Here is a 121,896-nt window from a genome sequence, read left to right as displayed (position 1 = left end):
GTAATTAGCGCCTTTCCCCATTCCCATTATGCCCTATGGGGCAAAAATGGGAATGGGGAAGGGTAAAATGGGAAATGGGGATTTACCGCCCCACTCACCTTGGAATGGGGCGGTAAATCTGCCAACCACCATGGCGTAAACGCAGTTTACGCCATGGTGGTAAGGGTACGACCCAGGCTTAAGTACGCCATGGTGGTTGGCGGACTTACCGCCCCATTCCGAGGTTGGCGGGGCGGTAAGTCCCCATTAACCCATTTACCCTTCCCCATTCCCATTTTTGCCCCATAGGGCATAATGGGAGTGGGGAAGGCGTTAATTACGCCACCGTAAATTACGGTGGCATAATTAACAACAAGGTCCCTTAGCGCCATGGATTTTAACACCTGCTAAAAGCAGGTGTTAAATCCTCCATGGCACTAAGGGACCTCGGAATCAGGCGGTAAGAGTCGGCGCTGTTTACGCCGCCGTAAACCCCTTACCGCCTGGGTCCTAATGAGGCCCATTGTCAGAAGAAAGTCAGGGGGAAGTAATGCTGGTGAAGTAAATGACCACAGAGTAATTTACTTTGTCAAAACCACATAGAGCCCTGAAAAGCCTTAGTTGATGCAATGTACAATGAAAGATATATAACTACCAAAGGGCACATCTTCAACGATCTGTGCACAACTTGTTGTGAATTTGAAGCAAATCCGTCCAACGGTTTAGGCTGCGGGCCTGTTCATTGGTTGCTCATTTTCCCTACTGGAAATCCAATGAAAAAAGTCAAAAGCATCCCTTTTTTCCAATACTTTGTATCTTTTACACTGTTGCACGAATTCCACCAGACTTTCCCATTTGTGGGGGCCCAGGACAGAAAACATCTTTGGAAAATATCATCTACATACGTTAAATGGGTTAGAGGTGATTAGCAAAAGAATTTTCGCAAAGACAATGGATTTTAGATTTCAGGACATGCGCCCTAAACCTATTTTTTGTGATATTTCATATTATTTGATTACACCATAATATGTATATTTAATGCAATTTGTATATTATATATAATATGCATTTAATTATTCATCATGTATCAGATCCATAAATCATTATTAACCATTGTCTTAGCATAGTAACATACTTGCCAGCATGACCCATTCCAGTCTGTAGGTGAGTATCCAGACCTAGTTTTTTTCTTTGCATTCTGGGATTTGTAGTTCCACTTTTGCCATTATAAACCTTAGGCTAAAAGTCCCAGAATGCAAAGAAAAAAACAGGACTGGATAAGCACCTGCAGATTGGAATGGGTCATGTTGGCAAGTATGTAGTAATATGAATTCCCCCCTTATAGGATCTTAGTTAGGAATCATAATTAAATGAAAAAGTGATGCATCACTCGCACACAACTTTTAATGTACATACTTGCACGTTACGATTAGATATTTTGAAATGTATGTTCTTTTTTTACTTATCAGACAGTCACAGAATGTGCAAAAGTGAACAAACGTAATCTAGAAAGAAAGAAATATACACATGATCATTCTTAAGAACTGGTCTCAAAATAGAGATGCGCTCCCATGTGAACATTAGATCTCTTGCATTAGCTTTTTAGAACACAGAAAATAATTCTAACTTAATCCATATCGAGGACTACGGGACCGGTTCACCAAGAATACTGTTCCTTGACTTCGTTACGCATACAACTGGTCATGCTGATTATCCAGTATGACAATGTTGGTCAGGAAAACAAAATATTTTACAGAGATATCTTTCAAACATTTTCCTCTCACTCCGAACTATGTTTACACGGCATAGCCTTTCTTAGTCCACACATCACACATTTACATACATTTTCATCCACTCTCACATCTCTCATAAAATATTTACTTCTATAACATACAAGTGTAGATTAAGCATATTCACAGAAGTTTATAAAACTACATTGAACTTTTGTGAGTTCATGTAAACCTACACTTTTCTGGGCGTCATATTCCCCATTCACACACCTCCTCCCCCTCACTCACTGACATCTTCAAGACATGCCTCCAAGAAAGTACATTTTTTCAGATCTACAGCCACATTGTGTAAGCCTACCCTAAACGTGCTTATATGTCTTTGTGAATTGTGGTGTAGTACTTTTGTGAAGAAGCAAAACTTACAGAGGTGTACATTATTATTTCTTCAGATGTATTGTCCTGTGCTCTTGGGAAAAGATTTTTGGGAATCTACACAAGTAGATTTACACGTAACATGGCTTAGATTATAAATGTAATGTTCTGATTTGTTCACAAGCCTTTTAAAGTGCAAGAATATTGACCTGATTCATTCTGAAAATAAAAATAAACATTCTTTTCACATAAAGTCTTTCAATCTGCTGACTTTGCAGCAATGTCAGAATAAGATTTGTTGAATAAATTAGAAAGCGCAGCCGGGAAGGCACCATGTGGAAGGCACATCTAAGGAAGCCATTTCATATATAGAAGATATGTAGATGACATTTCAATATAGTACCAGCTCTTATAGGGAAAAGGTTGATTTGCACCCATGTAATTTTCTGCAAAGAAATGGTTGGTAGAGAAGTTGCAATTTAATGAGACATAACAAGAATAATTGAACTATCCTGCAGGAAACCAGAAATCGGTAATGGATGCCAAACCGTAAAAAGGTTTCTTAAGAGGATCTCCTGAACCCCTTGCTCTTGGTTCTGTCTCCACACTGCAAATCCTTCCAGGAGATCTATATGAAATCCACAAGCTTCTCACTTCAGCCTAAAACATTCTGATGAAATCCTCCCAAAGCCCCGACATTGATCTTCAGCTGGCACCAAAGATGGCAAGGTCATTCAAATAGTGGACTGATATCACACCGGGGGAGCTTCCAATGTTTAAGAACAATAAGACATATTGTAATGTCCCAAATAATGAAGGATGGCAAGATGGCAAGAGCAGTCGTGGTGAAGCACAGCAAATACGTCTGGTCGGCGGTAATGGTTTTAAAGACCAGCACTAGGACCCTTGAATGCATACATCCTTCTGAAGTGTCATGGATTCACCTTATTGACTACTGGCTGACCCCCATCTTCTAGCCTTGGGCTCTAACCATCAGACGTGTCATCCTCTGGGAGGCGCGAGACTAGAACACACTCCATCTGGTTTAACCCTGGCCCACTCCTGTCCTGAAGGCACCCCACAGTATTGCGTCCATATTTTAAGAGCAAGAACAGGTACTAGAGCACTCACCAATGAGGTCGATTTACTAGGAAAGCAACATGGCTATTTCTGGAGTTTATTTTTTTTCTCCACTAGTCCAGTGCAGCGTGTTCCATAGCATGCTGGTGATTTAACCCACACGCAGAGAACTGTCCTCCGCCTCTGCCCTTTTTGGACTCCACAAGATGCCCTACAGATGATGCCATTTTGATGGGTCCGAGAAGTTCAATTGACTCTGAGTATCTAATGAGGAGTGGGCTCTCCAAACATAAGGTCCAAACCTCAGTTCCTTCTTGGGTGACTTCCCCCACCTCCTTTTGTAAGGATACACCATAGGCTTGCCCCATAAAAGGGCCCCTTGAATATAATTGACCGAGGTTGGTTTGTTGATTACTTGGGTATACTTGAGGTGGCCGCTTCATTTCGAGATGTTCTATATCACGTACTGGACTGTGCAATCTTCGTTACTGCATGCTTGAAGATATATTATGGGTAAAAGTTAGTGGGTGACGCTGATCATTAGCACCGTGCCCGCCGTGGGGCAAAACAGCTCTTGACAGGGTTGTGCTGTGAAATAGAGCAGCGAGCAACTCTCTGAATGAATCCCAAATTCGTATACAGGCGCTCAGCTCCCACAGGGATATATCCATGGATACTGAAAGAGGGCGGTGTCCTCTTGGCGTTCAGCTTCCTCTGCTAGGGAACGCCAGTGTCGCACGCCATCTTGACTGAATTAAGTTGTAAATTCAATGTAATGGCCGTCAATGGAAACTGAAACTGCAGAATGGTGCAGACCTAGAAAAGGAGAAGCAAATTCAACAAACACAATATTTAGTTCAAATATTATTTCACAAGCATTTGTAGAAGTTGGCTTTACTTTAGGGTGACTGCAAAGGTGTTTAAAGAGGTGTATAAAAAGTTATTATCCAAGATATGAAAAAAGCGTTGTCTCCATAGAATGTCAAATTTCAAATCCTGCCGTACCACACCAAAATGGCCCAGTAATTATGACTCCTGACTGTCTGCATGCATCATATTGTATAGGTAAATGTCTGACTGTATTGGGATTGGCTAATCTGTGTTTTTCTAATATTTTAAGTGGATTCCTACTGTTTGTTGGGGCTCTTGGTTCAACCTTTGAAAGTCTTTTGATAGCATGTGCTGTGTTTGGTCATTCAGTATTCCAAGGCCCCGGCAGTAACTGAGAGGTTTCTCCAAGGCACTGTCCTTTTTGGGGCTTCTGCATTCCTAACAGGATGAAAACATGTTTGGCTTCCCAATTCTATTTTTAGCCATTGACAGGTTAACACACCAGAATTTAGTAGCTCCGTTACAGATTACGTGTTGACAAGGTTTTAGCCTTGAAAAAGCACTTATGGGCGAAACACGGTCGGAATGTAGGACATGAAAATATTTTACAAATGTAATCTTGTATTCATGTTAATCAACAGCTGAAGTGACCCTTGTGCTTGAGTTCCTATAACCAGCAAAAGATGTGTTCTGCAATAAGACAGAACTGTGATGCCACCAATATGATTTGCCAGAGGAACGTTCCATGAAGGTCGGCACATCCCATGTTGAGTGAGGCCTAGCTTTGCTAGATGCACTTCAGGAGACTTACGGTAAATTGAGCGGGGGGGGGGGGCGGGGGTGAGTGATTTGTCCTCCACTCAAGCAGAGCAGCCCGAGTCTCACACCTTTAAACAGCAACTGTTCCAATGAGTATACATGGCTTGCGATTTACAGTCATTTCACGGTTAGGGGGAGGGTTATGGCAAATAAAATGAGCAGAGAGCCCACTTTGCGTTACTTGCTCTGCTCATAAGGGTGTCATGCTTTAATAGGTCTTTTAATGCAGAGTAGTCTTGAAGTTTTGACCAGACTAACAACTCAAGTAACTTCTCCTGGAAAGGGGGATTTGTGATGTGTCAGTAATTGATCGTTCTAGGGCAGGGGTCTGTAACCTTTGGCTCTCCAGATGTTTTGAACTCCGACTGCCATGTTTTTCACCATCGACTATACTGGTTTGGGGCTTATGGGAGTTGGAGTCCAAAACACCTGGCGAGCCAAAGGTTTCAGACCCATATTCTTGGGGGTCAGCGTTGTTTCTTCAGCAGATCAGTGATAGTAGTGAGCCTTAGGTTGGCGGGACTATGCCGCTAATTGAAGATATTTTGCAAAGTTAGGTGATTAAGGGTGCAAGAGTCTCCCAATGACCCCTAATAAAGGATTCTGGGCCGGTGAAGGGCAGTGTGGAAGTCACTGGTGGCAAACTTTCCACACCATGGGTTTCCAGCAACTATGTGCAAGGTAACAATGGTCATTCTAATTCCAATGTATTGTTCTTTGTAACAAAGTTACACGTTAGAACAGTTACAATAAAGGGAATTACAGGCCACAGTAACGCTTTTTGATGAACATCAGCGCCCCCTTCTGCCCTCACATACCTGTTGCAGCAGCGCATGTGTAGCCTGTGTGTTGTTGAGGTCGGGTGATCCCAAGCTCCCCAGGGTGAGCCTCATCACTGCCACACCTGTTTGGAGGGAAAGAACATGGATTAAGTACATCCGGAGCACGGGCCCCAATGCTGGTTTGGACATGTATGTGTACCTACACCCAATGTGCACACATTTCAATACAATTGGTCAAATGTATCAAGTTTTGAAACATACATTGGGAAAATTGCGGGGAAAACTGCGGAAAAACTGTTTTTCTAGGTTTGCAAAGTGTCATTCCCCGTCATCTATGAAAAATGCTAATAAGAAATTGAGAAAACGAACGTTTGCTGGAGAATGTGTCTGCAAACTGAGTGAACATGTCCCACTCATTTTGTGGTGACAAAATCCCACAAATTGAAATTTACCTGAATCGTTTTAAAAAAAAAACTTTCGCTAGAGGCATTGTCAAAAAATATGGTCATCATTTTACAAATTTGAGAAGTGAAAAGGTAGAGATGTTTCTAATTTCTGCTGGCATAATTGAACGGGTCTCGGGAGGATAGCTCAGGCGCAACGTGCTCGCCTTGGAAGCAAGACGGCACAGAGCAACACGGGTTCGATCCCCGGGTCCGCGCTTAGAAACCTCTGGGTATTAAGGTATTAAGCGCGTTATAATTAACCTCTCATATCACCCCTCAAATAAACACATGACTTCATCCAGTGTTAACACTGTTCTTAATGCCCAAGCCACAATCAGCTCTTCTTCCTCCGGCTGCAGCACTGACCAGCGCTGCCACGGAGGACCCCTCAGTTCAGCACCAGTTAGTGGTCCCACCCAGCGGTGTAAGAACAAATGAGAGGGTCCAGGGAAGTATCTAGCATGACAAGGGGTGAACTATGGAAAAAGTCTTGATTTTCAGAAGGTGAATGGTTATGGAGATCTGGTTCCTCCAATGCATGGTCAATGAAGGAGCAAGACCTAGCCAGCCATCTTCTTTGATGCAAAGAAAGTAAGAGGCTGGTATCACCAGTGCAGGCTCGCATTGCCTCTGTAAAACACATGTTCATGCTTCTGGTGCTCCAAGAAAATGTCAGCCATATTTCAAGAGTATATACCCATGCTGGCCCAGCCCAAGTCAAATTATATGGTCTGTCCCAGCAATATATGCCCACATTGCCTCTGTAAAACACATGTTCACGCTTCTAGTGCTCAAAGAAAATATGAGCCATATATCAAGAATATATACCCATGCGGGCCCACTCTTGCTGGTTGGGCACAAGGTAAATTATATGGTCTGTCCCAGCAATATATGCCCACATTGCCTCTGTAAAACACATGTTCACGCTTCTAGTGCTCAAAGAAAATATAAGCCATATTGCTAGAATATATACCCATGCTCCCCTACTCTTGCTGGATGTGCCCAGGGCAAATTATATGGTCTGTCCCAACAATATATGCCCACATTGCCTCTGTAAAACACATGTTCACGCTTCTAGTGCTCAAAGAAAATATGAGCCATATTGCACGAATATATACCCATGCTGGCCCACTCATGCTGGCTGGGCACAAGGTAAATCATATGCCCCTTTCATGCTGGTAGTGCCCAATCAAGCAAGCGCTCTGTCTCAATGTGTTCCTATGCCCCTGCCGCCTCCCACGCTGCTGTAACCAAATTAAATCATGCGTTCAAGATCCACAAAATCTCCTCCTGCTTTCACCCTTCATGCTGCTTGTGTCCAAAGCAGATCATGCTATCTGGCCCATTAATCTATGTCTGTGGCCCGCACCCCAAGTTCTACCATGTGTCTCTCTGTGCCCACAAACTGTACCACATCTCCCCCCTCACCCACACATTCTTGCCAACACATTTTTTTTAAATGTACCTGTTTGTGTCTGGTCTCTTGGCACTGCTTCGATCTATGCTAAAAACCAGGGGTCCCATAGAAGACTACAAGAAATAGCCTGGCAAGCCCCACCATCTGTTGGCCAGCTCATGCTGAGGCTTTAGCCCCTAGGCCCTTGTGGCAACCTAAGCAGCATCTAGTTCCGACTGCTACCGCCGGTGGTAGTCTGAGGGGCAATGCCAGATCACAAGATGTCCTCCCGCATGGTGGTAATGCCTGCAGATTTCCAGAACCACTGCATGGAATATAGCAGGACAATTTACCATCTCCATCCTCATCCTTAGGATGGAGATGGTGTATGTGCCAGTGCAGGCCATACAGTCACTGCACTATATTATATAATGCACAGAAGGGTCGTTATTGAACCTTCTTTTCATTACAATGCAAGGGAGGTGCTAAATATGTCCCCTATATGAAAGATAAGCACTTGCACATCCCATTATAGGAAATTACCTTCTATGATCTGAACGTCCACCTCTCCGATAGAGGGGAAAATTGGAGGTGTATTCCGGCACTACTGCACCACACTACCAAGCGGAATTTAAAGCTGGTGGAACACTGCCAGCAGTAAATACCTGCAACCCTATAAAATGGCAGGTGGCAAAGAGGCTGTATTTGCCAATACTACCTGATTTCATGGAATGGAACCGCCACCCCTTCATCATTGGATCTGCTTTTCTCCTCTCCTCTTTCTCTTCCCTCCGTTTTGGCCCACCCTATCTACTCATCTGACCACACCCTTCTCTCCTTTTCACTTATTCCTCCTCCTCCTCCTTCTACTTCCCCTCCTTCTTCGTCCTTATTTTCTCATCCTGATCTCCATTCTTTTGAAACCTCCTCATTCATCTTTTCCTTAACATCGACTCCTCCTGCTTTGTAAGTCCTTTCATCCTTTCCAGTTAATATTTTCTCCTCTCTGTTCTCTGCCAATTCACTCTATTCTTCTTCTTCTTTCTCACCTTCTCGGAAACCTCCTGAACCCTTGCTCACCCCAGCCCTTTGTTCCCTCCGCCGTTCCTTGCGTCGTCGTGCTGAGCGTTGTGGCAGAAATCTCAATCTCTCTCTGACCTTCTTAACCTCTCTTCCCTTCACTCCATAATGCAACCCTCCTCTTGGCCAAACAACATTTTTACACAAACCTTTTGGATTCTCTTGCAGCCGACACCCATCGATTATTTCAGATCCTTTTATTGTATTTGTTATCCCTTAACCCGGACCCTTCGCTCTGATCTTCTCTCGCTGCATCTGATCTTGCTTCTTACTTTTCTTATAAAGTTACTATTCTGTGGTCATCTATACTCTCCTCTTCTTTGTCTTCCCCTACTCCCTGCTCTACTACTTATCCCCCTCTCTTCTTCTCTGTCTTCTTTTCAATCCCTCTGATATTTCTTGTTTTCTTTCTAAAGCCCACGCTACGCCCTCTCCTTCTGACCCTCTTCCTTCCACTCCACTCCCCAAGGTCTATCCCAGTCTTGCTCCGTATCTGGCCCTGCACTTTAATCTTTCTCTTCACTTTCTGTTCTATTTTCAAACATGCTTCTATTCTCCCAAGTCCTAAGAACCCTTCCCTTGACCCCTCTGTTTCATCTATCACCGTATCTCGCGTCTTCCTTTTCTCTCTAAACTCCTTGAATGTATCGTTACCCCCAAATCTCTTCTTAGGTTAACTCCTCTTCTCTTCTTCTGATCTATCAATCAGGGTTTCGCCGTCTTCGCTTGACTGAAGCGGCTCTTCTCTCTGTTTGCAACTCTTTTCTTTCTGCTCGCTCTTCTCGGCAATCTTCTCTCTTGGTCTTACTTGAACTCGCGGCCGCTTTCGAAGCTGTAGATCATTCGCTTCTTCTTCGTTCTCTCTGGTTTTGGTTTCGGTAGTCGCACGTATTCAGTGCCTTCGGCTGGTCTTTCTTCTTATACTCTTTCTCTACACTATGGGGTTCCTCAGTCCTGGGTTCCTTAGTTTTCTCTCTGCACAATTCCACTTGCCTCTCTTCTTTTGGTCTTTCTTCTTTTGGTGACGATACGCAGCCTTTTCTGTAATGCTCTTCGCTGTACACTCTACTCTTACTTCCTGTCTTCTTGCAATTCCGTCTTGGATGTCGGCCCACTTTCTTCATCTAAATCCCTCCAAGACTGAAGTGCTTTTCTTTCCCACTGCAACTCCTCCTCCTCCTCCTCACCCTCCTCCTCTTCCTACTCCTATGCCTCTCCCTCCCCTCTTCCCATCTCTCTTTCTGGTGTCATTCTTGACTCATCTCTTTCTTTTCTCCTCATATTTCTGCCCTCTGCCGTCGGTTCCAGCTCTTTAATATCCGGTAGGCTAGACCATTTACTCATTTTCTCTGCCATAAAAATAATGTTTTCTTCCCTAATTTTCTCCCGACTGTTCTATTGTGCCTCTCTTTTATGACTTCTGTACAGCGCTTTGGCATATAGCGCTATGTAAATAAAAGTCAAATCAAATAACAATTCCCAGTGTAAGAGGTCTGGGCATATTCGAGCAGCACGACTGACAGACTTGCACACCGAGCGGCACCCAGGCGTACTTGAGGAACTTGTTGGGTGAGGGGCAGCACCCTGGCAAACAGTAGCATTCATTTGGTGGTATTCCATGTTCTGGCGCTAGAGGTTTACGGGCATTTGGTTAGAACCAGAACAATGAAGGGCAGTGCATGTCTGTGCAAATCTCAAATTTTAGTCAATCTTCCTTCCGTGCTTCCTTGAAATCTCTTCTTCTCCATTCTGCACCCACCCTGACACCCTTATCCCCTCCTTTCATCTCTCTCTCTCTCTCTCTCCTCTCATGTCTTCCCCTACTTACCTCTCCCTACCTGCTCCTTTTCCTCTTACGCTTCCTCCCCTCCTCTTGCATCTTCATTCTATTCCCCATCCTGTCTCCCTCCTCCTTCCCCTTCTTCACCCCCCTCCTTTTCTCGTTTCTCTTCATAGGCACATTGTTCTGCACACTGTTTCATTGGTTTGATTCATGTGTTGTAATTTGCTTCTACTGTTATCATCTTCTATGTATTCTGTTGTTATAATGTAAAGCGCTTTGGCGTAAAGCGCTATATAAACATACTAAATACAAATACAAATATGAATTGTGATGGCATTTATCTATTGGGGCACACTAAAAGATGAGCTCACACATGTGTCTGATGCACATCTGGCGTTTCTAATCGGGCCTACAGTTTTCGGAACAGTGATTTGCCGCAGTGACTCCTTGCTCTAGTGTCAGACTTCGAAGTGCTGAAATATGTGTTTAGGCTTTCCTGCAGAACAGCATGAAGGAATCGCTGATTTTTAATGAGTTTATGGGACAAGATCCTGCTGTAAAATGCACTGTTTGGCTCAGTTTGGTCACAATGTTCTTAGAGGGGGAGTGGGAGGAAGAAAGAACCGTGAAGAGGAACCGAGCAATAACTGCTTCCTCTTTATGTCTCCTCAGAATTCTCTGGGCACCATGAGAACATCCATGCAAATTGCTTAAAACAAGCCTAGGGTGGATTCATTTTGAATTGTCAGCTGAGTAGTCGAATAATATGCAATGCTTTGTGGTCGACTGTGTCGGACGGTGACAGATGCCGCAGAGCGGTCAAGCACGACCAGAAGGTTCAGAAATAAAACATAAAGGTGTGCCCCTAAGCCACTGGGTTGCCCAACTCCAGGCCTCGAGGGCCGGAAACATGTCAGGTTTTCAGGATATCCCTCATTAATATCCATGAGCTAAATTTGCATACAACGATTCTGAATGTATGCACATTTTTTCTCATGAATATTAATGAGGGATACCCTGAAAACCCGTCAAGATTCCGGCCCTCGAGGCATGGACTTGGACAACCTTGAAAGGCAATGACCGATGTTATGGAAAACACAGAGTCCTTATGGATGAAGAGTCAGCAAGTTAGATCTGTAGTTTACCTGAAATGATCCTTGCATCTCCATTGGCTGTACGCAATATGTGACCCTGCTGAAGCCCCTTGAGGACAGGGGTAATGTTGTGTTGCTCACTTTAGGTTGTGATGGGGGCTCAATCTTGTCCTTTGTGAAAATGTCACAGTCCAGGGCATTTTAACTCCTAGTGTTCTTTGTTCCCGCTCCTGCCCCTAAACTCGATATCTTGGAGTCTGGGAGGAGCTGGCTGACAGGTACCGACTGCCCACTCACCTCCCCACCCCACTACCAGGCAGAGTCTTCAGGGACTCCCAATTATGGTAAGACATGTTGCCACAGGCAAAAATACTGGAGCTCCTGAGATGGCGGACTGGGGTTGGGGGGGTCAGCGGGGGATGGGATTGAGCATCCCTCAGCAGCAATAATCACATTATGCGTGCCACTATGGATGGTTTTAGTGGCAGGATTTTTAAGAAGTTCTGTGGGAAATCCTCCTTCCTGCCCTATCGGTGAGTGTGCCATGATTTGCAGCAGCTAGCTTGCATCCCACACTTCCCTTTGTTCCCCAAGCTCCAAATGCTTGCTTCTACTCTTTTCTGTTTTCAGATCATGAAGTCTTCTACCTCTGGGTCTGAGTCTAAGATGACTACAATGGCCATTGCCTCCTTAGCGAACTCCTTGTGCATATGTATGACACCTCACACCATTCTCTACAACGTTTGTGCTGTGACTAAGAGTATCCTCCCGCACCCACGTTTGCTATTCGTTGATACAACACAGTTGGGAAACATCGGGATCAAGGTAACAAAGGAAGGCCAGGGTAAGAAACAATTGGGAAACAAGGAAGGCTTTGGGTTCAGCAGAACACCTAAGTGATTAGTAACAGATTAAGGGACTAGTAACAGGTGAATGAAGTAGGATAATTGAGTTTGATTGGAATCTGTGTAATGAATTGAGATCAGGGGATGGGAATTGGATTAGGGTAAGGGATACATTTAAGACATTAGGATCATGGTACAGGATTTGGATCTAGTAAGGGATCCAGCTAAGGGATTAGGATCAGTGCAGGTGACTGGAATCCGTTTATTGGATAGGATCTGGATAAGCAGCAAGGCTGCCGAAGAGGAACGTGGAGGACTGGTAAGTGCAGGGAAGTGAATAAAAGCTTGAAGCAAAGTTAAATTACGTATATTGAATACCGAACTGCATGAAAACTTTGCAGGCAAAGCTATTAGCTGACAAAAGTTAAAAAGGAAAAAAGAGCCAAGAGGCTGACAAAAAGAAACTGAATGTGAATCAGTACACAGGGGCACATCTAGAAGAACCTGTGTGGGTTGAAGAGCCTAGGGTTCCTGGTTGCGTGATCTGTGATGGGTGGACCATGTGGTCTGACAACTGCTCCTATAACAGGGAGCCTTGAATTGTGAAAGCCAAAGACATTGAGAAAACACACCAAGAAGCAGCAGTGCAAATTAACTGTTGATGCAATCCAGAAGGAGGGTCAAGTTGACCTGGAGTTGCATTGAACATTGAGAGGCTGAAACAAGTACAAGTTGCTACGTTGAAGTCTTGGGGAAGGGAACCCTGAGACTTGATGAACTGCAAATGTTGTCTTGAGGACGGAACCTCAAGACCCTTTTCTTTTGAACTGTGTTGCCTTGAAACTATGGAAGGGAACCCTGAGGATTGTGTGGAACTCTGTTGCCTTGAACTTGGGGAAGGGAACCTCAAAGATTTGTGGAACTTTCTTGAACCTGGGGAAGGGGAGCTGAAAAGGAAGCTAAGAGCTGGAAGAGGCTTAGAACTTTGTTTTGATCACCATTTCTTTCATTGTGGACATCCCTACACATTGTTTAGCTTTAGTTGTGAGGGCAAGGATAGGTTTTGGACACAGACAGACTTTTAAGTTGAACTATTTGACTCAGTCTTTCCTTAGTGTTGTTCAGGTAGGGAAATCCCATCATAGCATTGTAAAGACTGGGGGGGGGTATCTGTACTCTAGCTCTCTAAATGGCAGAGGAGCGGCACAGAGGACCCCAGCCAAGATTCTCTATTTGGTAAAACGTGGGTGAGCAATCAAGACTAGCTCTCAGGAGGTGATGCGGGTTGGTTCTTAAGCTCAGTTTAGTCCCCAAGCACCCACAAAGGAATGTCCAGACACTATGTTAGTGATAACACAGTTCTTTAGATAAATAAGGTCAAGTTATGTACACAATCACAATAACACACTTTGTGCTCAAGTCAATCTAAAATGATAAATATATACAGTCTCAATGTGGTACCACAATTACTTCTTGGATTCCATTAAAATGAATTAACTGTACTGAGTTCAAGTGACATACAAATCAGTTAATACTGTAAACCAACAATAGACATAGGAGGAAAGCAGGTTGGTTAAAACAATAGGCAGAATACTGGGCCCCTACTACTAGGCACAGTTCTGTATGAGGACACCCCCCCATGGGCAACCTGTAAAGAAAGATATAATACAAGCCCAGTCCATATATTGTTTCTCTATGAGTCTTATTTCCTTCTAAGAGTTTCTACCACCCCAATGTACCTGGAATAGTAGATTTCTTCGATGAGGCGTCGATGGATCCTTCTTGAGTGGCCCCCTTTAAGGCAGGAGCCACAGATCGTCGATAGTCATCGAAGAAGGTGAACTTGGCATTGAGGTTCCTTGATGAAAAGTTTGATGGTGTCGAGGCAGCGGCTTCAGTCCAGGCGGTGCTCGTCGACGACCTGTCGGGGAAGTCCTGTGAGGACTAGGCATGCGGTGTACCTCCACGATGATGGTTTGTTGCCGCAAAGAGTCACTGAAGAACTTTTGCCCAGCAAGGGCATCAGCTCGTCGTAGTCTTTGTGGTCTTAGAGTGGCGTAAAGACCCCGGCGGATTCTCCTCGGCGCATCGGCAGCCTCAACTTTCTCTGGCGGGACAAAGTGGTCGACGGTGCGGACAAGGGATTCCCTGGATTCAAATGTTCTTAGGCAAAGGTGGAGCGGTGCGGCTCCAGTCATCAGTGGCACGGCGTCAAGCGGTTCCCACTTCTGTTCTGAGCAATACAGCTTTGACGGGTTATAGCAAACCTGCGAACCCAGGTCGACAACAGTGGACAGCTGTCTGGTGCTTTTCTTCATTCTCCTCACCTGTCCCCATCTCCGGTCGACAGTCTTTCGAAAGCTGGTTTCCAGGGCGCTTCGGCAAAGGTTTAGCGGTCTGCACAATGTTCCCTCATATCTCAGGGAGAGGTCTCCTAAGCAGGTCCTCTCTCGATCAGTCCTCGACAAACTCAACAGCCTTCCGATCGGGCCAAAGCAAATGCAACTGTCATAGTCATGAAAATTCACCCCGTATTTCATGTCTCTCTCAACAAACCAATGAAATCCAATACACGGCTTAGTTCTCTGCCAGAGCCGAAGTAATAGATGAATATGAAGTTAAATCCATCCTGGACTCCAAGGTGGTTCGATCAAAATTGTATTACCTAATTGACTGGAAAGGTTACGGACCTCAAGACCGAACATGGGAACCCAGTGAACCCAGTGAACATGTCCATGCTCCACGTTTAACCAGACAGTTCCATCACAATAATCCCACCAGACCGGGAGGAGAACCACCCTTGAGAGGGGCCTTGAGGGGGAGTGCTGTCATGGTCATGAAGTCAGGGGCACAGGCATGCAGGGGTCGCATGCACAGGAGACCTGGGTGGACACTGTCCTGGCACCTTTGGCGCCAGGCTCATGAACAAAAGTAAACAAGAACATCCATTTAACACCAAAAAGCTTTTATTATGGACATAGCACTTCAGATGCATTAACCTTGAACATTCCATCCATTAGCACTTCAGATGCATTACCTTGAACATTCCATCCATTAAGCAATTCAGATGCATTACCTTGAACATTCCATCCATTAAGCAATTCAGATGCATTAACGTTGAACATTCCATCCATTAAGCACTTCAGATGCATTGACCTTAAACATTCCATCCATTAAGCACTTCAGATGCATTACCTTGAACATTCCATCCATTAAGCAATTCAGATGCATTAACCTTGAACATTCCATCCATTAAGCACTTCAGATGCATTAACCTTGAACATTCCATCCATTAAGCAGCCCCAAGTGTATTCTTGGGTGTGACTGCTAATGGATTCACAGCTATATAAGCTGCCCTGATCCTCAAGACAGATGCTTAGCATTATTCTGCACTTAAAAGCAGCGTAACGCTCACTGTCACCTGAGGTCAGACCTGCTTACCTTTGAAGACCCTGCTTCCTGGACATCCTGCTTCCTGCTAGCATACTTACCAACTGGGGGAAGCTGTTCTTACCTGTACATCTCTTCGGCGAACCGAGCATTCATCTTTACACTTTCCGGAACGCCGAACTCTTCATCTTGGCACCGCAGCACGACACGCTCCATCGTCGACAGCAGCGCCTGCAAGGAAAAACAGACGACAAGTTTAGACATCGAAAAAACAGTCAGTTTAAGGTCGCGCTTTGCCATACTTCGCGCTTTTCCTTAAACCATCACTTACCTGCTGTCGAACATTGCGTTAGCATCAATCTTCCATCCGGCCACGTCTCACAGCTGCATTGAGGCCACATTTTCATCTAAGGGAAGAAAACAGAAGAGAGACATCATTGCTGGCATAAGGAGCAACATATAAAGAGATTAAACAGAACGAACCGAATCACAAGAGCTCAAGATACACTTACCAATCATAAGGAGAAGCATAGTCGCAGCTGGACTGGACTAAACCTTATCAGGGACCAGTGAAGGAACTAGATCCCATTCAACAAGCCCCTGCCAGAAGTAGCAGGATGGAGAGCTTACCTTCCATAATTCACAGGTGAGCTTTAGGGGCCAGCGTATGCTCACAGAAACCGTACTTTGGGGAGAGGGTTTGAGAGGTACAACGATCACAGATTGGCGCACTCACACACTCTTATCTCCACGCAAGAGCAATATCACCATGTACCACCACTCACTGCTTTTCTACCGAGGGAGAGGCCTGAAAGAGGGGTGAGTCAAGTTCAGGGTGGGCTGCAACCGTGCCCCAACGCCTCCGCAGGGATCAGGTGAGCGTAACAGCAACAGCAAGTCTTCTTCTTCCAGCTGGGCTTCCAGGATAAGCAGTTCCAAGTTTCCACTTCAGCTTCTGAACACATTCTAGCAGTGAGAGGCCACCAGATATACTGTTCTGTCACTCATTCATTCTGCAGGGTCACACTCAGGCAACCAATCACTCAGAAGGGTATTCAGGCAGGCAGGGAGCCAATCAGGCTCACAGTGCATTCAGGCCATTCCCCTCCCTCTCAGACACTCACAACAAGGAATGTGTATTCGGACAAGTGCCCAGCCATTCAGTACTCCACACAGCATGCATACCAGTTTCGGGCAGGGCTGTCTCATTCATTGTATTTCATACTAGAACCCAGACATTCACAACAAGAAGTGCATATTGGTCACGCACTCCATTCACCCAGGTCCCACCCCAAGGGTGTGCCCACAACATACAGTCATTGGGAATGCTTCAGCCAGTCTGGCCTGGACTTCCCCACAATACCTTATGTGGAACTTCCACCCAACAGCCAGTCAGGGGGAAGGGACAGAGTCAGGGCTTCCCAGGTCTTTGGGAAAACAAGGTAACAGGCAATAGAAAGCAAGAGGCCACAGGGGCCATCTTTTCTCCTATCAGGAATCAACTGGTTCCAATGGCAGGGCCTGGGTATCTCAAAATGGAGGATACTCAGAGCACCTGTCAAATTCAGCATGGAGCTGCCACCAGCCCATACCCTACTCTGTGGGCCACCCACAGGTGCCCAAAATCATACAGTAGGGGTACAGGGTTGTACCCCCACCCATGGGTGCAATACGGGTATCCCATGGGTCTGTTCACCAAACCAAAAAGAGAAAGATCTGCACTGCCAGGAGTCCCACATGGACTCCTGTGCCGGAAATATCACAGAACACATATGAAAAAGGACTACAGAATAAGGACACAGACGCCACCCCAGACTGAGGTTAGGGTGTCGAATCTCCCCCGAGATTGACACCCTCATCCAGATGGTCAACATACCTTCTGGAAAGGCCATCTGCATTATTGTGACTCTTCCCTGGTCTATACTCAATGGTGAAGTCTAGCTCTTGCAGGCTAATGGACCACCTGAGCAGTTTCGGGTTTTCACCCTTCATCTGCATCAGCCATTTTAAGGGCTTATGGTGTGATTGGACCTTGAAGGTGGACCCCGTAAGGTAGGGCCTACAACGCCTAAGGCTCCAAACTATACTGAAACATTCCTTTTCAACAGTAGCCCACCTAAGTTCTCTACCTTTGAGTTGCCTACTGATGAATATGATCAGATGTTCTCTCCCTTTGTCATCAAACTGGGACAAGACAGCTCCAATTGTGATGTTGCAGGCATCAGTCTGAACAATAAAGGGTTTGCTATAGTCAGGCGCACATAACACAGGTTCCCTACAACAACTTTCTTTCAAGCCATTAAAGGCCCTCTGACAGTCTTCAGTCCAATTAACCTTCCTTGGTTGCTTGGGTGAAGTCAGAGCTGTCAGAGGTGCAGCTATGGTTCCATAGTCTGCTATGAAGTTATGGTAATACCCAGTGAGGCCCAAAAAAGCTCTCACCTGGGTTTGAGTAGTGGGAGTCTACCAGTCATGTACATCCTGTACTTTACTGGGGAGAGGTTGGATTTGATCCCCTCCGACCTCATGACAAAGATAAGTGACTTTCCCTAAGCTATCTGGCACTTGGTGCCCTTGGTAGTGAGGTTAGCCCTTTTCAAGGCCTGCAACACCTTAGCCTGATGAGTCAAAGGCTCTTCCCGGGTGGAACTGTACACAGCAATGTCCTCTAAGTAGGCCACACAAAAGGACTCCAGCCTACTGAGCGCATGATTGACTGATCTCTGGAAGGTGGCAGGGGCATTCTTCAACCCAAAAGACATGACTCTAAGCTGGTAGAGTCCCTCAGGTGTTGAGAACGCCGTCTTTTCCTTGGCATGGTCCGTCAGAGCTATTTGCCAATAGCCTGAGGTAAGGTCGAAGTTGCTCACAAATTTGGCAGCACCTATGGTGTCCACAAGCTCATCAGCCCTGGGTAATGGGTGTGCGTCCGTTTTGGTGATGGCATTGACACAGAACCTCCAATCCTTAGTACCTGCCTGGGAACTTGCCTTGGGGACAAGGACCAGGGACTGGTTGAGGGATGTGGTTCTTAACTGTGTCTTACATCCTGTAGCATCTGCTTTTGACAGGTACGCTGTCACCAGTGTTAATTTTGTGCCTGCACCATGGAGTGAGGCCTGGTGTCAGCAAGAACAGAGGGGCATACTGCCGGAGCAGGGCCCTGCAGGCCCTCTGCTGCTCTGGTGTCAGATCTGAGGGTTGCTATGCAGCAAATCAGGAAGGGGCTCACTCTCATCCTCTTCTTGCTCTGAAGCTAGCAAGAGACATGAGACTTCTGCTCGCCTATGGAACGGCTTGAGCCTGTTAACATGGAATCCCTTAGGGGCTACTCCAGGGACTCCCATGTCAACCAGATAATTGACTTTGGCCTTCTTGGAGATGATCCTGAAGGGTCCAGTCCACTTGTCTGCCAAAGCTCTAGGCCTGGTAGGCTCCATCACAAGGATCTCTTGTCCTGCAGTCCAATCCACTTGCAAGGCTTTAAGGTCATGCCAGTATTTGTTCAATTCCTGGCTTGCCTTGAGATTCGTTGTCGCCTGACCCATCATCTGTGTCATCCTCCGTCTGAGGCCTAACACATAGTCCCCCACTTGCTTGGCAGGACCTGGCGGGGTGACTTCCAAACCTTCTCTGATCAAGGCAAGGTGCCCCCTCATGGGATGCCCAAAGAGTAACTCAAAGGGGTTGAATCCAACACCCTCTTGACGTACCTCTCTATAAGCAAACAGCAGGCATGGTAGGAGGAGATCCCATTTCCTCCCAAGGGGCTTTTCCAAAGCACCTACCATGCCCTTGAGAGTTTTGTTAAATCTCTCAACTAGACCATTGGTCTGGAGATGGTAAGAGGTGGAGAACATGTAGGTTACCCCACACTCTTTCCACATCGCCTTCATGTAATTCGACATGAAGTTGTATCCTCTGTCAGAGACAACCTCCTTAGGCAATCCAACATGGGTAAAAATGCCTAGGAGAGCCCTGGCAACCACCTTGGCAGTAACCGTCTGAAGGGGTACAGCCTCAGGGTACCTGGTGGCATGGTATACCAAGACCAGGATGAATCGATGTTCACCTGAAGTGGGAGGGTCAAGGGGACCAACAATGTCGATGCCAACCCTCTCAAATGGTGTGCCAACCACTGGCAACGGCTGCAGTGGGGCAATGACACTGCCTCCCGTCTTGCCAGACAACTGACAAGTTGGCCAGGTCTTGCAGTGGGACTCCACTTCTACTCCCATCCTTGGCCAGCAGAAATGGGCAGAGAGCCTCTGCTTAGTCTTCTTGGTAACAAGATGACCAGCTAAGGGCACCTCATGCATCATCTGCAACAGGAAGGGCCAGTAAACCTTTGGTACCACCAACCTCTTGAGGGCACCAGGTTCAGGCTTAGTGGGCTCACTAACAAGGAGCTCACCCTCCGAATAAATCCAGAATGATCAGGGCACTTCACCTTGTGCCTGGACCAGGGCCTGTTTCCTCAGACCCTCGAGAGAGTGGCACTCTCTCTGTCCCTTACAGAGGTCTCTGCTAGAGTGCTACCCTTCAGCCAACAGGCATTGAAGGTCGGGGTGATTCTCTGGGTTGAGCACCTCTCCCGCAGGTGGGTCTTCTGCCTCTTCTCCCTCAGAAGTTGAGTTTGGGTTTGCCACTGGATCCAGCCCGTCCGGAGCATGAATCCCAATGGGTGCTGCAGGAGCAGCAGGAAGAAAAGGAGCTTCCTCCACAGAGGTGGCCTTCTTACTTTCCGTCTTCTTGCCTTAAGCCTCGCCTTTGGCTTGGGTACCTGACTCACAGTCAGACCCTGTGGTACCTGTGACCTAGTGACTGCCGCAGCAGACAGGGGGAGACCATCAGAGATCAACCCCAATTCCACTAGATCATTGCCTAACAAAATGTTAGCAGGCACATTGTCCTGAACCAGGACAGAAGCTTTGCTGGCTTGTCTCCAATCATGATTGTGACTAGGGCTACAGGTGATAATTTGGGAGGCCCACCAGCTAACCTGGTAGTTCTCAGAGGAGCACCTACATAGTCCTCCGGCATGAACAGGGTCCTGTCCACCACTGTCATACTTGCCCCAGTGTCTCTCCAGCCAGTAGAAGGCTGGCCATTCAAGAGGGCACTTCTCAAAAACCTATGGGTGTTCTGTGGGATTGTAGCCAGTACCTCTGCGTACTGTCCCAGGCCCCAAGGGACACTAGGGAAATCTCTGCAAGAGCACCAAATGTGATTCCTGCAGAGGAGGGGAGGACAGTGGCCTCCACCTCAGACATGAGGTGAGGGTAGGTCAGGCTGACAACCTGGACTCCAAGTGCCTTACCTTTACACTTGGGGTCACCCCTCTTGTGGTCCAGAGCCCCACAGTCCCAACAAGTGCCAGGAATGCGGGGTTCGGTACTGGAGCCCCTGGGACCCTGCTTTGCAGCAGGCGGACCACTGCTCTTACTCCCACCACATAGGATTTATCCCCACTAGTTTGTTGGGTCTTAGGAGAGGAAGGTTTTGGTTTACTCGACTGTGAATGCTTTTGGGACTCCTCAGCCTTCTGTGAGGTCCCCTTTTCTTTGTCCTCGTCCTTCCCACTGGAGTCCTTAGGGGACACACGGTGGGAGACCCAATTGTCAGCCAGCCTGGCCCGCTTAAAGGGATCCAAAATGTTCTGGTCAGCAACATACTGACGCAGCTCTGGTGAACAGCGTTCAGAAAAATGCTCTAAAAACAACAGGTGAGACAATTCAACAAATGTTTTTTTTAATTTTCTTTAAAAAATGTATTTATAGACTTTTAGTTTTGTAAAGAAAAACAAACTTTTTGTCAAATACATTTATAATCCTCATCCCACGTCATTGCATTAATGCATTTTTCCGTTCGGGTTATGCAAGCGTGGGCACAATGATTTGTCTAAGATAGTATCCTTGTACTGCTGAACCAATGTTTTACAATAATTATATCAGTACCATGTCCATGAAGTTGATCACGTTGCAGGTTAACTGCCCGTTTCTTCCCGTTATCAAATATGACCACCACTCTTCCATATTGCCATTTTTAGGGGCATAACGTTCAAGATGGAGGGAGCGCTGTTCAGTGATCTGTGTGCATTCGATTATGAGATTTTTGATAGATTTGAGTTCCTGCTTACAAAAGCGACAATTAGCATCAGTAATCATGGGATCTTTTATACTCCTCTTGCATAGCTTAGTGTTGGACAAATTAAGGCGAAGCCTTAGAAATTGATTTGGTGATAATGAGACGGAAACTTAGACAGGTATTTCGGTAGAGTGCCTCTTTCCTGTTCACACATACCGAGGTCTAAGCCTGTGGATAACGCTGCTCGCCTTTCTGCATTTTTAATCCACTTGGATTGCATAAATTTTATTTTTGCCAGTTTCGACGACTGTAGAACCAAAGGCATTTTTATATTTGCATCTTCCAGGATGCCTAGTAGGTTCTCTTCCCAGCTATTTAGCATGGAAGCAGATGTATCATTTTTTTGTTGGCCAAGATTGTGTAAGCCGTTGTCACCGGCAGAAGTCTCATTTTCCTCAGCAGTAGTATGGATTTCCATAATACTGTTGAGTGCAGGGAGTCAAGACCCAATTCGTGTCTCACGGCCACCATTGAGACACATTGTGGTAGCTGGAGGACTTTACTCCAAAAGCAGCCCTCAACTTGGGCCCATAGGCATGCCCTGATGTTCCACCCTGTTTCGCTACCAAAGCATATTGCTGGGATCACTTTCTGGAGGTAGAAAGTCGTCACTGGTTGAAGGGAGAATTTCCCATAGTTTAAATGCAATTTGCGTCCTTGCAAAGCAAACATTCGCATACGCGAGATGATTTCATTTGTCCAACTCCATTCTCTGATTGATACATTGAATGAAACACCCAGCTATCGGATGGCTTCTGTTCTTGATAGTATTTCCTTATCGATGTGCCAGTTGAAACTCACTTTTCTTGAGTTGTTTTTTGGTCCAAAAACCATCACTTGAGATTGATTTACATTTATCATTAAATGATTTGCCGTTATGTAGGATTGCAATGCTACCAGTAATCGTTGTAGGCCTATTTCGGTACTATCAAGCAACACTATGTCATCTGCGTAGATTATATGCGTTACATGCGTGCCGTTGATTTTCGGAGGAAAGCACCTTGTTAGTAAAAAGGCTTCGGGTAAATCTGAAATGAAAAGTTTGAACAGTAAGGCTGCAAGCGGGCAGCCCTGCTTCACACCCTGTGTGGTTTTTATTTCGTCAGTTAGTTCTCCTTCTGCATTTAGACGTACGCGGATGCTGGTTTTGACATGTAATGCCATCAGTGGGGCAAGTAAGTCATTTGGACATCCCCACATCTTTAATTTTTGCCACAGCAAGTTCCGGTTTATACAGTCAAAGGCTTGCTTTAAATCAATAAACGCTAAAAACAACCTTTTTTTGTTTTATTGCGTTTAGTTTAGCCAGGTTTAGCAATACCAGATTAAGTTCCACGCCGACTCCTTTGGTGAACCCGGTTTGTCTCGCGTCATAGATCTTGTTCAATTTTGCCCATCTTGCAATTTTCTCTTGGAGGAATGTGGCAAAAATCTTCCCCATAGTGTCGACCAATGCTATGGGGCGATAATTTGCTGGGTCTTCTTTGTTTCCTCTTTTAAACACTGGAACGATTATTCCTTTTGTCCAGGAATAAGGAATTTTAGATGTATGGGCAATCTGATCGAATAGCACCTTGATGAAGTTTGCCCAGCTTGCTTTATTTGTTTTTAACATGACGTTAGATACTCCATCGGGCCAGCGGCGCGTGATGACTTTAACTTCTGAATTGCGTGTATAATGTTCTCAAGTGATTCTTTTACATCCCAGTTACACTCTTCTATTTTTAATTTTGAAGTAGTGTCATCACCATTGTTGTTAAAGACTGCGCCATAGTGAAGTGTCCAAGAGGCTGCGTTCACACCATTTGCTAGATAATTGGGTTGAGTCAAACAGCCATTATTTATTATCTTTCATATGTTGGAACTATCTTTTTGGATTAGGAGGCGCAGCATTAGTTCCGCTTGTTCCTGTTTTCGAATGATTTTAAAGGATTTCAGCCAGTTCCGATAATATTGACGCCGGGTGGCTAGTTGTTGTGGTAAGTTAATCCCTCCGATAGATTTTAGTTTTTTTAAGTCCCTAGCGAGTAGTTTTTTCGCTTCGCTTAATTCTGGCCTAAAAGGATGGGTGTGGTCTCTGATCGTTTTCTTATTTGTTTTTCTGTGCTGATCCAGGAGAGGAGTATATTCTGTATATAGATTTGTAGAACATGCCTCCATAAAGGCCAAAGTCATGATGTCAATTTGCTTGTTGTTTATTCTTAAATGATTTTGAGAAGAGTTAATGTCCAATTGAGTAGGGTAGCTTTGATGCGTTAATGTTGGGCCCATATACCAAGATAATATAAGTGGATTGTGATCGCTATTGGACGCTTTTCTTACTTGTAGGTCAAAAATCAAAGCATGCAAATTCTCAGATATCCATATGTAGTCTAAAGTTTTGGATAGGTCATCACGTTGCCACGTTGCTGCAGCTGGAATATCTCCATTTGTGCAGCCATTCAACAACACGCAATTACGGGATGATATTTCGTATGTCCATTTCATACTACGATCAGAACCTTCGGATGGAATCACTTGCGTGTCGTCCAGATTGGGCTGATTGGATTTATTGAACCAAGCAAAGTTTAGATCACCGCAGATTAATATGAATGGCACAGCAAATGATGCATAGAAAACTGTCTATTTGGGTGGTTACTGACCGCAGATAGTCATCATCAGTGATCATTGCGGGATTCGAGTAGGTGTTTACCAACAGCAAGTGTTGTGTTTCTTCTATTCCTTGTAGAGCATGGGAAGACGCTTCAAGGTTAATTGCTTGAACAAATAAATTCGGATTCTGGATGCCGATTACTTCCCATCGTGACATATTTTTTATCATGGCAAGAAGACCAGAGAAAGGCCGTCCCAGTTTGTTTTTGCCAGCCTCATTTAGATATGTTGTATAGCCATCACAGGAGGGCGTCTTTCTAAGCCAGGTTTCCTGAAAACAAATAAACAAGCTTTTGATGTCATGAGCTCTTCCTTCGTGAAATAGATGGGCGAAGCCTCTGGTATTCCATGATGTTAATAATTGGGTCACGTGCCTAGACCCTGCGTCATCCTATGTGTTGTTTCTTCGTCTATTTGCGTCAGAGACCTGTGTCGTTTGTTGTTTAAGTTGGTTTCTCAGATCTTCCCTTTTTGTAGCAGATGTCTTTTGACATTGGCCAATTCCGTCTGTCGATTTGGTAAGGACTAGAGGTTCTATCGCGGTGGTTAGATTAAAGCCATAGAACAGTAAGTCATCTATCGCATCAAGAATTGGGCGCGCTACTGTTTTAGACTGCATATGCAAGATTACCCAATCTGATCTTGATTCGTTTTTATATTCTACGATACTGATATCGTCGGATCGGATGTTCCTCAAGGCAGGTATATTGTGCAGCAGTCTCATCACGTTTGCTCTGTTGAGGTTTATTTCGTTTTTATCTTCAAGTATGTTTCCGAGCTCCAGTTTATACAGACTTCCTATAGATAATGTTGATCAACTCCGCATTGAGTGCCATGTTGATTTAGATTTTTTATTTGGGCCTTTGTATATTTCGGGTTTCGTTTCAGTAACGATTTTTCAGGTACTCTCTGGGACTTGCTCTTTATTTCTGTCTTATTCATACCAAACATGTCCCGCCGTTTTTCAGCTTCTTTTGGCCATAACCCAACAGGGCCTAAAGGATAGCGATCTGAATGTACAACTCTTTCTTCTCCAGTAGATGGTTTTGAACTGACCCGTTCTCTTTCCGACAAATCGCGCTCATTAGAGACATCGTCGGTTTCTTGCTCATCATCAACTGAGTAGGTTGATAAATCACAAAGTTCAATTGACCCTTCTATGGATTGGTCAACTGATGGACTGATGTCATCTCTTCTGCGTTTGGTGGATATTTCATTGTTATCTGTGAGGCGAACTGCTCCCGCCATGACAGTTTCTTGGGCGTCAGGTTTTTTCGGCGCAACAGTGGTTTTTGGTACCACTAGCCGCGGCGGTGTGATCAAGTTTCTTATTAATTTTTTTGCCTCGTTAGTTCGTGGACGTTTTGGAGCCGGACCTCTCTTTACAGTTTTCAAGGCATTGGATTGTTTTGCCTTCAATTTATCTGATGTTTTTACGGTTTGTATTGTTTTCGCTGTACCTGAGAAAATGTCAAAGGAGATTTTCTTCTCTATTAGTACTGCTTGATTCGCCGGTGTAATCTGTGATGTTGGGAGCACTTCAATTTGCCCTGCTCCAACTATCACATCTGATGCCTCTTTACTTGTGGTAGGCCTTCGTTGAACATCGGTTGAGGTAGAGGAGCCCACTGTACTGTTTACTTCGATGGTAGATTCCACGACAGAGGGCAGGGCTTTCTCGAGTGGGATGGTTTTCTCATTCTTGTTTACAGTTTTTGCACCGCTGATCTCAGTGTCTATGAGATGTTTCTCAGGGTTGATTGATTGCATCCGTAGGTGATCACAGCTCCCTTGTTGCGTAGGCATCAGCCTGTGATCAGAATGGCACTGACTGCCGGCTACAGGCTCTCTCGTTAAATAGCTGAGTGGTTGTACAGCGACATTATTTCTAAGCCACTTTGTGCACTCTACTAGGGCTTCAGTGAGATCTAATTTTTCATGTGCCTCCCTTCGTGTGATTTCGTTAAGACGAGAGTGCCATTGATGAGTTGATGCAGCTTCAAGGTCCAAATGATTGCTTAAGTATTCGTTGCCTTTTTCCAGTGTCAACAGTTTATTGTTTAACACTACCAAGATAGAATTTTGGTCGTGTACAGATTCATTTAATGTCTCATATAATTTCATAAATGGCATTAATGCTATTGAGGTGGCCGCTAAGACATTATTGTGAATCTGAATTCCAGCCGCGATAGAGATGTTTCATTTGCAATTCATGTAGTTTTCGGGACCTTTACTTTCATTTGATTCCAATGGTCCATTTTCTGTCGAGTTGTTTGCAGTTTGATCGGCATTGTGGTCATCATGTTTTTCATTCTCCGTTTTATTCTGTCAATTTTTTCGTTGGTGGTCATCAGATGCATCCAGGTTTAATGGACCTACTATGGGACCAGGGTGTGATGGAGTTAGCATTTTTTGAGAAGTATGTTTTGCTTCTTTGCGAAGAGTGCTTGCCTTGCAACCAGGAGTTAGCACGTTGACATTGTTAGTTGAGAAGCTTGCATTAGATTAAAGTCTGATTTGAGTCGGGCAGTTAGCCGTGCTTCACGCGTGGCAACGTCGAAAGACATGGATGTGTTCGCATTAGGTATCAGCTGTGATTTTGACTTGGGCATTTTATTCTCAGACATTGCCCAAGCATCTGACGATACACAGTTTTTAACGTCATTTGGTGCATGTCCAACCACCTTGTTTGCAGTGCATGTTGATGCTTGTGTTGTTACGTACAGTTGGGAAGCTCCTTTTTGAATGTGAAGCCTCGTGTCAGACGGTTTGGCCATTTTTTGAGAGTCCCATGTGCTGGTGTAGCCTTGCTGCGTCTCAGTATTTTTTGACATAGCATCGGACTGCATGATGCTAGTTTGTTTTTCGGGAGATTTTAGGCTTCCGACTGATGGAGACCGCAATGCCAATAAATCAGCATCGGTAATGTCAAATGAGAAGGTCTCAGAGGCGTCTAAATATGCTGTTGTTGGAAGCTCCAGCAGATCGATTAACACGATTTCCGGGAGAACAGGCAAGCGCGTTGTATATTCAGTCTCGCTGTTTGATGAATGCTCAATTTGAGCTTCTAAAGTTTTTGGAACATTTGATTCGGACGCCGGGTTCTTTACAAGCTGCACTGGAGATTTTTCAGTTTGGCGAAAAGCCGCTTCAGATTTAGTGCCAATGCTGACAAATTGATTTTTATTGTTCGCCTCGAGGTAGGCCGATGCAAGAGGGATGTCGGCGGCTTCGGCTTCGGCTGCATCCACCCCCCCCGCTCCCGCTCCCGCTTCCGCCTCTGCCGCGACTACAGCCTCAACCACGGCTAACCCGGCTAACCCGGGCTGCGCGGCTGCTGTTGATGGTGGCAATACAACGGACGATGACAGTGTCTGTCTGACGGGTGATGCAATTTGTATCATGCTGGAGACCCATTGGCTCCGTACGGAGTCCCTGAGTGTGTTTCCACCGCTGAGCAGTCAAAGGCACGCAAATCTACTTTCTGAGGCAACACGTTAGATGTAAGGCGAAGTTCATTTGGCTTACCTCGCTCCATTTTAGAATTTTGCTTCCACAGACGATTTCGCCTGTGTGCCCCCACACCTAAGGTCTCCTCGCCTGAGGGCAGTTCCATCTGACCAGGCACCAGATGCCAGACGCCGATCAGCCTCGAACGCTCGAACGCTCTAAGGCGCACTGAGGCGGACTGGGCAGACTGGACTCACTGCCGGACTCCGCGCCGCGCTCCGCGCGGTGAGGCAGTATTTGTAGTAAACACTGAAAGGGGACTCCAAACACCGGATTCAGTCGCTGCAGCTCCTCTTAGAAAAGTTCAACCGAAGCTACCAGAGTTCTGGGCAGACTGGACTCACTGCAGGACTCTGCGCCGCGCTCTGCGCGGTGAGGCAGTATTTGTAGTAAACACTGAAAGGGGACGCCAAACACCGGATTCAGTCGCTGCAGCTCCTTTTAGAAAAGTTCAACCGAAGCTACCAGAGTTCTGGGCAGACTGGACTCACTGCCGGACTCCGCGCCGCGCTCCGCGCGGTGAGGCAGTATTTGTAGTAAACACTGAAAGGGGACTCCAAACACCGGATTCAGTCGCTGCAGCTCCTCTTAGAAAAGTTCAACCGAAGCTACCAGAGTTCTGGGCAGACTGGACTTTGTAACCATCAATCCACCCCATCATGTTCATATGCGCAGCACTCACCCAGTCAACCCAAGACGCATTCTCTCTTTTCTTAAGTTCCCTGAACGTTTTAAGGTATTGGGTAGGTGTCTTGCCAAACTTGGCAATCAAAGCAGACTTCATGCACTCATACTGACCCCTTTCTTCCACACTCAGTTTCAGAATACAGTCATAACCAGTCTGAGGCACTCTGCTTAACAAACACTTAGCCCAATCTCTTTTATCAACATTATACGGCCCATACCAGACAGCTACCACATACTAAGATCTGACAGACCCAATGCCAGAGGTGGCGGTCTAGCTATCATATCCAATACTAGCCTTCTCACCAGACTGGCCACTCCATTATCCTGCCAATCATGTGAGATACTCACAGCCAAACTACCTCTATCCACCAACCGTACCTTAACCATTCACCTAGTATATAGACCTCCTGGCCCATTGGGACCGTTCGAGGAAGACCTAACTAGCCTTTTAGCAAATAACGCAAAAGACTCCGCACAAATCTTATTGATGGGAGACTGTAACCTGGGTTTCAACGACCCTGATAACAAACAGGCCCAGTCAGTAGCAGCCATACTGATGAACCATCGCCTTACACAAAAAGTGCTCACCCCTACCCATATCAAAGGAAGGACGCATGATTGGGTGGCTGATCTGAATTGTAATATCGATATTACTAATATTACCCCACAATCATGGACTGATCACCATCTAATTACCTTCTCATCCACACATGAACTCCTCTGCCCCAAAACTACTGCCATGGTACCACCGCTTTTAACTAGAAGTAAAAATGATATCACCGTCGAAAAATTACTCCCGCACCTCCTCTCCTCCATTAATAACCTGGCCAGCAGTTCCGACCCCAATTACTTAGTGGAGGTCTTCAATAATTCCATGGCCAAGGCCTTGGACACTATTGCACCTGTTAAACTTCGCATAGGCAAACAAAGGTCCCATCTTAATGCCTGGTTAACACCACACCTCAAAGAACTAAGACCCCCAAAAAGAAAATTTCAATCCACCTGGCATCATTCTCCCACGGATGAGAATAAAGCTAAGCTAACTGACCATGCCAAACTATACAGAAAACAAATAATTAACGCAAATTCAATGACAGAATTTCCAAGGTCAGCTCAAACACTAAAGAATTATTCACCACCCTCTGCGAAATTGAAGCTCCTATCGCTCTCCCTGATAATATCATTAAAAACAAGCAATGGTGCTCTGACATACAAGATTCCCCGTCAAACAAAATAGCATTCCTCCAACTCAAAATAGCCAATAAAAAGTCCTTGTTGCTCCCTTCTGAGCACTGAGCAACAACCCCCCCCCCCTCACTCCATACCAGACAGAATTACCACACCATTCAGATTCTCTCAAATCTCTATCCCTGAGACTGAGAAAATGATTCTCTCCCTAAAACCATCAAACTGCCAGGAGGATAGCTGCCCGGCTCAAATTATAAAGGACGCAGCAAGAGACTTAGCCCCCTTTATATCTAAACTCATTAACCCCTCTTTTAAGACAAATACAGTGCCCAACAACCTCAAAGAATCCTGGGTTCTCCCTTTACTAAAAAAACAAACACTAGACCCCTCCATTCCGACAAACTACAGACCTATCACTAAAGTCCTGTTCCTGCTCAAAATAATCGACAGAGTAGCTTACCTTCAAATCCAGGAATACCTTGAAGTAAACCATCTATTAGGCTCACGTCAATCTGGCTTTCGTCCCCTACACGGCACGGAAACTGCCTTAATAGACCGCAAGACCCAAATTGATGAACTGAAGGACAATGGGAAAACAGCCTTGCTACTACTCCTTGACCTATCGGCAGTCTTTGACCTGGTGGACCACGCAGTCTTATGCAAACACCTAGGCTCTGCTGCCCATTTCTCAAGTGATTCCATAACCTGGGTCCAGTCCTTTCTAGCAAACCGTACCATGAGAGTCTTCTCCCCCTTAACCTCTGCTGACCCCATACACACAGCCTGCGGCGTACCACAGGGTTCCTGTGTCTCTCCCACGATGTATAACATCTTTACCAAGCCCCTGTTTGATAAATTGGACAGACTGGGTGTCACCTACAGTTACTACGCAGAAAACACCCCGATCCTCATTCCCCTTTCAGGCAACTTTCTTGATGACACGGCCTTGGTAAACAAGATATACCTCCTCATTCAGGCATGGATGGCATCCCACGATCTCTGACTCAATGACGACAAAACTGAATTACTGATCCTGGTTTCTGAGATGAACCTAAAAAAACTTAATCCTAGCTACTCCTCTTTGAATATTGACAACAACTCCATCAAGGTGCTGCCAGTAGTTAAAATATTAGGTTTCTACCTTGACTCCACCTTAACTCTTAAAAAACAAGTAAACTAACTAGCATCCTGAACCACACACACCTGTAAATGTAGCCGAACCTGCAGACCTTTCCTTTCCGATACTACCTGTATCACCTTGGCTTATGCACTTATAATGTCCAGACTAGACTATTGTAATGCATTATACGTGCAAGCTAATAAATACATCCTTGGCAAAATTCAAAGGTTGCAAAATAACGCCTTAAGAGCAGCACTAGAAATTCCTAACAGAGAGCACATCTCTAATTACAGAAGAGATGACCATTGGCTCAAAATAAACGACAGGATTCTCCTCAAGACAGCCTCACTTACCTCCAAGTGCCCGAGCAACATAGCACCACCCGATCTTGCAGAAAGAATAAATAGGAAAACCTCAACATGACTAACTAGATCCGCCAATGTCCACCTTCTAGAGATTCCTAGATTCAAACGCACCAAAGCCGGTGGTTCCAACTTCCCGGTCAAAGCAGCCATATCGTGGAATGCCCTCCCCGTAGCCCTAAGAACCGAACAACCATACCTACAATTCTGATGTAACATGCTTAACTGGTTACAAAACAATGACCATTAACACTCACTCCACTCTTCCCCCTCCTAATCTCTATTGTCTCCATGGTCACGTCAGCTTTGGACTTACTACCACACTCACTGTATCTATGCCACCTCTCTGCATTATGCCTGTAATATTTAACCTACAGCACCACTGCCACATTGTAACCTGCAAGTGGATACGAAATATGTATTGTATGTTGCTGTTCAACCAACTGTATATGTTGTAACTAAGATTTAAGTCTTCTTGTTCTGTTGCGCCCAGCTACCAAAGGGTTTGGTGCGCATTATCAAATAAATAAACAAACAAACAATCATGGATTCCAAAAGCCATTTCAAATGTTTCAATCCATTGGAGGATATCCGAACCCTCCACATACACACCTACCAGATCTTTCATAGACTTGGTGGCTGGGGACCCGACACTCTCAACTGCTTTAGCTGAAGTCTCCACTCTAGCTTTCTCTAGCTGGATTTTCTGATGTTCAGTGTCCTTGTCTTTGTGTTCAAGATCCCTATTCTTGAGTATCACTTGCTGTGCCAACTCCTCCTTCTTAAGTTCAGCTTCTGTTTCCAACTTTGTATAGTCACAGGCCAATGTTATCCTCAATAATTCAAGTTCCAAGGCATTCCCTGAAGAAACATGGCTGGATTTCAGAATAGAGACAGCAGGAATGGTGGCACTCCCAGAATCAGATTCAGTAACAACCCCAGGGGCAGGGGCCTCAATGGTTGCAGTAAGAGTTTCACAATCAGTCTGGTAGTCCACCAGGGCAGCTATCAGCTCAGCCCTAGACTTATCTACAAAATCTAAATCCGTGGCTTCACAAGCACTCTGGAGAGCCACTAAACTCATCCTATTCAATTTACCCTCGGCAATAGATTCCATTGCTTGTAATGTAGTTATCTAGTACACAAATACAAATCTCAATACAAGAAGTGTGGATATTTTGTAAGTGGCAAGGTTACACACTGATTCTAAAAAACCATTGACATCCCACCGCTGCCACCAGTGTAAAGATTGGAGGGGGTATCTATACTCCTGCTCTCTATATGGAAGAGGAGAGGCACAGAGGATCCCAGCCAAGATTATCTATTTGGTAAAACATGGGCGAGTAATCAAGGCCTAGCTCTCAGGAGGTGATGCGGGCTAGTTCTTAAGTACAGTGCAGTCCCCAAGCACCCACAAAGGAATGTCCACACACTATGTTAGTGATAACACAGTTCTTTATATAAATAAGATCAAGTTTGTACACAATCACAATAACACACTTTGGGCTCAAGTCAATCTAGAATGATAAATATATACAGTTTCAATGTGGTATCACAATTACTTCTTAGATTCCATTAAAATGCATTAACTGTACTCAGTTCAAATGTCGTACAAATCGGTTAATACTGTGAATCAACAATAGACATAGGAGGAAAGCAGGTTGGTTAAAACAATAGGCAGAATACTGGGCCCCTACCAGTAGGCACAGTTCTGTATGAGGATCCCCCCACCTGGGCAACCTGTAAATAAAGATATAATACAAGCCCAGTCCATATATTGTTTCTCTATGAGTCCTATTTCCTTCTAAGAGTTTCTACCACCCTAATGTACCTGGAATAGTAGATTTCTTCGATGAGGCGTCGATGGATCCTTCTTGAGTGGCCCCCTTTAAGGCAGGAGCCACGGATCGGCGATAGTCATGGAAGACGGCGAACTTGGCGTCAAGCGTCCTCAATGAAAAGTTTGATGGCATTGAGGCAGCGGCTTTGGTCCAGGCGGTACTCGTCGACAATCTGTCGGGGACGTTCTGCGCGGACGAGGCGTATGGTGCACCTCGACGATGATGGTTTGTTGCTACAAAGAGTCACTGAAGAACTTTGGCCCAGCAATGGCGTTGGGTCGTCGGAGTCTCTGTGGTCATCAGGTGGCGGGAAACCCATCGGCGGATTCTCCTCGGCACGTCGGCGGCCTCGACTTTCTCTGGCGGAACAAAGCGATCAACGGTGCGGACAAGGGAGTCCTTGGATTCAAATGGTCTTAGGCAAAGGTGGAGCATTGCGGCTCCGGTCATCGGCAGCACAGCGTCAAGCGGTCCCCGCTTCTGGGCAACACAGCTTCGACGGGCCTCTAGTGGTTATAGCAAACCTACAAACCCTGGTCAATGATGGTGGACAGCTGTCCGGTGCTTTTCTTCGTTCTCCTTGGCGGTCCCCGTCTCCGGTCGACAGTCTTTCGAAGGATGGCTTCCAGGGTGCTTCGGCAAAGGTTTAGCGGTCTGCACAATGTTCCCTCATAGCTTGGGCAGAGATCTCCTAAGCAGGTCCTCTCTCGGATCAGTCCTCGGCAAACTCGACAGCCTTCGGATGGGGTCAAAGCAAATGCAACAGCAAGTCTTCTTCTTCCAGCTGGGCTTCCAGGATAAGCACTTTCAAATTTCCACTTCAGCTTCTGAAGGAATTCTATGAGTGAAAGGGCCCCAGATATAATGTTCTGTCTCTCATTCATTCTGCTGGGTCACACTCAGGCAACCAATCACTCAGAAGGGCATTCAGGCAGGCAAGCAGCCAATCAGGCTCACAGTGCATTCAGGCCATTCTCCTCCCTCTCAGACACTCACAACAAGGAATGTGTATTGGGACATGTACCCAGCCATTCAGCACTCCATACGGAATTCATACCAGTTTTGGGCAGGGTTGTCTCATTCATTGTATATCATACTAGAAACCAGACATCCACAGCAAGAAGTGCATATTGGTCGCACACTCCATTCACCCAGGCCCACCCCAAGGGTGTACCCACAACATCCAGTCATTGGGAAGGCTCCACCCAGTCTGGCCTGGACTTCCCCACAGTACTTTATATGGAACTTCCACCCAACAGCCAGTCAGGGGGAAGGGACAGAGTCAGGGCTTCCCAGGTCTTTAGGAAAACAAGGTAACAGGCAATAGAAAGCAAGAGGCCACAGGGGCCACCTTGTCTCCTATCAGGAATCAACTGATTCCAATGACAGAACTTGGGTATCCCAAAATGGAGGATACTCAGAGCACCTGTCAAATTCAGCATGGAGCTGCCACCACCCCATACCCTTCTCTGTGGACCACCCACAGGTGCCCAGAAACATACGCTAGGGGGACAGGGTTGTACCCCCACCCATGGGTGCCATAAGGGTATCCCATGGGTCTGTTCATCAAACCAAAAAGAGGTAGAGATGCACTGCCAGGAGTCCCACATGGACTCCTGTGCAGAACATATCATAGAGCACATATGAAAAAGGACTACAGAACAAGGACAGGGAGGCACTGTCCCTCCAATGCATTTTCAGCATCACAAGCATAGGGTAAGTTAGGCCTCCAAACATCCTGACATTTGATTTAATAAACCATTTGATTTTGAACTTTGAATTTGTTCTCTGTGTCTTGTGTCATGATGCCTTTGCATTATGTACATGTATCACTATGCATTGATAAAGATTACAAAACGATTTACTAATCTTTATGTCACTTTGTTCATCAGTGGAAAAACATGTCAAAGGTTTTATCACTTTTTAGCCAAGCCAACGCTGGGTATTTCTGTTGGTCTATAATAATGACAACTGTACACAAAAAATCTGAAAGTTTGTGATATGAACTCACCTGTTTTCATGGCGATGGCTGGTTGCGAGGTTCTTAGTATAGCACTTCTGGCAGTGATAGTTGGAGCCATGGTGTCATTCTGCACAGATATGGCCCAGTTGGGAAATGTGTTGGTTGTGCCTCGATTTTCAGTAGATGCATTAGATGGTTGCAGTGTGGTGCTGAACTCTGCAGCGGGTGTGTTATATGTTAAGTTCCTTGTCTTTATGTAATTTGTGCTTAATGTTGTGTGTGCACCTGTTGTGGTGCTTGCTGTTGGTATTGTCATTGGTGTGGAAGGGAGTATGTCGCTGAGTGCTGAAGCAGTTGTGCTTGGTGTTATCTTTGTTTTCTCGAGGGAAGATATATTTATGGTGGTGTGTACTGTCTCGTTTACTGTTGTTACAGTGTGGATGGAGAATCCTGGTTTTGTATTATGTGCTGTGCTAACTACTGGTACAGTGCCTTGTGTTGTTTTCTCTGCTGTTTGGCCTAATGTTTTCGAGTTGGCTGGGGAATGGGCTATTATAAGGATGGATGTCGTTAGGTCTGTCCGTTCGAGTATAGCAGTTGTGGTGTCTAATGCTGTGTTGTTTGCTATTGGGCCTACCATTGTTGTGTCTTTTGTGGTGCCTACACTTCTGGGCATTGTAGCCACTGCTTCTGTCTTAGCTGTGGTGTCTCTTATGTCGGCCACTGCTGTGGTGTCTAATGTTGTGTTTGCTGTGATGGTTACTACATCTGTGGTGTATAAAATTGTGTTTGCTGTGATCGTACCTGCATGTGTGGTCTCTGCTATGGTGTTTAATGGTGTTCTTGCTGAGCTGGTGCCTACGTTAGTGGCCTCTGCTGTGGTGTCTAATGTTGAGTTTGCTGTACTGATGACTACATTTGTGGTTTCTGCTGTGGTGCCTAATGTTGGGCTTGCTGTGCTGGTGCCTACATTAGTAGTTTCTGCTGTGGTGGCTAATGCTGTGCTTGCTGTGCCGGTGCCTACATTAGTAGTCACTGCTGTGGCGTCTAATGTTGTGCTTGCTGTGCTGTTGCCTACATTAGTAGTTTCTGCTGTGGTGGCTAATGCTGTGCTTGCTGTGCTGGTGCCTACATTAGCAGTCACTGCTGTGGCGTCTAATGTTGTGCTTGCTGTGCTGGTGCCTACATTAGTAGTCACTGATGGGGTGTCTAATTGTGTGTTTGCTGTGCTCATGACTACATTTGTGGTCTCCGCTGTGGGGTCTAATGTTGTGTTTGCTGTGCTGTGGATTACATTTGTGGTCTCTGCTGTGTTGTATAATGTTGTGTTTGCTGTGCTGGTACCGATGATAGCAGTCACTGCTGTGGTGTCTAATGTTGTGTTTGCTGTGCTGATGACCACATGTGAGGTCTCTGCTATAGTGTTTAATGTTGTGCTTGCTGTGCTGATGACTACATTTGTGGTGTCTGCTGTGGTGTCTGATGTTTTGTTTGCTGTGCTGGTACCTACATTAGTAGTCACTGCTGTGGTGTCTAATGTTATGCTTGCTGTGCTGGTGCCCACATTAGTAGTCACTGCTGTGGTGTCTAATGTTGTGTTTGTTGTACTCCTGACTACATTTTCTGCTGTGGTGTCTAATGTTGTGTTTGCTGTGCCCTTTACTACATTTGATGTCTCTGCTGTGGTGTCTAATGTTGTGTTTGCTGTGCTCTGGACTACATTTGTGGTCTCTGCTGTGGTGTATAATGTTGTGTTTGCTGTGCTGGTACCTACATTAGTAGTCACTGCTGTGGTATCTAATGTTGTGTTTGTTGTGCTGATGACTACATTTGTGGTCTCTGCTATTGTGTTTAATGTTGTGCTTGCTGTGCTGGTGCCTACATTAGTAGTCACTGCTGTGGTGTCTAATGTTGTGCTTGCTGTGCTGGTGCCTACATTACTAGTCACTGCTGTGATGTCTAATGTTGTGCTTGCTGTGCTGGTGCCTACATTAGTAGTCACTGCTGTGGTGTCTAATGGTGTGTTTGCTGTGCTCTTGACTACATGTGTGGTCTCTGCTGTGCTGTCTAATGTTCTGTTTGCTGTGCTGGTACCTACATTACTAGTCACTGCTGTGGTGTCTAATGTTGTGTTTGCTGTGCTGATGACGTTTGTGGTCTCTACTGTGGTGTCTAATTTTGTGTTTTCTGTGCCCTTGACTACATTTGTGGTCTCTGCTGTGGTGTCTAATGTTGAGTTTGCTATGCTGGTGCCTACAATAGTAGTCCCTGTTGTAGTGTCTAATGGTGTGCTTGCTGTGCGGGTGCTTACGTTAGTAGGCACTGCTGTGGTGTCTAATGTTATGTTTGCTGTGCTCCTGACTACATTTTCTGGTGTGGTATCTAATGTTGTGTTTGTTGTGCTCTTGACTGTATTTGTGGTCTCTTCTGTGGTGTCTAATTTTATATTTGCTGTGCTCTTGACTACATTTGTGGTCTCTGCTGTGGTGCCTAATGTTCTATTTGCTGTGCTCAGGACTACATTTGTGGTCTCTGCTGTGGTGTATAATGTTGTGTTTTCTGTGCTGGTACCTACATTAGTAGTCACTGCTGTGGTGTCTAATGTTGTGTTTGCTGTGCTCGTGCCGACATTAGTAGTCCTTGCTGTGGTGGCAAATGTTGTGCTTGCTGTGTTGGTGCCTATATTAGTGGTCACTGCTGTGGTGTCTAATGTTGTGTTTGCTATGCTGGGGAATACATGCGTGGTCTCTGCTGTGGTGTTTAATGTTGTGCTTGCTGTTCTGGTGCCTACATTAGTGGTTACTGATGTGGCGCCTACTGTTGTGCTTGCTGTGCTGGTGCCTACATTAGTGGTCACTGCTGTGGTTTCTAATGATGTGTTTGCTGTGCTGATGACTGCATTTGTGGTCTCTGCTTTGGTGCTTAATGTTGTGCTTGCTGTGCTGGTGCCTACATTAGTAGTCGTTGCTATGGTGTCTAAAGTTGTGCTTGTTGTGCTGGTGCCTACATTAGTAGTCGCTGCTGTGGTGTCTAGTGTTGTGTTTCCTGTGCTCCTGACTACATTCTCTGCTGTGGTGTCTAATATTGTGCTTGCTGTGCTCTTGACTACATTTGTGGTCTCTGCTGTGGTGTCTAATGTTGAGTTTGGTGTGCTGGTGCCTACATTAGTAGTCATTGCTGTGGTGTCTAGTGTTGTGCTTGCTGTGCTGGTGCCTTTATTACTAGTCACTGCTGTGATGTCTAATGTGGTGTTTGCTGTGCTGGTACCTACATTAGTAGTCACTTGTGTGGTGTCTAGTGTTGTGTTTGCTGTGGTGATGACTACATGTGTGGTCTCTGCTATGGTGTCTAATGTTGTGTTTGCTGTGCTCTTGACTACATTTGTGGTCTCTGCTGTGGTGTCTAATGTTGTGTTTGCTGTGCTGGTACCTACGATAGCAGTCACTGCTGTGGTGTCTAATGTGCTTGCTGTGCTGATGACTATATTTGTGGTGTCTGCTGTGGTGTCTAATGTTTTGTTTGCTGTGCTCTGGACTACATTTGTGGTCTCTGCTGTGGTGTACAATGTTGTGTTTGCTGTGCTGGCACCTACATTAGTAGTCACTGCTGTGGTGTCTAATGTTATGCTTGCTGTGCTGGTGCCCACAATAATAGTCACTGCTGTGGTGTCTAGTGTTGTGTTTGCTGTGCTCTTGACTACATTTGTGGTCTCTGCTGTGGTATCTAATGTTGTGTTTGCTGTGCTCTTGACTACATTTGTGGTCTCTGCTGTGATGTCTAATGTTGTGTTTGCTGTGCTCTGGACTACATTTGTGGTCTCTGCTGTGCTGTATAATGTTGTGTTTGCTGTGCTGGTACCTACATTAGTAGTCACTGCTGTGGTATCTAATGTTGTGTTTGTTGTGCTGATGACTACATGTTTGGTCTCTGCTATGGTGTTTAATGTTGTGCTTGCTGTGCTGGTGCCTACATTAGTAGTCACTGCTGTGGTGTCTAATGTTAAGCTTGCTGTGCTGGTGCCTACATTACTAGTCACTTCTGTGGTGTCTAATGTTGTGTTTGCTGTGCGGGTGCCTACATTAGTAGTCACTGCTGTGGTGTCTAAAGGTGTGCTTGTTGTGCTGGTGCCTACATTAGTAGTCGCTACTGTGGTGTCTAATGTTGTGTTTCCTGTGCTCCTGACTACATTTTCTGCTGTGGTGTCTAATGTTGTGTTTGCTGTGCTGATGACTACATTTGTGGTCTCTGCTGTTGCGCCTAATGTTGTGCTTGCTGTGCTGGTGCCTACATTAATAGTCACTTCTGTGGTGTCTAATGTTGTGTTTGCTGTGCTGGTGCCTACATTAGTAGTCACTGCTGTGGTGTCTAAAGTTTTGCTTGCTGTGCTGGTGCCTACATTGGTAGTCGCTGCTGTGGTGTTTAATGTTGTGTCTCCTGTGCTCCTGACTACATTTTCTGCTGTGGTGTCTAATGTTGTGTTTGCTGTGCTGATGACTACATTTGTGGTCTCTGCTGTGGTGTCTAATGTTACGCTTGCTGTGCTGGTGCCTACATTACTAGTCACTTCTGTGGTGTCTAATGTTGTGTTTGCTGTGCTGGTGCCTACATTTGTGGTCACTGCTGTGGTGTCTAATGTTACGCTTGCTGTGCTGGTGCCTACATTACTAGTCACTTCTGTGGTGTCTAATGTTGTGTTTGCTGTGCGGGTGCCTACATTACTAGTCACTTCTGTGGTGTCTAATGTTGTGTTTGCTGTGCGGGTGCCTGCATTAGTAGTCACTGCTGTGGTGTCTAAAGGTGTGCTTGTTGTGCTGGTGCCTACATTAGTAGTCGCTGCTGTGGTGTCTAATGTTGTGTTTCCTGTGCTCCTGACTACATTTTCTGCTGTGGTGTCTAATGTTGTGTTTGCTGTGCTGATGACTACATTTGTGGTCTCTGCTGTTGCGCCTAATGTTGTGCTTGCTGTGCGGGTGCCTACATTAATAGTCACTTCTGTGGTGTCTAATGTTGTGTTTGCTGTGCTGGTGCCTACATTAGTAGTCACTGCTGTGGTGTCTAAAGTTTTGCTTGCTGTGCTGGTGCCTACATTGGTAGTCGCTGCTGTGGTGTCTAATGTTGTGTCTCCTGTGCTCCTGACTACATTTTCTGCTGTGGTGTCTAATGTTGTGTTTGCTGTGCTGATGACTACATTTGTGGTCTCTGCTGTGGTGTCTAATGTTACGCTTGCTGTGCTGATGCCTACATTACTAGTCACTTCTGTGGTGTCTAATGTTGTGTTTGCTGTGCTGGTGCCTACATTTGTGGTCTCTGCTGTAGTGTTTAATGTTGTGCTTGCTGTGCCGGTGCCTACGTTAGTGGTCTCTGCTGTGGTGTCTAAAGTTGTGCTTGCTGTGCTGGTGCCTACATTAGTAGTCGCTGCTGTGGTGTCTAATGTTGTGTTTCCTGTGCTCCTGACTACATTGTCTGCTGTGGTGTCTAATGTTGTGTTTGCTGTGCTGATGACTACTTTTGTGGTCTCTGCTGTTGCGCCTAATGTTGTGCTTGCTGTGCTGGTGCCTACATTAATAGTCACTTCTATGGTGTCTAATGTTGTGTTTGCTGTGCTGGTGCCTACATTAGTAGTCACTGCTGTGGTGTCTAAAGTTGTGCTTGTTGTGCTGGTGCCTACATTAGTAGTCGCTGCTGTGGTGTCTAATGTTGTGTTTCCTGTGCTCCTGACTACATTTTCTGCTGTGGTGTCTAATGTTGTGTTTGCTGTGCTCTTCACTACATTCATAGTCACGGCTGTGATGTCTAATGTTGTGTTTGCTGTGCTAATTACTACATTTGTGGACTCTGCTGTGGTGTACAATGTTGTGTTTGCTGTGCTGGCACCTACATAAGTAGTTACTGCTGTGGTGTCTAATGTTGTGTTTGCTGTGCTCTTGACTACATTTGTGGTCTCTGCTGTGGTGTCTAATGTTGTGTTTGCTGTGCTGGTGCCTACGATAGCAGTCACTGCTGTGGTGTCTAAGGTTGTGTTTGCTGTGCTGGTGACTATATTTGTGGTGTCTGCTGTGGTGTCTAATGTTTTGTTTGCTGTGCTCTGGACTACATTTGTGGTCTCTGCTGTGGTGTACAATGTTGTGTTTGCTGTGCTGGCACCTACATTAGTAGTCAGTGCTGTGGTGTCTAATGTTATGCGTGCTGTGCTGGTGCCCACAATAATAGTCACTGCTGTGGTGTCTAGTGTTGTGTTTGCTGTGCTCTTGACTACATTTGTGGTCTCTGCTGTGGTGTCTAATGTTGTGTTTGCTGTGCTCTTGACTACATTTGTGGTCTCTGCTGTGGTGTCTAATGTTGTGTTTGCTGTGCTCTGGACTACATTTGTGGTCTCTGCTGTGCTGTATAATGTTGTGTTTGCTGTGCTGGTACCTACATTAGTAGTCACTGCTGTGGTATCTAATGTTGTGTTTGTTGTGCTGATGACTACATGTTTGGTCTCTGCTATGGTGTTTAATGTTGTGCTTGCTGTGCTGGTGCCTACATTAGTAGTCACTGCTCTGGTGTCTAATGGTACCCTTGCTGTGCTGGTGCCTACATTACTAGTCACTTCTGTGGTGTCTAATGTTGTGTTTGCTGTGCTGGTGCCTACATTAGTAGTCACTGCTGTGGTGTCTAAAGTTGTGCTTGCTGTGCTGGTGCCTACATTACTAGTCACTTCTGTGATGTCTAATGTTGTGTTTGCTGTGCTGGTGCCTACATTTGTAGTCACTGCTGTGGTGTCTAAAGGTGTGCTTGTCGTGCTGGTGCCTACATTAGTAGTCGCTGCTGTGGTGTCTAATGTTGTGTTTCCTGTGCTCCTGACTACATTTTCTGCTGTGGTGTCTAATGTTGTGTTTGCTGTGCTGATGACTACATTCGTGGTCTCTGCTGTTGCGCCTAATGTTGTGCTTGCTGTGCTGGTGCCTACATTAATAGTCACTTCTGTGGTGTCTAATGTTGTGTTTGCTGTGCTGGTGCCTACATTAGTAGTCACTGCTGTGGTGTCTAAAGTTGTGCTTGCGATGCTGGTGCCTACATTGGTAGTCGCTGCTGTGGTGTCTAATGTTATGTCTCCTGTGCTCCTGACTACATTTTCTGCTGTGGTGTCTAATGTTGTGTTTGCTGTGCTCTTCACTACATTCGTAGTCACGGCTGTGATGTCTAATATTGTGTTTGCTGTGCTAATTACTACATTTGTGGACTCTGCTGTGGTGTATAATGTTGTTGCTGTCACTGTACTTGAACCAACCACCATGCTGCCTGTTATTGCAGTCTCTGCTGTTGTAGCACCTGCCATGATGTAAGCTGCTGCGCCTGTTGTTGTAGTCTCTGCTGTTGTTCTTCCTGCTGTAGTCCCTGCTGTGGTACCCGTTGCTGGGGCATCTACAATTGTTCCCACAGCTGTAGTCAATGCAATGGTGCTGGCTGTGGACTTTTCTGCAGTTGTGCCCATCACTGTGGTCCCTATTATTGTGGGCGCTGCTGTTGGACCACCTTCTCCAGTTCCTGCTAAAATGCCTGTTGTTGGCATCACTGTACTTGAACCACCTACTGTGTTGCCTGTTATTGCAGTCTCTGCTGTTGCACCACCTGCCGTGGTGTAAGCTGCTTTGCCTGTTGGTGTAGTCTCTGCTGTTGTAGTCTCCGCTGTGGTATCAGTTGCTGAGGCATCTGAAATTGTTCCCACAGCTGTAGTTACTGCAATGGTGCTGGTTGTTGATTGTTCTGCAGTTGTGCCCATCACTGTGGTCCCTATTATTGAGGGCTCTGTTGTTGGACCACCTTCTCTAGTCCATGCTAAAGTGCCTGTTGTTGGCATCACTGTACTTGAACCAATCACTATGGTTCCTATTCTTGCAATCTCTACAGCTGAGCCAACTGTTGCGGGACCAGTTGTTGTTGGCATCACTGTACTTGAACCAACCACTATGGTTCCTATTCTTGCAATCTCTACAGCTGAGCCAACTGTTGCGGGACCAGTTGTTGTTGGCATCACTGTACTTGAACCAACCACTATGGTTCCTATTCTTGTAATCTCTACAGCTGAGCCAACTGTTGCGGGACCAGTTGTTGTTGGCATCACTGTACTTGAACCAACCACTATAGTTCCTATTATTGCAGTCTCTACAGCTGAGCCAACTGTTGCTGGACCAGTTGTTGTTCTGGTCTCTGTTGTTCTGCTTGCTGCTGTGGTGCCTGGTATTGCAGTCCTTGCGGTTGAGCCAACAGATGTGGGCCCAGTTGTTGTTCTGGTCTCTGTTGTTCTACTCACTGCAGTGGTGCTTGGTTCTGCAGTCTCTGTGGTTGAGCCAACTGTTGCGGGACCAGTTGTTGTTCTGGTCTCTGTTGTTCTGCTTGCTGCTGTGGTGCCTGGTATTGCAGTCTCTACAGCTGAGCCAACTGTTGTGGGACCAGTTGTTGTTGACATCACTGTACTTGAACCAACCGCTATGGTTCCTATTATTGCAGTCTCTACAGCTGAGGCAACTGTTGCGGGACCAGTTGTTGTTGGCATCACTGTACTTGAACCAACCACTATGGTTCCTATTATTGCAATCTCTACAGCTGAGCCAACTGTTGTGGGACCAGTTGTTGTTCTGGTCTCTGTTGTTCTACTCACCGCAGTGGTGGTTGGTTCTGCAGTCTCTGTGGTTGAGCCAACAGTTGTGGGCCCAGTTGTTGTTCTGGTCTCTGTTGTTCTACTCACTGCAGTGGTGCTTGGTTCTGCAGTCTCTGTGGTTGAGCCAACAGTTGTGGGCCCAGTTGTTGTTCTGGTCTCTGTTGTTCTACTCACTGCAGTGGTGCTTGGTTCTGCAGTCTCTATGGTTGAGCCAACAGTTGTGGGCCCAGTTGTTGTTCTGGTCTCTGTTGTTCTACTCACTGCAGTGGCGCTTGGTTCTGCAGTCTCTGTGGTTGAGCCAACAGTTGTGGGCCCGGTTGTTGTTCTGGTCTCTGTTGTTCTACTCACTGCAGTGGTGCTTGGTTCTGCAGTCTCTGTGGTTGAGCCAACTGTTGTGGGCCTAGTTGTTGTTCTGGTCTCTGTTGTTCTACCGGCTGCGGTGGTGCTTGGTTCTACAGTCTCTGTGGTTGAGCCATGAGTTGTGGGCCCAGTTTTAGTGGTCTTGGCCGTTGTACCCATGGCCGTGGTGTCACCTGGTGTAGTCTTTGATGTATCTCCAGGTGTCTTCGAGGCTGGCGTGGTGCTAGTTGCCATGCTTGTAACTGGTACTCTTTCTGATAGCACCATAGATGCTGCAACTGCGGGACAAGAGTAGGAAGTGTTAATAATGCTGGCCTAAAGGTGTGAACAATTACACTAGTTTGTGGTAGTAAAGTTTGCATTTCATTTACACATGGTAATAAACAAAAGGCTCATAAAGATTGAGTTAGAAAGGTTTCATTGCAGATAGCATGCATAAGGAATAAAGCATGGCTCACTCTCAGCTGCAAGCTTTTAATGCTTTCAAGGGGCTCTGGTGATGTCATCAACCAAAAGACTTCAGGTTGTGTGGTGCACGCATGTCCCCGAGTTACCCAGGTGGCTTTGTAGGCTTTAATTTACAAGAATCTGTCATTGTCTATATGCTTGGTTTCATTTACTCCCTTGTAATCTCTGGCAAGTGCATGGTGGTCACTGGCCTGCTCTCCTTTCCAGTAATAGTCATAGAAAGAGGGCACATGTGTTTCACGCTGTGACGCAGCCACTGGAGGCCATTGTCTGCCTTGAACTGACTCAGGGACGTCGTCCTCCTCAGTGGTCCCTCCTTTCCAGCTGTGACAGAAAGAACAGCAAGCCCTTATCCACTGAATGTAGTCTCCTGCCTCCAGCCAACTCCGAGAGGTCCACGTCCCCAGTAGCCACCAACTAGAAATGTTGCGTGCTTGTATGTCACGCAAAGTGGCCACTGAGATTATTCCCTCCCTAGTGGCACCAACAGGATAGCATGCTCCATTACTGCCAATGCGTGATCATCTACAGTCCTCCCTATCTACCTAAACTAGGTAAGCAGCAGTAACCACAGGACTGATTATGAACTCCAACTAAGTGTGCTTTACACACCTCTGAAGCTGGACTTGCCCGATCCTGCCTCCCTCCACCACAAAAGACACTTGTGTAACTTCAGCTTGGCTGAATCTGAGGAAATTCAGGTGGTTCAGAGTTTACCAGGAGAAGATCCCCTGGGTCTATGCATGTGTTATAAATAGGAGACTGGGATGCTTACAGGAGAAAGAGGACTAATGGACTGGTGAGAAGCTCGACTAACTGAATACTCCATTGCGGAGGGCGTGAGCCACCTCTAGCTATCAAATATAAAATAGTTTTCTGTGATACTTTCCAGTCATTAATTGGCAAGGCACAGTTTATGGTAGAATGTTTAATTTGTGCACTGAGTTTAACCCACCTGAGCAAACATCTACATGTTATGACTTATTTTAAAACACAAAGTGAAATTGGTTTTTCAATGCCTTTTTTGAATTGTTTAAACTAGTTTTTGCTAAACAGGAGCTGCATGTTAGCTTTTTAAATATCCAAGCATTGAGTTTGACGTTGAGTATGTGTTTCAGCAAACTGAAGATCTCTTACATTAGATTAAGCAAGAGGCCGGGTATTAAAGGCAATGACAGTGTGTGGCCAAGTATTATACGGAATAAAACACTCCTCTGTTGTACTTTATCCCATGTAGCTCAGGGCAACGCGCTTAGAAACCTCTGGGTATATAATTAACCAATCACATATCAAAGGTCACCTGTATAAAGCATTCTCGCCCTTTATTTGTACAGAGCTCCTTGAGGCATAGAATGTCCTTATTATGAGGTAGGATAGCATTATACTGTCTATAGTTATTTACATAGCGCTTCATTGTGCACGTTTCTAAGCAATTAATCTCGGCAATGCATACAAAAGCCACTCAGAAGCATCAGAGCAGTGTTTAAGAGGAAACTAGATTTCAGACATGATCCCGCCCAGTCTGTAATTATAAAGCACCTAAGACGCCTTCCTTCCTGGGCAGCACCGGCCCAAGGTGCGCTCAGGGAATGCAGTTCCACAAGGAGGGCCCCCAGCGCAGCAAAAAAAGGGCTCAGTGCCAGGTAAGGAAGTATGGGCCCAGCACCTATGAAGGAATCACGCTGTGCCGGGCGCACCCCTTAAGGAACGCAGAGGGCTCAGTTCTAGTATTCCGCTGATACTTGTCCTTGATAGGCATCTGTGGTGGGTTTGTGTGTTAGTGACGACCCTGAGGTGCTCCTGATGTGTCACTAATCTCACCAAAGAAGCAGTGAAAAGCATTATCAATGATGGAGGTGGGTGCTTTGAGTGAGAGAGGTGTCTCAGGCAGGGTTCAGTGAATCTCCAGTCCCTGCCTGCTGCAGCCAGGGCCCAAGGCCGCGTACCCTGCTGCTTCCCAGGCAGCCAGCAGCCGCACGCACCGCCAGCGCGCTGTATTCGCAAATAGAGGAGAATGAATATGATAACGTGAGTGATCCATACTGTTGCGTAGTGACTATGCTTGTGTACGCATGCGCGAGCAGCATCGAGGCTCGCGCATGCGCCCTGAAGATTAAAGGCGGTCACCCGGCAGTTTGCGCCGGGGACCGGAGCAGACACACGTCTCCGGCGTACTCTGTGTGTGTGCCTGAGTGCGTGCCTGCACGGATGCGAGTGTGTGGCCCCCCGCTAGTCCCCACGCCCACAACACTGGCGACGAGGGCGGACACAGAGCTGTTCTCTGCTCCGACGGCGTTGGAGAGACAGAACGCCGCTCCGTGTGCACACGGACCTAAACGCACGGCCGGCAGGCATTTCCTTTTCCATTTCTCATACGCAGATGGCAGTGGTTGCGGCCCGTGAGGGTGCTTGTGCGCCATCTGCAAGGATTGGCAACCATTTTTGGAATATCCACAGCCCAGCTGAGTACGCTTGTGGCTGCTGCCGGTGCATCCGGCAGCCCCTCCCCCCACTCCGGCCGCCCCTCGCCAGTAAATGTTGGGGAAGGGAGGGGGTGGCGCACTGATAAATCTCCCACAGGGTGCTGGCCCTATTCTGGGGCACCTAGATGCAAGATGTGCGACCGAACAGCAAGAATGCTGCAGGTCAGGTACACATCTCAACACAACAAAGCAAAGCTAAGCCATGAAGACGTCATTACCGGCAGTGTGACGCACTTTATTTTGTAGCAGGTGTATTCATCCTTTGGGAGCTGGGGAGGATTGAACCCCCTTGAGGGGTTACACATGCATGCGCATTTACAAGCTCCATCAGCGTTAGCAGGGAGTGTGCAGGCTGGCTGCCGCTGTCCTTAATGATGGACTGGGGCTTTTCAGCTCTTAATCACTGGTTTCCAGTTCCTCCCACACTGCCTGCAGCACCGGTTTCCAACACAAACACGCCGCCTGTGGGACAGTGAAAGGGAGTGGTGCTCAGGAATAGTTTTGACCCACCATGGCCGTTCACCACCAAGGATAATCTTTCTAAGAACATGCAGGTTGGTGGCTTGGTTTCCCACCCAGGGGTGTTGCTAGGTCTAGAAAAGATAGGGGGCTATGCTAATGATAGCACCGGGAATTGGGGCTACATAGCCTTTTGGTTGTAGCCCCTGAGCTTCTCTCCGGGGCTACAACCAAAAGGTCAGGGGTTTAGCCCCCTCAAGCCCCCCATGCAACACCTCAGGCCCCACCACTTGCAATCAGTGCTTTAATTGGGCAGGGACTTGCCCGTACAGAGAACCTTCACTTCTTTTATTTGAAAGATGGCTCTCGTTACAAGTTTGGCATTATCCCGACAGTAAATCCGGTGGAATACCACTAACCGTATTTACTGTTACCACCACTTGCTTTGGCAGATTTACCGCAGGATTAAAAGTGGTGTTAGGCAAAGTTAGTCCACATTTTTTGCAGTCCATAGGATGTAGCTCCTTATGAAATGATCCCGAAGCATTTTTTGATTCCTTGCGTCGGAAGCAGCTGTAACAGCTGTTACACCGGTTGCAGTGCGGCTTGACGCTTTCCTGCCCACTTTGACAGGTGCTTTCCTCTAACCGGCTTGCATTGCTTTGTGCTGATCCACCCCTGCTACCAGTGGTCGAAGAATCCTGCCAGAGTTGTAACAGTGACGACTGCTGCTGCAATGCCCTGCTGCCTCTGTCGCCGAAACAGGCGTGCACTTTTCCACGTCCTGGCACTGATCTGGCATCAAGGCTGGTACTGAAGCTGGCTTACATGGGTGCTAAAGTGCTATTTGGAGGAAAACACCAACAAGCTGGTACGCTTCGTCTGTAGTGGAGGAGCGCCACTGTCTGCTACTGCCGGCTACTGCCGGTGTTTGTCTCCCATAGCAGCCGTGCTCTCAATCTATTAATGCTCGCATCCAGCACCCCTGTGCTATAGAAGTCTTTAAACATTTCAATCAGCGCTTCTCACACTGCAATGCTGTCAAAACCCAATAACACCTCTTCTTACTCCCCGGCAACCTCGCCTTCCCATAATGGGGACCGTCTTTCTGAAGTTCTGGTCTTAAGTTCTCGTAGGAGGCAGCGAATTTGCGCCAAGGGACCGAGATGCCCTCTGATCCCAGTGGCACCTTGGACAACGCCACTGTTACCCCAATGAAATGCACAGAGCTGGCTCAAAACCAATGTGCTCAGTAACTAAGGTCCACCAACATAAAACACCGACAGCCCTTAGGGCTGCCAGATCTGAAAACCACCCCGAATCTGCGGGGATCTGTTAACTCCTACTCCGTTGGTTTTTAAATCCAACCATGCTCCTCCCTTGGGCATGCCTCGAGAGAAACACTACTTCTGAGTCCTGGAGGCGATCCAAGGCTGCACTGATCAAAGAGTTGAATAGTTGTGATACCCATAATGATTTTGACGCATGGCTGGCGTCTCTAGATATATTTGTTAAGAAACACCATTCTCGCAATATTGAAAACAGTTCCCAAACAGCCCCTGATGGTCCACCTGTGAGACACCTGGCCATCCATAAAGTGAACAGCTCCTCTCAAACAGATTTATCTTATTTTATTACATTTGTTATATGCCCAGACCCGGGGGTATCACGGCGTAGTTACAGACATTGGAGAATGCAATCTTGAAAAGTGAACACAGAGATACACAGGAGCAAACAGTCAATTATATACAAAACAATCAGATATGTACAATTAATAAGAGCGAGATAGTGCTCTAGGATCAGTTAGTACCTGTTGAATAGCCAGGTTTTCAAAGAACTTTTGAATTTTGGGAAAGTTTCATTCATAATATTGGCGGGTAGAGAGTTCCAGTGTCTGGGAGCCAATATTTTAAAGCTGCTACCCCCCCCCGCTTTCTCTCTTTGGTATCTTGGGATTTCGAGGTATGCGTTCTTTTTGGATCTGAGGAGTCTGGTCTGGGGTTTCTTCATGACTGTGTTTTTGAGGTATCTGGGGGCTTTGTTGGCCATGCATTTATGTGTGATGCTCAAGGTTTTAAATAGGATTCTGGCTTGGAGCCAGTGGTGGTCTCGCCTGGTGTTGGAGATATGTTCAGATTTTTTGATGCCTAGGGCTGCTCTGAGGGCTTTGTTCTGCATAAGTTGAAGTTTGGCTATATTGGGTTTGGAGGTGCCAAGGAAAAGGATATTACAATAGTCTAGCTTGGAAAGTATGAGAGCTCTGGCTAGTGTAACACAGTTATTGGCTGAGAAGAATTTGCGACTAAGGGAGATGAGTTTGGAAGTGTAAGATGTGAAAGAGGCTAGTGTGTTTGCTTGTTTTGACATAGTTAAGGTGGCATCTAAATAAACGCAGAGGGTCTTGACTTGTTTGAGTACTGGGATCGTGGTGCCGTCAATGGTGAATGATTTGAAGGCAGGCTCGAGGGTATCGATTTTGGTGGAGGAACCTAATATGAGGAGCTCAGTTTTGTCGTCGTTTAGACAGAGGCTGTTGTTGGTCAAATTGCCTTCCAAGGAAATAGATAACCACTTACAAACCACAGGGGTTTTAATGAACCCTGAGTCCACGTCACTTCTGAAAGTAGTACCATCACCGCCCTCCTCTCGAGGAAACAAGCAATGACAGAACTATAGCTCTGTCCCCCGTGGGTCCTTTGACGCTACTGCTAAATTAGGTCCGAATGGCTCCCATGAGTCTACGAATCCCAGACCGGCTAATTTACGAAGCCAAGCCTGCGATTAAGAGAAACGAATATGACAATGCCTAAAGATTAATCCATTCGAGCACGGGTTCTGGACCAGAGACATTGTATTATTACTAACGTCACCAAACCCCTCCGAGTGAGCCAAGAGATGCACTTTGAAATAAAATTCTCGCTTGGCTTCGTGTAAGATCTGGGCCTGGGGTAGTCCGCTGCTCCGATTTGAAGCTCCTGTGCCGGATAGAACCTGATGATTGGTGCGCCCAGAGGACTAGGGATTGTATACTGGTGGGGACTGGAGTCAGTACCTTGCCCCATTTCCTGAGATTGTGTAAATTCCTGCCCATGGGCTCCTCGAATCTCGGACTTGTAGTTTGACTTTGCTCTGTTCCCTGTGACTGCACATTGATTGCTTCACTGGATTTACCATCGTCTGTGTCTTCCCATTGCCCTTTCTTCCTGTGTGTATTTTCTGTTATTTATGTTTGTACTCTTTGTTGTTATGTTTTCTTTGTTGAGCTCTGAAGCCTGCAGGCAAATAGCGCTTTATAAGAAATCAAATAAATAAATAAACTCCATGGGGATTTTTTTCTGGTGGTAATTTTGCAGCGGAACGTTGGAGGATTTACTCCACTCGAAGGCCAAACTCGGAATATGGTGGAGCGTTAAAAGTGGCAGTAATTTGGTTACCGACCCACCATACTTGTAATGAGGGCCATAGTACCGGCACCGCTCAGCAGGAAGTCAATACATTTAATGGAGTAGTACGAGCACTTCTCAACAGTAAGCACAGACTCTGCGGCAGTGAGTACCTGCACTTCTGTATTTCCATTTCAAGCACCGCTTGTACAACGAAGTGGTACCGCCATGTCTCAGATACGATTTAACTGCTGGAGGAAACGGCAGAACAACCTATGCACTGTGTTATGTGTATAATTAATGAATGAATCCTTTATAACATGCTTAATACCAAAGACCAGCCTCTAAGTGCTGGACGGGGATTCAAACCTCTGTTGCTCTGCATTGTCTTGGGGACGGGGATTCAAACCTCTGTTGCTCTGCATTGTCTTGGGGACGGGGATTCAAACCTCTGTTGCTCTGCATTGTCTTGGGGACGGGGATTCAAACCTCTGTTGCTCTGCATTGTCTTGGGAACGGGGATTCAAACCTCTGTTGCTCTGCATTGTCTTGTTTCCAAGGCAAACCCGTTGCCCCTGAGCTACCCTCCAAGGCCTGTTACTAGAAGACCGCGAATGCCGCTGTGGGCGCTGAGAAGAATAGCTTTGGTCTAGTTCATGAGAGATTTATCAGCCACTTAGTTCTTAAGATACGTCATGTGCATGTCATGTATGTACATTACATGTTTTACTCTGCTAAATATTGTGTATTGATTTCTCTGAGGAATTGTGATGCTGTCACTTTCATGTATGGACCTGTTCATGTCCGAAATAAACATTATTTACTATAAAATAGGGAAAACAATGAAGACAGAAAAGAACCCTGATCTGTAGGGTGCCTTAGAATGTGCCCAGAGCAGGATAGCGCTTGGAAGAAATGGAGGGCGAAAGAATAGGGAAGACTGGACATGTAAAGGGTGCACGATTAAGACACCTGAGTTCTCTTGACATTTCGTTTATTTGTGCTTATGTAGCGCCTATCGCCAAAGCACCGAAAAATAGGCACCAATAACGGTGCAAAAGAAAGTATTCATTTAAGCAATCATCATTTTCAGAGGAAAAAAGAAAATGCATGTTCCGATGCAAACGAAAAGAAGAGCATGAGGCGAGGGACCGAATAGACCGGGGAAACGAATGCCAGCCCTGAGGAGCCGAGAGAGAGAAGCCACGAAAGTGTGATTGGGCACAGGGAGGACAAAAGTGTGATTGGGCACAGGCAGGACGAAAGCGTAACTGGGCACAGGGAGGACAAAAGTGTGATTGGGCACAGGCAGGACGAAAGCGTAATTGGGCACAGGGAGGACAAAAGTGTGATTGGGCACAGGGAGAACAGAAGCGTGATTGGGCACAGGTAGGACAAAAGTGTGATTGGGCACAGGGAGAACAGAAGCGTGATTGGGCACAGGTAGGAAGAAAGTGTGATTGGGCACAGGGAGGACAAAAGCGTGATTTGACACAGGTAGGACGAAAGCGTAATTGGGCACAGGGAGGACAAAAGCGTGATTGGGCACATGGAGAACAGAAGCGTGATTGGGCACAGGTAGGAATAAAGTGTGCTTGGGCACAGGGAGAACAGAAGTGTGATTGGGCACAGGAAGGATGAAAGCGTGCTTGGGCATAGCGAGGACAAAAGCGTGATTGGACACAGGCAGGACAAAAGCGTGATTGGGCACAGGGAGGACGAAAGCGTGATTTGGCACAGGGAGGACGAAAGCATCATTGGGCACAAGGAGGACGAAAGTGTGATTGGGCACAGGCAAGACGAAAGTGTGATTGGTCACAGAGAGGACAAACGTGTGATTGGGCCCAGGAAGGACGAAAGCGTGATTGGGCCCAGGAAAGACGAAAGCATGATTGCGCCCAGGAAGGAGGACAGCGTGATTGGGCCCAGGAAGGAGGACAGCGTGATTGGGCACAAGTAGGACGAAACCGTTACTGGGCACAAGGAGGACAGAAGCGTGATTGGGCACAGGCAGGACGAAAGCGTAATTGGGCACAGGGAGGACAAAAGTGTGATTGGGCACAGGGAGAACAGAAGCGTGATTGGGCACAGGTAGGAAGAAAGTGTGATTGGGCACAGGGAGGACAAAAGTGTGATTTGGCACAGGCAGGACGAAAGCGTAATTGGGCACAGGGAGGACAAAAGTGTGATTGGGCACAGGGAGAACAGAAGCGTGATTGGGCACAGGTAGGAAGAAAGTGTGATTGGGCACAGGGAGAACAGAAGTGTGATTGGGCACAGGAAGGATGAAAGCGTGCTTGGGCACAGCGAGGACAAAAGCGTGATTGGACACAGGCAGGACGAAAGCGTGATTGGGCACAGGGAGGACGAAAGTGTGATTGGGCACAGGGAGGACGAAAGTGTGATTGGGCACAGGGAGGACACAAGCGTGATTGGGCACAGGGAGGACGAAAGCGTGATTGGGCAAAGGGAGGACGAAAGCGTGATTTGGCACAGGGAGGACGAAAGCATGATTGGGCACAAGGAGGACGAAAGTGTGATTGGGCACAGGCAAGACAAAAGTGTGATTGGTCACAGAGAGGACAAACGTGTGATTGGGCCCAGGAAGGACAAAAGCGTGATTGAGCCCAGGAAGGACGAAAGCGTGATTGAGCCCAGGAAGGAGGACAGCGTGATTGGGCCCAGGAAGGAGGACAGCGTGATTGGGCACAAGTAGGACGAAACCATTACTGGGCACAAGGAGGACAGAAGCGTGATTGGGCCCAGAAAGGACAAAAGGGTGATTGGGCACTGTTGTGGGGGCCCATCCTGGAATCCATTGGGCCCCCATAGTGCTGTGAACACTAGCACTCTACAGGCCCAGTGCCTGTGGGGGTTGGGGCCTGCCCTGGGCATCCGGCAGGCCCCATGGCCCCATGGTGCTATAGGGCTCCAGCACTGGTGGGGGCACAGCCAGCCATGCCCCTGACCCTGCGGGCCTCTGCCACTGTACTGGCACGAGGGTCCCACGGCATCAGGGCATGCAGGCCTGTGCCTCCACTGGAAGGCCGGCAGGCCTAACTAAACGAGACACAGACTCAGTCGTTCCTCTTGGGAGTCTGCAGCCGCTCTGTTGCACGTGTCTGCAGAGGCTCCTTTTATTAGCTTGGGCCATGACACAATCATGGCCCATATTCAAAGGGCAATACACAGGGGAGGGACACATTCCCCTTAAAGGGGCAACACACAATTGGGAGGGTCACACACCACAGGCACAGGGAGGACAAAAGTGCGATTGGGCCCAGGAAGGACAAAAGCGTGATTGGGCACAGGGAGCACAGAAGTGTGATTGGGCACAGGGAGGAAGCAAGTGTGATTGGGTACAGGGAGGATGAAAGCGTGATTGGGCACAGGGAGGACAGAAGTGTGATTGGGCACAGGGAGAACAGAAGTGTGACTGGGCACAGGAAGGATGAGGAACAGACAGAAGGAACAGAGATTGAGGACGTGGAGGTCCTGCGGGTTGGTACCAGGATAGAAGAGAAAGAACAGATAAGGAAGTCCCATTCCGTACAGACATTTGAAAATAATACAAGGAAACGGAACCCAAATGATAGCCATTCAAGCAAGTAAAGAGCAGGAGTGATAGAGACGCGAGGAGTAAGACGACAGATAAGGCAAACAGAGGAATAAAGATCGAGCCGAGGGGAACAAGCTGATATGTAGGATTGGCAAAAAAAAGAGAAGAACAGTAGTCAACACGCGAGAGAGGGATGCTAGAGGCCAGGAGCCCGGTTGCACTGAAAGTTAGAAAGGGGAGAACCTTCTGAGTATTGAACAGATGAAAGCGACAGATGCAAGCGCTAGACAGAATCTCCGAGGAGAAAGAGAGTGAGGGGTCCACTGTGATACCAAAGTGGCAAGCAGAAGTTGAGAGAGGCAGATACCTTGCAGGGAAAGATTAAAGGAAGGGGAACCGGTGATGGAATGTGAGATGAAGACAGTTTGGAATGCAGAGATGAAAAAGATGAAAAGAGAATGTGAGTGTCATCTGCATAGAGATAAGAGAAATTAAAAGAAGAGTTAACAGTGGAATAGTCTAGAGAGAAAACAGTAGAGGACCGAGAACAGAACCTTCAGAAGCCCCAAATCGTAGTGGAAAGGAGGAGGAGGAGTGACCGGCCCACGAAACGAAATAAGTGCGATTAGCCAAGTCAGAAAGAAACCACTTGCAAACAGTGTCAGAAATACCTTGTGACTGTAGCCTGCCAGCCTGACCTATCCTAAGCAGCCATTTGGGCACCATGAAGCTCAAACCTCACCGTAAATATGCCAGCCTATACCAAAGAGCCAAAGCCCCCTCGCATCCCCCCGTCTCCTCCTATGTCTCACTCGTCCCAAGTGCAGCTGCACCAACTACCCAATCGTCACCATGTTGTCTCATCACAGGAGGCTACCCACTTACAGGAGGCATGTTTCAGTATTGGGGACCGTATATGTATATGCATACAAAGCAAACCAACTTTTCTCTTACTGCTAAAATAAAGCATGATGTTTTGGACCCAATAGCAAGTGATATGATAGGTTATATACCCAGAGGTTTCTAAGCGCGGACGTGGGGATCGATCCTGTGTTGCTCCAATTGTCTTGCTTCGAAGGCGAGCATGTTGCCCCTAAACTATCCGCACGAGAACTAACCAATGGAGTGATCTTCCCTGATATAAAGATATGTATATAGCGTATCATAACAGAATTTAGCCATTTTCTAAGTACATCATATTTTGGAACATTGAGAAACTGAGGCCCCAAGAGGTCATGTAATTGACCTAGGACAGGGGCATGCAACCTTTCGCCCTTCAGATGTTTTGGATTACAACTCTTATGAGCTTTGACCTGCATAGTGCTTTTGTGTGGAATCATGGGAGTTGTAGTCCAAAACATCTGGCGATCCCCAGATTGCAACCCTCGGGCCTAGGATCACACACTGTTAACCACTTGGAAATCCAGGATTAAGCCCAGGAACCATGGATCAACAGCCAACTCCTCTATCCTCCTTCCCATTTATGTAATGGGCCTCATTACGAGGTCAACAATGTTGTAAATAATGGTGGTAATGTTAAGGAGGTCTCATTTGCAAACATACTCCAAAAAACAGATGCAAAGACATTTCCACCAACAAATGGGCATCGTGCATGAACCAAAGATGTTTATTTAACCTCCATCAGCTGGGAGAAGTAATTAAAAAACAGCCCTTCTCTGAGCTGGTTAAAAAGGTTCTCGGCTCTGCCCCTTGCACCACACTTTTTGTACAACAAGACATTAGTTACATATTGGACAGGTCAAACGAATTGATTGGTGCAAATATCCATAGTGTCCATACATTGATGAAATTGTACTGGTTGACATATTCTCTGACACCAACACCCACACCGTCCATTTCTGACATCACCCCCTGAAATCTCCCTCCCCTTAGTGACCTCACCATGTGCTGACCAGAGGAATAGCTGCCAAATATAGGTTTAAACTGGATCTTTTTTTGCTTAAAGATTAAGTGAGGCAGTGCATAGCACTCAAAGCTTAATGAACTAGAAAATCATCCCCTTGCACTCTGATTGGTTCTCTTGTTCTTCCCTATCTGTTCCCTTACTTCGTTCCAAGTCTTAGTTATAAAAAAAAACTATACATGGCACTGCTGAGATTGTATTTTCTACTATTTAATTAGTATTTAATCATTCAATTTTACTGCCAGAGTCTACACCTGGCTTTCTGGCCAATATTCCCCCTTCCATGGGAACATTTGTTGTGCTAAGCAAGCCCTTCTAATATAAATGCCTGTGTTTTTGTGAATTCAGCCTTGTTGAGCTTTCTGGGGCCTGGAAGCGCTGGCTAATTCTGAACCACTCTGTGGCATCCATTTTGGATAAGATGGCTTCCCATTACTATCGCATTTCTATGTTAATAAGCTATACTCGCGTGCCATTACTGTTGTATTCAGCATATATATATTGCTAAATTATGTCTTCATGGTTGCAAGCGATATTCTTCATGTATAAATGCATGTTTAACCTAGTGTCTGTGTTTCTTCATGGTGAGTGCATATTTGCTTCATGTCTATTTCATGAACGTGTGTCCGTTAAGAGAGAGTTTACTTGTTCTAGCCATTTTTAGTTATATCAGGTTCATTTCCTCCTCTCTCTATCTGGAATAAGGCCGGTATGGTCACCTTGGTGAGTAGCATTTGTCACCAGTGCAGTTTTAGGCAGGGGGAGGGGTAGAAGAGAAGCTATGGATGGCATATTAATCTGCCCCTCAGTTATGCAGTGGTAACAAGAGTCAGGAGAGCAGGTGGGCAGGGTAAGAGGGGAGGATTTGTGATGGTTTTGGAGTCTGGGGATATTGTATATTTCGGGTGCTTTGTTGCATTAAATCGGCACCGTAAACTCACTTCAACTAAAGGTTGTTCACTACATTTCAAGGGTTTTGTTGCACTGAACTTATTCACCTCACAGTAACTGAAGATCACTTGCTGTGACTGAAGCCCACTGCACCTCTGAATTACTGCACACAGAGACTCCAAATTGTCAACCGCCGCACAATGGGTTTCAGTTTACTTAACAAACAACTGACGCAACACTGATTCAACCCTATACCTTGGTAAGAGGCCCATCCCTTACTCCCCCAATTACTAAAACTCTCCATACTCCTGCAAACACACTGGCCAACTATGTCACCCTCACACGGCAACCACAATCACCCACGCTGACCCCAAACAGCAAAACGCCACACCTCCAGCAATAACTCGACAATCTCAACACAGTGGACGCACCCTACTCCACAGGCACACAAAGCCTCCACATGGACTCAGGTACCGGCACGTCCACCGACCCATACCACCCAGCAGCAAACCCACACACAGTGACCGGCAGGGCTGGTGATAGGATTTGCAGGGCCCTGAGTAGGAAAAGATACGTGGGGGCCCCCTTTATTTGCATATTGAATAAAGTCACAGAATGAGTCTGCAATACTCAATGTATTCATGTTGTACAGTTTCATAAAAAGAAGTTGATAGAAGTAAGCCAAGAGACACATTAATATTACAATATAACTTTGATGTCCAGTTTATGAATTGTCAGAGCTAGCTATTACATATCTGCCAATAACAGGAGTAAAGCCTTTTTGGAGCAGCAGACAGAATGACCTCAATCTGTTTGAGAGACTTCTCATTTTGGCAGACAAGGAATTGTGAAAACATGATTTGCCCAGGAGCACACACTTTGGTTAACTGCAAAAGCCAAATTTAAGACAAATATGCAACTCAGGCATTTGCAAACACATCTAGTGGTAGGAACATTATTTGCCAAAGGACCTTTTGCAACTTTGGTTTTAAAACTCCAGCTGACTTTGGAATGTAGTGTAAAAAAGTGTGATTGTGTTCTGATAACTGGCGTAAACTGTTTCCGTTGCTTTTAGTTCTGTGCTGTGTCTATCTGGCCCCATTGGTCCAAGTAGCAATATGCTTGTCACTCAGGACCACAGATGAGGATTATTTTGAATGAATCTACAAAGAATGCTTTTAATATTTCAAGCTACCTACCTGAAGAATGTCTCCTGCTGTGACCGCAGGATGCCAGGGCAGGGATTGGGGCTAGGGCAGACAGGGCAAAGTGTGTCCATTCACCGGAGCGGCTGTGTGTGGTAGTGAGGGGAAGCCATTTCAAAGGTCTTCACGTGTTAACAAAATCCACAGGGCTCATGTCTTAAGAAACGTGGGAGGGCTCATTGATATACACACAGGAAGTGAACCTATCAACGTGCTACCCCCGGGTCTGGGCGTATAATGAATGTTTATAAATCAAAAAATAAATAAATAAAATAATGTGAAATTGTATTCAATAGACGGCGTCGGAAGCGGCCAGTTCTGTGCTCTGTTACTCTGTTACTCTGTTACGAGCGCTGGAACGTGGTGCGGCTTGACGCGAATCATCACGGCAACAGGTCCGTTACTCTAACCGCAAAGGCTGCGGGAGAGTACAGCGTTGCCGAAGGAAGCTGAAGGGAAGCGCTGCCGAAGCCCCCTGCTACCCCGTATACTGAGTATCCACATCAGCGGCCCCGTACGTGGCCTAGGGGCTGGCAATCGGCGGTGGGCACTCGGCTGATATACGCCGTGACACCGCGATACCACGGCCCGGAATTACAGCGGCCCTGCGCCTGGAGCAGCGGCTGCAGAGGGCTCCGCGGGCGGTTCACGGAATTGCAGGAAAGCGGAGAAAAGCGGAGGGCGGCCTGGAGCAGTGAAATCTGCCTATCAGCAGAAGCGCCCATGTGAGGACTTGGTACTTGGTAAGATCCATTTTAAGGAAACCCGGCTACTTTTTTCCTTTCGTTTCTGGGCCGTTTGATTTGGCCTTTGCTAGGTCTTAGGTCCTATATTGGAAGGACCTAATTTGCATTTTGCATTAGGTCTGGAGGCCTAGTCATACGCTGACCATATTAGGAGACTGTAGGTCACCCTTGGAATCTGGCTTCATACTTTATACATAATCTGCTCCCTGTGACTATTTGAACTCCTTTTGGACAAGTCTATATCTTATAGACTGTGATCGGGTGCTTGCAATTGAGCTTATAGGCATACCTAGCCCAGGGGACTGCTAATACACTGCTCTAAACAGTGTCTCTACCCACGAGACATTGAGTTACCAGAGATTATTAAAGAAGCATTTCAAGACCCATCATGCTATCAGTCAGGAAATGCTCTGCAACAGATATAATCTACGTAATCAGAAGAGCAGAACCCCGACAATAAAAACAAACAAAAGTAAAGGATCCAAAGAAGCACCTGTGGAGAAAGGTGCAATCACTGATTTCTTCTCACTCCCTGATACCGCTAATATTACAACACCAACACCCCTGATGGATAAATCTACGGGGGGCTCTGGTATGAATACCTCTATGGAGGTACTTGGTGAAAGTGTAATAGATAACAATTCATTATTGGACTTGTGTTTATCTATGCAGAGATCTATGCCTCCTTACCCATGAAGCAATTCGGCTATCCAGAATGATAGCTACCAACACCTGCCTACTCACACACAGCGTGAAACATACAACAGTCTATCTGCTTCTCCTAATTTGGATGTACATTTGGAATCTTCAGAACCTGATTGCGGTAGGGATCAAGGAGAAAGTCAAATAGCCCTGGGTGACTTGCAATCTTCAGTTGCATCTCTGCAATTTGCTCTAAACATCCTACTAAAGATGTGTGGGAGGATATTGGAAGTCACCCTTACCCTACCATCAGTAAATAACGGTAACAGTGATCTGCCTCACAAGGAAGAGAAGACCATCCAGCCAGACTGCCCGGAGATCGAAGACATTGATTCTAACACCACAACGAATGTGGACATCTTCTACTCACGTAAACAGCGATGACTGATGAAAAGAGCCCTTGCGAGGAAAAAGCGCCAAATGGCAACCTTAAGACCACCGGACACAGTGGAGCAGGAAGAAGAAATATCTACTCCTACCAAAGGCAGCACCCCTAAACAAGATAAGAAAAGACCCAAATGCAAGGCACCTCGAGAGAATAAAGGCACTGCTAGCAGGGAGAACAAACTGACTAGTTGGCTTATTCTTGAGAAGAGCACTATCAATAATACTGTCGAGGAGATTGTCTCTAATAAGAGTATTATTGTACCTCAAGCAGATGAGAGAGATTCAGACCATTCAACATGTCTTGATGAATTGAAGGACAACCCCGCAGTTGACACTACAAATGCTGTACCAATCAATCCAGCTCGAACGGATATAGTATCTGAACCATTAGGGGAACTTCAAAATGACGACAAAAGCAATAATATACCATATCAAGGTGGAAGGATATGTATTATCAAAAACCTGTACCAAAATAGCGATCATGATTGGCTCTCTAGATCGGCGCTGTTAACTAGACTGTATTCTATACCACAGCTTGGGGTGCTGAGATCAGAAGACTTTGAATATGTGGAGCCCTTGAAAGCAAATAATTCCAATACCTCGGCACTACACTGTAAATTTTTAGCGACTGCCAATCTGATTCGCAGCTACAAAGCAAGCTTGTGGGAAGTGGATGTTGAAGTAGATGCTGATCCAAATATAATCGATCCACAATGGCCAATACATATACCAAACACCAAAGCGGTTGAAACTATAGTACCGAAATTACCTAAACGCAACACAGTACAACTAGCGGATGTGCAAAATGTTCTTAAATGGCTTGCCGAATCCCTACAGTCGCTCTCCTTAACCCAATGAGATCAAAGCTTATTCACATGGAATTGCCGGGGATTTAGCCACTTATTATCGGCAGTGGGCTCATCTTCTCTGCTAGTAGGGAAAACATGTATTTGTCTACAGGAGACATGGATCACTACTCAGGCACTTCTCAATGGCTATTCAATTCATCAGGAATTAGCCAAAAAGGGTCCCAAGGGAAGACCGTATGGGGGCCTTATAACTGGAATTATACACCCACTAAAATCTTTGAGGATCCACTCGAACTTTGACGAATTTGTATTAGCTGTTGAGATTGAACTTACTGGTAAAGATAAAATGGAGAAGATGTTAGTGATTAATCTCTACAATCCACCTGATTCTCCACACAGAGATCTCATTCGGGATGCTTGTCATTCGTTACTGATTGACTGGATGATTGATTCTGACCACAATCTAGTAACAATTGTAGGTGACTTCAACTGTCATATGGTTGGTCCTATGAGTAAGACCAATAACCCATTGCTGAAGAATACAGGCACGATGTGGCATAAGGAGGCGAATGCGGAGGGACTGCTGTGGCTCAATTTTTTCAACGCTTGGGATTTTGAAATCTTGAATGGTAGAACTCCCAGTGACTATCCAGGTCAATCTACTTGGAGAAATACCAGAGCCTGCAGTACTCTAGATTACATCTTTGTAAGTCCATCAATGGCTAATCTGACGGCGGACATGAAGGTCAGTGACAACGATTGGAGTGACCATTCCTCTTTATTATTAACATTTAACTTTGTTCTTCAACATATTTGCCCTCGATCGATTGGCGATTTAAGAACGAACCACACCTCTTCAAATATTCGCTGGTCAGATAAAAACATCATAAAAGCTGTAGAAGCTATGAATAAAATGCCAGACATTGACCATGCTGCTCTCCTCAGTATGTCCGGTAACGATATTGAAAAGTGGATAACTTCCTTCTCTCACAAGCATGCTGCTGTGAAGATTAACATAATCGATCCTGATGCTAAAACAACTAATACATTTGATGTTGAAATCAGAGACGCTAAAAGAATCTTAAGAGCAGAACTTAAGATGCTACAGAAAAACTCTACCACCTGGGATAGTTACCTGATCTCCAGTAAGAAATGCAAAAATGCCTTTAGATCTTGGCTTAGACAAAAACGCTATGCGTCCAAATTAGCTAAATGGCAAAAGACAGTTCAAATATTATGCTCAAGAAACTCCCGCTCCATATGGAGTTTATTGAGTCAGGCCAGAGGCGAAACGAATAGTAGTCTTAACAATCCCATTGACAAGGACCAGTGGGAGGAATTCTTGAGAAGCCGCAATAACCAGTTATCTGGTCTGTCTATGGTACTGATGGTCTGGAGCAGCCCTGCCCCTCCTTTCAAGGTGTCGATTGATTCATTGATAATCATGATCAAAAATCTCAAATCATCGAGAGCGCCTGGGCCTAATGGCCTAGCGAATGTTATATTAAAAAGCAACCCTGAATATTGGGCGGAGGTCCTGAAAATACTGTTTGAAAAAACTTTGAAAGACGGCCTTATACCGGACTCTTGGCGAACTGCAACCTTGGTCCCCATATATAAGAGGGGAAGTCGCACAGACCCCTTAAATTATCGATTATTATCTATGTTGGATTCCACTGGCAAATTATTTTCGACATATTTACTACAAGAGCTCCATATATGGATGGACAGAGAAAAGATCTTGGACCTATTCCAATGTGGTTTTAGGAGTGGATATTCTACGGTGCACAACCTTATCACAATGGATATACTCCGTAACAAGGCTAGATCTCCCGACAGTCCTCCATTATACATATTATTCATTGATTTTAAGGCTGCCTTTGATATAGTGCCGAGAGACCTGCTGTGGACCAAATTAGAAAATCTAGGATGCCCGAAGGGAATATTATACTACCTCAAACAGCTACATTGGGATACCACAGTCTCTCTAAAATTAGATGCAACGGGTAACAGAACCAATAAGATCGACCAATCGCGAGGTGTCAAACAAGGCTGTGTGACAGCACCAACATTATATAACCTCTTTGTTTATGACATCCCTAAAGCCTTATCTGAAGTCCATAACTGCCCACCTAAGATTGGCCCTGCTCACTGTGCAGTTCTAGCCTATGCGGATGACATAGTTATTATGGACCATACTATCAAAGGTCTTCGAAATTCTGCAGAGGCATTATGGAGCTATGCCAATAGGAATGGCCTTACAATTAACCTAGACAAAACCCAGATGATGGTCATCAACAATAAGAAAATCGCCAGAGTGAGTCTACAAATACAAGGGTCCAGAATTCAATATACTCCCTTTTATAGATACCTGGGAATTGAAATAGAACCAAAGGGTCAATATGCGATGTGCAAGCAAGTTTGAATTACGAGAGCGGCACAAATTAGTGCTTTAATATATCGTTTTTCCACTTCTCACTGTGGATACACAGTCTGGGCTGCACGACAACTGTATCTACAGGTACTAACCCCTATGATTATTTATGGATTAGAAACCCTGCAGCTCATGGATTTGGGGTGGCTCCAGATATTAGAAGGAAAATTCTGGAAGAAATTACTTGGCCTCCCAAATTGTATACCAATGGCTATCTTAAGACTTGAATTGGGCCTGATATCTTTAAAAGCACAAGTTCTCAGAAAAAGAGCTGAACTATATTTAAAGATGTCACCAGTTGCAGAAAATCCTCTCCTGAACACATTGCATAATGAAATAAATAAATCGTCTTCATTCCCTCTCATGAAAAAACAAATGGAGGAATATCTGGAAAAGATTGGCTGGTCAAATAGGCGCAACGGCATTCGAACTTCTACCTTGTGTGCCTTATCTAAAAAATCAGAATTATATGACTGGATTGAAAACTATGCACACTTGGAAGAGTTGAAACGATATAAATTTGTCCAACATACGAGATACATTTTCAAGAAACCGGTTCCCTATCTTTCTTTGTGCCCTTCTCCGCGATTAAGACGATTTATTTTATTACTGCGGATGGACCAACTCCCGGTATTGGCTATCAGCGGGAATATGAGTAATCTCACCAAGACAGAACGATCCTGCCGGTTATGCAAGAATAATATGGCGATTGAATCAGGAAAACATGTATTAACTAGATGCTCGGCCATGCAAAAAACCTATGCAATTTGTTATGGGGACTTTGTCCATCATTTGGACCATATTTGCAGCGAAGATTTTTGGCTTAGGGCGATCAATGGCCCAGGAATGAAGCTCTATATTGCTGTATATAATGTATGGCCAACAATTGAAAAATTACTAGAAATAGCTCTATAGAAATATTCTACCTATTTTCCATTACTGTGACTATAACTAGTCATATGGTTGGTTGTATTAGTTAGGGTTTAAAAGAGATATTGACACGCAAGTCTTATAATATAGCTTGAATGTCTATTTTATATAAGTTACATTATTACTAGTTACGGATTAATGATATTATCTTTGTTTTATTTAAATAGAACTTTATTCTATAAAATGTTTTATTGATTTATATGTGAAAAGCTTATGTTAAGCTGTTAACACATTAATAAATAAATAAAATAAATAAGTATTCAATAGAAGAAAGTGCACAGAACAAAGGAGCATTGGCCTTTCAAAAAATGAATCCTCACCCCCCGAAAAGTAACCCAATAGAGAAGGTGTACCTGTAGTGTTGCCAGCAAAGTATAAAAGGTGCGCACCTTTAAAGCCCGATAATCTTTATTGGAACATTCCCAGCATAGCATAATCCCAAACACAAGAGACATGCTTTGATGACACTTTCATGTGGGCTTGTGGGTGTCTGCCCTGGGTACGTGATGACCTGGGCTCAAATGCCAGTGTACAAACACACGAGCAAACAAATCTTTATTATAATGCCGACATCAAAATAACCCAAAGGGGGTGGCATCTGCCCCCGAGGTCGACCCACGTGTACCCTTGGCTAGTGACTTGAAAATCAGCAGAGTCAGGTCCAGGGAAAGCGAGGTCTCCCGCCTCCAGGCCAGCAATCTCTCTTCCCACACCCCGAGCTGATGGTCATGCGGGCATGCCCGCGCTTCCCTTTCCCTCCTCATCCCCAGGGCTGGCTTTCAACACTGCTGTATATTCATGAAGACGACTTGAAAAGTACACACATCATAATAAATTAGCACTCATATAGCGCTACGAACCCTCAGGTATCTGAGCGCTGCTTATTATTACGCACGGTGTGTGGCGCTCATTTATCGACCTCAGAAAGATGAAAGGCTGAGTTCGACACTGCCGGGATTCGAACCTGCGTCAGCAGCCTCCACATACAGATGTCAAGCGCTGTGCTATAGGACCGGCTGATACCACAAAGACTACTGATACCAGAATGCAATTAAGCAGAAGGTTAAAAAAAACATGATCTGCAGGTTTTGTAAATGTACTTTCAAGACTTGCATTCAGAAGAAAAATGGGTGAAAAGGCAACCTGTTCATTTTCATTGTTTGACAAAGGTGCGCTTCATGAAGGATGAGGGGAAAATGGGACTTTCAACAAAAAGAGAATGCGTTTTGCTCTGGCCGATCGGAGCGCGTGCATATTAGGGAGTTATGATATGATATAAGTCATTAAAAAGGCGCCTGTAAAGCTAGATATAGAAACATAGTGCCTGGCATGCTTGGCTTGTCATGGACGAAGTCATGGGCTTGAGGGAGTGACTGGTGCTTTCTGGGTGTTTTCATAATACAAATTTAAATTTCTCAGCTTCTTCCAACCAAAACGTTAAGAGTATCTTGTCAAAAGGAAGTTCTACTTCAATGAGCCATTTCTTTATTTATTTTATTGTTTACATTTATAGCAGCGCTATAGCAGCGCGCAGAGCCCGTGGGAGTCTAGGCGCTGCGGTCGAGCAGTTCCATGCCATAGGTGGCAGAGTCAGGAATCATAGATCAGAAGGTGAGAGCAGTTTGATGAACAGGTGAGTTTTAAGTTTTTTCCGGAACAGGTGGAACGAGGGTTCCTCCCATCACTCATGCAGAGCTTGCCCTTTACACGCTCTGCAAAACAAAGAGAGCAATACCACACCTCCTTCCTTCCTTTTCCTCCGTCTCTTCTGGCACGCGCTCTACTCTACCCTCTCTGCTTGTTTACTCGCCAGACCGACTTGGAGAGCTTCGCACTTTCTTCAACTCAATCCCTCAAAAACCGAGGTGATGTGTGTTCCTGCTTCCACTGTTCCTCCCCCTTCCGCCGCCCCTCTTCCCAGGGGCGTTGCTAGGGGGGGGGCTAAGGGGGCTAAAGCCCCTGATGTTTTGGTTGTAGCCCCCGATAGAATCTCAGGAGCTACAGCCAAAAGGCTAGCTAGCCCCCAGTCCCAACAGTTCCAACATCAGCGTAGCCCCGGGTCTTTTCCAGACCTAGCAACTCCCCTGCCTCTTCCTCTATTCCTCCCTCCCCTGCGGCCCGAAATCTGGGCGTTATTTTCCACTCTTCTCTCTCCTTCACTTTTCAAATGCCTTCTATTTCTCGATCATGTCAGCAGCAGCGGCAGCACAATAGCCGAAGGCCCGTCCATTTCTCACCACTCATGCTACTAAACGACTCATTCCCCGTTAATTGTATCCCCAGGCCTCAGTCCCTGCTTACAGACTTTCGCCCTCTGCTCAATATATAACTCCCCTAGTCCTCTTATTTTCTCTCTATCCCCTCGTGAGCCTATTCAGCTCCCCTTTGAGAGACGCCTACTGTTTCATTTTCTTGGTGTAGTTTTTAAATGTCTGCTCCTTATCTGGCTGCTCTTCTCTCTTTTTTCTCCCCCGCTCGCTCTCTTCGATCTCAGTCTCAATTTCTTCTATCAGTTCCCTGTCCTCCATGCGCGCCCTCTCGCTTCCGATCCCTTTCTCTGCTTGCTCCAACATTCTGGAATCCTTTGCCCCTTTCAGTTCACTCTATCGCCTCCCTAACTCTGCCCAAACCCCGCCTCAAAGACCACCTCCTATCTCTCTGATCTGACCTCCCACCTTGATTGTTTACGTTATGCTAATGAACTGTTTATTGTCCTGTCCAGCGCGCTTTGGTGTAAGGCGCTTTATAAAGCAAAATAAATACAAATACATGCCCGTGTGGGAGGGACGGGTATTTTTCTTTAGTTTGGAGAGTCGCAGGGGGTTGTCAGGTGGCGGGCACCAGAGCCACGCGGGGACAGACAAAAAAACATTGTGCCCGAACTAGCTGCTGCCTGCGGGGCCCCCATGACTGCGGGGCCCTCATGACTGCGGGGCCCTGAGCAATGGCACAGAAGGCCCGTGCGTTGGGCCGTCCCCAGTGACTGGTGAACTGAAACTACCAACACAACAGCAAAAGCACTTGTGTACTCTCTCGCTCCTCCCACTAAGAAGCCCACCCCTTCATCTTCTTTTCAGATCCGTCGGAGTGCCCGGAGCCCCTACAACAGCAGTGGTGCACACATGAATCCCATTAACACAACCTAATGATCCGTGTGTCCGCTCTATAACAACAAAGTAGTAGGATTTTAGTTATGTAAAACAAGAACTTCACGAATCGCTGTACCCTGCTGTACAAATGGAGCTTGGAAATGATTCGATCAAGTTCCTACATTTCACTTAACCAAAGTGTGTGATCCTGGGCAACTCATATTATCTCACTCTGCCTTACTTTTCTGAATTGCCAATCTCTGCAAGGGATTTAGTTCACCCTGTATATGACTGTAAAAAGCCCCACTATAGAGTTACTCTATAAATATTAATAATAGTAATTAAAAGTATGTTGCACCCTGCAAAATCATTTGCCTCAGGTCTCAACCAGATGAAGTTGGTGCCATTTTCCTCTGATGCTGACATGGGATGAAGATGGAGTCGAATCAGCGAAGGTGTCACTGTGACACTAAAAAACCGGGGCATCAGACAGAGACAGTAGCACTCCAGCTGATGCTCACTTCCGCCCGGCTGAAGATGTGTGGGGGCCCATTACAGCATGATGGTCGGGGGAACCCCCTTGTCTAGAGAAGGTTACTAGCCACCAATTATCACGAGACGGCCAGCCAGCGGGGAGCGGAAACACTAAATGCCCACTGAAAAGCTACACATCCTTCTTTGTCAGCAAGGGCTTGATCCCGAGGAACAGGTGATAAAAGCAACGAGGTGATAACAGTTCTGTAGACGCTAAGGGAAGTGACAGCCGGTAGGGCTCCAGCAAATAGAGTGCTGCAATCGAACATTTAAAGATCCAGAACCAAAGTAATATGGAAAGGAATCTATTGCCGTGTTATAAGACTGCTGACCGACAACATGGGGGCATTTGATAAGATTCGGGGCCCCTTTCAACTGAAAGCGTTGAAAGACGCAGACGTCTTCCGTCTGGCCACTAGACTTATATGAGTTTTGCACTATTGCCCTGCGCGCGCTTTACAAGTGCACACAATTAACTCTGCACTAAATGCCCACACTGCGATTTTCTATAATGCTCCAATTAGCCCATGGTGCGATTTCTATATGTTCCCTCTGACTCTGTACCCTTGACATTTGCAAAGGTCTTAATGTTTCATGGTTTCCTTCCACTTTTCTAACTTTTAGTCCAGCTGCTATGATGGGAGCGGTCAGTTAGCTCAGCAGGTTAAGCACTTGCTACTTTCTCCTCACTCCGTCAACTTCCAAGGCCGCAAACTTGATCCCCATTCACGTAATATAAACAGCGATTCTCATAGCGCGTAGAAGCATTAGGAATCACAGGGAGCTATTTAAAGATGTGATATATATAAATTGCAAAGTGCAATCGAAAAACTAGAACTGGACATATCCCGAGCATGGAACAAGATGACAATGTTGGTTATCAAATAATTGAAGCGATAGGGTCGCCAGATGACCCCAGATGACGTCAACACTGTCCAGCCAGTCCTGAGCTTTCCTCTTGAAAATCACTTTGATCTGATAACTTAGGCCACTTCATGCGTCCGAAGACTACGAGTCCCAGAATGCATTAGGTTTCCATATGAAAACTAAGTCATAGGTCACTGGTTAACAAGTGAAAGTATGCTGGGGTCAATATGTTACACTAGGCTACGCGAAAGGCGAGAGCAGGAACTCACCACAGAGCAGCAGCAGGCAGCCAGGAACAGGCATCGCCGGGGCGGGGGCTGGGCTGCTCAGCTGTAGTCAGTCACCAGCTGATGGTCCACGTTCCAGTGGGGGCCCCGAGTGCACGCGGTTCCAGTGCAGCATCTAGCAGGGTCTCTTGGTGCAGGCGCAGCTTCCAGCAGCAGGGTCCCCGGGTCCCTCCAACAGACTTCCCCAAAGCTGCCCCAGCTGAGCCCCCAGCAGACGGCAGAGCTCCGGTGCCCTCGAGGACGTGTCGTCTTCTGATGTCCCCTGGGCGGGGGCTCCCACCTGAGTGGGCATAACATGCCCCCTCCCACGCATCTCCAGAATCACCGAGTGACATTCCTCGCCCCCAGGCCGCAGCCACTCCCAGGCCGCCTCAGGGCGATTTCTCAATCTCTCTCAGAAGAAAGTCTGGCCTTTCCCATATCCGTACCGTGAAGAACCACGCATCCTGTCCCCGAAGCCGGTTTCTTCCTCATACTGACTGGGCCGGGTTTGGGGGGCAGGGGGGAGGTTTTGGTGGGGTGGATGTTGTCCACTGAGGGGTAGTTTGAGAGCTTGATGTACTGTACATGTGACAGGTTTGATCAACTTGCAGCTCCCTCCAGAGCCCCCTGCGTCCTGGCCCATTTCCATCACTGTTGTCCAATGTAGCCTGCAGCCCCCTCTAGCAGAGCCCCCTGTGTCCTGACCTAGCCCCTCACTGTGGTGCAGTGTAGCCTGCAGCCCCCTCTAGTAGAGCCCCCTGCGTCCTGGCCTAGTGCCCTCACTGTGGTGCATGGTAGCCCGCAGCCCCCTCCAGCAGAGCCCCCAGCAGCCTGCCAGAACAGTGTGGCCTAGCTCACTCACTGTGGTGCAGGGTAGCCCGCAGCCCCCTCTAGCAGAGCCCCCTGCGTCCTGGCCCACTCCCCTCACTGTGGTGCAGGGTAGCCCGCAGCCCCCACTAGCAGAGCTCCCTGCGTCCTGGCCCAGTCCCCTCACTGGTGCAGGGTAGCCTGCAGTCACCTCTAGCAGAGCCCCCTGCGGCCTGGCCTAGTCCCCTCACTGTGGCCCAGGGTAGCCTGCAGCCCCCTCTAGCAGAGCCCCCTGCGTCCTGGCCTAGTCCCCTCACTGTGGCCCAGGGTAGCCCGCAGCCCCCTCTAGCAGAGCCCCCTGCGTCCTGGCCCACTCCCCTCACTGTGGTGCAGGGTAGCCCGCAGCCCCCAGCAGAGCCCCCTGCGTCCTGGCCTAGTCCCCTCACTGTGGCCCAGGGTAGACTGCAGCCCCTTCTATCAGAGCCCCCTGCGTCCTGTCCCAGTCCCCTCACTGTGGTGCAGTGGAGCCTGACATCACTGGTGTAACAGGGACCCCCGCCGAGGTGCGGGTGGCCACGCCACTACATGTCCTGGAAGGGGACCCCACTTGGAGTAAAACAAATGCAAAAAATAATCTTTTTTAATTCACTCTGCATTCATAAAGAAACGTTATTTTTGAAGTCCGAGGGCTCCCCTTAGCCCATGACATGGAAGACCCTAGGCTGGAGGTTAGAGGAGCTCAACATGCTGGCAGAGACGCTGGCAGAAAATGTGGATGTTGTGTTCTCCACTAACATGCAGCGACCTGCAGTGCAGCGCAAAAAAGAGATATGGGTGGAGGTTGCGCAGAAAGTGAGTGCCGTTGGCACCACTCCGCGCACAGCTAAAGATGTCCGGAAGCGCTGGGGCGACCTGCACTTACGCATGCGGAACATCATCTCTGCCAACCGTAACCTGGTGATGGCAACAGGTGGTGGTGCGGCCTCCCCATAAAGATGCAACCCTGGGAGGAGATCTGTGCAAGCACCATTGGGATGGAGGCAATTGAAGGAGTGGGGGATATGGAGCATGGAGCCCCGTCATCGGCTGATGCAGCTAGGTGTCCCAAATGAAACACTGTAAAGAACTACACGATGATGTCCCCCTGAAGTGACAGTGCAATGATGGGAAGCAGGGTCCACCAGACACATTTTTGCAAGACTGCCTACAGGCAGTGCGCAGCACCATCTTGTCCCCATGCATGATGCACCCCATATATGTTTCATCCCAGACGCACCCGTGCATAACCCACCCAAAAGCCAAGCAACCCGTATGTCACTACCCCAATGCCAATCACCTGCCATCCCATAGAAATGCAGCTACCACAATGCATGCCTGATGCATGTAGACTCATCACGAATTGACTCCCTCTCTTGGTCCCCCACAGGCACACATTCTGAGAGTGAAGATCAGGACCCCAGGGAGGATGCTGCGACACCAGCCAGCAAACCGTCCCTCAACATCCAGGGGAAGAGGGCAACCTGGACTACTGGGCAAGCCCAACACAACGCGGGATCCGACAGCACAACTCTCCATCACTGACATCACCACAGCACCCCCACCAGCCACATCCACACAGGAGCCAGTGGCTGAAGGCACGGTTTCCACTGCAAGCAGTACCGTAGGTGAGACCGCTGCCACGGCAGCTGTGTCTGATGATGAACTATACACACCGACACACGGAACACCTACTGGTACAGGCCCCCAGCAGTCACCCCAACACTCCCCACCCAGCAATCAGGATGCCAACAGCCACGAGCTGTCCGCAGTGGAGTCCTGGCCAGGGAGCTTCAGCCCCATGGGGAGCATGCATGAGGCCCCAACCATTCTGCATGCGCCAACCACATCCGCCAATGTCTGGGACAGGCTTGAGAGCAACAGGGCAATACAACAGCACCAGGAGGAGCTGACAGGGCTGCTGAACCAGCACATAACAGAATGTGGCCAGGCAAGGGAGGAAATGAGGGCATGCACAGCATCCCTCAAATCTACCATAGAGTCTACAGGCAAAGACATATGTAGTGAAATGGCGACTGTGAGGCAGGTCCTCACCCAAATGGTGTCAGCATTGGAGGCCCTGCGTCCCACACAGGTGGTTCAACAACCAGAGTACTCCTCAAATAGCAGCTCCAGACAGACCAGCCCCCTGCGTAGGTCTGTCCGGAATGTGTGCAAGTCAGACAGGGGTCCACCCGATGCTGCCAGTGGTAAAGGGGTGTAAGTGCAGCCTGGCAATCCAAACTCCTGAAGAACAATGGTGCATGCAAGTGCACACCATGTGTGGGAAGTTGAGGGGGGAGAGGGAGAGGGGACAGGGTGTGTGGGGTGGAGGGCTTCTGCACTAAATATGTTACATTTCTTCAATAAACTTGTTGTGAAATCATAATTCGAATGAGCGGACATTGTTTATTGTGTACATGTGCTTTATTGGTGAACAGTCTACAGTGCCCATGTCCCTGACACACCCAGTGCCCTGAGTCCCACCTCCATGTCACACTCCCCATCCAGGTGTGCTAGAAACATTGGTTTATCAAAGGATGACGCATGGCACGTCCCTCCTGTGCATCGCTGCCTCCCTGAAGTGCAGCCCCATCTCCCCCCTCCTCATCCTCATCGTCAGGTGGTTGCAGTTCAGCGTCAGGGGGCAGAGGCACATTCCGTCTGATGCACATATTGTGTAGCATTACACATGCCATAACGATCTTGCCCACCTTCTCATGCCCGTACAGGAGTGCCCCACCAGACCTGCTGAGGCAGCGAAACCGTGCCTTCAAAAGGCCAAATGTCTGCTCAATCACCACACGGGTACGTGTATGCGCACATTTGTAGTGCTCTTCGTGCCTGTTCTGCGGGTTCCGGACTGGGGTAAGGCGCCACCTCTTCAAGGGATAGCACCTGCATGTGTGCAAGAATGGTTATGTGTAAGTGATCACATCATATGGAACTTGTATCAATGACACCATAGCATGCATTTATTTCCTGTTGGCACCCACATATCCATGCATGAATAGTGCCTCATGGCGTTACTGCAATGTGTGTATTCATCAGATTGACAGATGTGTATGGCATCGTCTAGTAGGTGCAGGGGTGTCCTATTCCTTGTGAGTGCCCATGCACTGTGGTAGTCCACACCGGTTGTTCCCATGATCTGGGTGCCGTGTGGTCAATTGTATGCTTTCCTCCTGTCACCGTTGATGGCAGACTCATGATGATCTCTTTCTGCACAACAGATGTGGACACGCAGCTTTGGTGGGCCTCTGTGTTGGTGTTGGGGTGTGTCCATGTATTTTGCCCTCATGTGACTCCTTTGTACGCAGTAATGGAGAACTGTCCTTCTTGATGATGGTATTTGGTTCTGTGCACTAGCCATACTAACTGCTTGTGGCTGCATTATTGTGTTGTGGAGCTACGGTCTGATTATGTGCAGTGTACATGTTGTTGGCTATGGAATGGTTGTAACACTGCATCATTTTCATGGTAGGGCAGCTTACGTCTTGCATTTTGGGGTCAGGTGTCAGGTGAAGTCTGGCCTGCTTTGGGGTATGAGCATGGTCCATCCTCTCAGTTATTCTCAGCCAGGTTAAGTATGCATCTTTCCCCCCCCTCTCAGCCAGGTGAAGTATGTATCTCACCCCCCAATCACCTACCCACATCGCGATGCGATGAGCCTGACATGCAACTCACTGAGAAGCCAGGATCTCTGCCCTGCATGTCGCTCCATGTAGCGGGGTATGGTGGAGTTCTGCAGGACCATTGAATCATGCATCCGGGAAATCGGGCACAACAATGTGTGATGATCTTGTTTGAGTCACATACCATTTGCAGGTTGATGGAGTGGTATAACTTACGGTTGCGGTACACTGCCTCCATGGCATGTGGGACCACTAATTCAACATGGGTGCAGTCGATGGCGCCAATGCAACCAGGGATGCCGGCCATTGAATGGAAACCAACTTTGGTGTTGGAGATCTCCTGGGCTGTCCGTGGTAGGAAAATGTGGTCGCCTGTGTGCTTCAGGAGGGCATCGAGCACTTGGTTCAGCGAACGTGAGAATAATGGCTGTGATATGCCATGCATGTGCCCCACTGTGTGCTGGTAGGTGCCTGTGGCCAGGAAGTGGAGCACAGACACTACCTTCAGTAGAGGTGGGATGGCGGTGTGTATTTCAATGAGGCTGACAATATCGTCATGTATCATGTCCACAATGGTGGTGTCCCGGTCAAGACTGTACAGGGTGTGGATCTGCTCAGGGGTTAGGTTGAATGGACTGGCTCTGATGCGAGGGATTGGGGGCTGCCTGCGTGGTACTACTGGCTGCACAGGTGGGGAATGCTGGGCCTGCCTCACCCTCCTTCTCCTCTTGCGTCTCCTCTGTGCTGCCTGTTGTTGTTGTTGTTGTTGTTGTTGTTGCTGCAGTTCCACTGCAATCATGTCCTCCAGCCCCAGCATTGCTACTAGTATTGGAATCATTTTTGGGTGTGACTGGGTGTGGGTAGGGGTGGGGTGTGCTTCATTTGTGCTGGCCCAGTCTATATTGCCTCCACCTGTGCTGATTGTGTGCACCTGTGACAGCTGGGAACACTGCACATGGGCGTTTACGGGTGGTCCGCGATGCCAGTATTTGCTCCATGCGGTAAGATACTTTTCTGTCTTGTGTAGGCCTTTATTTGCATGTCCGCATTACTTGTGTTCGGCTCCTGTTTACGCCATGGCGCTATTGCCGGCATGTGCGGCCGCGTGCCCACGCCCATTGCGCTATTAGCGGCACCGTTATTTACGGTGCCGCTAATAGTGGGTTGGTGGGTCGTAATGGACCGGAGCGGTAGACGATGCCGGTAATCCTTTATCGGCATCGTTTTTCCCTTACCTCCATACTTGTAATGAGGCCCTAAGTCTGAAAGCACCCAGCTATGGATGGCTGTAAGAATGAGCGGTCTCCTGTTCCCTCTCTACACTTCCAAACACTCCCCTAGCATGCAAGTACTAAACCTACATCACGATTTCAATTGCCTCAAAAAAAATTGGCATTTGAATGCAGGTACTAACAGTGAAATGCTTTACATTAGTAATTGCTGGGCCCTTGTTAACAGCGAAACCCAGGTGCCGTTTAACATTTTTGTCCTTTTCTGTCCGGCAACTGCTCTGTAGGTCAGCCAAGTTGAGTCAACATAACCCAAAATTTCACAGGGAGCGGTGGGAGTGCTGTAGACCAGTCAGCTGAATTGTGTTGCGTCACTACTTGTGTTTAATGCCTTCAGTACTTATTGGTAATCTTCATTACTCCTAGCCCTATTCTTCCTACTCCCAGTAGTTACCTATGAGGCAAGGAACCTCATACGTAAGCATTGATACAAGGAAGAGGGATGTGGAGGTAATTCTGGGCCAAGGAGCTGATTTTGGAGATTGGGGTAGTTAGTGGGAGGGAGAGGGGATGTGTGGGGGGCGGGATTGTGCGATAAATCATAATCCGTGTCCAGGCTAAACAGGCATAATATGTGGTCTTAGTTGCTAGAGAGGCGTTTTGGTGCAGCCAGTCTAGTCATTCCTCAGTTTGTTATGATTTATTTTTAACTGGGCATATCTGATAAAGCAGTCCTGCTAAGTGTAATTACCTGGCTAGACTGGCATTTTGGTGCTTCCAGTCTAGCCGTTTCTTACTGCGGCATTGCATATTTTCCTGGGCATCTGTGATAAAGTGATATAATATGATAAGTCATTTATAACATACCTGTACACAAGTGTTTCTAGGCATGACAAGGGAGGGAAGACAAAGGGAAGACAAGACAAATTATCTTACTAGACCTTGTGTCATTCAAGTCGTGCAAGTGCGAGAACCAGAAGTGCAAGAGGAAAGTGGCTAAGTGCAAGGGAAAGGGTAGGGGAAAACAGGACAGCAATGCTCTGAGTAAGTGCAGCCAGACCAGCGCAGCTCTGGGTAGTGCAAGGAGAACAAGGGACTGTAGGGCTACAGTTACAGCCCCTAAGTGTGTGGTAGGCCCGGACGCAGTGCAAGGGTGACTAATCAAGAAAGAGCCTGGACTCAATGAGTGAGACTCTAAGGGTAGCCAGGCAACCAGTTGGTACAGCAGAGAGGTAGGTCAGGTAGGTCAGTAGGGGAAAGACAGAGAGAAAGCAGAGAAGAAGAGGAACGTTTTCATCTGCTTCTGGAACTTCAGCTGGTCTGGCTGAAGTTTGAGAGCGGCAGAAAGGCCATTCGAGTGGGAGGCACATGCAGAGGAGAGAGATCTACCCCCCACTCTCTGCCTGGAGAAGCGTCTAACCTGTAGAGAGTTGGAGGTAGCTCAGAGAAGGGCTCGAGAAGGAAGGTATTTTGGGAGAGAGCGTTGGATGTAGTGCGGGCCGCAGCCCCCGAAAGCCTTGTGGACAATACAAAGGGCCTTGAACTTGATCCTTGCAGCCACCGGCAGCCAGTGGAGAGATTTCAGAGCTGGAGAGATACGGTCCCTGGGCTTGAGGTCAAGGATACGTCTCGCAGTCCTGTTCTGGATTAGTTGCAGAGGGCAAAGGGTAGAGGAAGGCATATTGAGAAAGAAGCTGTTGCAGTAGTCCAGCCTAGAGAGAACCAGGGCTCTGGAGACAGTGATGTAGAGGAGGAGCCAAGTGCCTCTAACAGAAGTCCTACCCCCATTTTGCCTAAATGTTGGAAGCCAGAAATTGCGACATGCATGATGCCAATAATGGTCCCTATACCGCGAAGAATCCTCAAAACAAGGTATCCATTGAGAAAGACCTTTATGATGTACCTGCAGAGAAATGACAGTCCTTTAAAGGAGGTTCGGGAAGAAGTGTGATGATGAATGAAAGGTAAGACTATTGGCGTCACATGAAGCAGAAATGACGTATCCAGAAGACATGCCAATGAAGAGAGTATATAGACCTTATAGGATCTGATGGTGAAGTGAAGAATTGAGCAACATTTCATGTGCGTAATGAATATTGCACTTGCGGAGAGCACTGAAGAAAATGCAAGCCGTTTTATAATTGTACAGATGTTGAAACGCCAGTAGACTAAGTAATCATGAAGGCTGGCTATACGTAGTGAATAGACTGCAGGCGGTGCTGCCAATATATTTATGTATATAGAAGATGGATGTTGCATGTCGTGTTTTAGCAAACTAGGACCCCATGAACAGAAGGGCTGAAAGTGTGGCGCAGTAGAAGAAAACAGCTGATGATCAGGAAAGATTTGAGAAAGGTTGTCTGGCCCAGTGTCAAGGGTTGGGGCAACCAAGAAACTGGTTATCTATTTGAGAAGATACAATGAACGTGAGAAGCAAGGCGAGCTCCTGATGAGGTGTAATGGAAAAACACTAGAAGTGCCAGGTTTTATTCATTTAATAGTGTTAAATACAAAAGAAAGACCTCAAACACGGTCTCCTGTCACTAGATGAAAATAGACTTTGGACAAGCTACACTGAGACTCGAAGATAAGACCATGCTCACACTCCCTTCTATTCTCAGGCGCAGTGATGCTCTGCAAGGCCGAGTTCAAAGACAATTCGAATGGCAGCCAGCAGGAGTGATGATGGATGTTGGGTTAATTGGGTGGGGAGGCATGGTCAAATCCAACCGCCCCAGCACCTGGGGTACCAGCTTCCGTGCTGCTAACAAGTGGAATATTCCAGTGAAAGAGGCCCCTAGGGGACCCTGACGTCTATGGAAACAAGGCGAGTCACCACACACGATAGATGCGCCAGACACGAGGTTGTATTCCCAAAGCTAGGGTTTTATTGCAAAGCAAAAGTCTCAGTTGGCCAACTCAGTCTCACGCCCCGCGACGTGTATCTCTAGACCTCGAGGGACGCAAGAGTGCAAGAGCCATGAATTACGTACATCAGTTACATATATACAAAATGCATATCAAACAATCAGCTATGACATGTTTAACACCCCCCTTTATTGGGTTTCTTTGAACTTGGTGTGATGATGGACATGTCCGACCACTATGACACCTTCAAACATCTATTCTAGTAACAATTTGCAATTTGTGAGTGCGAAGGCATCTTTCAGTTGTTGAATAGAACACGGCGCTTCTGTTCTTGGAAGCGAACCACATACAGGGGGAGTTGCATTCCGGACCTTGCTATCTGTCAGGTGCTATTCGCGTCCTGGGAGCCGACATGCTCTAGCGGGCTCAGCAAATGGGGGCCATAAGAAAAGCATAATTCAAGCCTTTAGCGGTATTATCCCTAACATATTCTACCATATAACGAGACTGGCTGGGGCTGTGCAATAATTAGATGCCCTGCAGCTCTGCTTCAAGGCTACATTCGGGAGGGAGCCGGGCATTCTTCCTGGCGCTGCCTACGTTTGGGTTTCAGCAAACTCTTGTTATCCTCACGGCCCTGCGGCCTTGTCCTTTTCACATACAGACAACAATGTTTCACAGTCGAGCAGTGTAAGCGGAAAATATACTGCGAAGCAATAGGAACAGAAATCAATGAGCAATGGTTAGAAAACAAAATGGCGATTCTTGTTACATCAAAATGGCCGTTCATTGGCAAACTCGAAAACCTATATTTTGTCTTATCGTGCATGAGACGGTTGGCCCACGGCCACCAAAATGCGTTTGCGGTTTCAAAGTAGAGGTATCTGTATTTCTAGACTGACAAACCCTCCTTTGGCCGTATGCCAAACGTCTCATCTATTTATTGAAACCTCCTCTAGTGATGATGAATCTGAAGTACTTATGTCTGAGTCTTGCATGCTTCCGTGGACATCATTGTCTTCATCAATATCTATTGCCATCAACTCTTTTGCTGCTCTCATCTCATTTGGGCTAGTTTGATCATGAGGTTGTTTTTTCTTTGTTACCATATGCATGCATCCATCCGTACATCCCTCAGTTACCTCAGCGCAAACTATGGGTAAACAATGTATACAACAACAGCAGGTTAGGAATATTCCGAACACCACTACTAATATTGAGATCAACTTCCATCCCCAAAATCGTAGTATTCCCCAAAACCAAGATCCTATTCCGCAGCTCCCTTCTTCAGTAGGGAGTTCAGAGCTTAGAACGTGCATTTTTTTTTTATTGCTTCAAAGATCGTGGGGGAATAGTCATCGACATAAACGCAACATGCTGATCCCACTATTTTGCAAATTCCCCCACGATCAACCAGGCTCACATCAAGAGCCATTCTATTTTGCAGCGTCATTAACCTGATTCCACTTTCTTCCAACGTTATGTTAAATAATATATCTGTTGTGTTTATTGTATTCTTTAGTATTCTGGACAGTTGCCTTATATTATAGGAGTTCACTATCTGCCCTAAGAATGGAATGAATGATTTTGCTACATCAGTTGCTATTAAAACACCTTTGTCAGTCCTTTTGACTCTAGTTCTGGATAATCTGGCCATGGCTGCTGTTTCTAAGAGGAATACTCCTGGGAACAGTAGCCCTAGGTAACATGTACCTCCCCAGTTTCTGGGCAACCAAGGGTATGCTTTCTCTCCACATATAAAATAAACTGGATCACCTACGTATACTGGTTCTATTTCCCATTTTAGTACCACTGTATTCATACAACCAGCATATGTTCCGACTAAAAAAAGAGCCTTTCTTTTTTAGACACAAAGGGACAGTTCTTGGGCTATAATTCACCATGTAAGATTGGGGAATTGCATCTTTTTCCCCTTCTGTTCTTACACGAAATGTCATTGCAGATGTTTTTTCTGGTGGGGATAATCTATCTCGTCTATTTTGTCGTGTTATCTTTCGTGCATTTTTCCTCGTAGGCTCTGGAGCTATTACTTGTGCTTTATGGAAAATGGAACAACCCACAGACTTCATTATTATCTCCAAACTCATTAATGTTGGTTCTGTCTAATTGACTTGTATTACTCTCATTCCATTTCCCATAGAACATTGCACCTAAAGATGCTCTACATGCAGAACGTAATGGTAATGGCTGCACATACCACCCTATGCCTTTCCCGGCATGCTGTGGTAAATGGGCACATACCCAGCAGTTTGTTTTCTTCAGGATTGCATGTGTCATGTTCATTATCAGCAGTAAGGTGTTATTTCCAAAAGCTTCCCTGTGTTTTTCTTCCATTGGGGGTAGGGTATAATTGATCACCTGAACCGGGCTTTCAGTAGTGGATATATTAATTATTGGTAAAAACATTTCTAATGGGTGTATTGTTTCTACCCATCATAATATTAGGGCTGTCGATATTGGTGCTACCACGCTCATAAAGCACATTATTATCGTTAGTACCAGCATACAGTTTGTTTTACCATGTGTTTTTCTTAAGCTTATAGTCTTTATAATCGACTCATTCTCAGCGGTGGTGGTGCAGGAGGAGGCTGGAACCGGTCCGGCATGTTTCTCGTCGTCGTCCTTCTTTTTTATCACAGTTCGTTGTGGACATCTCTCTTCGTCGCGCTTGCTCTGATGTTAATAAGTTCAATGGAATTGTCACAGTTCAGTTCTGCCTGTCCTTTTTAGCCTGGATTCGATTATTCGTTTTTAGGCGAGATCACTTGTCCCTTCTTATATTGCTCAGAGGACCTTCGATCAGTTATCTTATCGCCTTAGTATCATGTGCGCCCAGCTTGTCCACTCTGGTTCAGGACACATGTACTTTTTATGATCGCACTGAGGAGCCGCGAGTCTTGAATTGTCCGTCTTGCACAATTCTCACGCTTCTCTCCTCTACACCTCCGGTTCCTTCTCCGTCCATGAGCTGAACCAGAGGTTGACATGAACACCAAAAAGAACTGTGGATCACTTTGTCTTCCGAGGTCACAGGTTGTATCGCCTTGCTCCTGGTATCGTATGATCCGTGAACAGTGCCGGTGCACTTTCAGATTCAGGCTTGAAGTCAGCCTGTGGCGCTACTGCAGGTGCTGGTGTGCGCCGCGCCAATGATGCAGATCCGTTTTTTGGTGTGTTGGCAAGTGATGGTGGGCGCCAAAGGGGTACACGATTTGGTTTTGCTGGTATCTGCAAGGCAGATTTCACGTCGGTCAGCAGTGATGTCGATTCTGCTGGGCAACGTTGGGGCACTCTTTGCCCTTCCCCCTCTTTGGCAATCGTCTCAGGCTTTTTCTCGAGTTTCACTTCTCGTTTTGGCAGATTAGGTGGCTGCTTACTGGCAACAGTTTCTTTCGTTTCTGGGACCGCTGTCTTTTTCCGGTCATCAGTGTCAGGCAAGTCTTTCAGTGCAGTTGGAATCTTCTTGGCATGGGTGGCATGGATCCACGACTTCCTTCTATCCACCCGTATTGCCGTCTGCGTTGCCAAAAGTACTTGATGGGGCCCGCGCCACCTGGGTGCTAATGATGACTTTCTTTCAAAGTTCTTTAGCAGCACCCAGTCTCCTGGCTCCAGCGCGTACCCCGGACCGGTGTATCTCACTGGTAATGCCTCCTGCACCTGCTGATGAATCAAACGCAATTTCTGCATTAAAAGGCCACAATAAGTACTAAGCACAGGATGTTCTATCTCACTTAGTCGCTTTGGCTGAAGTGCGCACCAAACATTTGCCGGCCTCCCCATTACGATCTCGTATGGAGAGAGCCCAGTTTTAACCTGTACAGACGTACGCATGCATAATAGTGCTATTAGTAATGCATCCACCCAACTCAACTTGCTTCCCGCACAAATCTTGCTAATCTTTGATTTAAGAATCCCGTTGTGCCTCTCCACAAGACCGGCAGAACTCGGATGCCTTGAACTATGGAATCTCTTATCAATCTGGAGACCAGCACATATCTGTAATACCACTGCACCCACAAAATGCGGTCCATTATCAGACCATAGGACTTGGGGCAAGCCAAATCTGGAAAAGTACTCCTTCAACATTACTTTTGCCGTACTCATTGCTGTGCAATCTTTCAAAGGATATGCCTCCACCCACTTACTGAATGCACAGATCACCACCAAGACGTATTTCAAGTTTTGGCACCTCTCCATCTCTATGAAATCAAAATGAATTATCTCAAATGGCATGGAGGGCGGGCCAAAACTGCCTGTTGGAGTCACTGTTCCCTTCCCTACATTGTGTTGCAAACACGTGATACAGTTCTGCACCAACCTCTCTGCATTCTTTTTTATGTTTACATTCTGCCAAACTGTAGAAAGGTGCTGTATTATTTTCTTCGCACAGATGTTCGTAGGGCTGTGGGCCATTGTGACCATTGCAGTCATGTACGAATTTGGCAACATCCAGTTCCTAGTTCCCTTGTCCACCCCAAACCCTCCAGATCCAACTCAGCAGATCCCTCTGACCATCCCTGTATTTCATCGGCCGTAGCCTCGGCCTGCATTTCTTTGACAGTGGCAACTCCTTTTTTTATCATACAGGGTACTTCCTCTGTCTGAACTGTCATCATCTTAGTATTCAAATCAGTGGCAGTTTGTTTCGCAATTCTGTCTGCAAACGCGTTTCCCTCTCCTACTTTACATGTTACTTTTTTATGTGCCTCGCATTTCACTATTGCTAGGCGCTTTGGAAACGTGAGTGCAGACAGCAATCGTACAATCAAAGGGCCATGTTGAACTCTGGCGCCATGTGATGTCAGAAACCCTCTCTCAGCCCAGAGTCGACCAAAATTATGAACCACTCCAAAAGCATACTGACTATCAGTATATATGTTCACATTCAAATTTTCAGAAATCTCGCATGCTCTGGTCAATGCTTTTATTTCCGCGGCTTGTGCTGAATTATAGGGGATTCTTTTACTTTCTACAACACTCTCTAGGGTAGTGATAGTGTATGCGGCAGTTGTCGTGCCATCTGGTAATTTAAAACATGAGCCGTCACAAAATAACTCTCCATCCAGCTCTTTCTGTGGAATATCACTTAAATCAACTCTTCCCTTGGTTTCTTCCTCAGTGACCATTAAGCAATCGTGGGTGGGTGATTCATTCTTCCCAATTTCTTTTATGGTTAGTGGCATTAATTCTGCAGGATTCAAAGCGCTACACCTCATAATTTGGATATGGGGCGCGAACAAAATAATCTCATATCTTGTCAATCTAGCAGAGGTGAGGTGTTGCGTCTGTGTCCTATTTAATAGAACGTTTATGGCATGTGGCACCATCAGAATTAAAGTGTGCCCCAATACCATTCCGTTCGTTTGTTTCACTGACGTAGCAGCCGCCGCGACAGATCGCAAACATTGTGGTAATGCGCGCGCTACAGGGTCCAGCGCAGAAGAAAAATAGCTGCACGGCCTATTTCTTCCACCTTGTTCCTGTGTCAAAACCGCCAATCCACATCCTTCACTTTCACACACAAATAGTCTAAAAATGTTCTCATAGTTTGGCGTACCCAAGACTGGAGCCGAGCATAATGCAGTTTTCAATCCATCAAATGCTTTCTGACATTCCTCATCCCACTGCAAAGGCATAACCGCATCCTTTCTAATTAAATTCACTAATGGTTTGACAATTAGCGCAAAATTTCCAATCCATTGTCGGCAATATGAAGCCATGGCCCTCATTACAACTCAGGCGGTAAGGGGTTTACGGCGCCGTAAACAGCGCCGACCCTTACCGCCTGAGTACGAGGTCCCTTAGCGCCATGGCGGATTTAACACCTGCTTTTAGCAGGTGTTAAAATCCATGGCGCTAGGGACCATGGAGTTAATTACGCCACCGTAAATTACGGTGGCGTAATTAACGCCTTCCCCACTCCCATTATGCCCTATGGGGCAAAAATGGGAATGGGGAAGGGTAAATGGGGATTGGGGACTTACCGCCCCGCCAAGGTCGGAATGGGGCGGTAAGTCCGCCAACCACCATGGCGTAAACGTAGTTTACGCCATGGTGGTAAAGTCACGGCCCAGGCGGTAACTTACCGCCTGGGTCGTAATGAGGGCCCATGCCTATTATGGCTCTGACTCCTTTTTGTGTTTTTGGAATAGGCATACAAGAAATACTTTCTAAGCGTTCTGGCGCTAGTCTTTTCCCTCCTTTCGAAAGTAGGTAGCCCAAATAAGCCACCTCCTTTCGATTATACTGAAATTTCCTCAAACTAGCTTTATGGCCATGTGTCGCTAGGTGTGACAGTAGTAATACAGTGCTTTCTTTACAAATCTCCTCTGTGTCTGCAGCTAGCAATAGATTGTCTATGTATTGCAAGAGTACACAACCCACGGGTAATTCCAGCATGTCTAGCTGTTCTTTTAATGCTCTACTGTAAATACTTGGACTTTCCATGTAACCTTGCGGAATCCGCGTAAATGTAAATGATCGTCCTCCTAATGTGAACGCAAATAAATATCTACTGTCCTTGTCCACTGGAATACTAATGAATGCGTTTTTCAAATCTACTACACTAAAATATTCTGCTGAAACAGGTATCATTGTCAATATTGTAGTGACGTCTGGCACTAGAGGAAATTGCGGATCTACTACCTTATTCAATGCGCGTAGATCAATTATGAAACGGTATGGTACCTCATTACCTCCTTTTTTATAAACCGGAAGAATCGGGCTGTTGCATGGACTGCCTGTGATTTCCTCGATTACCCCTAATTTCACCAAATCTGTAACAATACTCTTCAATCCTTTCTCACCTTCAACCGAAATTTTGTATTGGGGTATTCGCGGTAGAGTAACACCTTCTTTCAAAATAATCTTTACTGGCTCTATCTTTAAACATCCTACATCGTTGTCATGCATTGCCCATATACAGGTTGGTACTTTACTTAGTTCCCCTGGTAACGCTTCGGACATGAATTCTGACACAGGGGCATCGTGTGGCCATATCGTTAGAAACACTCTGTCTGCCGTGCAATGTATAACATAACCTAGTTTTTTCAACAAGTTTTATCCCAACAAATTTTCTCCACAATTTTCTGTTAGAAGGAAAGGACAATGTTCAGTAATTGGTCCTATGGTAACTGGGACTGGTTTGGACACTGGGTTTATGACTGGTGTACCTGCGAACCCTACGGAAATATTATTTCGCCCTGACAGTGGTATATCCGGAACCAAGTGATGGTCTATTGAACACTTCTGTGCTCCTGTATCTACAAGAAAGCGGTGCTCCTCATTCCCGACTCTCATTTCTACGTAGGGTCCTCTCTGATTCACGGGAATAGACACTGGTTCCGACCCCTGTCCTGGGCTGTCCTATTGGGGAAATACCACATCGTCCGATGTGTAATCATTACTATTACTGTAATACGTGTTTGGCTGTGTATCGAAAACATTTCCACTCTTCCCTCTATTTCCCCCACTCTGATTTCCATATTGTTGATTTTGCTGTCCCTGACTCTGGTTTGGGGCATTTTGGTTTTGGCCTTGGTTTTGATTACCTCCGTTATTATGATGCTGCTGCATACTATTCCCATTTGGTCCATTTGCTCCTATGTATCCTCTATGCTGTCTCCTCTGACCAGACCCATTTCTATTCTGTAGATGCGAACATTGCGCTCGCCAACGTCCTTCCTCTTTACAATATGCACACTGATTCGGTCCCACTGTTCCCCCATGCATATTCGAATTACTCCTTCATTGTGCGTTCCCTCGCCCTCTATTATGTCCTACTACTTGCTGCAATAGTACCTGTGTTTTTATTAGACATTCTTTCAAGTCTGCCCCCACCTGTTTTAGCAACGATAATTCGTTCACCATCTCCTTCTGTCCCGGCGATGGTAATTGCTGCCGTTCATCATGCGACCCCTTTTCCCCTTCCCAGGTCTCCCGATATCCCTACTCCTGTACGCAGGTGTAGTAAACACTTTGACAGGTGCAGTAAACATTTCGACATAATCATTATCTCATTCATCTCTAAGCTCAGAAAGTCTATATACATGTTCTCTCACTTCTTCATCCCTCTCCCTACAGCGTGCTAATGCATTCAAATCTAACAATCGCTGCAGTGGTAATTTCCCAATTAGCTGTTTCCATTTTTCCACCAAATATTCACCCATGCATTCCAACACTACCTGTCTTTCGTTGCTTCTATGGAAGTCATATATGGAAGCCACTGCTGCCGTCCCATCATTCCCGTCTATATACATCTCTGCCTGTTGCTGCAATTCCACCTTCCTTTCTTTTCTGATTGCGCTGCGGGTTATCCTCGTGCACCCCCGTTGGTCAGTCCCGCCTCTTGCCCCCACGGTTTCAACTTCAACCCCGGGAGGAACGGACAGTACCGAGTCTGTGCCTGAGGCGGGAGGTGCGGATGGGACAATGGGAACAGGGAGTGTCTGTTGTAGACCTGGTTGGCTAATAGGAAGTGTTGCGCGTGGTCTGTGGCTGTGGGAGTGCTTGAGCTACCGGAGGGGGAGCTTGAGCTATGGGCGGGGTCTGGGCAATAGCTACTGACGTGTCTGGTCTTACTTCTGATCTTGGGCCTTGTTTTGTATGGGTCAATATATTTTCTATCAATTCATCTGCTATGTGTAATTCTCGTTGTGGGTATATCTTTTCTATATTCAACTGGTCACGCCTACCTGCCCTTCTTAGACTCTCAGTCCACTCCTCCTCTTCTTTTTCTTCCGCTACTTCACCTTTCGATTTATGCCTGCACGCATGCTTTGCTCTGCTTTTAAATCGGAGCATTGTTTCATTTCTCCAGTCTATAATAATCTCAAATTCTGCAGGGCGCGCTTTCTTTCTTATCAAAACCCTTTCCAGGTTATCTATCCTCGCTATCTCAAAACTACCATTAATCGGCCACTGATGGTCTTGTTGCTTTCTGGTTTGCCTATGCCAAGTCTCACAGAATATTATCGCACCCACTCCATACTTCACATGCATCTCATACGCCGGCGTTCCCCCAGGTGGTACAATTTGGCCATCTTCCAAAGATTGTCTACCACAGCGGAAAAACCTCGCTAGAGTGGACAATACCCCAGGCATGTTTCACCCTTCCCCCTGGTTAATCAACCTTACCTAGGGCGTTTGATTTTGCAAAGTCAACTCTCAACCAATATCAGGATATTTTGAATCAGGGAATGACTCACCTGATAAAGAAAGTCGTCTGTATACTGACACACCAAAGGACATCGTGTCTGCGTTTCTTGGCTTCCGCCTCGTTTCGGGACCCTCACCTCCTTGTTCTCTAGCCAGGCACCTCGATCAGGGATCAGATGTGTGCAGATCTGCAAAGGAGTCTCTCATCACTTTTACAGGGTGCCACAAACACCTCTTGATCCCGGCTCGATCGTCCCATCCTCGCCGTTCTCTGCCTTCCTCAATTACAATGTTACACGATGGAACAAGTGGGGGAGGGTCCCTATTCGGGCGCCATCTTGAAAGGGGCCCCTAGGGGACCCTGACGTCTATGGAAACAAGGCGAGTCACCACACACGATAGATACGGCAGACACGAGGTTGTATTCCCAAAGCTAGGGTTTTATTGCAAAGCAAAAGTCTCAGTTGGCCAACTCGGTCTCACACCCCGCGACGTGTATCTCTAGACCGCCAGGGACGCAAGAGCGCAAGAGCCATGAATTACGTACATCAGTTACATATATACAAAATGCATATCAAACAATCAGCTATGACATGTTTAACAACCCCCTTTATTGGGTTTCTTTGAACTTGGTGTGATGATGGACATCTCCGACCACTATGACACCTTCAAACATCTATTCTAGTAACAATTTGCAATTTGTGAGTGCGAAGGCATCTTTCATTTGTTGAATAGAACACGGCGCTTCTGTTCTTGGAAGCGAACCACATACGGGGGGAATTGCATTCCGGACCTTGCTATCTATCAGGTGCTATTTGCGTCCTGGGAGCCGACATGCTCTAGCGGGCTCAGCAAAGGGGGGCTATAAGAAAAGCATAATTCAAGCCTTTAGCGGTATTATTCTAACATATTCTACCATATAACGAGACTGGCTGGCAGCTGTGCAATGATTAGATGCCCTGCAGCTCTGCTTCAAGGCTACATTCGGGCGGGAGCTGGGCATTCTTCCTGGCGCTGCCTACGTTTGGGTTTCAGCGAACTCTTGTTATCCTCACGGCCCTGCGGCCTTGTCCTTTTCACATACAGACAACAATGTTTCACAGTCGAGCAGTGTAAGCGGAAAATATACTGCAAAGCAATAGGAACAGAAAGCAATGAGCAATGGTTAGAAAACAAAATGGCGATTCTTGTTATATCAAAATGGCCGTTCATTGGCAAACTCGAAAACCTATATTTTGTCATATCGTGCATGAGACGGTTGGCCCACGGCCACCAAAATCCGTTTGCGGTTTCAAAGTAGAGGTATCCATATTTCTAGACTGACACCAGAAGGGTGCAAGCGTTCCAACCAATCATAGAGGGCCACATAGCAAAGAGCCCTATAGTTTGAAAGCCAATGAAACGTCATGGATTTGATGACACTGAAGATGACTTGCATTAGGGGTGGGCATAGCTGTCCACCTGACCTTAGAGACCCAATCATAATCCTATCCCCCATAGAAAGTATACCTAGATGTTCCCCTTAAGTATATCACAACCTCAAATAGGTTTTCTTATTTTGCTAAGAATATGACGTCAATGATGATGAGTTTTACCATATATAATGTTTTTTTATGTAAATCGTTGAGAGACTTGAGTGAACGTCCGTTGATGTCCGTTGTACTTGCTGTTATAGATAATTGTTAATAAAACAGCTAATGATTTGCCAACTTCTTGAGTCAGTCTTATTATTGGTGTAAGAGTAGATTCTGCATCCCCATCCATCCCATATAGCACTACCTCGCTTAAAGGGCCTAAAGGTTCACGTGGTAGCAGAGGGAGGATGGTTAGAGTACCCATCGACCAGTAGGTTTCCATTGCTTTGGATGATCGGACACCCTCTGCCATCTAGCTGAAGATTGCAAGGTTTCCTGTGGAGAGCGGCCGATATAGAAAACGTACAAGAAGATAGCTACAGGTGGGATGGGTCCCTCTTTGATGAAATCCCTCCTGGTTTCCACAGGTGCTGAGCAGACTGAAGGCGACAGTGGTCAATTGGAGGAGGGGAGACGATACCGAAGGCCTTCAGCTGGAGAGCGAATGGTGAGTAGATTGAGGGGATTGGAAAAATAAGGGGATGGGATTGTGATAACAGAGAAGTAACAGGGGTTATCTAGTATAAACAAAGAGCGTTTAAACAAGGAGCATTTTATAGAGCCCGGTTTCCTACCTCAAGGCAGGTTTAGAATGAGACATTTAAAAACCCCAAATGGGTAAATAGGTGGCACATAACCAGGTTTATGAAAGGGAATGACTCAAACTCCAAGCGGGGTATTTTAGGGGCTAGGAGAAAAAGGAGTACGATGGTGTACATGTGAAAAGTTGACTAGTCTGTCTGTTCGTGTATTTTGTAATTGAAAAGAGGTGTCGAAGAGTGACGAGAATAAACCGTGAGGTTAAAGAAGAGATCAAAAGTTATCTACTTCAGGTCATTCTCAGTGCTGACGGAAAAGATAGATTGAGATAATTGAGAAGTAGGGACTTTGAGCGGCAAAGGTTGGAGCGCACTCATATTAATTGTTTTTCTGAAAGGTATCTGTGTAACTAATGGTAAGTATTGACAGTCAATTAAGACTTGTCACAATGGGGGATATTACTCCACTGATACACCTGTGTAAAACGTTGCCAAAACACATGCCTAAGCTCAAACAGTATAGTGCGGAGTGGGTAAAGGGCACGGCAGACAAAATGTTCATGCCATGGTCACAAGGGGGTTGCTGTCACACAGGAAAGAAATTGGAGAAGAGGTTATCTATTTTAGAACTCTGGAAGATGTACCAGGAGGAGCGGGAGGATCCGCCCCCTGAGGATTGGGTGCATAATCACTGCAGGCAGGAAGGTGTTGAGCCTTCTGCTCCCCTAACCTCGCCCGAAGTAAACGACGATAGCACAGAAGATGTAGAATTGTATACGTTAAAGGAACTAAAAGTGGTGACAGGATATAGTAATCCGATATATGAACCGCCTCCCTACAGCAGTGACGATAGTCCAGAAGAGACAAAAAAAAAAGGAGGAGATCTTTAAGATCTTACAGGACAAGGTGGAGAAAACTGAACGATCGAATGTGACCACAGACATAGAACAAGAGATTAAGAGATGGAAAGGGGAAAAGGCTAAAGCTGCTTAGGTCACGCTGGTGCAGAAAAAATAGATGGGTGGACAGATATTGCTCAAGCTCGATGAGAAAAGTATTGAGGAAGTTAGGCAAAGGGAAGATCAAGACAAACAGGATAGAAAAGACAGGGAACAAGAGAAAAAATGGAAAGAAGATGAGTACAAGAGAAAGAATAGGCAGCAATGAGAACATGTTTTAGGAAGAACCGCAAAAGAAAGAGGAAAGATCAGAGGAGGAAAGGAAGTATGATAACAGGCAGAGAGCAATCGAAGAACGAGAAAAGAAGAAAGAAGAGGCGGCAGCACAGAAATTAAGGGATAATAGAATACAAAGATGAAGGGAAGAGAAAAGACAAGAAGAGGAAAGAGTTAGCTGGGAAGTGAGAAAGAGAAGAGAATTAGACAAAGAAATGGAGCGAAAAAGAAGACAAAGGGAACGTGATATCACATTCAGAAAGTTAATGGAATCAAGTCCAGTAATATCGTGGGGCAATATAGAGGAGTTCCTCCCATCACATGGAGCAACGTCAGGATCATCTAGGGTAACCCTCGAGGAGAATTTTGACATAAGGAGCATCAGGGAGAGGATCAATAAAGCCTATCAAGACTTAAGAGAAAGTAGCAAATTGGGAAGCCAAGGAAATGGAGCACAGTCCCTGGCCGTCCAATCATGAAGCAAAAAAAGAGACCTGTTCAGTCTCGAACATAGAGCCTTGTCCTTAGACAGGCTGACTTTGAATAAGGGTGAAGGGGTCGAACGCCATACTAGCTGGGGACTAGATATGTCCGACGAAGCGAGGGAAACCCTCCGTGGGGAAGACAGAAGGAAGTGCATATGGTCCTGGGGGATGTCTGCAGAGAGACAAGGAAGTGAGATGGACTGATCTAGAGCAGCCTAAGGATAGGACACCAGATCATATAGCATATCAGGGGCGACCTAAAGGACGATTGCATAGCGAGAAGGGAGAGTCACCACCATATGTGAGCAGGCTGAGGTCATTTCCAGGCAGAAGGCGATCAGGAAACATTGTCCCCACTATGAATAGGCAAACAATGGAAGCTGATTGCGGATTTGGTTTCACGCAGTTCACTTTATTGGAAAAAGGAGGGGCCAGACCGCAGTATATTCCCTGGCCACAAATGGATAAGTATAATTTAAGATGCAAACTTCCCAATTTAACGGCGGGTGCGGAAAATGAATTTATGAGCTAGAGAAAATGACAGGGGAAAATACATTAGCAATATGGGACATTAAGAGTATCCTATAAGCCATTCTTGGAGGAAAGGGCTGATGACATTTGGACCAGATCAGGATACTCAAGTGTCACAGTACAGAACACAGCGCACAATGGAGTACCATTTAACAATTATAGAGCAGATGTCTGGAGGGCGCTCAGGGTACAGTATCCTGATATGTCAGATATGGGTGCAATTATGGCACGTAAAATGAAAGATGATGAAGATCCACTCGCTTACATTCAAAGTATTCAGGAACGGTTGACTCTTGAAATGCGAGAACCGTGGGGGAAGACAGTGGCAGTATTCTACCACATTTTGTGTAATGATTGCCAGAACAGGTACAGAGACAGCTCAAGAAACTAGTGGGAATGAAAGCGGAGGCATGGGCAGAAATACAGTTGACCATAGTGCATCACTGCCGGCTGTTACAACAGAAAAATAATAATAAGGGGATGCTAGAAAACTTGAGGAAGCCAAGTTAGTTCAGAAGAAATTGTCAAAATATGCCATAGAAGGGGCAATATTGACAAGCGTAGATGGATTGGGAATGCAGCAAGCACTGGGTGCATCGCCGCCGAATAGTCAATGCCAAATGGATCAAGGATGTTGGAATGAATCAGCAGTGCAGTCGAATTTTAGATGTACCAGGCATGAAGGATGGAACAGTAGTGCTCCCCTGCTTCTCCAAAAATTGTCTGATTAACTCCAGTGAAACCACAGCTCACTGTAGGTCTGGCCCACACCCCACAGAGTGCTATGGATGCCAACAATGCAGAGTAACACCGATGTTACCACACTTATAGGCTGAGGAGTCTATGGGGGCCCATTTCAACATGACGGCTGGGGGCCCCCCTTACTTATTGAGGAGAACTAAAGTCTGAGCCCGCTGTGGGGCTGCTACATTACAGTGGAGGCAATCCCACTGATCTCGATTTTGACCTTCTTGTATGTACCACGCACGGCGGTGACTGGAAGTGTTGATGTCGAATATTGCTCAATACCTTCCAAGTTGCTGCAGGTTTACGGTCCTAGGAGCTGGGCACTGGAAGCCTCTTTCCTCTTTGTTCGTGCTGGTGCCTGGTTACCTGAATGCTTGCAGGGCTTGGAAGCAGAGGAGAATACCCGGTAGAGAGCTTGCTGGGTTCTTTTGAGCCTCATAACAAGGATAATACATGACAGACACAAAATGGTGATACTTTGCCCTCGAAAGCCTGACAGCTCGATAGTGCAAGCAGAGGCATTGCTGTGGGAGGGTCTGGGGGGACTATAGCTCTGGGGCTGTTTGTTGTAGCCCCGGCTACAACCAAAAGGCTAGCTAGCCCTGAGTCCCAACAGTCCCGACATTAGTGTAGCCCCAAATCTGTTCCAGACCTAGCAACACCCCTGAGTGCAACATTGTTTCAGTAAGTGACTCTGACTTTGTTCTGTGCCTCAATATGATTGATCCCTTCAAACAACGATCAAGTTTCAGCAGCATTTGAAATAGTCTTTTGTTTCCTTGCACCAGGGGCTCTGTGTACAGGTTTTCTTCTTATGATCTTTTTCGCTCCACTCTAGCTCAGCTTTAATTCTCATTGCGTGACAATATGGGCATTTGGATGTCGCTGATTACCACATGAGGCAGTTAAAATGGTCAAGTGAAAGGTCACATGGACAATCCCCACTCCAGAGGGTGCTAAGAAACTATACACATTATTTAAACCTATTATGGATGTGAATGTCCTAATAAAAGAGGTTAAGGACTAGCTTTATGATATTGGTGACATAGGTGGCCCGAGTTACACAAACATTGGCAATCCCAATAGCTGGGGTGTTTACTGTGGTTATTTGCCTTTATACGTACCAGGGGCAAGGAGGAGAGTGAAAGGTTTCAAAGTAGGATGCGATAAGAGGTGCAGTGTGCAAGGGAATGAGAAGGAAGGAGATATGTTCCTTTCTCCTGCCATAGTGATGCCATGCAGAGGTTTATATACTTCTGGCTTGCTGCAGTTGTGTCACTGGATACAGGCCATGGCTCCATCCCAAACCATCCTGCTTCCATACAAGGGATGCTCCAAAGTCTTCCTTTCTTCGATGTCTGTGATTTCTGTCAAGACATGCTACTTTACATTTGCTAGCCTATGCAAAAATACATGGTAGCTCATGCTTTCCTTCATTTTGCTACCTATGACCATTTTATGTACAAAAACATTTTCCAGTCATTCTCTCCATATTTCCCTCATTCTACTCATGTTTTTATCTGGTCCTATAATCTCCTTTTAAACCTTATTTTCATAACTCATCATTATGTGCATTGAGCATGTAAAATCCCATTTTAGCATTCATGGGCTCTTGACAAACAGCAGATAGCTGGTCAGTGAATTTGTGCTGCTAGTGCTAGCGTGAACACCGCAAAGCGTGTAGTCCAATTTTAGCACAGGCTGAATTCTTTCCGGGAAGGGTGGGAGAGTTTTTGACTCAAACCATACTAAGATTTTAGAAATGCATAGGATTTGACATTTACAAATGTATTCAGCTAGTAGTTAATTGTGCTTTATATTTAAATAATAACTACCTTTTTTCAGCGCATGCCCATGTCTGTCTATATGATTATATTTGCATAAGGGAACCTTGCCAGTGCCCCTTATTCTTTAATCCATTGAAGCACCTAAAAGAAGTCTTGCCCAATTCTAAAGCTGTTGGGGGTGTGGGAAGACCCCAGTTCCTTCCCAACATTCCCCCCTTTCGTTACTTCTACAGTAACAAACTTGTCCCCGACCAACAGCTCTACAACTCCCGAAATATTAGTTTGAGTTTCACTATTTATTGTATGGCAAGGGGTTTTACATCCCCCAATTGATACCATCATCTTTGCACTATTAGGAACTATAGTGACACAACTTCGGAGACCCAATTGGCACTTGCAGAAGAGGACCAAGAAGAATACGATATCAAGCACCAGTATTTTTACTGCTGCCCCCAGCCATGATGGGACCCAATCAAAGGCAAGCAATGGCAAATCTGTGTTCTGAACTCCACCTTCTTTCTTCATTTGAACACCTAGCTTGTGCACCACCTTGATGACGTGGAATAGTGACCCATTCTCAGCATCCTCCAGGGGTACAAAAGTTCAGCAGCTGCTTCCCAACTTTGTACACACTCCTTCTTCTATGCCTGTTAGGAAATCCAACAGGTTGCAGTTTTGCATTGTCATAATTCTCAATGCACAGAGCCTCTACTTTGATGGCGTTGAACCAATTCTCTGTGTCATTGGCCAGCTGGACTAGCTCCCATCGGACTATCTGCACCCACTTGGCATAAACAGCTGCTTGTACCCCAGGAGCCAAAAATGATGAAAAGAAAGTCTCTGCAGATACTCATCAGGTATTCCTCTGAGCAGTGCGGAAGAGTCTTTCGAGACATAGTTTGATCTCTTCTTTCTTCTCAGCTGTTGAAATCATTCTTTTTCAGGCAGCATACGAAATTCTTGTGTGATCTGCAAGCTTCTTTGTGCTTCTTTAGGTGCTGGCATGGCTGTTGGCACCTCGACAGGCATTTCTTCTCCCTTCAGATGTTCTTCCGGGATTACTAGTAGCAGTAAGTGCAGGGTGGCCAGTGAACACTCCCCCCTCCAGGATGGTGGCAGGTGCAATTAGGCCACAAACCCAGTAGTAATCCATCACCTCTGTCGTACCTTCGTCATATCAGGGATCACAAGAGTGGGGTTTCACTGTGTGTTTGCACACAGGAACTGTTCCTCCATTGCTAAAACAAAGTTCATACTCTATGTCTCTATGTGTTCGCACTGACTTCTCCATTGTTGCAATCCATGTCAGCCTTGTAATGTATTGGGACCATATTTGCGCATACATAGTCTCTTCTTGGGCTATCGTTTCTTTGCTGTACTTGTCAGTCCATCTGCCGGGTACGTCACTGTGGTGCCCTGCCATTTGTCATTGACATGTGAGTAACCTCCCAGGGAAAAATATGGTACTTGTAGACACTCGCTGTATTTTGTCTTGTCATTGCATAACGCTGGGTCTAGATCAATGCTCCTCAACTGCACACTGTGTGCCTGAATTGTGTCCTTTATGCTACACAGTGCAAGATGTACCAGGCATTGTGCCTCTGTAATTGGGATTGGATGTGGAAATAAAACCTTAGGAGCCCCTGATGCGTGCGGGATAAGTGCACACACGTAACAGCTTTCATTTCTTCCTGTAGTACGCTTATCATAGTACCATCTGTTCGATGATTCATATTTGATTGTCAGAAATAGCAACAAAGCCCAACACCTTGTATAAATCATACATCATTCATACTTTTCGTTTTATTCATCTAAGAAAACCTGTATGGGTATCTGGCAAAATGTGAGACTTTTTGGTTTCTTTTTGTCATATACATATTCATACTAGTAATATTTTGCAACTGTCCATCCCCCCCTTTATATGGCCACCCCATATAACAGACATACCTTCATACACTCCAACAACCACGATCAGTGTCATACAAAACAACATAATACAAAAAACATATAATGCATAATTCCCAGAACAAATGGCATTCATTTTGACCTTATCCCTACATAACAGAGAGGTTTGAACACGTTGTCAGGCATCCTTTGCTTATCCCTGGAGAGGAGAAAAAAGGTTGTCAATAAAGAGAGAAAGAAAGAGAATGAGAGTGAGAGAGAGAGAGAAAGAGAAAGAGAAAGAGAGAGAGAGAGAGGGGATGGAGGGAGAGAGAGGGAGGGGAAGGGGGAGAAGGAGAACCTTTTCCCACCAGCGCCAACCGGGTTCTGGACCACCTTCAAAATTTTAAAAATTGAAAAAATTGAAAAAAGATAAAAAAAGAAAAGAACAAACAAAAAGGAAAAAAAGGAAAAAAGAAAAGAAAGAGAAGAGAAAAATCAGACATGTGCCACTGCACACCACCCTGGCCTGGATCCTTTGATAAAACATCTTCTTCTTTGGCTATGTACTTACTCTGTTGATTGAGCTGTGCCTTGTCTCGGGTGCTCTTCAGACATCTGAGAGATGCAACCAATATATTAACTCCTTCACACGGATGGCGAGAGGCGTATAGAACACCACCTCATATGGACCTTGGAACCTGGGATTGTTCCATTGACGCACAACGTTTTTACGTAGATCAGCTCCCCAAGTAATAATAGTCCAGTTGTGGCAGATATGTTTGCAGTTGCTGTCACTTGTGGTGTGTCCTGTCCTTCACTCCTGGGTGGCGCAATCTGTCGAGAGATATATTTGATAGCACGTGTTAGTGCTGTTAAATATTCCCTAAATTCCTCTCCTACTGCTGTTGCTGCTTAATGTGCATCTCACGCTTTCCTCACAGGAGATATGGGGGTCTGCATGCGCCTGCCTGTGACTATTTCATGTGGTGTCAAATGGTGGTCCTTACTAGGCTGTGTGCGTAAACTGAAGATGGCCAAGGGCAAACAGTGCACCCAGTTTTTCTTCAACGTGGAACACAATTTTGACAGTTTACTCTTCAAAAGCCCATTGATCCTCTCCACAACGCCATGAGCCCGAGGGTGGTAAATTTAGCATATTCAATGTTTTATGCTCAATAGCACTGTGATATGCTGAAATAGTGCATTAACGAAATGGGTGCCATTATCTGATCTTAATACTTTGCACACGGCCCATTGTGAAAACACCTCTCACCTCTGACCAGGAACCATGCTGCACACTTTGCACCTGGATGTGCACATGGTCCTGCCTCCACCCAACTTGAAAAGGGGCCAACCACCACAATAAGGTACCTATATCCATTGCATCTTTCCCCCAAACCTGCATAATCTATATGCAGTTCACAGAACGTCCCCATAGGGCGAGGTAATGTACCTTTTAATGTCCGTAATGTCATCCCTGTGCTGAAACGTTGGCATGTCAGGCAGTGTATGGCTTCTTCCAAAATGCTCTCCTGGAGGTTTGGTACAGACCAGTCCTCCAGAATATCTGCCACAATATGTTTTTTGGAGCTGTGGGAGGGAAGATATAGTTGCTCAAATGCCACAGAGAGTAATTCTTCGGGCATCACCACCTTCACAGAATTCTCCTGTCTCCGCAACTAAAGCTCCTTTTCCTCCTCAGGCGCTTTCCCTTGCAACTCTATAGTCTGTGATATAGGCAATGCTGTGCATGGAACCGTGGTCTACAGGGGTGGTCATCATACACTCTGTTAACATTGTATCTGGGAGATAGGCTGCCAACTTGGCCACCTGGTCTGCAGCTGTGTTGCCCTTAGAGATTTAGTCCATGTCATTAGTATGGGCAGCACATTTGACAACTGCCAAAGCAGAGAGCCATGTTAAGGTTTCAATCAGTTCTTCCAACAGCCTTGCATGCTGCACTGGAGAGCCATCTGCCCTTCAAAATCCTCTCCTTTTCCACCAAGACAGGCCAGCACGCACTGTTGTTGTGACATATGCCAAGTCTGAGTTGATAGTGACACACTGCCCTTGGGAGGCTCTCAATGCCTCAATGAGAGCAACAAGATCAGCAGCCTGAGCTGAATAATGCATAGGTAATCTTTTCATGATCAGAACTTCATACTTCCCCCTTTACCGCGCATGACTGCCACCCCTGTATGCCTCTGTCCCGACACCTGGTCAATGTTTGATGTCCCATCAACATATAGTGCCTCTCCGTCTGTCAATGCACTGTCTCTAGCTTTATATTTACCCTCCTCTTCACCCTTGTACGTATCACAGTCATGCATTTTCAGGTCATCATCAATGGATGCCTCTGTCAGAAATGTGGCAGGATTCACCGTCCTACAACTTACTATATGAATATGAGGTTTAGATATCATAATCTCATATGCAGAGGATCTCTGAGTTGTCAAGGTCTATTTAGACCTTTCCAAAATGGTGAATAGAGAATGTTCCACTAACAAGGTAACAGAGCACCCCATTAAAATCGTGGAACTTTTCTATCACAAATGCAGCCGGTGCGAGGGCTTGTTTGCACCCGAACTGTCCCTGCATGACTAAAGTGAGCATCCCACTAAAATAAGCCAATGGCTTGTGGCCCATTGTGCTCTTTTGGGTCGATAGTGCTCTAATGCGCCATCCATCAGAGTGTGAAAATTAATAAAACTCCTGTGTATAATCTGGAGTTGCTAAACCAGAGGTTGTGCAAATAGCTTCTTTCAAGTCCTCAAAATGTCTAGTCATTTCTTCAGTCCATTCAAATTTACAATTTTTGTGTCTTCTGTCCTTCTCTGAGACTTTGTAACATCGGCCTTGTGTAGTCTGCATAGTCTAGGATGCATGTGCTACAATAATTACATAAGCTCAAAAATTGCTGCATTTCTTTGACATTACGGGGCCTAGGGGTGGCGGATGCTGACACCATCCTATCTGGCATTATTTTTTCCTGTTTGCAGAAATAATTTGCCTCAAGTATAGTACCTCCTGTTGGCAGTATTGTAGCTTCTTTTTATCGGCCGTGTACCCTTTGTGAGCCGGCAATTACAATAATGCAACAGAATCCCAACTGTTGTTCATTTTCACTAGATACCAGCAGATCATCCACATACTGGATGATTTTGCTAGGCACCTGAATATTTCGCGAGTCGGCATGCAGTACGCAATTGAAAATACTTGGACTTTCACAGTACCCTTGAGGCAATCATGTGTGCTCTAAGCACCATTGACCATGCGTAAATGCAGTGAGATACCATGAATCAGGGTGAAGTGGGATTGAGAAGAAAGCATTCTTCAGATCCACCACTGTGAAGCATGTCACTGTCTTGGGAATGCTACATGGGATTGTTGCTGGATTTTGAACTACCGGAAACTCCTTCTGCACCATGTTATTAAGAGGACGTAGATCCTGGATCATCTTCCAACTAACCCCTGTTGCTTTCTTCACTGGGTATATGGACGTATTACACAGGGACGTAGATGGCACAATGATCCCTTGCTCTAATAGAGCCTGAATATTGCCTTTTATCCCTTCCTCTGCTTCCCTTTACAATGGGTACTGCCGCACCCTTGGGAGTACTGCTCCTGACTTTAATATAATTTGTACTGGGGTCACATCTCTCATAACCCAACATCAATTGAATTAACAATCGATAATTGTGCTGGCACATATCACATAACTTCCTAAAAAAAAAGAAGGTTACACCACTACCATGAGGGGGCACTTTACCTTCCTATACTGCACTATGATATCACAGGGGATGCAGATTTCCAAAATAATCTCCCCATTTTGCTCACTGTCCTCAAATAATGCCTCATCAGTCATTTCCTTCAATTTTACTGTCAGGTCTACACATAGCACTATGCTCCACTCACATCCATCCTGGTCTGTTCCAATCAGGACTAGTCTTTTGTCTGACACTACTTGTCCTTGCTAATGTAATGACAATATTGTCCCTGCCACCATCTTGGGTGGCACAATGGGTCGGAAAATATAATCTGTGGGCACTCTCAAACATTTTGCTGCAATTTGAGGCACTGCTTTTGCTAGTACCTTGATACCATAGTCAAATATTTCCAGGAACTCCATGGACTACTGACTCCCTTGCAATTGCATTGACTATTACCACTGTTCGAGCTACACACATCCCTAGAGTGGAACACACTACCCCTTGATCTGTGAATGATATAGTTACATTTAGTTTACTGAGCAGATCCCTACCCAACAAGTTAACAGGGGAACTCTCTGAATATAACAAGGGGGCTCATACTACCTTCCCTCCCACTTTTATATCGAGCTCCTCAGTGTATGGAACCGTAGGAATAGCCCCAGAGAATCCTTGCTTTCAAGAGTTTTACCTAATAATGGAAAGTTCACCTTCATAACGCATGATTTAGTTGCACCTAAATCCAACATAAATATAAATTGCTTGTTTCCTATTTCCACCTCCACCAAGGGCTCCTCTTCAGAGTGTGCGGTTGTCAATAGGATTGGGCATGCAAGTGCCCTTTGTGGGCTGTCCTAATCAGACTATGTATTTGTCCCGGGGAATGAAAAAGGGCCTCCCCCCGCATGTGTAACTCCTTGGAATGAGGCACCTCTTCCACCTGCCATCCTGTTAAACTCTGTTCCCTCACCCTGCTGCAGTGGTTGCCCACATTGCCCTTGCCTGTCAGCCCCATAAGGAAAGTGATTTTGACCCCCTCGCCCAAATTGCTGTTGTCCCTTTCCTTGAGGTCCTTGGAATCCCTGCTCTGGAGGCCCATAATTAAATCCCATCCGAGTACTGTTCCTGCATTCTCTTGCGAAATGCCCCCATCTCCCGCAATACCAGCACTGTGATGTTCCCAATCCTCCTCCCCGGGGCCCTATCCCGCAAAGCCTCCTGCTCTTCCTCCTCAAAATCCTCCTCTTCCCCTTGGTGCTCTTTCATACTGCCACTGTGGGTTGGAGTACTGTCCCCACCACCCTATTGTCCGTGAACTCCTTCGCCCCATTGTGCCGCAGTTGTAGCATTCACAATTTGTTGAGTGTCTCCTGTCCTTTCCTCCTGAGCCGGTTCTGTCACTGGTTCTTGGATGACAACACTGTTTAGTTACTTTTCCACTAGTTTTGCCTCGTCCGTTTGCCGCTTCTGGGCTGTCTCCCTGATCCACTCCTTGATTCTCTTACAGTGGTGGACTATTATACTTTGTATCTCTGCCCACCCTTTGGCTTCAACTCCCACAGTTTTATCTAGTGCCTTCTGGACCTCTTTTGATAATCCCCTCTTTACGATAAAATAGAAAAATGGTACTGAATGGTCCTATTGCTCTCCTGTCTCAACTCTCCACATTTCCTGTAACTTAAGAATAAACCTAACTGGGTCCTGATCACCCATCATACACTGCATTAAAGAATGTAAGTCAGGAGTATAGGGTACATCCTTCGTAGGACATCCCATACCCTTGCCCTTACTTCATTAAAGGCTGCTCCATCATGTTCATTATCCGCAAGACTTATCCCAGGGTACCCAGCCCTTGCCCATATGTCCCCAGCCTGGTCCCCAACTATGGCGACCAGTAAACTCTTAAGGTCTCCTAGTTATAAAGCTACCAATGCTGTTTGTTTTTCAAATTCATAGATCCATTTACTGGCTACGGTTATAAGCTGAGGGAGAGCTTTAATAAAATTATTTTTGTCCATTTGAGGCCATAGCACATACTGCGTTATTCATACTCCTTTATGTATAAAAGGCATCAGCATGTCTATTTTGTTTTCAACCCCTTGTTTAATATTTTTCTGGTCTAGGTTTCTCAACGCCTCTTCTCCTTGATCTCTTTCTTGCCCTGCCTCTACATTATTTCTACCACCTTGATCTTCCCCTTAATTTTCCCTTGCTTGTTCTACTTCGTGCCCCAGGACCATCCATACCCTCTCCCCATCATCTTTTTCGACACAAACATTTCTTATTGCCCCAAGTTTGAATCCAACCAAGAAAACTCCTGACTTCCAATCCCCTATTTTCTGCACCGGTACCCTTATTTCTGGTGATACTTCTTCAGGTTCTTGTAACCTGACTAGCCTTTCCCACACGCTCTCGTTGTTTATATCTGCTTGTGGACGCCCTGGGTACACCGATGCTTCAGGCATATCAGTGCTTGTGGGTGGTTTATATGGTGGTGGATGTGCAAAATCTCTTGAGTCCCCCCCCCTAGTTGCTAATCCTGATAATCCTGTTGTTGACACCCTCTCTACCACTGGAGACGTATAGACTGGATATGTATACCCTACTGCAGGTTTAGGCATTACGGGGGATATCCCCTCACATTGGATGTCTTTTTCATCTTCCTGATCTTCCATATCCTCGAATAACCACCAGAGATCTAGAATTACCTTTCTTTTTGGGAATTTTTTCCCTTAATATTTTGCTGCTAAAAAGATGGACATTTTTTCTAGCGTGTTTTTGTTATGGGAGCCCTGCTCTGACCAGAAGCAGGACATCCCCCTTTCCTTTGTTTCCAATACCCATTGTTTGTGATATTTATCTGTCCTGTCACAATACAGTAGCAGGGCTTGATGCATGTGTTTTATTGGAGTTTCTTCCCCCATAATGTTGCGCATGTCCCTAATGCTTCACTTAGACCTTACTGCTATGCTGCGCACACTGCTGCTTGTTACACAAAAATACAGGTGAACCCACTTTTTCCTCACCCCCTTTTATTCTTTTCCACTTTGATTTCACCCACACACATACCGCGACTCATCCACCTTCCTTCCCTTTTTACCACAAAAGACAGCAAGAGAAACTATACAATAATAATTGGCTAAAATCCAGGCACATTCCTTATACCGAGCCACTACCTTTTTCCCTTTTATCCTTGTAATACCACCTTCTTAACTTTTTTAATATGCTGAAGATTCCCATTTCTTTTATCTTCATAAAAGAATACTGTATGGTACTCCCTTCTCAACCTATTATGGCTGAGGATCCCTTACTTCCCAGTCTTTGGATGCTGATGCTCTCTTTTTCCATTATAAAAAGTAGAAAAACAGAAATAGGTGACAATTTCAATACATAACCCACCTCCTATCCAATCTATACCTTAACACATCACCTGAAATCCCATCCAATCTATACCTTAACACATCACCAAAAGTCCTATTCAATCTATTGACCTTGTACTTTATCCATTCATATCGACATACTATCATAAATACATGTCCCCTTGTTGTTATCACTTACAAAAGTATACTCACATGTGCATGTTCACTTGAGTTTTCCTCAGTCACGAAGTCCCATTACTGGCCTGTCTTTCTTTCTGGAGCCACGCCCTGCTTTAGTGAGCAGAGAGGATGTCTATTAAAATGGCTTCTACTAAAACCGTTTCAGGAAGCATGTGTTTTTTATTTAGTGGACCGGCCACTATAGATGGGCGTTACTTCTTCCTGGTGACTAGGCCTGGGCTTTCCAAAGTATGGGGAAAAGACTGAGGTCACGTTGGAACATCATCCCTGTAAGGGTGACCCTGATTATAAAGGTGTCCCTAATTATAAGGGTTTCCCTTAATTACGCTCATACCAGAGTAAATACACCCCTCTAGGGACGTAAGGCCAAGAGTCTGTCTTGCAAGGATAAGAAGTTTAATTTTATAGAATTGAGGATGTAGCAAAGAACTCTGCTCCCTGAATGATCTTCTTCTGTCCCTCATCAATTACTTTCTCCTGCCACAGTGATGCCAGGCAGGGGTTTATATACTCATGGCTTGCTGCAGTTGTATCACTGGATACGGGCCATGGCTCCATCCCAAATCGTCCTGCTTCCAAACAAGGGATGCTCCAAAGTCTTCCTTTCTTCATTGTCAGCGATTACTGTCAGGACATGCTACTTTACATTTGCTAGCCTATGCAAAAATACACTGTAGCTCGTGCTTACCTTAATTTTGCTACCTACGACTATTTTATGTACAAAAACATTTTCCAGTGATTCTCTCCATATTTCACTCATTTTACTCATGTTTTTATCTGGTCCTATAATCTCCTTTTAACCCTTATTTTCATAATTTTGCATTATGTGCACCAAGCATGTAAAATCCCATTTTAGCATGCATGGGCTCTTGAGAGACAGCAGACGCTGGTCAGTGAATGTGTGCTAGCATGAACACCACCAATCCTGTAGTCCAATTTTAGCACAGGCTGCATTCTTTCCGGCAAGGGAGGGGGAGTTTTTGACTCATTCCGCCTTGAAACACTTGTGTATAGGTGCGTTATAAATGCCATATCATATCATACCTTACTAAGATTTTAGAAATGCATAGTGAAGGGGCCCCTAGGGGACCCTCGCGTATGGAAACAAGGCACAATCACCACACACGAACTGATACGACAGACACAAGGTTGTATTCCCAAAAGCTAGGGTTTATTGCAAAGAGTCACAGTTGGCCAACTGGGTCCCACGCCCCGCGACGTGTGTTTCCAGACTCCGGGGGATGCAAGAGAGTGAGAATCGTACAACAGTTACATATATACAAAACAAGCATCTTACAATCAGTGGTGACACATTCAATACTGCCCATAATGTGTTTCCTTTGGATTGGGTTCGATGATTGACAATTGTGACGAGTATGACACCGACAAGACATTTATTTAGCAACAGTTTGCAATTTCATGAGCCTACAGACACAATTCTTTGTTATAAGAACACACTGCTTCTGTTCTCTGCAAGCAAGCTGCGTGCAGGGGAGAGACACATTCCAGACCTCGTTATCTCCTAGTTTCTATTCGTGTACCGGGGTCAACTCGCTCTTCAGGGCTTCTACAGGGCCCAGGAAAGGGGGGCCGCAAAGAAGAGCATAATTCAAGTCATTAAATGTTCATTTCTAACATTTCTACTGTATTAGCGAGACTAGCTGGCACCTGTGTACTGCATAAAATGCCTTCTTGCTTACTCTCAAGGCTTCGTGCAGGAGGAGACTGGGCATTTCTGTCTGGGTCACTGCGTTATATTCAACAAGTCTCTCGCAGCCTTGCTCTATGCATGAACAATAATGTACTAGTGGAGCAGAATACGTTTTCGGCAAAGTAGTTTTAACAGAAGGCAAGAGGCAAAGGTTTAAGAACAAAATGGTGATTTCAATCACTTCAAAATGGCCGCACTTTAGCCAAGTTTATTGCTATGTATTTCTAATACTAAACACATGAGGCGATTGGTTTTCGGCCAACAGAATATATTGCCTCTATCATTGAGGGGTGTCTATTTTTTCTGGACTGACAAACCCTCCTTTTGGCCGTATGCCAAATGCCTCATCCGTACTTTGCATCCTCTTCCAACCAAGTATTTGATTCTGAATCTTGCCTACTACTAGTCTCCTCCTCGTTCTCATTGTCATCAATATTGATTGACAGGAATTCTTTCACTGTCTTCAATTCATCATTTACTTGAGTACCTGATTTAGTAGAGCTCTTTTTTGTTACCATCTGTACACACTCCTCCCTTATTTCAGTACAGACTATAGGTAAGCAATGTACACAACAACATGTCATGAATAGTCCTAGCACTGCTACTAGGATCGCAAATAATTTCCATCCCCATGATCGTAATACTTCCCAGAACCAGGAGCTTATGTTCAATTCCCAACTACCTTCAGGGAGGTGCAGGTCAGAACTCAAAACGTGCAATTTTCTTATGGCTTCGAAAATGGAAGGGGAGGAGTCGCTTACAAATACGCAACACGCTGATCCCGCAATTTTACAGACTCCCCCATGATCAAACAAGATTATATCAAGAGCCATCCTATTTTGGAGTGTCATTAATCTAATTCCTTTTTCCTCTAATGTCATATTGTATAATATATCTGTCGTTCCATTTATTGTTTTCTCTAATATTCTGGACAATTGTCTTATATTATAGGAGTTTATTGCTTGGCCCCAAAATGGTATGAATGATTTTGCTATGTCCTCTGCGATCAAACCTCCTTCCTCATTTCGCTGTGGTCTTGACCTGGCCAATTTTGCTATATCTGCTGTTCTTGAAAGGAATACCCCTGGGAACAAAAATCCCAAGTAACAAGTACCTCCCCAGTTTCTAGGTAACCAGAGATATGCTTTTTCTCCACATATGAACAGGATCACCTACATAAACTGGTTCTACCTCCTTATCAATGAATGCTATTTTCATGCATCTAGTGAATGTCCCCACCGAATAGGAACCCTTTGTTCTCAAGCAAAAGGGGACAGAAGGTGGACTGTAATTTACTATATAGGAGGGGGCACTGTATCTTTATTTCCTTCTAGATTCATATGAAACGTGCTTACAGATGATTTATAAGGCAGAAATAATCTGTCTTGTGGCGTCACTACTGGTGTGACCAGTCGTGCTTTGTGAAATATAGAACAACCTACAGGTTTCATAATAATCTCTTCGAATTCATTCATATTTGTTCTATCTAATTGACCAGTTTCACTTTCGTTCCATTTCCCATAATATAATGCACTCAAAGATGCGTAACATGCAGAACTCAATGGCAACGGCTGCACATACCAAGCAATTCCCTTACCACCACGCTGTGGCAAGTGGGCACATACCCAGCAGTTATTTTTTCTCAATATTGAGTGAGTCATATTCATTATTAGCAGTAATGTGTTATTCCCATAACCTTCCCTGTGTCTTTCTTCCATTGGGGACAGAGTGCATGTAATTACATGGACCGGGCTTTCAACAGTGGAGATGTTTCCAACGGGCAAGAGTACTTCCAAGAAGTGTATTTCTTCTAAGTACCATAATACCAGTCCTTATTGGGGCTAATATACTCATTACACACATGACTATCGTTAAGATCAGCATGCAATTTTTTCGGCAATTACTTTTTTATAACCTTCCAGTCTCTATAGTTAACTCATTGGGCCTCATTACAACCTTGGTGCTAAGTGCACCAACTTTACCACCATGGTGTAAACTCTGTTTACACCATGGTGGATGGCGGATTTACCGCCCCATTCCAAGGTGAGTGGGGCGGTAAATCCCCATTTCCCATTTTCCCTTCCCCATTCCCATTTTTGCCCCATAGGGCATAATGGGAGTGGGGAAGGCGCTAATTACGCCGCCGTAAATTACGGCGGCGTAATTAGCACCATGGCAGGTTAGCGCCATGGATTTTAACGCCTGCTAAAAGCAGGCGTTAAAATCAGAATCAGGCGTTAAGGGTTAACGGTGGCGTTAACCCTTAACGCCTGAGTTGTAATGAGGCCCATTATCAGCAGTGGTGCAGGAGGGGGCAAAAGTTGGTTCTGGCATTTTTTCCTCTTGCTGTTCTTCTTCTCCAACTATGTTCGTCGTGAATGTCTCTTCTCGTTCCACTCATTCGAATGTCAATAAGTTTGGTAAATGTCAACAGTCTGTTCTGCCAGTTCTTAGCAGCCTGGATTGCTATAGATTGGGCAAGATTTCTGTGCATCTGCACCTTGCTCAAAGAACTCCAGAGCAGTTATCAATTGCCTTTGTACCATGTGAGCCCCTCTTGTCCGTAAGGGGTGACCTGCACATGGATTTGTTTTAGCACCGAGGAGCCTTGCTCTTGGGTGGTCCGATTTGCACAACCCTCACGCCGCTCTCCTCTAGGCCTCCGGTTCCTACTTCATCCGTGATAGGAAACAGAGGCAACAAAGATCAAAAGAAATGAAGATTTGATCAGTCCTTCATCCGAGGCCGTAAATTATACTGCCTTGCTCCTGGTATCGTGTGATCAATGAATAGTGCGGACGCACTTCCAGACTCAAGCTCGGAGTCAGCTTGTGGTGCAATGGCAGATGGTGGGCGCCAAAGTGGTACACGTTTTGTGTCACCCGGCAATGATGCAGGTTCTGCTGGACAACGTTGGGGCACTCTTTGACCTTCCTCTTTTATAGCAATCTTTTCAGGCTTCGTCCCAGGCTTTATTTCAGGATCAGACAAATTTTCTGGCGAAGAACTGGCAACAGTTTCTTTCGTTTCTAGGACCGCTGTCTCTTTCTGGTCGTCTCGATCAGGCAGCTTTTCAGACGGCGATGGGACCTTTTTAGCATGCGCTTCCTTCCATCTACGCGGATTGCAGTTTGTGTTGTTAAAAGTATCTGGTAGGGTCCATGCCATCCGAGTGCAAATGATGTTTCTCTCTAACATTCTTGATCAGAAGCCATTCTCCGGGTTCCAGTGAAAGCCCCGGACCACTGTATCTGATGGGTAGAGCCTCCTGCACCTGCTGATGAATCAAACGCAATTTTTGATTAACAGATTACAATAAATGCTGAGCACAGGGTATTCAATCTCATTTAGCAGCCTTGGCTGCGGTGCACACCAAACATTCACCGGCCTCCCCATCACTATCTCATATGGGGAGAGCCCAGTTCTTGCCTGCACAGATGTGCACATGCACAGTAACGCTAGCGATAATGCGTCCACCCAGCTCAATTTGTTTCCTGCACAAATTTTACTTATTTTGGCCTTTAAAATGCCGTTGTGACGTTCAATAAGACCGGCACTCATGGGGTGCCTAGAACAATGGAATCTCTTGTCAATCTAGAGACCTGCGCAAATCTGTAATATCACTGCACCCACAAAATGTGGGCCATTATCTGACCATGTGACACGGGCAGACCAAACCGGGAAAAATACTCCTTTAACATTACTTTCGCAGTGCTCATCGCGGTGCAGTCTTTTAATGGATATGCTTCCACCCACTTACTGAATGCACATATAACCACTAAGACGTACTTCAAGTTTTGGCACCTCTCCATTTCTATGAAATCAAAATGGATTACCTCAAATGGCATAGAGGGAGGACCGAAACTGCCTGTTGGAGTCACCGTTCCCTTCCCCACATTGTGATGTAAGCACATGATACAATTTTGGACCAGCCTCTCGGCATTGTTCTTTATGTGTGTGTTCTCCCATACTGTGGCTAGATGCTGGACTATCTTTTTAGCACAAATGTGTGTAGGGCTGTGGGCCATCGTGACCATTGCAGTTAAATAGGAGTTGGGCAGCATCCAATTTTTACTTTTCTTGTCCACCCAGCAACCTTCTAGATCTAATTCTGCAGAGCCCTCAGCCCACCCTTGTATCTCGTTAGCAGTGGCTTCTGCCTGCATCTCTTTGACAGTAGCAATTCCATTTGCTATCATACAGGGCACTTCCTCAGACTGTACTGTCATCATTTTGGTGTTCAAATCAGTGGCAGTTTGCTTCGCAATCCTGTCTGCAAATGCGTTCCCCTCTCCCACTTTACATGTTACTTTTTTATGCGCCTCGCATTTCACTATTGCTAGGCGCTTTGGACACGTAAGTGCAGACAGTAACCATACAATCAAAGGGCCATGTTGGATTCTGGCCCCATGTGATGTCAAGAAACCCCTCTCAGCCCAGAGTCGGCCAAAGTTATGAACCACGCCAAAGGCGTATTGGCTGTCAGTATATATGTTTACACTCAAATGTTCAGATATCTCACAGGCTCTGGTTAAAGCTATTATCTCTGTGGCTTGTGCAGAGTTGTAGGGGATTCTTTTGCTCTCTACAATACTCTTCAACGTAGTGATAACATAGGCAGCAATTGATGTACCATCAGGTAATTTAAAACAGGAGCCATCACAAAACAGTTCTCCATCTGGCTCTTTTTGTGGGGTATCTGTTAAATCAATTCTTCCTTTCGTATCTTCCTCAGTAACCATTAAGCAATCACGGGGAGGTGATTCATTTTCACCTAATTCTTCCGTGGGCAATGGCATTAATTGTGCAGGATTCAAAGCGCTACAACTCATAATTTGGATGTGTGGCACAGAGGACAATTTCCTCTCTAGTCAATCTAGCAGAGGTGAGGTGTTGCATCTGCGTTCTATTTAATAGAACGTCTATGGCATGTGGCACCATCAAAATCAGGTGTGCCCCAACACCATTCCTTCGGTTTGTTTCACTGACGCAGCAGCCACTGCAACAGCTCGCAAACAACGTGGTAGTGCACACACTACATGGTCCAGCGTGGAAGAAAAATAGCTGCATGGCCTATGCCACCATTGGCTTCACAATCAATGCAAAATTCACAATCAACTGCCGGCAATAGGAAGCCATGCCTATTATAGCTCTGACTCCTTTCTGTGTTTTTGGAATAGGCATACCAGAAATACTCTCTATCCTTTCCAGGGCCAATCTTCTCCCCTCTCTCGAAAGTAGGTAGCCCACATAAGCCACCTCCTTTCGACAATATTGGAATTTCTTTAAGTTTGCTTTATGGCCATGCGCGGCTAAATGTGACAAAAGCAAAACAGTACTTTCTTTACAAATCTCTTCTGTATCAGCAGCAATAGGTCATCTATATACTGTAACAATACACAAACTGTCGGTAATTCTAGCATATCTAGCTGTTCTTTCAATGCTCTGCTGTAAATACTCAGACTCTCTGTGTAGCCCTGTGGAATGTGCATGAATGTAAATGATCGCCCTCCTAATGTGAAGGCAAACAGATATCTGCTTTCCTTGTGTACTGGAATGCTAAAGAAGGCATTTTTCAAGACAATAACACTAAAGTACTCTGCCGAGGCGGGTATCATTGTCAAAGTTGTGGTAACGTCTGGAACCAATGGGAATTGAGGATATACTACTTTGTTTAATGCACGCAGATCAATTATGAAACGATACAGTATCTCATTACCTCCTTTCTTATACACCGGGAGAATGGGGCTGTTACATGTACTGCCTGTAATCTCTTCAATCACCCCCAATTTTACCAAATCAGAAACAATACTTTTCAATCCTTTTTCTCCCTCTGCCAAAAACGTATACTGTGGAATACGTGACAATTTTACTCCCTCCTTTAGAGCAATTCTTACTGGTTCTATTTTCAAACATCCCACATCATTGTCATTCATCGCCCATATAGAAGTTGGCGCTTTACTCAATTCTCCTGGCAAAGGCTTGGACAAAAATTCAGATACTGGTATATTCTGTGGCGAGATTGTCAGGAACACTCCATCAGGAGTGCAATGAATAACTGCACTCAGTTTTTTCAAAAGATTTAAACCCAAAAGGTTTTCCCCACAATTTTTTGTTAGGAGAAATGGACAATATTCAGTGAATGGACCTAATGTCACTGCTACAGGTTCGGACACTGGACTGATTACCGGGGTACCTGCGAACCCTACTGAAATATTTCTTTGCCCTGACAGTGGTATCTCCGGAACCAAGTGATGGTCTATCGAGCACTTTTGCGCTCCTGTATCTACGAGAAAGCTATCCTCCCTATTCCCGACTTTCATTTCTACGTAGGGTCCTTTTTGATTCACGGGAATAGGCACTGGTTCTGACCCCTGCCCTGGGCTGTCCTATTGAGGAAATAACACATCATCCGATGTGTAATCAGTACTATTACTATAGTACGTATTTGGTTGGGTATCAAACATGTTTCCGCCCCTCCCTCTATTTCCATTTTGCGTGTTCTGTTGGCTCTAGTTTTGGCTAAAAGCATTCTGATTTTGAGCTTGGTTCTGATTCTGGGTAGCATTTCCTTGATTATTTTGGTGCTGCTGCATATTGTTTCTATTCTGCTCATTTGTTCTTGGGTGCCCCCTATGCTGTCTTCTCTGTCCATATCCATTTCTATTTTGCAAATGTGGACATTGCACTCGCCAATGGCCTTCCTCTCTGCAGTACGCACACTGATTTAATTACATCTGCCTTGTGCATTTCCTCTCCCTCTATTGTGTGCCGTCACTTGCTGAAGTAGCACTTCAACCATTGTCCGTAGCGCTTTTCTTTTCATGGGCAAGGGGTATTCATCAAATATTTCATGTATTTCCATTGTGGGAATACTAGGATCTGAAATCCATCTTAACGCCTCTCGTATACATACTTTTAGTTTATCACCCGTTTGTCTTGACGACGAAAGAAATCGCCACTGCACATATGGTATCGCAACTTCCCCCCTGTCTCTCCTTACATCTTTTTTCCCTATATCCAGGTATGGCAAACATTTCAGCATATTCATCATCAAGTTAATTCTTAAATTCAAAAGGTCTGTCTACATGCTCCCTTATTTCTTCATCTCTCTCTCTACATCGTGCCGACGCATTCAAATCCAACAACTGCTGTAGCGGTACCCTCCCAATCAACTGCTTCAATTTCCCCTTTAAATATTCCCCCATGCATTCCAACACTACCTGTCTTTCATTGCTCCTCCTGAAATCATACATCAAAGCCAGCGTCGACGTTTCATCATTCCCGTCTATAAACATCTCCGCCTGTTCTTGCAACTCTCGTTTTCTCTCCTTGCTAATCGCACTACGGGTCACTCTAGCGCATTCACTTTGTCCCGTCCCCTCTCTCGTTTCAATAAGTTCAAGTTCAATTATTGGAGGGGTGGATGGGACAGAAACAATCTCCTGGGAGGGAGGTGCGGATGGGACAACGGGAACGGGAAGTGACTGTTGCGGCACTGGCTGGCTAATGGGAGGCGCTGGTTGTAGGATCTGTGGCTGTGCTGGAATCTGAACAATAGGGAGGGGCTGAGCAACTGGAGGGGGCTGAGCAATAGTCACTGGCGCTGTCTTTTAAGTCTCTCTCCTTGGGCCTCGCCTTGTATCAGTTAATTTTTGTTTATTACCTCTTCGGATGAATGCAACTCTTGTTGTGGGTATATTTTATCTATACTCAACTGATCACATCTGTTTGATTTTCTCAAACTATCATCGCACTCCTCCTCCTGCTTTTATTTCACTCTTTCTGCTTTCGACTTATGCTTGCGCGCATTTTTCTCTCTACTTTTCCAACGAAGCATAGCTTCCTTTCTCCAGTCTCTAAGGATATCAAATGCCGCAGGACGTGTTTTCTTTTTCAGCAACACCTTCTCCAAATAATCTATTCTCAGAATCTCAAAACTCCCGTGATTCAGCCATTGCAAATCTTCCTCTTTTCTGGTTTGCCTATGCCAAATCTCACAAAACATTATCGCCCATACACCATACTTCACATACATCTCATACGCCGGTGACCCCTCGGGTGGCGCGACCTGGCCAGTTTCCAAAGATTGTCTACCGCAGTGGAAAAATCCAGCTAAGGTGGACAATACCCCAGGCATGTTTTAACCTTACCCTCGGCTAATCAACCTTACACAGGTTGTTTGATTTTGCAAAATCAACTCTCAACCAATATCAGGGTTACTTCGAATCGGGGCACGACTCACCTGATCAATCAAATCGTCTTTCAAGACGCGATTCGTCCGTATACTGACGCAACCAATAATCGTCGTGTCTCTGTATCTTGGCTCACTCTGCCTCATTTCGGGACCCTCGCCTCCTTGTCCTCTGGCTGGGCACGTCGATCAGGGATCAGTTGTGTGCAGATCTGCAAAGGAGTCTCTCATCACTTTCACAGGGGTGCCCTGAACACCTCTTGAGCCCGACTCGATCGCCCCGCCCTCGCCGTTCTCTCCACCTTCCTTATTTTACAACGTACACAATGGAACAAGTGGGGGAGGGTCCCTATTCGGGTGCCATTTTGAAGGGGCCCCTAGGGGACCCTCGCGTATGGAAACAAGGCACAATCACCACACACGAACTGATACGACAGACACAAGGTTGTATTCCCAAAAGCTAGGATTTATTGCAAAGCAAATAGTCACAGTTGGCCAACTGGGTCCCACGCCCCGCGACGTGTGTTTCCAGACCCCGGACGATGCAAGAGAGTGAGAATCATACAACAGTTACATATATACAAAGCAAGCATCTTACAATCAGTGGTGACACATTCAATACCGCCCATAATGTATTTCCCTTGGATTGGGTTCGATGATTGACAATTGTGACGAGTATGACACCTTCAGACATTTATTTAGCAACAGTTTGCAATTTCATGAGCCTGCAGACACAATTCTTTGTTATAAGAACACACTGCTTCTGTTCTCTGCAAGCAAGCTGCGTGCAGGGGAGAGACACATTCCAGACCTCGCTATCTCCTAGTTTCTATTTGTGTACCGGAGGTCAACTTGCTCTTCAGGGCTTCTACAGGGCTCAGGAAAGGGGGGCCGCAAAGAAGAGCATAATTCAAGTCATTAAATGTTTGTTTCTAACGTTTCTACTGTATTAGTGAGTTTATGGCTATGTATTTCTAATACTAAACAAATGAGGCGATTGGTCTTCGGCCAACAGAATACATTGCCTCTATCATTGAGGGGTGTCTATTTTTTCTGGACTGACAATAGGAGTTGACATTTACAAATGTATTCAGCTAATAGTTCATTGTGCTATATATTTAAACAATAACTACCTTTTTTCAGTGCCTGCTCATGTCTGCGTATATGATTATATTTGCATAAGAGAAACTTCCCAGTGCCACTCCTTCCCTAATCCACTGTAGCACCTAAAAGAAGTCAAAATAAGTCTTGCCTAATTCTAAAGCGCTTGGGGGTGCGGGAAGACCCTAGTTGCTTCCTAACAGGTGTCATCGATGATGAGCAAGAGGAAATTTGAGCGAGAAAGGTTGAGAGGGTAAGAAATAAAGCGAGTGTGTGAGAGGAAGTATGAGAGGGGGTAGAGAGTGGGGGTGAGGTGGGTGAGTGGGTTATAGAGAGAGTTGGGTGGGTGTAGAATTTGAAATTATTGAGCTGGGACCAAGGCCAAGATAGAGCGAATTAGAACAACCCAGATGTGATTGTAGTTGTGCAGAAATATGGAATGAGTGCTAAAGTAAACATCTGTAACAAAAGGCAAGGTTAATACCAGTACTAAGATGAGGTGACTTCTCCTAGGGAACAGTGAACACTTGTCAGTTTTCCTGAGGGCAATAAAGGATGTCTAATACTGTTAAGATAACATGTTTAAAAACAATACATTCTAGAGGTCAAACAAGGTGGGGGTTCATAGTCTGTCTGGGGGACAATAGACACTCTACAGTCAGCTAGGGGACGATTAACATTGGCACACAAAGGTGCATTGGTCTGGAGAAGACAAATATTATAACACCTTCTTGTGGAATAGTTTGATCTAATGCACAATGGTGCATCCACCTGGGCGACATTAGATGATAGTGTATTCTGTTCGGGCAATACATACTAGCCCATTCTGCAGAGGGGACAACACATGTATATGCAAAAATCTGACAAACTGTGTAAACGGGTTGCATCCTACTTGGGGTGTTAGGGAAATGTGAAGCAACTCCCTGGGGAGCAACAAATGGTGGTGCATCTATCAGGGGCACAGTACAATGTATTGCTTTCTGCTGTGGGCCAGGAACTGTTGGTAAAAGTAATACATGTACATCCTCCATGGCAAACATGAATGATGGTTCAAACTGAAACTAGTGCATACTTCAGTGTTGTGGCATCCTTTTGGGGGTAATGAATAGCAGTGCAACCAGGGGTAGAGGGGAGGGGGGTGAATACATCATTTGCATCCCTGTGCAATTCCATGGATACTGGCCCATCAATCTGGGGTCTGATGGGTTCAGCAGATACTGGTGCAACCAAGGAAGGTACAATTAATCAATCTAGGACTCAGTGGCTACTGATGCATCAATATGGGCTCCGAGAGGTTCAACGGATATTGGTGCACCAATGGGGGCACAATGAACCCATCTGTGGCTCAATGGATAATGGGCTCTGAGAAGGTAAATGTGTACTGGTGTAACCATCAACAGGGACAATCAATCCATCTGGTACATCAATCTGGGGTCTGAGAGGTTTAATACTTACTTGTGCAACTAATGGACAGGACAATTAATCCATCTGGTGTTTAATGAATACAGTGCATACATATGGGGTACAAGGGGGTTCAATGGATACTGGTGTAACCAGCAGGAGACAAATGAACACTGTTGTATACAGCTCCAGAGTAATTATTTATTTATTGTTAATTTATAACACGCTTAATACAAGCTAGTGGTCTCTAAGTGCGGGATCAGGATTCAAACCTATATTGTGCCATATTGTCTTGCTTCCAAGACAAACGCATTGCCCCTGAGCTATCCTTCCTCCCCAATTAACACTGGCAACTACTAATTAGAGGACGGGCCCAAAGGAGTGCAGAGGTACACCAGCTACCTTTCTGGTCTTTCCAAACTGATGGAATTCGCAAAAGAGAATATGGAATGAGAGAAGTAGCAAGAGAAATGAGACATGCTGGAAAATACCAACTCTTCCCTGGCATTTTAAGCCACAAAAGGACTGTCAGCGCTACAGCGTATCTATAGGGTGACATTCAAATACCAACTCACATGGTAATGTGCCTAACATCGATTATAAGAATATGAAGAGCCTTTGAAGAACACATACTGTGTGGGCTCATTTCTGTAAACTACTCACTGTCTCCTGTGCGTCTAATGTTGCCACATTGATCTAGCACTCGAGGCGCGCACAGAGTGACAGCCTCTCAGTGTCAATCTCCATCACTGGAAAGTAGATTTAAACAAGCATTTCATTATAATGCTGGTGTACCTGACGTACCCCTTAATACCGTAGCATAGTGTATGCCAAAACAGTGAAAGGTTAGGTGAAAGGATAAGGCAGTGGGCGTAATGGATGCGCAGACTGCCGGAAGCTCTGTGCATACCTGAATGACGTTCACACACAGCTGCCCTTCCCAAATACCACACTTACCAAACATCTACAGTGTATCACTCTTTAAATCATTTAGGACTCTTTGATGATGGGCACAAACACAACTAACGCAAAATTCAAACTGTAAGACCTTGTTTCTTGCCAATGCGGTATTTGACTAGGTGTGAAAAGTACAATACATTCACCTCACCAGAAACAGCGCGCACTCTGAGTTTATAGAGAAAGATTGCTGTATACTGGGAGCAACAGGTTACAGCCTAGCCACTCAAAATCTGAACACTCATTCAACGTACGTAATCTAATCCAGCCCAAGGTGCTATTTAGCAGCAGAACGATGCCATAATTGTCCATGGCATCGTCGCCCAAAGACCTGTTCTGGGGTATATTTACATGATTACATAATGCAGTTTGCACTGTTGCCAGACATTCGGTTTACAGCATGCACCATGGCATGTTGGTGTTTTGTTTTGTGTGATATCACTTCACACTGTACAGTGCACTGTCAGTTCAGGGCTAGGTTCTGAACCTTCGGTGCACAGTGACATCTTGTCTCACTACACAGCCTGACTTTGTCCCAGTAATTTCTGAATGGGGGTACACGCCGTGGCCCAGTCCCAAAGCTGTCTACTTCCCAGTGCCTAAACGTAGCCTGCCCGGCTCCTGGATATATTGATTTTTGACGCTGCTCCTGGGACGAGCATCCACCAGAGTTCCATTGACGTGGCCATTGGATGGAACAGATCGTGCTGCCTGTTTAACGCATTGCACTTATTTTCACGAGAACCTGACACAGAACAGTGACCGTGGGAGCCATGATTCACCATGGAAGCACATTAGCAGTGCCCATTTTATAAATAAATACAAAATAAACATTCTTACCTCTCTCCCTTCTAATGCTGAAAGAAAATGGCTACCTCAGGAAACAAACACAGACTGGAGACCCAATCACATCATACTGACATCACAAGACACTAGAGCACCACCCACAAATCAGAAAATTGACCTTTTCAGAGACATTTTAAAACCAAACGTAACTATAACAGTAACTTGTTTATTTTTAATACAAAATACATTAAAATATATAACCTACCTGAAAATCTGTAGTAAATATTTGTTAAAGTATCAATCAGGTCAAATAACTTTTTATTAATATTAACATTTCATGGCCGCCATGTTGGAAGTAAAAATGGCCACCAAATTCAGTGCAAAAGGGTTGCGGTTTGGGGTTTAGATGGGTGGGAATGGGTGGGAAATCATATAGATTATACTTAGAGATGGGTGTTAAATGGGTGGGACACATAGCCAAACATACACAAATCCATCCTCATATGTCATCTGCATTGAAAAGCATTACAGACCACCCGGCAAAGCCCCTATTTGAAGCTCTTATGTTAAAGCTCTTATTTAAATGACAATAGTTTTGGCTTAAAACTAAAAAGGGTGGAGTGAAATCTAACTGTGCACTGAGTGCAGAGGGAGCCGATGAGATTGGCGTCATCATCTGGCCAGAAGAACACGGGCTGACCAAGAAGGCGGCAAGAATTACACTATTCCGGTGAGCTGTAAGGGCCCTCAGGAATTGCAAGCCGGAAGTACCTTTGAGATACATGCTGCACCATTGGGGGTGACAGTGAACAAGGAAAACAGCTGCTTAGGTTAATCTGCAAATTACCAATTGCGTGCTGATAATGGCCCCAGTCCCAACCCACGTGCAGAGTTAATTATGGGTGATATTGGAATTGCACTTTGTAATCCAATATACATCACAAATGATACCTTGTCAGCTGTGAAAGACCTTGTTTGTATACAAGAGCTCAGTTCAACTTTGCTGCAAGTAGTAACCAACCTTAAGGTAACTAATAGGTATTCAGTGCTGGTGGCCAACCCACCTTCCACAAACCCCTTTGCCGAAAGGATGGAACCACCATCTAAAAGGCAAAGGAGTGGAAAAAGAGGATCTGAGCATGGTTGCGTCACTGCGATCCCAGCAAGCAACCACTGTGATATTACTCCAGGCAAGGGGCTGGTAGGTCATCTCCGAACAAGAACCTCAGACCTCATCCGGATCGTAGCCACAATTGCCACCAATATCGATGCCAGCTAATGCAATTTCCACTCAGCAGTTACCAGCATGCGTGTGCATATGCGCTGGCGAAGAAGTGATTTTATCCATTAAGAAGTACATAAACTGGCTAAAAGATTGCATATTGTCAATCCTCGCAAAAGTGAGGCAGCTAACTAGCTCATTCCGGAATGGTTCTATGAATCTGAGCACCTCAGAGTTTTTCGCAAAGCACTGGGAGGGTGGATCAACGCAAGTCATGCAAGGTCAGAAAGCCAACACAGCTATTGGTAAGGGCCCCGAGGGTTCCAGTAGGGTGCGCAAACTGCCATCACCTCGACATACTATGCAGTAGACTGGGAGCAGGGGTGTGTGGAAACATTGACTGTGAGACAATAGATAGATCTCCAATCCCCCCTCACGTGACCCTGAGTCACTAGTAGCAGGAACAGTAGAAGAATATTCCCTGTGCTCCAACCTGTCAAAGTTGGGAACAACATGATCAACCCCTGGAAGAGACAACCTGGGGGGGCCATGCCTATATGTATAAAGTTCCCAGCTTAGAGCCAGGCCACTACGAGAGTGAGGAATCCCTACTTAATAAGGCTATTCACTGGCTGCGGCATACCAGAGGATCTGGTGTGGTGTTCCCGAGGACAAATGCCAACAGGCAAAGACGATTACATCAAGCTGGAGGTGGTCACTAACAACTTGGTTGAGGGTTTAATGCCTATAGAACTGAGAGCACATCCCCCACCAGGCTTGCAGGTTATACTAAGATCAAACCCCCTACTCTTACATCAGCGATTCCAACTCGCGAGGAAGACAACATCTACATCCAAGTGGTGGAGTCCGACGAGGGCCTGGAAGGGGTGGACTGACTAAGTACTCTTGCAGACCAATTGGACATTTCACTCCCATTAGCCACCAAAGCGAGTTCTGGTTGCAACCGGTGGTGAAGCCTTGTCCATGAACATTGCTGGTCGAACCTGGCTGGTTTGAGTTCATTCGTGGTTTTGAAATCCTTTTCATACAAGAGACATGGGCAGTGGAGGAGTTAATGATCCAGGGCTATTGTGCATTTTAAGCCAGTAATATAGCTCAGCGGGTTGAGTGCTCGCTGCTGTGATCTGTGTGTGATCTGCAGGTCGCCGATTGAATACTGGCAAGGCCAACTCAGCCTTTCATCCTTCCGAGGACGGTAAATGAGTACCAACTTCGGTTGGGTGACAATGTATGTATATATGTTCCCTGTAAAGTACTTAGGCGTAAGTGCCATATAAATAACACATTACCATTTCCTATCCCTGCGGCCCAGGGTATTGGAGGCATGCCCGAGGGCGACCTCCTGACTTGGGTGGCCTCTGGCTTAAATTGGATTGTGGAAGAGTGTTATACAGCATAGCTATCAACCCCTGCCTTGTAAACACCTGACTCAACCGCCAAGTCTCCAGCACGCCCATTCGTTTCAATGGTTCTCACCCGTCAAAAACAAAATTGGGTGTTTTCACCGCCCTTTGCGACACAAATGGTTGAGAGCTATGTATACAGACATCCCTGATTTGCAATATCTTGTTGCTATTACCCCCAATGCCATGTCCATCCATGTTTTCAATATTTACAATAGGCCGGGTGGAACATCGTCAAATAAGCCCTTACTCATGATGAAGGAAATCCTCTCTAGGTTGTGTGCTCAGTCATCTGCCCACCCCCTCTTACTGGTACCAGGTGATTTGAATGTGCAATTCGAACCACTAAATGACAGCGATGAGTTATGGGACGAACAGGATCAAGCCTGGGGAATCCCATCCCTGTTGGCTACTTATCCGCAGAGAACCCCCCCAACCTCCGCATGCCATTGAAGTAGCATGCATCTTAATCAGTCTTAACCTGAGAGCCTGTAGTGGCAAGTTTAAATCTTACCAACCTGCCGCAAACACTTTTTGTGGTCATAATGGCCATTCAAGAATTGACTGTATTTGTTTTAGCGCTGAAGAATGGTCCCTGGTTGATGGTTTTGCTGTTCTCCAGCGCAATGAGAGTGGTCATAAGCACCTTACAAGCATATTACAGTCTAAGGTTGGGGGTGTAGTGCACATTGGGCACGGAAATGCGCAATAGAGATCAGTAGAGTGGGCCACGTCAGATAAAAGGTGGAATGGGCAGATGTTGTGAAGGTAGATCGCGAGCCTGATATCGATGGTCTTATACTGGACGACATTGACGCCATCTGTGGTGTCCACGTAAGCAATGAATCGATTTTGAGCCACTATGAGGCCATGATCTTAGGCCTGCAATCTGTTTTGACTAAACCTGCTAGTACCATTAAAAAGAGGGCCCTTAAGCACGAGAGCTGGTTTGATGAAGAATGTAGAGCGACGAAGAAAGGGGTCTGTTAATATGTAAGGAAGTCCATTCTGTACAGAAAGAGAGGTTAGACACTCTTAGAGCTTCCTACAAAGTGGTGACCAAGGGAAAAAAGCCTCTTACACTGAGGTCAGATGGGATGCTCCAACATCTGCTTTCAATGAGGGCGATTTTCGTCTTTTCTGGAAGATGGTTATGGGAAAAGATCAGCACGATCAAAATACCCTCCAGTCTAGTATACCATCTTTATCCTGGCAAAAACATTTTGGGGAGCTATACTCTGGCACAGCTGATTACCCCCATGCCGTGAGACCAGAAACGTCAAACCCAATTGAGGTAACGATGAAAGACGTGGCTTTGAAAGGCAGAAAAGCACCCGGCCAACGGGGTCCCAATAGACATATTCAAGGACAAACCTCAGATTTGGGCACCAGTTTTTTCCCATGTATTTAACACAGTCATTAGATTGGGTACTGTTCCCCAATCCTGGCTTTCAGCCGAAATAACCCCCCTTTTCAAGAAGGGTGATAGAGACCACCCTGGGAACTATCGCCCAACATCACTCCTTGATGGCGCGGGAATATTATTTGCTAGAGTCTTCCTGGAACGCTTGCAGGATTGGGCAGAGTCAGCCGGCATTCTTAATCAATTACAGGCTGGGTTCCAAAAGAAAATTAGTAAAGTAGATCAGAGTTTTCGTTTGGAGTTAATCCAAAATAAATACACAGTCTTAAGTAGGACAAAGGTCTATGTGGTTTTTGTAGCCCTTAAAACCACTTTCGACTGTGTTCCGAGGGATTTGCTCTGGCGATTATTAGTTAAGAAGAATCTCCCTCTAGACTTATTGAACCCAATTAAGGTCAAGCAAAGCATCTGTTAGATGGGGCCTTGCGGGTCAGTTAACCGAGCCGACAGATGTACAGAACGGAGTCAGACATGGGGTGCATATTGGTGTCTCTCTTGTTTACCCTATGCATGAACGAGGTCATTGAAGAGTTGGAGGTATCTTATACTGGGAATCTTTATCTTGCCTGCCCTCTTTTTGCAGAAGCCGCAGTTTTGCTGGCGACGTCTCCAATGGGGCTCAAATTCACC

General features: G+C 45.9%; 1 protein-coding gene across 1 annotated transcript; it reads right to left on the bottom strand.

Annotated features, from left to right (window-relative positions):
- Nucleotides 1–259: 259 nt before the first annotated feature.
- LOC138521774 (serine-rich adhesin for platelets-like) lies at nucleotides 260–69,643 on the bottom strand. Its single transcript, XM_069634850.1, has 4 exons — nucleotides 69,241–69,643; nucleotides 35,146–44,379; nucleotides 5,630–5,715; nucleotides 260–3,977 (listed from the first exon to the last, which is right to left on the bottom strand). Exons 1-4 carry the CDS (start codon nucleotides 69,272–69,274, stop codon nucleotides 3,879–3,881), a joined length of 9,453 nt encoding a protein of 3,150 aa, XP_069490951.1. The 5' UTR covers nucleotides 69,275–69,643; the 3' UTR covers nucleotides 260–3,878.
- Nucleotides 69,644–121,896: the final 52,253 nt, after the last annotated feature.

This window comes from Ambystoma mexicanum, chromosome 13 (assembly GCF_040938575.1).
Source record: "Ambystoma mexicanum isolate Mex_15411 chromosome 13, UKY_AmexF1_1, whole genome shotgun sequence".
Taxonomy (NCBI): Eukaryota; Metazoa; Chordata; class Amphibia; order Caudata; family Ambystomatidae; genus Ambystoma; species Ambystoma mexicanum.
This window is presented reverse-complemented; position numbering and strand designations above follow the sequence as displayed.

Coding starts and splice junctions, on each gene's coding strand:
- LOC138521774 (XM_069634850.1), bottom strand. CDS start 69,274: ATGCCTGTTCCTGGCTGCCTGCTGCTGCTCTGTG. Junction 5,716..35,145: donor AGCCATCGCCATGAAAACAG/GTGAGTTCATAT, acceptor CCCTCCAAACAG/GTGTGGCAGTGATGAGGCTC. Junction 3,978..5,629: donor CACATGCGCTGCTGCAACAG/GTATGTGAGGGC, acceptor CTCCTTTTCTAG/GTCTGCACCATTCTGCAGTT.